Source organism: Dendrobates tinctorius, unplaced genomic scaffold, assembly GCF_039654945.1.
Source record: "Dendrobates tinctorius isolate UK_male_01 unplaced genomic scaffold, ASM3965494v1 ptg000056l, whole genome shotgun sequence".
In the NCBI taxonomy this organism is placed as follows: domain Eukaryota; kingdom Metazoa; phylum Chordata; class Amphibia; order Anura; family Dendrobatidae; genus Dendrobates; species Dendrobates tinctorius.
Genome location: NW_027361724.1, coordinates 2,437,856 through 2,582,034, shown reverse-complemented (window position 1 = coordinate 2,582,034; position 144,179 = coordinate 2,437,856).

Below are 144,179 nucleotides of genomic sequence, written 5' to 3'. Positions count from 1 at the left end.
CAGCAAACACCCACTAGATTTTGGGCAGGCAAAAGGGGTCCAACATCATATCCCCACTGGAGACCATCCACCCATAAAGGAGAGGTACAGACTTATACCCCCAACACAGTACCAATGTGCTAAGAGTATGTTGAAAGAAATGGAGGAAGCTGGGGTCATTAGAGACAGTTGTAGCACATGGGCAGCTCCAATAGTGTTTGTAAAGAAAAAGGATGGTACTATGAGAATGTGTGTTGATTACAGGAAAATTAACAGTATCACACATAAAGATGCCTACCCATTGCCTAGAATTGAAGAGTCATTAGCTGCACTTAAAACTGCTAACTACTTTTCCACCTTGGATCTCACCAGTGGGTATTGGCTGGTTCCCGTGGCAGAGGCAGACAAGGAGAAAACCGCATTTACCACTCCAATGGGTCTCTGTGAGTTCAATTATATGCCATTTGGGTTCTGCACTGCTCCAGGAATCTTTCAACGGCTGATGGAGTGTTGCCTGGGACTCATGAACTTTGAAACAGTCCTGTTGTACCTGGATGATGTAATTGTTTTCTCCAAGACCTATGAAGAGCATCTGGAACACCTGGCCGAAGTGTTTGAAGCTTTGTCCAATTTTGGCCTGAAAGTGAAGCCTTCAAAATGCCACCTCCTGAAGCCTAAGGTTCAGTACCTTGGTCATATGGTCAGTGCAGAAGGTGTGGCACCAGATCCTGACAAGGTCATGGTCATCCGGGACTGGAAGAAGCCCAGCAACCTCCTTGAGGTACGCCAATTCCTTGGACTGGTAGGCTACTACCGGAGATTCATCAAAGGCTTTACTGAAATAGCCACCCCGATGCAAAACCTTCTGGTGGGGCAGTCCAAGAAAGGCAAGCAGAAGAATTCCACATTTGAATGGACTGAAGAGTTGGAGAGGTCTTTCACCAGATTGAAGATGGCTCTCACCGGTAACGAAGTTCTGGCCTACCCAGATTATGAGAAACCCTTTGTGCTGTACACGGATGCCAGCAACGTGGGATTGGGAGCAGTACTGTCGCAGGTACAGAATGGAAAAGAGAGAGTGATCTCCTACGCCAGCAGGAAGCTGCGTCCCACTGAGAGGAACCCTGATAATTACAGTTCTTTTAAGCTGGAGTTCCTTGCCATAGTCTGGGCTGTCACCGAAAGGTTCAGGCATTACCTAGCTTCAGCCAAATTTACAACCTTCACGGACAACAACCTGTTGACCCACTTGGACACTGCCAAGCTAGGAGCACTGGAGCAGCGATGGATGGCTCGGTTATCCAATTATGAGTTTACCATCAAGTACCGGGCAGGGCACAAGAATGCCAACGCTGATGCGCTATCCAGGATGCCTAATCTGCCAGATGCAGGAGAAGACCCTGAGGCTCTGGAAGAGGTAGAATTGCCTCCCTTCCACCAGCCACTGGCGGCCCAACGTGCTCAAGGAGTGAGAAACAGGTGGCCTGGCTTGAAGGAAGTCACTCTGAATCCGTTGCCCCATCATGATTGGGCAGAAGCGCAAGATAATGACCCTGCAGTCCGCCTGGTGAAAGAGCTGCTGACACAAGGTGACTCACGCCCAGAGTTGAATGCTCCTGAAGAAACTCATCAGTTGTGGAAGGAAAGAGGTCGGCTGTTCATTTATGAAGGGATGCTGTGTCAGAGGAGTATCAATGCCCGCACACATGAGCTGGTCTGGCAGGTGGTGGTCCCAAAGAGAGATGCATCAATGGTCCTAGGAGCATACCACAATGGAGCTGGACACTTTGGTTGGAAGAAGTTGGAAACATTGCTCCGAGAGAGGTTCTACTGGACTAGCATGCGGAAGGCCATTGAGAGGTGGTGCTGGGAGTGTGGACAGTGTAACCTGCGCAGAAAGGATCGAGACAGCCAGAGAGCTCCCTTACAGCCAATCATCACCAAACAGCCCCTGGAGTTGGTAGCCCTGGACCATGTGAAGCTGGTTCCAAGCCGGTCAGGCTACCTCTATGCCCTTACCATTGTGGACCGCTATTCAAGATTCCTGGTGGTTGTGCCCGTCAAAGATCTAACGGCCAGGACAGCGGCCAGAGCCTTCCAACAGCACTTCTGTAGGCCACATGGGTATCCTGAAAGAGTACTCACAGATCAAGGTCCAGCTTTCGAGGTAGAAGTGTTCCATGAGTTCTGCAACTTGTATGGTTGTAAGAAGATCCGGACAACACCTTATCACCCACAGACCAACGGCATGTGCGAGAAGATGAACCAGGTAGTGATTGATTTACTGAAGACATTGCCCTTGGAGGAGAGAAATCTGTGGCCAGAAAAGTTCCCCGATCTGGTAGATCTCTACAACCATATCCCAGTGAACTCTACCAATTGTACTCCAGCGTACCTGATGAGAGCAAGGCCTGGTAAGCTGCCTATTGACTTGGACATGGGAGTCCTGACACCTGAAGTAACGTCACCAGATGCTGACTGGGACAAGGAGAGGCAGCAGCAGTACAGAAGGGTACAGGAGTGTGTGGCTCAGGCAAGGCAGAAGCAGGAGAGACTTTATAACCAAAATGCACCTGCTGTTCTTTGTCACCGGGAGAACAAGTTCTCAAGAGGAAAAGAAGACTGCATAAGCTGGATGATCAATGGGAAGAGGAGCCCTATACATTTCTGCCCTCGAACTTTGGTAATGCCAAAGTATGCCTTGTTAGCAAAGATGGAGGAGAGACCTCAGCAGTGGTATCCAGGGATCACTTGAAGTTATGCCCTGACCATTTGAAAGAAAAAGAGGGAGGATCGGATAACATCCCACCTACAGAGAAAGAAAAGACAGTCAGTACAGTGCTGGGAGAGTTCCCTGCAAATTGGACTAGAGTTAATGATGCAATCGTGGTGCCGGTGTTGTTATTTCCCCAAGTAGAAGCACAGGAGGATAGGACTCAAGAAAACCCTGAAGATCGAGAAAATCAGGCAACAGAGGCTGCACCAGCAGTGGAGTCAGAGAACCCTCGCCCTGCCAGTGGTGAACCTGTCGTGCCTGTGGTGAGTCCAGGATTTCACAGACCAGTTAGTGTCTCTGTGCTACGTAGAACTAGAGCATTACACACTACACCGGTAGTTAGGACCAGACAGTTGGTAGGGACCACTACAACACCAGTGTTACGCAGATCCACTCGTACCACACAAGGCATACTACCAGTTAGATATCGTATATAAAGTAATGTTGAAATTCTGTAAATATGTAACTGTTTTTCAAGTTTTGTACCTACAGGTGACCTGTAAGAGTTCTCTTTGGTTTGTTTGTTTTACCATTTGCCCAGGGATGGACCATGGACATTGATGCTGGACTTATCATCATAGGACCATTTTTGAGCTCTTGGTTTTTGTACATTTTTCTCTTTTTCAAATCTTGCACAATTATTGTTGTTTAAATGTTTATATGTTGTTTTTCATGTTTTTGTTCAGCCCAGGAGTGCTAACTTTCACTAGGGGGGAATGTGGCGCCCCCAGGGGTATGGTCGCCACACTGACTTTGTCTTCCTCCAGGGGAGGGTAATGCCAGGCTTGGAAGCAGTGATTGGTCTCTCCAGCAGTAAACCTAATGCATGCAACACAGTTCCACTCCGGGCCAGCAGGGGGAACTCTGAACCAGGATTCTGGAAAGGGGTGTCCTCTGAGGGCCAGGAGGGAAAGAGATCAGATAGTCTGCGGAGGGTGAAGTGTGCAGACGGTAGGTGCGAAGCTGAGAGATTGAGCTGCAGAAGGCGAGCTCCCTCAGCTTGAGAGCGCACAGAACTGGAGCCTGGTCTCCATGGTGGTACGGATACTGACGTTCCTACCACAGATACCAGAGGAGTAGGAGGCTGTAAATGCCCTTCTCCCAGCAAAGACTTGGGACACAACAGCAATTGACTAGTGAGCCAGGACTCAGGAGAGGAGTCTCCGAGAGAGGCTACAGCTGTCTGTCATACAAGTAAAGTTCTTGGAACATCTGAAGAGAGGCATTTCAGAGTAACTAAGTACTGGAGTGCTTCACACTACAAAGCACTAGGAAGGAGACTGCGCAGCCCTTCTGCTGAGAGAGAATCCTGATCTGCTTCCAGGCTAACCTGCTCCAATACCATCTGTAATCAGGACTCTGGACTGCATATACTCAGTAAAGGTACAGAAACTACAACCGCTGTGTCTTGTCTGTTCCCTACGCTTTCGGCACTGCTACATCCCCGTGCCAGCTACATCGTGCCCTGGGACTACAGCTCCACCTGTGGGGAGCTTTACCATCTAAGCTGCACATACCATCAGTACCAGCGGATCTGTATGCAGCGCTGGCCTAACACCATATTTGCCAAACACCACGAACTATCCTACCATTAACTACATCTCCCCATTGCTTGGGCGCCCAGGGCCACGGACCGGGTCATCGCTGCTGTGACACATCCCCCTGACACCGGCCCGGTACCGAGTACCCCACAGCCCTGGGAGGGTGACCCATATACAGTACTTTTACATTTAGGGGATGTTTTGAAATTAAGATATTTTATTAATGTATGCAGTTTATCTGGTGACAGATCCACTTTACTACATTCATTTTGTCACCAAAAAGTTTGCTTGTTTGCCCGATGATCAGCCTCCTGTGTACATGGGACTATAATTTGGAATAAGATTTCTTATGGCAGCCCGTTCAGTCTATTATTGACCCATGTATGGCCAGGGTCACATGAGTATATATTCTCTAATCCGAGAGAATCAGATCAAATATGATAATCACTCAGATCAAACTCTGATCATAGTGTGATCCGATTCTCTCAGAGGAGGAGAAGATGGAGAAAAAATGTCTCCAACTTCTTCATTCTGTCCGTGGAAAGCGGACTGCACTCTGATGTCATCCGACTGCAGTCCGATGGGCTCCACGCACTCACTGACTTACATGGCCGAGTGTGATACGAATATCAGATCAAACTCGGCCATGTTGCTATTTTTACCTTGATTCGACTCTGTAAGAGGAAAAAGTCTGCACTGCCTCATTGGTCTGAGTGTGATCCGAGTGTACAAGCCCTAAATGTTACTGTATAGTCCATAGTGACCAACATTTCCACAGGGAACACTAAAGCCCCCGTCACACATAGCGATCTCGCTAGCGAGATCACTGCTGAGTCACAAATTTTGTGACGCAACAGCGATCTCACCAGCGAGATCGCTGTGTGTGCCACTTACCAGTGACCGGCCCCCCTGCTGGTATCGCTGATCATCCTGGAATAGCCAGGACTTTTTTTGATCGCTAGTCTCCCGCTGGCCAGCAGGCATCGCTGCGTGTGACAGGCGGGAGACCAGCGATCAGCGCGCTGGTAACTAGGGTAAACGCAAGGTTCCTAAGTAGCGCGCGTCACTTAGATACCCAATGTGTACCTTAGTTACCAGCTCCCTGCATCAGCGCGCTGGTAACTAACGTACACAGCGACGCCGCGCGCTCGGCGTCGCTGGTGCTGATCGCTGGTGAAGCTGTCTGTTTGACAGCTCACCAGCAATCACATAGCGACTCACCAGCGATCCTGACAAGTTGATATCGTTGTCGGGATCGCTGGTGAGTCACTATGTGTGACGGGGCCCTAAGGCTGTGTTCACACGTTGCGTTTTTGCTGCGTTTTTTTAATGCAAATTTTAATCTGCGTTTTACAGTTCCAGCAAAGGCTATGAGAATTCAGAAATCTCATGCAGACACTGTTTTTTTTCCTGACTGATTTGGAAAACCTTTTAATTTTTGAAAGCTGCAACATGTCACTTTTTTCAGCGTTTTTGCTGCATTTTTTTTACCCATAGAAAGCAATGACTAAGTGCAAAAACGCAGATATCAGGTTTTGCTGCGTTTTTGTTGCAAAAACCTTAAGGAATTTACAGCATGATTTTTCAGGGGTAGTAAACTTATCAGCATGCACAAGAGACAATAAAAACGCATAAAAAAGCTGCAAACATGCAGCAAAACCTGTTTTTTGTAAGCAGCTTCTTTTCTGAATGTTAAAATATGAGAAAGATCCATTGGTCTCTAACATAAAGCAGCTACTGTACGTTAAAAAGTATTCCATTCTCTTGGAAAATATAGATCAGTTAATCTATATACCGTATATACTCATGTATAAGCCGACCCCCCAATTTTGTCACAAAAACTGGGAAAACTTATTGACTCGCGTATAAGCCGAGGGTGCACAGTGAGTGGCCCCAGTTTTGTTGCACAATGAGTGGGCCCAGATAAGGCTGCACAGTGAGTGGCCCCAGATAATGCTGCACAGTGTGTGGCCCCAGAAAATGCTGCACAGTGAGAGGCATCAGATAATGCTGCACAGTGAGTGGCATCAGATAATGCTGCACAGTGAGTGGCCCCAGATAATGCTGCACAGTGAGTGGCCCCAGATTATGCTGCACAGTGAGTGGCCCCAGAACATGCTGCACAGTGAGTGGCCTCAGATAATGCTGCACAGTGAGTGGCCCCAGATAATGCTGCACAGTGAGTGGCCCCAGTTTTGCTGCACAGTGTGTGGCCCCAGATAATGAGGACAGTGAGTGGCCCCAGATTATGCTGCACAGTGAGTGGCCCCAGATAATGCTGCACAGTGTGTGGCCCCAGATAATGCTGCACAGTGTGTGGCCCCAGATAATGCTGCACAGTGTGTGGCCACAGATAATGCTGCACACTGTGTGGTCCCAGATAATGCTGCACAGTGAGTGGCCCCAGATAATGCTGCACAGTGAGTGGCCCCAGATAATGAGGACAGTGAGTGGCCCCAGATAATGCTGCACAGTGAGTGGCCCCAGATAATGAGGACAGTGAGTGGCCCCAGATAATGCTGCACAGTGAGTGGTCCCAGTTTTGCTGTGCAGTGTGTGGCCCCAGATAATGAGGACAGTGAGTGACCCCAGATAATGCTGCACAGTGTGTGGCCCCAGATAATGCTGCACAGTGAGTGGCCCAAGATAATGAGGGCAGTGAGTGGCCCCAGATAATGCTGTACAGTGTGTGGCTCCAGAAAATGCTGAACAGTGTGTGTCCCCAGATAATGCTGCACAGTGAGTGGCCCCAGATAATGCTGCACAGTGAGTGGCCCCAGATAATGCTGCACAGTGAGTGGCTCCAGATAATGCTGCACAGTGAGTGGCCCCAGATAAGACTGCACAGTAAGTGGCCCCAGATAATGCTGCACAGTGAGTGGCCCCAGATAATGAGGACAGTGAGTGGCCCCAGATAATACTGCACAGTGTGTGGCCCCAGATAATGCTGCACAGTGAGTGGCCCCAGATTATGCTGCACAGTGTGTGGCTCCAGAAAATGCTGAACAGTGTGTGTCCCCAGATAATGCTGCACAGTGAGTGGCCCCAGATAATGCTGCACAGTGAGTGGCCTCAGATAAGGCTGCACAGTGAGTGGCTCCAGATAATGCTGCACAGTGAGTGGCCACAGATAAGACTGCACAGTAAGTGGCCCCAGATAATGCTGCACAGTGAGTGGCCCCAGATAATGAGGACAGTGAGTGGCCCCAGATAATACTGCACAGTGTGTGGCCCCAGATAATGTTGCATAGTGTGTGTCCCCAGATAATGCTGCACAGTGAGTGGCCCCAGATAATGCTGTACAGTGTGTGGCTCCAGAAAATGCTGAACAGTGAGTGGCCACAGATAAGACTGCACAGTAAGTGGCCCCAGATAATGCTGCACAGTGAGTGGCCCCAGATAATGAGGACAGTGAGTGGGCCCAGATAATACTGCACAGTGTGTGGCCCCATATAATGCTGCATAGTGTGTGGCCCCAGATAAGGCTGCACAGTAAAGGCCCCGTCACACTAAGCGACTTACCAGCGATCCCGACACCGATATGAAGGTGTCAGGATCGCTAGTAAGTCGCTATGTGATCGCTGGTGAGCTGTCACACAGACAGCTTCACCAGCGATCAGCACAGCGATGCCGAGCGCCCAGCATCGCTGGCTATCGCTGTAGAAAATAGATTCAAAATAAAAAATATAGTTATTCTCACCTTCCGACGTCCTGTTCAGCCATCCTGCCTCTCTCCACGCTCTGGTCCCAGTGAGCCTTTGCACGAATGACCGCGAGATGTCACAGTCTCGAGGGATAACAAAGTCTCGCGGTCATTCATGCAAAGGATCACTGGGACCGGAGCGTGGAGAGAGGCAGGATGGCTGAACGGGACATCGGAAGGTGAGAATTACTATATTTTTTATTTTTTTTATTATTTTTTTACACCTGATCGCTGGTCTCCCGCTGTCACACACAGCGATGCGTGCTGGCCAGCGGGAGACCAGCGACCAAAGAAATGTCCAGAGGTTTCTTGCAGCGATCAGCGATACCGGCAGGGGGGCCGCTCGCTGATCGCTGTCACACACAGCGATCTCGCTGGTGAGATCGCTGTTACGTCACAAAAGTTGTGACTCAGCAGCAATCTCGCTACCGAGATCGCTTAGTGAGACGGGGCCTTAAGTGGCCCTAGATAATGAGGACAGTGAGTGGCCCCAGATAATGCTGCACAGTGAGTGGCCCCAGATAATGATGCACAGTGAGTGGCCCCAGATAATGAGGACGGTGAGTGGCCCCATCATGTTGCTGCTACTGCTGCCTCCGTTACAAAAAAAACTGTATACTCACCTCCTGCTGCTCATCATCATTGTCGGCTCTGGAACGGGGACAGGTGAATATGGCCCCCCTGTTCATACTCACCCCCTCCTGGCGGTCATCTCTGCAGCACAGCCCCTGCTTGTTCCATGTTCTCGGCACTGCTGTGCTCTTCCTGCTTCAGCGGTCATGTGGTACTGCTCATTAAAGTCATAAATATGCACATATTCATGAGTTTAATGAGCGGTATCACGTGACCGCTGAAGCAGGAAGAGCACAGCAGCGCCGAGAACATGGAGCAAGTAGGGGGCTGCAGAGGGTGAGTATGATCTCTGACACCCCCGATCCCTCTCCCCTGCTGACCCCCCGATATATGACTCATGTATAAGCTGAGAGGGGGACTTTCAGCCCCAAAAAATGGGCTGAAAATCTCGGTTTATACACGAGTATATACGGTATATAAAACTCAAAATCTGTAGTAGCCCGCTCTATACAAATCCACAGTTCTCATATGTGGATACAAGAGAATCCAAAGCACACCACACACAAAAAGAGTGTTGAAAAGGTAATAAATTTTATTCAAATGACAATTCATACAAAAAATAGTCACAGTCATGAGATGACAACATAGCACATATAAAGAGGAAAGGAATTTTACCCGAGTAAAGTGCACAAAAGGTGATAAGGGAAATGGGTACAGGCTCTGGGAACATATGGTGTTTATATAAGCACCAACATATCAGTATACATAAAGTTAATCAAATACATAATAGTCAAGTTAAAGTGCCTCGTGCAAAAAGTACTATATGTCAGGAAATATGTAAATAACAGCACATACCCATAGTTGTCCGTCCGTCCACAATATCACAAATGACCCGATGCGTGTTTCACGTTCCGCTTTTTCACAGGGGAGTGTGCATGTCATGTCTCTAAGGGTGTCTGATTTATATGGTGCTGGTACTCACTCATGGCCCAATGGTTTGTCGCGCATGGCACCGTCGCCCCCGGGTCCCAGGTGCAACGGCGTCCGGCACTCAGCTCCAGCGTGCAGGGAGGAAATCCTCCATGATGTCACATCCGCCTGCTGTCGTTGAAAGAGGCCTCAAGCCAGGAGGAAGGGACTCGGGCGCAGTGCGCATGCGCGGCGCCATGTTGTTGAAGCCCTGTGTATGAGAGAGTTTCTGTAATGAAACCGCGCCTGCGCTGGAAAAGTATACATAACGCCAGCAATATTAATGTAATGTGATGTCAGTAAAGCAGTATATAATAAAGCGGTTTGTATAAGGGAGACTGAAAATGTTTAAACGGTACATGATTGGGGCATTTGTGATACTGTGGACGGGCGGACAAATGGGTATGTGCTGTTATTTACATATTTGCTGACATATACTACTTTTTGCACGATGCACTTTAACTTGACTATTATTGATTTGATTAACTTAACTTTATGTATATTGATATGTTGGCGCTTATATAAACACCATATGTTCCCAGAGCCTGTACCCATTTCCCTTATTATCACCTTTTTTGTGCACTTTACTAGGGTAAAATTCCTTTCCTCTTTATATGTGCTATGTTGTCATCTCATGACTGTGACTATTTTTAATATGAATTGTCACTTGAATAAAATGTATTACCTTTTCAACACTTTTTGCGAGTGGTGTGCTTCGGATACTCTTGTATCCACATATGAGCTAGTTTAAGGGTATGTGCACACGCTGCAGATTTTGCTGTGGATCCGCTGCGGATTTGGCCTCTGCAGATCCGCAGCAGTTCTGCAGACAGTGTACAGTACCATGTAAGTCTATGGGATTTACAATCCTCAGTGCACATGCTGCGTTTTTTTCACTGCGAAAAAGCTGCGGTTTTGAATCCGCAGAAAGAATTGACATGTCAATTCTTTCTGTGGATTTCGCTGCGGTTTGACACCTATTCCATTGTCCAGGTGTCAAACCGCAGGGGGAAACTGCTGGCCAATCCGCAGATAAACCGCAGGTCATTTTACCTGCGGTTTTACCTGCGGATCTACACAGAAAAATCCGCTGGTGAATCTGCAGCGTGTGCACATAGCCTAAGTCTACACACCCCTACCTCTCTTGCATGTTGGGAGTCTCTTCCATGGTGAGGGGTCCTATGTATTTGCAGTAGTATGCTTTTGGACACTTTTGAAGTTTTAAATCCACATTTCTCACCCAATTTGGGTGAAATTTGGCACACTCCTTCTCCACCCACAGGAGTAGAATACTGCACACGTTACATTTCGCTAGCGTCCCCCTGTCATGGGATTGGGGCTCCCGAAGTTAGGTCCTATACATATAATGGGGAAATGTTAAATCTGTAGTAGCCCGCTCTATATAAATCCACAGTTCTCGCCCGATTTGGGTGAAATTTGGCAAGCCACCTCTCCACCCTCAGGAGCAGAATTCTGTGCATGTTAAATCTCGCTAGCATCCCCCCGTCATGAGATTGGGGCCCCCAAAGTTAGACCCTATACATATAATGGAGAAATGTGAAGGTGAAAGTAAAAATGCTGAGGGGAAAACAAGAGTTGTGACTGACAGGTAAGGATTATAGCGACGGCGCCAAAGAGCCGCACCACCACACACAACGCACAAACATTTCACAAACACCGTACAAACATCACACAGACAGCACACATACACCAACCCACAAGCACAACACCACACAAATGCAACAACACAGCACACAACAGACCACTCTAGACACACAACACAAATACCACCCCACAAATTCCACAACACCACACCATAAATACCACACACATATACACACGCATGCAATGACCACACAAACATGCAAACACACTCAGATGGATGCACCCTATGCACACAGACGAACATTACTGAGCAGCAATATTGGTCAGGCGAAAAATGCCTCATAGTAAGATTGTCATTATTGCTTACTATACAGGGAGATTTCATCACTGAAGCTGCTGAGGTAAAGTGAAAGCTGAGCTCTGATTGGTTGCTTTGGGCAACTAGACAAGTCTGCCTGTGAGGCGGTTTTCATTACTGAGATGTGAGCTCCTTCAAGTCATAGTAATACTGTGTGAGTCCTACTCTGTATTTACTATTCATCCTATTACATCTCTTATCAGTGTCAGGTGAATACTAAAGGGTCATAATAATAAGGACTGTTTTTTAAAATGCCGCCCAAAAAACGATCATCTATTGCGCAAGTTCATCCAAAAGTTAAGAAAGCAAAATTGTGTCAGAGATGAGACAAGTGAACAACGTGACTCGCGGCTTGAAAAGAAACGGATGAGACATTCTAAATGTAAGGCAGCTGAGACATCAGAGCAGCGGGAATGTCGCCTTCACAAGAATCGGATAAAGGCAGGCTGAAACTTGCAAAGTAATTTTTTGGAATGAATGTACCATGGCGCACAAGAAAGCGGTCGAGGCCCTTGATCGCACCTTGAAAGATCTGCAGGGGAACTGATCGTTTAATGGGGGGAATTGTCGTAATTTTTTTAAGGTGACTTCTGCCAGACATTTCATGTTCTTAAGGGAGCAATACCAGCGGATGATGTGAATGCCTGTCTAATATCTTCTAATCTGTGGATACATGTTCAGAAGCAAACTCTTATTACTAATATGCGGGTTCATTTGATGGGAAATACAACTGTGGACAAATTTACACACCAGCTACTATGCCTTGGAAATGACAGGATCCCTACTGATTCCACTACTGGTCTCATTTCCTTTCCGGAAGATTTTTGTGAAATGACATCTTCGGTAATGGAACTTATTGACCAAGTTTTCCCTGATATTTGTAACAATTTTAACAACCATCAGTGGCTTTGTGAACGTGCAATCCTAGCGCCTAAAAATGATAGTGTCATCGCCATAAATCTAATAATTCAGGGAAGGCTGCCTGTTCTAGCGACCACATACATGTCCATTGATTCAGTCATGGAGAGTGACTATCCATTGGAGTTCCTGAATTCTTTGGAGCCTCCTGGAATGCCACCGCATAAGCTTACTTTAAAAATAGGAGCCACAATAATTTTGCTTCAGAATCTTGACTCACCAAAAATGTGTAACGGCACAAGACTGTTCATTAAGGCCTGTTTCACACTTCCGTTTTTGTGTCCGCCAAACGGATCCGTTTCCATTTTTTTGACGGAAACTGATGCAAACGGATCCGTTTTTTTGACGGATCCGCGGTAACCGCTAATGGAAGTCTATGGGACAAAAAAAACGGATCCTGAAAAAAAAGGCGGATCCGTTTTTTTACGGAAACCAACGGATTTTGACGGATTTGAAAAAACGGAAGTGTGAAACAGGCCTTAGAGACTCATGCCCAATGTTATTGAAGCCACTATTCTTATGGGAAACTCTAAGGGAGCAAATGTTTCCATTCCACGTATTCCTTTGCTATCAAGCGAAATGCCCTTCAATTTTAAGTGTCTGCAGTTCCCAATCCGACTTGCATTTTCTATGACTATAAACAAAGCCCAAGGTCAATCACTTAAAGTAGCAGGCATTAATTTGGAGAGCCTGTGTTTTTCCCATGGACAGTGGTACGTTGCTTGCTCTAGAGTCGGTAACCCCAAAAATCTTTTCATATATGCACATGAAGGTAAAACCAGAAACATTGTTTAACTAAACCAATTTTACTCTTTTGTCCGTGAACTACTTATAGATTACACTAGTGGGGGAAAGGTTGCACTATGTTGTTAATTGGGTGTAAATGTTTTATATCTTTGTGTAAGGTGCATACATTTTCATTTTTGATAAAAAAAAGTTCAAAAAATAGTTGTAATAGTTTATACTACATAATATGAATTGGATATGTAAAATCAATAAAAATGTTGAAATAAAAAAAAAAGTTGTTGTTCACATCAATGTTACGACAATTTAGTAAAATGCCAAAATATTAAAAATTTAAAGTGGAAATTTTTTTTACTGTAGCACTCTGAAAATGTCAATTTCAGGGTGACAGTCACAATTTTACTTCTACCATAATCAACAATTTAACATATTTTCCGCGAGCGAAGCAGCTAGTATTCCATTAGTAACATTCATAAACATGAAAATAATTATTTTTTTATTTTATTGTTTGCTGACATATTTTTTGCTGACAATTTTAATACATAAACCACACCCCTTGATATCTGTGACAAAGACCTCTAATACAGCCACAACTGCCCTTGTATTATAAGTTGTACCCATATTAAAAGACATAAAAAAGAATATATGGAACCTTATATATCTGATGTTAGGACCCCAAACCCCAGCACCCAGACCTCTGCACTTGGACTTTTCCCGAGCCCAAATCTAAAACAGTGACCCCGGTCACTCATCATGCCTTAGCAGCATAACCAAAGGCAGAACTTTTTATTAGGTGTCTCCTTTTTTATGTTGTTCACTACGTAGTTTAAAATTTTGCTTTAACTTTACAATAAGAGTTTTTACAATTGTGGCGTCACATGGCAGAATAAATCCAGTTTTATTAAAAAGAAGTTTTTCTTATTTTCTTTTGTGAAAACGTAAAACATTATTTACTTTGTTCAATGACTATTGCTTCTACAAGGGTACTTGACATTGCAAACTTCTGATCACTTAATGCTGTTGCTGAGACATTCAGCGTCTCCCACTCCCACACCACCTCCTCATCCCACCCTCTCTATGTTGGAGTCCCCCAAGGCTCTGTTTTAGAACCCCTACTCTTCTCAATCTATACACTTGGTCTGGGGCAACTCATAAAGTCCCACGGATTCCACTACCACCTTTATGCTGATGACACTCAGATCTACCTCTCTGGCCCAGACGTCACCTCTCTGCTGTCCAGAATCCCAGAGTGTCTATCAGCCATATCCTCCTTCTTCTCCTCTCGCTTCCTCAAACTCAATGTAGACAAATCTGAACTCATCATCTTTCCTCCATCTCACAGATCTTCTTTACCCGACCTAGCTATAACAATTAATGACATCACACTTTCCCCAGTACCAGAAGTCCGCTGCCTCGAAGTAACCTTTGACTCTGCCCTGTCCTTCAAACCGCACATCCAAGCTCTTTCTACCTCCTGTCGCCTCCAGCTCAAAAATATTTCCAGAATCCGTCCTTTCCTCAACCCTCAATCTAATAAAATGCTTGTGCATGCCCTCATCATCTCCCGCCTCGACTACTGCAACATCCTTTTCTGTGGTCTCCCTGCTAACACCCTCGCACCTCTCCAGTCCATCCTTAACTCTGCCGCCCGACTAATTCATCTCTCTCCTCGCTACTCCTCTGCTTCTCCACTCTGCAAATCTCTTCACTGGCTCCCATTCCCTCAGTGTATCCAGTTAAAATTACTAATTCTGACCTACAAGGCCATCTACAACCTGTCTCCTCCATACATCTCTGAACTAATCTCCAGATACCTTCCCTCAAGGAATCTCCGGTCCTCCCAAGACCTCCTTCTCTCCTCCACACTTATTCGCTCCTCACCCAACCGCCTCCAAGACTTCTCCCGAATTGCCCCTATTCTCTGGAATTCTTTGCCCCAACAAATCCAACTATCAACCACATTTGGATCCTTCAGACGGAACCTGAAAACCCACCTCTTCAAGAAAGCCTACAGCCTGCAATGACCCCGCTACCTCCTTCTCTCTCACCACTACCGGTGATATCACCTCAACCAACACCGGAACTGCTGCAACCCACCAACTTACTGTCTCCTTCCCCACCATCCTGTAGCATGTAAGCCTGAAAGGGCAGGGTCCTCTCTCCACTCTGTATCAGTCTGTCATTGTTAGTTTGTTTACTGTAAGTGATATCTGTAATTTGCATGTAACCTCTTCTCATGTACAGCACAATGGAATCAATGGTGCTATATAAATAAATAAATAATAATAATAATGAGGTGACAGAGATAGCCCACGCCTTCTGTCTAACCACCTAGATGCTACTCTTGCTATTGATTGCTATGTTTAGGCGGTTAAGGCAGCTTTGCTTTGGTCTTTCCTGCGATCAATGCTATCTGTGTACAGTTCCGCCACAGGATCCGGAGCATCATGGAGGGCTTGCAGGGAGTTTGTGAAGTCATCATTTAAAAACAGTGTTGCATATTAAAGTCTACTGCTAAAATGTTCATCATAAATCCAAGATTTTCAATATCTGACTGGCTAAGAGGTTTCATGCAAGGTAAAGACTTCAGATGACCCCACTGACCAGAAGAGCTTATACTCTACAGAAGAGAGGACCCCGCTTACCATAAGAGCTAACACTCTACAGAATAGAGATAGCACCACACTAACCATAAGAGCTTACACTCTACAGAAGAGAGGACCCCGCTGACCATAAGAGCCTACACTCTACAGGAGAGAGAGGACCCTGCTGACCATAAGAGCTTACACTCTACAGAAAAGAGAGAGAGGTCCCTGCTGATCATAAGAGCCTACTGGCATCAATTTGATCATCCCTAGCTAATACATTGGTGGCGTTTAATTTTGCAGATCCTTTTTGGGAATTTTTTGAGTCTGTAAGGAAAGGGGAATTGAGCCTTTTAATTCATTTCAACATGTACAGTAAGTGATATACTGTAAAGAGGCCACAATGATGACAGTAGTAAGGACAAGGAAAGCAGCCTGTCTATTTCTGCCATCTCCTCTTTCTGTTTCACACGTCTTCTTCTTCTGAATTCTTCCCACTGAAAAATCCACTGCAGAATTGTAAGAGAATTTGAGGCTGAAATCTGCGGCTGACTCAGACTTTTTTTTTGCAGTGGATTACTGATGTGCCGTGGATCCACACACAGATTTATCCCATTTAGTGGGGTGAATCCACAAGCAGCTACCAGACATGTTTCTGGGCAGAATCCACATGTTCAAGTGAAATACGTCTCAACTTCATTCTGCAATGTGGATTTGTTGACCCATTGTGTGATGAACCAAGCCAAGCCAAATGTACGACAGGCCCCCTAGTAGCCATTTTGGCAGTAGTTCCACCATTGAGCATAAGCAAAAATTGGCCCAGAAAATAGTCTCTTTTTTAGGAATCTGTACAATCTGCTGGACATTTCAGTACCGATGGTTGCAACATGTCCAATCAGGCAGTTCTTTACGTGTCTAAATTATAAAAATAAAAATACAAACTCAGTACAATAATTTTGAATTCCTTGATATCATTTTTAATGGAATTTCAAAGATCTCAGAATTCATTCATATATTTCCAAAGAAAAACAACCGACAATATTAAAGTACGAATTCATTATAGATTTCCAATAAATGAACCTCTTACTTTCTCCCCACTAGGGGGCAGTCACTGCAGGAGACGGAAGCATTCTTCTAATCTTCTTCTCTTTATTGCATGTCCTTGGATTGATGAGGGGATGTTGTTATAAGTTGCCATCTATCACTACGTAGACAAGTGTATTAATTTTTTAGATGTCTGTGAACCAACTGAACTCAGTCAAGTACTAAGCGGGACTCAATAGCCCAGTACTAAAAAAATAAAGAGTAATCATCAATCGTTAGAAAACAGAAGCTTGATAGACATTATGCAGAGAAATGGATCTATAACCAGAATTAATAGAACTTAGGCTTAAATTCTCATATATTATTTAACAGCATTTTTGCACTGTAAATATTGATATGAAGAACATATTGCAAACGCATTTTATGGTAAGCCCTGCTAATATTTATAATAGATGAAGTAATCGAGGAAGACTGCAGTATAGAGATTCCTGTGTGCACGGTCAAATCCCGAGAATCAAAAAGATTACTGGAGAACAATGCATTTCCATCCTACCTAGAGGAGAAGGCTTTAGTTTACCATGTGATAATTCAATGTGGCGAAAAGACAGAACAGGACACAATGTCTACCACAGTGACCGGCTGGAGATGGCGAGCATCAAGTCATGGATCTCAACTGAGAAAAATGCGTTTGCTCACATTAATTTGTTAAACACCCACAATTCTGTATCATCCAGTGTATAAGAAACTTTTAGTAAAGGACAACTGAGATTAGCGAGAAACCAATGTGTCTCAAAGGCTGGGACTAAAAAAACTGATGCATAGTAAGTGTATGTGGCGCCCCTGAGGCTCAGTCGCCACAGAGGTACTGCACCTTCTCCTAAGGTGTAGTGCCCCACCAACTAGGTAAGTTGGGAACTCCTTTCCACACTCCAACACCTGCACCCCACACACAGGATAGTTCAGCAGGACCACATTGTGGCTACATGCTTAGAGGGTAGCAGAGCACCTTTCGTGGGTCCTTACTTCGTAACACTAGATATGCTGGGAGGTGGGTGGAGTTGAGATATATAAAAGGTTGGGAAAGTTTAGAATTACAGGTCAGTCAGTCGGGTGCAGTCTGACAGAAGCCACTCGGGAGGAGTGGGGATCCCTGGAAGAAGGGATGGAGGAAGGAGTGCTGCAGCTGCCTCAGTGACCTGAGCCAGCTGGCACAGGAAAGGAACAGAATGAGAAAGACGTAGAACTGCAACCTAAGCTTCCATCAGAGAGAGAGAAGGAACAGTGCGGAACGAAGGAGTAGGAGAACAGAGAGGAGTTGTGGGTTGGAAGAGGAACCCTTCCTATAGGTTCTCAGCGCAAGGCCGGCGCCCGGTCCTCGAGGTTGTATGGACACTTATGGTTCTGCAGCAGACACCGGTGGAGTAGTTGGCTGTAGATGCACTACTCCCATCTAAGACTTGGGGCACAACAGCAACTGAATAGAGAGCCAGGACTCCGGAGAAGAGAGTCCCCGAGAGAGGCTACAGCTGTCTGTCAAACAAGTAGAGTTGTTAGGAACATCTGACAGGAGGAACTTCAGAGTACCACGGTACTGGAGCTCTTCACACTAAAAGGCGCAATAGAGGAGTCTTCAGGAGAGGTACATGTTGGCGGAGTGTTGGAGAGGAGAATCCTGACTTGCCCGGGAGGTTGATTGAGTCTCTGCCCCAGAGGACACGGCACAGAGGCAGGCACCAGTGTGTACCACGAACTGTGAGTAAAGCTTTGGAACTGCAAGCCCTGGTGTCTTCCATTCATTTGTGCGCCAACACCGTCAGCACCGCTACATCTGGGTACCAGCATTCCTCACACCGCCTGCACCTATTCTCATCTATTGCAATTACACTGCCCTGGGGTTACAGCTTCACCTGTGGGGAGCTACACCATCTATGCTGCAACACACCATCAGCCCCAGAGGACCTGCATGCAGCGTTGGCTTAACATCTTGCTTGCCAAACACCACAGGTGGCGTCACGAACTATCACATAAACTATATCACAAACCACCATTGATTTGGGCACCCAGGGCCACGGACCGGGTCACAGCTGCCGTGACACATCCCACTGACACCGGCCCGGTACCGAGTACCCCACAGCCCTGGGAGGGCGACCCAATTTTGGCATCACGAACAGGATGACGAGACCCGATACCATCGGGTTCTGTGCGCCTGAAATTTGTGAGACTTTATACTTTTGAAAATGTGCAGAAGACCTGATTTAATAGACTGTAAAATGGACATTAGAAATGGCCGCTGGCGCGGAGAAGAAGGGCGTGTAGAGATAGGAGGTCCTAGGAAAAGACCACGAAGAGTATTGGGCCTTCCCTGCCTGAATTACCATGTGACAGCTACATGGCCCACCCCCCGAGGGGTTTGTATACTGGCTTGATATGGAGGCACTGGAAGAAGACGCCACCCCCGGAAGGAGGGGCATAAGAAGCCAGTGGCGGGAAAGGGGCAGAGGCAGGAAGAAGAACGCCAGAACGCCATTTTGGAGAGTGAAGGTAGGAGGCCTGCAGAGCGCGGGGAAACGGATCTCCCTGGCGCCATGGCTGAAGGCTCCAACCCGATCTCCGGAATGAACCGCCAGCAGCTAGAAGACTAAATTGCTGAACTGACCACCCGTCTGCAGCTGAGGCAGGAGGCCTTGGAGCAGATGAGACGGCAGCAGGCCCAGGAGGGGCCTATACCTACGGTACCTGCACCACCGGTACCTAGTGCCGCTGCACCGGACTGTCCTCCGGCAGCGCTGATTTTCACCTCCACGCTGTCCGTGCGGCTGAGTGTACCAGAGGACCCGAGAGCTGAGACCATGCTTCCGCCCCGACCTGTTGCGGCTACGCAGGTCCCGACCGAAACCCCCGCGGACCCAGAGCTGCCATCGGCCTCACCACCACCGACGCCTGGACCCACCATTCTGGTGGATATCCCTGCAGCTGTCCACCATCACGAGCCTGCACCGGAGCAGAGACCGCACCGCCAGGAGGCCTCAGGTACCTCAGATATTCCTGCACCTTGGAAGGCCCTGGGGTGCACCACGGCTGCAGCGGCGGGCCAGGTCGTGCTAGACCTGGTCTGGGACCGGGATGACTGTCCCCAGGGGGAAACATCGGAACCCTTGACGGAGGCGCCACGGTGTAAGACAAGCTTGGAACGGTCCCGGGAAGAGCGGGAGGAAGAAGAGAACTGGGCAGGATGTCGGGCCACTATCCGACAGCTGGCAGCTGAATACCAGGAGAGGGAGCAGCGCCGGCTAGTGATACTGGGCCCAGATCTGGACCGCAAGGAGAGGGCCCGTGCTGGTCATTACGGCCCCCGGGATGCAGCTGGATGGGGGCAAGTGCTGAATCTGAACAAGGAGAGGGGTTTTGGATTTATTGCGGACCCCAAGAGAATCAGTGACTTGTTCTTTAACAGGAGGGATGTCAAGTCACATCTGAGGAAGGGACATCCTGACAGGCCTGGGGAGTATGTGACATTCACCCGGCATGAGGGGCTCAGAGGGTGGTATGCCCTGAATGTACGTCGCATTCCAGGAGAGCTTATTGAGAGGTACAAGCCAAAGTGACCTGTTGCTGCCCCTCCACCCACCGTTGCCACCCAGACTGCTCAGGTACCTGCTCCCAAGAACCAGGCTGCTTCTGCATCAGCTCCAGTCCGGCAGCCCAAACCAAAGATCCCTGGCTTGACACCTTGGGAAGAGGAATACTTAAAGATTGTCAACGATTACCTTGAATCTGGTAGCAGTTCCAGTTCAGCTTCCAGAACCCCAGGAGGGGACCACCATTAAAAAATTTACAGTAACTCTCGTTACCCAGGAGGGTGTGTTTGCACCAGTTTTGCCTTTTGCAATTTTTCTATTGTTCATCATGGTTTTGTTTTTTCTGGTAGCACTTTTGTTGCCTAGTTTTGATTGGCAGCGTTGTTTTCTGATTGGAACTGAGGAGAGCATGGATGCTGAATGATACGAAACTGTGTTTGTAAATAGTTTGCACCTCTTTAGGTGCTTTTTCTTTGTTTTACATATAAAAGACACTTTGCGAAGATGATGTTTTACATAAGGACTCTTTGCGAAGATAATGTTTTACATGGACACTTTTCGAAGATGATGTCTACCTCAAAGGACACTGCAAGAAATCCCGGCTGGGAGCTGTGTCCACCGCTACATCTGGGCACCAGCATTCCTCACACCACCTGCGCCTATTCTCATCTATTGCAATTACACTGCCCTGGGGTTACAGCTTCACCTATGGGGAGCTACACCATCTATGCTGCAACACACCATCAGCCCCAGAGGACCTGCACGCAGCGTTGGCTTAACATCTTGCTTGCCAAACACCACAGGTGGCGTCATGAACTATCACATAAACTATATCACAAACCACCATTGAGTTGGGCGCCCAGGGACACAGACCGGGTCACAGCTGCCGTGACACATCCCACTGACACCGTCCCGGTACCGAGTACCCCATAGCCCTGGGAGGGCGACCCATGTACATCACTCAAAGTTTACATTACTGTTAATAAAAAAAACCACTAAGCTCTTATGGTCAGTGAGTTCTTCTTTTTCTCTTTCTTTTTATCTCTCTTGTATGATGTAAGATTTTATGGTTAGAAGGGTTCTCGCTCTCCTGTAGGGTGCAAACTCTTATGGTCAGCGGAGTCATCTCTCTCATTCTTTCTCTCTCTCCTGTAGAGTGTAAGCTCTTATAGTAAGTAGAGTCCTTCCTCTCTCCTTCCTCTATCTCCTGTAGAGTGTAGGCTCTTATGGTCAGCAGACTCCTCTCTCTTTTGTAGAGTATAAGCTCTTATGGTCAGCAGGGTCCTCTCTGTCTCCTGTAGAGTGTAAACTTTTCTGGCCAACGGGGTCTTCTCACTCTTTCTTTCTCTCTTTCCTGTAGAGTGTAAGCTCTTATGGTCATCTGAGTTCTCTCTCTCACCTCTCCCCATGTGTATTTTTCACGTAATTACAAGCTTTTTAGTATTGAGATTTGTACACATTTTTTCAACGCAAATTTAAATTTTGGAGACAATTCAGCGAAGTTGGTGAATTAGAATTCCAGAAAATCTGTTCTTCTCTAACCACTATACAATGATCATGTAGAGGTAGAGAAACCAATACTGAACAGGCTCTCTGTAGAATGTAAAAGTTTTTATAGTACAGGTAAATCCAGTAACTCCCTAATTTACTTTTTTTCTGATTGGAGCTCTAACTTATATATGAAGAATTTACATATATATTTTACTACTTTTTTTTGGCATGTTCTCATCTTTTCTATATCTGTACACAAACCCATCTATAGAACCCCTGCAGTAATAAGGCCTCATTTAGACTTCACACAGTATAAAGGCCCCTTTACATTTAGCGATGCACCAGCGATCCCGACAATGATACAACCCGGTCAGGATCGCTGGTGCATCGCTAAATGGTCGCTAGTGAGCTGTCACACAGGCAGATCTCACAGCGATGTAGCGACGCAGCAGCGGTCGTTGCTTACCTTTCAGACACGGCGATCCTGACGTCCTCCCGTCCGCGTCCATGCGTCGCTCGTCGGCGCCAGCAGGAAGCGCCCGACGAGAAATGGAACAGGATGATCTCGTGCGATCAGTGACAGACAGCGGGGGAGCCGGTCAGAGGTAATATCACACATAGCGATATCGCTAGCGATATCGCTGCTGCGTCACAAAATCGGTGACGCTTTAGCGATATCGCCAGCGATATCGCTATGTGTAAAGGCCCCTTTAGTGCTGCTCTTTGTCCCCATTTGCAGTTCTCCTCCACAGGGGTTTTCTATGGTAGTTCCTCCCACCCACTATTCTGCCTTCACACTAATCTTCTTTGGCAGTCCTCTTTCTTACTCATTAATATTGCTCCCTAGACTCAATAGTAATAAAAAAAAAACAGAATTTCATCTCACCCAGTTCCCATGATGATCATCTGGTCCTCTTTCTGTTGTTGGTGGCATGGTGGAAGTCTTGTAATGAAACCTGAGATAGGTTGCCGATGTCTTGTGCAAGTTACCGTTCACTGTGGGCCTGAGTTCAGGGAATAATAACAATTAAATAAGTAGACTGAAGGGAGGAAAAACTGCTTACAGATGCAGGATATAAGCCATATATATTGGCTATAAATACTTATATTATCCATGTAAATACAAATGACATCTTATTTTGAAAAGTCACCTGCAAGGGCAGTTACACTTTGAAGTTTAGGCATTTGTGCAGCAGACGTACTCCTTCGTAGTTCACTAATGTAAAGTTGATATCATTGTCTGCCATGTTATAAATACTGCCAAGATCTATTCTACACCAATAGACTGATCATTGCCTGTATAAACCTAAAATCTCACACTCCCTCCTACTCTCACCTTTCTTTAGAAACGTATTGCTTGAACACAGAGGCTGCTGTAATCACAGGACATTGTTAGCAATTACTCCACTGATACACAACTTGTTATTCTCTTCCGGGTGCCATTACTCTGCAGCATATTGAAGCAAGTGGAGTGCACAGTCTGTAAGTATATTAAGCTGTTAAAAAGCACTAAATAGCAGATTTTTAATTACAGATTAAAAGCTTGAATCTACACACTGAGGATTGTATCCTAAGATCAAGTAAATCCATTGAGGAGGCTTTAAATGAAGAACTAGAAACCTATCCATCAAATACATTCTGATAAACCAGTATGAAGGCCCAATGGCAATTTAGCAGTGTCTACTAAAGCTGATATTAACTTTTGGCCTTGACCTATCTTGACTGATCCTTTTACCAAGGTGGAAATCGAAATTGATTGTTAATTACCTTTGTACCTCATGATTACCATTATTTATTAACTATAAACTAGGATCTTCTGTGAGGCTTCCAAAATAAGTCTTAATGTCCGCCCCAATTCCTTTACATGTAAAATAATCTCCTTTATTTGTATGTGTTAAGCTTCTTTCCTGCGTCTACTGATTTTTATAACCCTATAAAATAAACGCATTCATGTTCACAGTTGTAAAGAAAAAGTTGTAAAAGAAAAGTGAGTTAGTGAAACTTTTATACCAAGTAGATGTCATGAAAGGCCACTAAGAGTCTGAGTAATAAAACACAGGGATAGGTGTTCACCCCAATTTTCTTTCCCTGCCTTATATAATATATATTAATGAGTTAAAGGAAATAATTTAACCCCTTCTTGCTCCATGCAATACGTGCATGCACTGCAGAGGCTGCAAGCACTCGCCAGACTGTACGGCACATAGATAGTGCGGCCGAGCTTTCTTTGTGCCAAATACCTAGGATTCAGCTGCAACTACTCTAAAGTCTTCAGGCCTTTGAGGTAGGATAGCAGTTGGTCAATCGTTCTGCTATTTCTCTCGAATCCCGCATACACATAACTGCCCAGCTCAAGAGACACGGGAAAACCACTCACTATCTTCCCTAAAAATAAAGGGATCTAGCGTTGAGCTTCTAACTGGTCTTCCTCCGACATCATCTATCAGGAAGAGTCGGGAAGCCCCCATACACATCACATGGTTAACAGGTCTTGCTGAAATCAGCGGATTTGGCTTACTGTCATGTAATATACAGTATATGACAGCTTTAAGATCTCCTAATTCAATGGGCTTCATTAGTTGTCCCGCTGGTGGTCCCTGTTGGCAGTAAGGCATAGTAGGTGCCAGTAAGTTTTAGGCCAGGTTCACATTGCGTTAGCACAGTCCGTTCAATGCATAGCGTTGATGGGCTGCGTTAACGCTATAGCATAACGCGATATGCGTTATGCTATACCACTAGTGCAGATGCTCCATCTGCGCTAGCGGTGACAGAGCCTCAGACGCTGCATCCTGCGTCCGAGGCTCCGTCACTGAATAACGGCACATCGCGAACGCGAGCCGCTTTATGGCATGCATCACGATGCGCCCGACAATGGAGGGCAATGGCAGCGTTAACGGACTGCGTTACACCGCGTTATACCGCAGTGTAGCGCAGTCCGTCTAACGGACTGCCGAGACACAATGTGAACCCAGCCTTACATTGATTTTCTATTATTTTTATTTTTTTCTGATTACACAGTTTTAGTTTTAATTATAATATATTTGGAAAAAAAAGAAAACATAAAACAAAACAGTTGCCCTTGAAAGAAAAACTAATACGATAAAAAATGGCAGACCGCTTTTAGAAATGAATAACTACAGGTAATTCATCAAAATAAATTTTCAACAAACCCCTTAAATGATCAAGTAAAGAAAATTCTGATTCTGCGGCCTTGAAGAGAAATACAGACGGAGGCAGAGTCCTATGGCATCACATACTTGGCACCGAATCCATCTGTAAATTATATTGACAAATAATGTAAACAGCTTAGACATGTTGCTGAAGAAGCAGTAAATTGTCAGTCTATGATATTAATATACATCACCAATGCAGAGTTCAACTTTTGGTCAGTGTAAACTGCAAGGATGTTAGATGTTCTGCAAACAGCTACGGTGCCGAATCCCAGTGATTGTGAATTAGAGATCTTCTCAATATAGGTTAAGACATAAAAACCCAAATAATGTAAGATATATGCAACCTGAGAGTGCTGCATGCTACTAGCTAGATGTTTCTTTCACTTACAGATATGAACGGCACTTACTACTGATATATTATCTAGCAGAAAGAAGCATAGCACTTTTTGGATATAATGCCATATACAGAGATATCCAGATGAATGTTTAAACCAGCATCTTCCATTCAAAGCCAAGATGATAGTAGGGTTCCCTGAAAGATTGTACTGGGGAGAGGAGTGTATTTCTAGTAGAGGTAGCGACATTTAGCCTATAAAAGTTAGGGACCAACATAATAACAAGACCCTCTCATCATCAAACTGTCAACCATCTATCAACATGGCAGGTGTAACATCTGTGCTGCTTTCTGCATGAGCTGCTAGGCGGCGTGGCGCCTTCATTGCAGGTGATGCTTGACCTTATCAATCCTATTTTATTCCTGGGACTTGTGGCTCTGGCCAGTCCAGAAGCTTTGGGGTAACTCCTGTTTGTTTGGGTTTCTTTTTGTTGTCAGCACTGGATGGTACTTTTCACTATATAAATCCCTGAGAGCCAATCTTCACTGCCAGTTAATGTCTTTGTTACCTGGTTTTATTTGTGTTCTGTTCACCTGGTGGTTCATCCATCTTGATTTATCCTGTTCCCTGACGTTTTTCCTTCCTGACGATTTTGTACTTCCCATACCTCCTGGATCTGACCCGGCTACCTGACTATTCTTCTTGCCAGCTTGCTTGCACCATCGAACAGCAGCTGTCTTCATGGCCCTAGCCCAGGGACCCCAATGTAAGTCTAGATCCCTGTACAGAAGTTAAAGGGTGAAGATCAGGGCAAACCCTGGGTTCTGGGAAAGAGTAACTTGCACCAAGTAAGTCCGTTGTAGCCATTTTGGTGCTGTCAGGTGTTCACAAACAGTGCCCACATGACAGCAGATAATTGATGCATATAGCAACATAATGGAAAACATAACTGTAGACAGTTGATACCTAGGGGTTCTCCCCTTTCAGATAATGTTCTGCCTCAATTGCAGTTTGCTAAAAAATAACAAACCATCTAACATTCCCCAGGTCCACCGGCAAATATTTGGTTGTCTTGCATTGGCTGCGGCACTGACGTCATGTCGTTAGCCAATCAGTGAGCTCATCAGCTCTGAAGGGAACATTCCATTTGCACTGACAGAGCCACTGAGCTCACTGTTTGGCTTTCGCTCTGTTGTTCTGAAACTTCGGAAGTAGGGGTGGAGACTCACTGATGGACCCCTGGAATGTGAGTAAAAATCGTTTCATTATTTTTTAACAAACTACAGCAAGGGCAGAACATCATCTATCTTTATTGACTAAATGAAAAGATAATGACAAATCTCAGGCATTCGCAACTACATAGGTCTCATAATATCATTTGATAAAGATACTTGAAGGTGTTTTCTGCAGCTATTGTGAATCTAAAGCTCAACCTTTTACCTGCAGAAAGAAAATGTTTTCTAATATACTCGTGATCTTTAGAACCCCGAGTCGACTGTGTGTTGTCCATGTCTGTTATTTTCAAAGTCTAGTAAATTCTTTTCTGCCTTTAATGTTTCCTGGGCACTAACCAGGACATCACCAGAGACATCATGTACATTGAAGGCCATACGTCCGAGCATCTAGGCTAAGTTAAAAAATTTACATTGTGTGGTGGATGGGTGGGCTAATATGTGGTAGGACAGTGGCTGAGAAGGCAGCGCTTTGTAAGATGATATTTGTAGTAAAACAGGGTTCAAAACTGAAGCTACAGAAAGTGCAGCATGTAATCCAACAGGCGCATGACTACGAATTCATTAATGTTCCGAGTAAAATAAGGTATTGGCGTGCATGATTGAAACATTTTTAGAAGGGGCTAGAGTTTTTAAAAAATCAACAATAGGGTGGAAAACCCTTTTACGTAGTCTTGAAGGCTTCGTATGTATCATCATGGTATCATCCTTGCAGTTTTCCATTAAAATTTATCTGCACTTACGATTTACTGTATAAGACATCTAAAATTACTGTAATCATGTCCACTCAACCTCTTATCGAGACTAAGAACGGGGTAAAACTCACAAACTCGGAAGACCTTGTGGATTCCCAAACAGAGAAAAACAACAGGATTACCACCTTGCATAGACTGCCTCCATAATATCTATCAATGATGCTTACTGTATCTTTCAGTTTTTCGCTCTGTTTCAGAATCCACAAGGTCTTTTAAATTTGTGAGGTTCACTTAATTCAGAGTGTGGGAATGGTAGATGAATGGTATTACAATTCTAGGCTCTGTTCTGGAAATCAGAACCATTGCTTCTTATGGAAAATGACGGGAGGTATCACTCATGCGCTGCTGAGATAGAATCCTTAAAATCAAATCATTTATTAGAACAGGTTTACAAGTCAACGCGTTTCATGGTCACACCGGACCTCTTCATCAGGACAAACCTGGTGAGACTGTATGGTATAGCTATCTTTTATACTGTGCATCTTGAAAAGACCGCCAAACTGGGCACATGTCGTGTCAAAGTTCAAATATATCACGAGGATGAACACAGATGTCAGCCCCATTACCATTTGCTTCTTGACAGTTCACATGTCGTTATCTCAATACCTTTCATGATATGAGCCATGTGTCCCTTGACATCATGTGGAAGAAGTCATTGTGCAATCAGAGAAGGATTCCTCTCCTTGAGTCCCTCATTTCTAAGCCAAAGTAAAGGTAAGTGAAACCGGTCCATCAATTTATTACATTTGAGGCCATGACCATTCATTACACAGATGGCTCAACACTAAAGATGAGCGGATCAGGCAAAATTCAAATTTGCCTCTTTTCACAGATTTCATCAAGATTTCACCAAGAATTTATTGTCCTGGGGTTTCTCTAGACCTTAGAGCATAAAAGAGTAATTTGTAAAAAAAAAAAAAAAAGTAACTTATACTAACTTCACCACTCACCTCTCCGGCCACTCCCGTTGCTTCCTGCCTACTTCCAGTCATTTGCACCTCAGTTGCATCACATCTCCGGCTTGGTAGTCACTCTAGACTGAGACTTCCTGAAACAATTAGGCCCCAGAGCATGCGCAATGAAATAATGGGCTTTCTCACAGCAAGAAACCTTGGAGTAGAGTGTAGACCGGGCCAAAGATGGTGGAGCAAGAGGGGAGAGCAGGGAGCAGTGGGGCATACAGAGAAGTAAGGTTTGTTTCTTTTTTTCTGTTTAACCTTTTGCCAGCCCTTTCCTGTTCAGTAAGATAGTGGCTGCAACTGACCATTAGTTTGCTTAATTCATGCAAAAAATATATAATTTCCAAAATTCAGTTCAATTCTATTTCAATGAATTCGCCTACCTCTACTAAGCATATTCTTTTGGTGATACCAGATGTTCGTTGGGAGCCAGCATTGTAGTGATGGGTTACTCACAATGTCTGGTTATGTTTCCACAAGATTTTGTTTTCATGAACCAACCCTTGTATTCACAACCCTATAGGCCAATAAAATATAGATAATATAACTACTTTATCCAGTATATATGGAACCTCATACACTTAGCTAGTAAAATGATTATTACATTGCAGTCAAGTTTTTTGTACTTTCCATTTATTAAAGTGATAATTTTTCTGTAATTAATAGGCTACTACATTAACTACATAAATAATTCATTGACATAACTGTGTTTTCTGACATGTCCATTAAATTCGTTATTTGTACATACTATGCAAAATGTATAATTCTTTATTTGTAAATGTTTTAGTTGCCACATGTGTATTTGTTTTATAGAAAAAAAAGCAATATGGAAGGAAAATAATATGCTGTATTTTATTAACATTTCTAATTACTTTTGGAAAACCTCGGAGCTGTAAAGGTTGGTTACTTTTTCGTACAATAGTTCTTCAAAAAATTTGCATTTATTTGTCTTAAACTGTCTTAACAGCAAATAAACTTTTTTTTTTTAATTTAATTATTAATTAGCCTTTTTTAAAAATATGAATCGTCACATACTCTAGTAATATGTTTTCCTTTCTTCTTTCTTTAAAGGAAACCTGTCACGTGAAAAAATGCTATTAACACGCAAATATGGGAGTAATCTGCAGGTTATTAGTGTTCTGAACCTGCTCGTCACCAGCATATAGAGCCCCACTGTTGAGAGGAAATGAACTTTTTTACTCCTGGCAGCGCTCAACTTCAAGTCATAAGGGTGGCGCCATCAACGCTCTGTGTATAGAGAACAACAGCTGTAAACACACCCACGACACTGACTGACAATACCTCAACATTAGGGCCGGGTATAGTTGGGGTGCAAGTCTGCAGTCACATAAAGTGACTGCAGACTTGTGAACAGAGTGTACAGTGAGTGCTGTCAGGATTCTCCGGCACTGGGAATGTGCGATCATGTGACCGCAAGTATGCAATTTGCAAACTTTTAAGCACATTCCGACTAGACACTTCCTGCCTCTCTCAATACACTTGCATTGTGCGAGGCCATGCACGTCTACTCGACATGTGATATCGATAGCTCACTTGCAGTCGCCCACCAGCTCCCAGCACTGGCACCAGAGAATACTGACAGTGCGTGCAGTGCACCCTGTGAGAATTCATAACACAGGTCTGCTGTTGTGAATTCCCTTGCTCGGACTTCTGAGCTGGAGCTCCCTCTGGTGGTTACTGGGAGTAGTGGAGCTGAGCTGCCTGATCTGCATGGTTCAGTTAAGTGATTCTTTTGCTAATCCTTTGCATCTAATCTGGTTGTGCCTTTTTTTGCTTTCTGCTTTGTTGCGAGGGCTCAGCGTACTCCCTGCTGGGGGCAGCGCTGGGCCCCACTCCACATGTTACAGCTTGTGCTAGTTTGGTCAGTCCCCTGTTATATTAGTATCTTTGGCTTTGCTTCCAGTTCACACCAGAGTGCTGATCTAGCAGGGGTGAGGTCGTGTGGCCTCAGGTTTTTGTATATCAGATGTGTTGGATTTTTCAGGATTTTTGCATGATTGCAGACAGTATCTTTTCTGTCCTATCCTATCTAGACAGTTTGGGACCCATCATTTGCTCAGTCTATTTTCTGCTTGTGTTTGTATTTCATCTTGTCTCACCGTCAATATATGTTTGGGGGCTGTCTATTCCTCTGGGGTTCTGCTCCGGGGCAGTTTAGAGTTCACCTTTCTGGCTTTAGGCTTAGTTATTTCTCCGGCTGTGCCGAGGCGTCTAAGGCATCTTAGGAACACTCCACGGCTACTGCTAGTTGTGTTGTTAGGACCAGGGGTCTGCAATCCGCTGAGTTACCAACCTCTCTGGTATCCTGGTGGCTTAGCCTGTTCCTGCCATCCTCCTCGGTGACCCATTCATAACTGTCTGCATTCACATATAGTAACTGCAGACGTGTTCCCCAAGCCTGGTCAACCCCTTTAGCTGAATGCTAAGGGAACAAACAAAAGGAAAATAAAATTTGATGTGACCATCATCTACCGTCAAAACAACATAAATTATAGGAACTTGTACTCAGTTTTTGAAAGAACTCTTGTGGGATATTGTTCCAAGCATCTTGGAGAACTAACCACAGATCTACTGTGAATGTTGCTTGCACAAACCCTTCTGTCTCTCTGTGTAACCTCACTCAGACTCAATGATGTTGAGATCAGTGCTCTGTGGGGATCTTATCATCACTTCCAGAATTTATTTATCTTCTTTACGCTGAAGATGGTTTTTAATGACTTTGGCTGTCTGTTTGGGGTCAATATCCTGATGCAGAATAAATTTGGATCCGATCAGACGCCTCCCTGATGGTATTGCATGGTGGATACGTATCTGCCTGCATTTATCAATATTGAGGATACCATTAATCCTGACCAAATGCCCAACTCTAATAGCTGAAATGCAGCCCCAAACTTGCAAAAAAAACCCCATGGTTCACTGTTGCCTGCAAACACTCGTTATTGTGCCGCTCTCCAGACCTTTGGTGGAAAATTTCTTTCTGTTACTGCCAAATATTGACTCATCATTCCAGAGATCCTGCTGCCATTTTGATGCATCACAGTCCCTATGTTACTGTGCATAGCTGAGTTATACTGTGACCTTGGTTCCACTTGTAGGCATGGATATTGTCCACGATTCTTCCACATAGACGACTTCTGGCAAGACTTCTCTGAACAAAGAAAAAATATATAGGACCTGCATACCTCTAGTATTGAATTAATGTACAGGTGCACAAAAATACTCTAAATGGTCAATATAACAACATACACATACACGCTGCACCAGAACACTGCAACTAATACATACATTAACTCCAATATTGCTATGAATATTAAAAATGTAAGTTACTTAGTGATTTTTGATCAAAGAGCCCAAATGCCAACCAACCATGTCAAGGTGACCTTTTATAATAATACATTTTAGTAATAAATTTTATTTCTACAGCGCCGACATATTCCTCAGCACTTTACATTTCAGAGGGGATTTATACAGATAATAGACATTACAGCATAACAATAATCACATAGATTATAACAAATACCAAGAGGAGTGAGGGCCCTGCTCGCAAGCTTACAGTCTATGAGGAAAGAGGTAGACACGAAAGGTCGGTGGTGACAATTGCCCTGATTGTTTGGACCAGCCATAATGTTAAGTGAGTAACAGTACAGACACAGAGGGCTAATGGATGCATAAAGCATGTGGGAACATGATGCGGGGAACCTAGTTATGGTAAAACTTTTGACTGTGCCACCCAGGGATAGATTAGGTTAATGTGTTGAGGTAGTAGGCCAGTCTGAATAATTGCATTTTCAGGGCACGCTTAAAATTGTGGGGACTGGGGACTAATCGTATTGACCTGGGAAGTGCATTCCAAAGAATTGGCGCAGCACGTGTAAAGTCTTGGAGACGGGAGTGGGAGGTTCGGATTATTGAGGATGCTAACCTCAGGTCATCAGCAGAACGGAGGGCGCGGGTAAGGTGGTATACTGAAACAAGGGAGGAGATGTAGGGTGGTGCTGAGCCATGGAGTGCTTTGTGGGTGAGGGTAATAAGTTTGTACTGGATTCTGGAGTGGATGGGTAGCCAGTGTAATGACTGGCACAAGGTAGAGGCATCGGTGTAACGATTGGCAAGGAATATGATCCTGGCTGCAGCATTCAAGACAGATTGGAGAGGGGAGAGTTTGGTAAGAGGGAGACCGATTAGAAGAGAGTTACAATAGTCGAGACGAGAATGAATAAGAGAAACAGTAAGAGTTTTTGCGGAGTCGAAAGTAGGAAAAGGTCGAATTCTAGAATTGCTTTTGAGGTGCAGATGACGAGAGCGAGCCAGTGATCGAATGTGGGGGGCAAAGGAAAGCTCGGAGTCAAGTATGACCCCAAGACAGCGGGCATGTTGCTGGGGAGTAATAGTGGAGCCACACACAGAAATGGCAATGTCGGGTATAGGTACATTAGTAGAGGGAGGAAACACAAGGAGTTCAGTCTTTGACAGGTTCAGGTTCAGATATAGTGAGGACATGATGTTAGACACAGCGTTTAGACAGTCGCCAGTGTTTTCTAGAATGGCTGGTATGCATTTCCCCTGGCTTTTGCTTTATTTTATTGAAAAAAAGGTAAATACCTTTAACAGCATGCCTCCTTTTGTCTATTTGTAAATAGGTAGATGCATATAAAAGCCACACTATAGAGACGAGAGAAACTTTTGAAATTTAGATGAAAAATTTTCAAAAAAACTTAATTTGCGGCATAATGCAAGTACTGAAATTGCCTGGAAAAGACAGGAAAGTAACTTTGAAATCTACTAGACTGTCTCTAACTCACGGGCAGCACAGTGGCTCAGTGGTTAGCAGTGTTGCTTTGCAACACTAGACTCAAGAGTTGAAAATCATCAAGGACAGCAAGGAGTTTGTATGTTCTCCCCGTGTTTGTGTGGGTTTCCTCCAGGTTCTCCAGTTTCCTCCCACATTCCAAAGACATACTGATAGGGAATATAGATCGTAGGCCCCAATGGGGTCAAAGATAATAATGTCTGTAAAGCGATGTGGAATATGATGGTGCTATATAAGTAAAGCAAAATAAATAATAATTTCAAGTTATCTAAGGCAAATACAGTCTTAGTAATATGAAAAGGACTTTAAAGTACCTGGCTATATGTAAATAGATGCTAACTGTTCTACTCTGTTGTCCTGTCACACACTATCTGTAATGTTTATTCAGTGTTTTAAAACTTTCTCTCCTTATATCTATTGCTGAGCTGTGATCTGTGACAGCTTCTCCCAATCCAGATTCTACATAAAATTGCTGCTGCATTCCCCACCTTAGCTTTTGTACAGGAAATGATTGTCTCTCCTGTTTGGCTGTGCTTTATCATGTGATGTGTGATAGCTGCAAGGCATTATGTGGAAACCTGCTCATCCTCGTCCGAGGTTATGCTATTTTAGGCAATTCACGCAAATAGAAATGAAAGCAATTCGAATTCTTTGGGTTGAGAGAATTGCCAAAAATTAAACAAAAAATTGATTTGGCATCACATCGATTTGTTCACCTCTACCTCAATGCTAAATCCATACTCCAAAATAAAATACACCAAAAAAAATTACCTTATGCTATATACTATATTAAAAGAGAGAGTTATGAATAAATACCAAAAATGTGCTACAAAAATGTAGTAACAATAAAAAAAAATGGTTTGTACAGTTTCATTTCATTTCCAACATGCTGCAATACTCATTGGAATAAAATAGCAAAAAAAAAATAATAATCCAGTTTGACCACCAGGTGGTGCCCCTTGTTAACGGACATCTATCTGTTTCCTCTACTTGGTGTTAGTGGGATATACATCATTTGAAAATGGCACCCCACAGTAGACAAAGCATTAGCCACCCATTGGTAAAAGGCACTTGACTCTTCTAGTCTAATTAAATGAAGGCAAAAGTAAAAATTAAAGAAAAAATCAACAGCTTTAAATCTAATTTTATTAAACATTTCAGCCTTAAAAAATAATGTAGCGTTGAAAAACAGTGCAGGGTAATGAATGCAAAATGTTTGTGAAACAACTTTCCCGGTGGTTGATTGGCTCCAGAAGGCGCAGGAATATGCTCAACGCACATAAAATTAACACTTAAAGTACATTATTAATTTTTTTTAAAAATTTTGGAAAAACTGAATTTGTAAAAATAGAGTGAAGCAATATTACAAAATTGATAATTTTGGGAGCTTTTTTTCCTTAAATCCAGGGTGAATATTTGTCCATATGTTAAAATGCATTTTCTCACAGTGTGCCTGCTTGTTTAATACAGCGTACAAAATGATTATCATTGTAAGTAAGCAAAGGACGACTGATCCCCCCCTTCTCCGACAGATCACGTGTAAGACATCTCCAGAGAGGAATGAAACCTAAGCAGCCTGCGTACAATGATTCTGCAGGTCGTATAATTGTAGCAGCCACCATTTTGTCTCCAGACCCCCACCCGGGGGTAATAAAATGGAAATTCGGAAGAGAAGTAATTACAGCAGACACAGTAAAGCTGTTGTTAGCTTCTAAAGCCTATGTAAAATTCTGAAGAACAGAGGAGACTTTTAAATATTTAAAATTCAAATTTCAATTTCAAAATTTAAAAATGTTTAATTTAACTTTTCTTTTCTTTTTTTTGCTTTTTGGAAATTCGAACACCGGAAGTCAACCGACACGAACTATAACCTTGAGATCATAAATTCTAAATAATAAATCTCTAATATATATATATTTTATTATACGGCCACGTTTGTCTATATTTTTTATTATATTTACTTACATAAAAGATGCAAATATTATAGTAAAAATCAAATATCTCTTTGGTCCATATGAAATAACCCTTTTGCAATGTCAGCGGTTATTAGGAAGAGGAATAACGGCGGTTTTCAGCACATTTGGTCGACAGTGATTTTTCATGATAAGGATATACTATAATAATAGATCTTTCTTTATATTCAAACCTTCTGCTACAGCCTTGCCTCCTACAGAGATCAGTCCCGATGTAATTGTAGGCCGTATATCTTGCCTGACAATCGGCAAGAAAAAAATAAAAAATCAGTTTTGGGTTCTACAGTTCTAACAGTGACATTAGAATTCGGAGGAAATTATTGCGTGGTGACGTGAACTTTATTTGACAGACCGTGTAGCCGACATAAAAGTATCTTGTTAACCTAACAAATCTGACATTATGGAATAAAAATGATGCTTTGTCAGTAACACTCAGAGCGGTAATAGAAAGATTATGCGTTCGCTCCTTATCGAAACCCGTCCACGTGGATGTAATTGGCGTTGCATCCTGTCCAAGGTTGGCGGGATCTAAATCACGATAAACCTACATTAATCTGGATAAAGCCTTTCATCCTTCGATTTGAGTCTCGATTTTTTTTTTTTTTTGACGTGCTCTACTAATTTGTGTTCAAGCCCCTTTTTCTTTTTAGGAAACATTAAATAAGGAAACAGCGAGGAAATCATTTTTTCCAAAGTTGGTGCTTCTGTCACCTTTCAAAGACCAAACCAGAAAGGAAACTGTTGTATCATTAAACCCAACTTCAGGCTAAAGCAGGGACCCTTTCAATAGGATGAATGCACTTCCTAGGTCGTAAATCTTTACTTTTTTTTATGTAGGCCAAAGCCACAGAGAGGATCTACCTCCTGTATTAATGGCTCAAAACTGTTGTACATCACAGTCCCACGTTCAAAGGGAATCTGGCTCGTTAAAAAAGCAACTTCTGGTGCAAAGATGCAATTAGTCCTGACAGACAGATGTCTGCTTCGTCTGGAAGACAACTATCAATGGCTGCAAATGGGTCTGGAAGTAAACAGAGTGGCGCGCAGATAAACATCACCGCCACAAATCACCAAGCAGACAAAAAAAGAGCCAAATATTAAACGTTGAGATGGATGATACAAAGCTGTCATGCAGAAATGAAGCAGCTTTTGCAACTTTTTTTTCCAAAGTAGAAAATGTTAACAGCTACTTTTTAATTTGTACTTTATTGATTATTTATTATGAGCCATTTTTTTGAGTTAACCTTACTTGGTTTCTTTATTTTTCTGGAAATAGCAGAAGTTCCTGCACCATATATTATACATTCAGCAAAATAAAGTCAATTAAACTTTTGCACAAGAAAAAGAATGGTGGCACTCACCATCCCTTAAAAGCTCCTTTATACATGAAAGCTAGAGAAATTGAACACAAACTGGACGACGGTCATTTCGCGCCTTGCTGCACTTCAACGGGTCCTAGGACTTGTGCGAAACAACCGTCATCCAGTATGTGTTCAATTTCTCCTGCATCCATGCTTTAACTCCCATTGAAAAAAAGAGCTTTTAAGGGATGGTGAGTGCCACCTTTCTTTTTCTTGTGTATAAATATGATTTTCTTTATATGTTTTATATATTCAGCATTAAACTCATGGATTTGGTTATCCAGATGTTTAACGCTTATGCAACATATGGGACTTTTCAAAATGTCGCAACATTTTTTGGGGGAAATTGTACTCCAGTAACCTAGGGGAATACATCTGTCTCATATTTTTTTTGTGCGGTTGAACATTAATGTTTGACATTTTACAGCTTAGTGAAAGGATACTGTAACTTTTTACTTTACAGCGCAAGCTCATCAAATATTATGTGTCCGTTTTGATGAATTTTGTACAAAATCCAACAGTGCAAAAAGAAAAATAATACAACATAATAACTTAAAAATAACACAAATGATCAACTGAGGCCAAAACGTTAAAATAAAGAAAAAAGTAAGAAAAATTTAAAAAAAAATAATGAGGTTATTTGGGTATGTATAAATAAAGTTGTGCTCCTACTTTAAAATGGAGATTTAGTAATTATGTTTTTACAAGACACCTATGAATACATTGCTCCAATTTACGACACTGTTTTTTTATTATCTGGGATCATAATAAGTTTTATATTCAGTTAAGGGGATTTTCTATAATCTGCTCTGTTTGGGTTGAAACTCTGGTGCCTCCACCTATTCTGATAATTAACGGGATTGTTGAGTAAAAATGATTTTTTTACTACAGATGAGAGAATAAATAACAGTAAAATGGAATTATATGCAAATTTTGCAAAAATCCGCTTTTGCCAAATATTATTTTTTTGTAATTTTTTTTCCTTGCGGATCCAGCCAATTAGTGGTCACTAGCAGCCAGTGTTCTGAGTAGTAACGGGCCATTAAAAAGTTAAAACAAATCATTATACTCACCTTACCGCTTACTTCGCCGGTCCCTCTACTCCTCACCATCACCCGCCTGGTCACTGTCGCATCTTCTGATCCCTAACGCTCACAGGGCCTATCACGTTGAGCCGGAACTTCCATCTCTGTTGGGGCACAGGATGGTTCTGCACATGTGCATGCAAAGTCACAGCTCATGTCGTGACATCATGATGCCGTGACCTTTTCCGCAATGGTTAGCAGTGGGCTACCACAGGGGTCAGTTTTGTGCCCGCTTCTTTTTAACATATTTATTAATGACCTTGTAGGGGGCATATAGAGTAGAATTTCAATATTTGCAGATGACACTTAACTCTGCAGGGTAATCAATACAGAGGAGGACAATTTTATATTGCAGGAGGATTTGTGTAAACTAGAAGCTTGGGCTGATAAATGGCAAATGAGCTTTAATGGGGATAAATGTAAGGTCATGCACTTGGGTAGAACAAACAAGATGTATAATTATGTGCTTAGTTGTAGAACACTGGGCAAAACTGTCACTGAAAAAGACCTGGGTGTATGGGTGGACGACAAACTCACATTTAGTGGCCAGTGTCAGGCAGCTGCTGCAAAGGCAAATAAAATAATGGGATGCATTAAAAGAGGCATAGATGCTCATGAGGAGAACATAATTTTACCTCTATATAAGTCACTAGTGCGACCACACTTAGAATACTGTGTACAGTTCTGGTCTCCGGTGTATAAGAAAGACATAGCTGAACTGGAGTGGGTGCAGAGAAGAGCGACCAAGGTTATTAGGGAACTGGGGGGTCTGCAATACCAAGACAGGTTATTACACTTGGGGTTATTTAGTTTGGAGAATCGAAGGCTTAGGGGTGATCTTATTACAATGTATAAATATATGTGGGGACAATACAAAGACCTTTCTAATGATCTTTTTACTCTTAAACCTGTGACGGGGACAAGGGGGCATCCTCTACATCTGGAGAAAAGAAGATTTAAGCATACTCACAGACGCAGATTCTTTACTGTAAGAGCAGTGAGACTATGGAAGTCTCTGCCATATGATGTTGTAATGAGTGATTCCCTAATAAAATTTAAGAAGGGCCTGGATGCCTTTCTTGAAAAGTATAATATTACAGGGTATATACACTAGTTTCCTTAATATTGCGTTGATCCAGGGAGCTAGTCTGATTGCCGTATGTGGAGTCGGGAAGGAATTTTTTTCCCCAATGTGAAGCTTACTGTTTGCCACATGGGTTTTTTTTGCCTTCCTCTGGATCAACATGTTAGGGCAAGTTAGGATAGGATATGGGTTGAACCAGATGGACTTAAAATCTTCCTTCAACCTTAATAACTATGTTACTATGCATTTGCACTGAACTATTTCAGACTGATCCGCTCATCTCTAGTTATCACCTATCCATGGAATAGGTGATAAGTTCTAGATCAATATGGGTCTCACCGCACCACCGATCAGCAGAGGAACAGCCAATTTTTATCTCCGTTAGAATAGAACGATTGACCATCACGCCATTCATTCTTTATGGGGTTGCTGGAAAGCACTGATAGCACAAAGTAGTTGATCCAAAAAAATCCCTTTAAATGCCGATTTATTGTTGCAGTCCCTTCACTGTCTTCCATTGCATGTCCAAGTGGTTGAGCCTGCCTAGGCAGAGAAAAACTGTAAAGAAGCCATAGCACAGAATCAATTCTTTCTCAGTGAGAGCCCCAGAGAGCTAACGCCTCTGATCATAAAGCGATGGCTTATTCTAGCTATATATCCTAACCAGTTTATATGATGGGAGTGAACACTCGAAGCAATGCTTTACACAATATTTATTAATCATATATTTTCTGGGGACATGTGATATTGATATTATTAATTCTCCAAGCTCATTCTCAGTTATATACCAGGAGTGTCGGCTACATATTTGTTATGGAATGTACAACATTTATAAAATTATTGTGAGGCACCTGGAAAATGTCTACATGGCAGCTCCAGCCTAGCTTACATTATTATCCATTTTTTTTTGCAAAATATTTGTCACATTTCGTTGATTATATCCTCAGGTTTCAGACTGTTGAGTTGCCAATATTTGGGTGTCAGAGATATACAGTGGGTACGGAAAGTATTCAGACTCCTTTCAATTTTTCAGTCTTTGTTTCATTGCAGCCATTTGGTAAATTCAAATAAGGTCTTTTTTTCATTAATGTACACTCTGCACCCCATCTTGACTGTAGAAAACAGAAATGTAGAAATTTTTGCAAATTTATTAAAAAAGAAAAACTGAAGTTTCATATGGTCATAAGTATTCAGACCTAGAGTTGAGCGAAACGGGTCAAAAAAATTCAAAAATCGCCGACTTTTGGCAAAGTCGGGTTTCATGAAACGAAACCCGACCCTAGGATGAGGTCGGCCACGAGGTCGGCGACTTACGCGCCAAAGTCGCGTTTCAAAAGTTTGTTTTGCGCTCTTTTTCAGCCAATCAGGATCCACGGACACTGTGGGCAACGTGATGACCTAGGCACGGGTCACCACCATCTTTCAGAAGGGCATGCAAGTGATTGGCTTGCTTTGGTGGGCGTCACAGGGGGTATAAAAGGGCGTGCACGCCGACCGCCATCTTACTTCTGCCGATCTTAGTATAGGGAGAGGTTGCTGCTGATTCTGTAGGGAGAGCGTTAGGCAGGGAAGAAGACAAAAAAACTGCTTCTGCTGCTAGCGATTTGGCCTGCACAACACACAAGTCACTGTGTGTGCAGTGCAAGGGGAGGCTATATTGTGGTGTATCAGTGGTGTTGGTTGTTGGGCTGCCTTTTAAGGCTTCCTGACACGCTGGCATTGCTGTTTACCCACTGCTCCGCAAACTGCTTTTTTAAAAGCAATCCAATCTCCCTTATCCTCTAGTCACTTTGGTCACAGGCAGCTGTGCCATCGAGCGTGTCACATAGCGCTCAGATATCAGTGGGCCTCACACAATCCACAAGTGTCCAGTGTCCAAAAGTGTGCGCAGAGATTCAAAATCTCCATTATCCTCTCGTCACTTTGGTCACAGGCAGCTGTGCCATCGAGCGTGTCACATAGCGCTCAGATATCAGTGGGCCTCACACAATCCACAAGTGTCCAGTGTCCAAAAGTGTGCGCAGAGATTCAAAATCAACATTATCCTCTCGTCACTTTGGTCACAGGCAGCTGTGCCATCGAGCGTGTCACATAGCGCTCAGATATCAGTGGGCCTCACACAATCCACAAGTGTCCAGTGTCCAAAAGTGTGCGCAGAGATTCAAAATCTCCATTATCCTCTCGTCACTTTGGTCACAGGCAGCTGTGCCATCGAGTGTGTCACATAGCGCTCAGATATCAGTGGGCCTCACACAATCCACAAGTGTCCAGTGTACAAAAGTGTGCGCAGAGATTCAAAATCTCCATTATCCTCTCGTCACTTTTGTCACAGGCAGCTGTGCCATCGAGCCTGTCACATAGCGCTCAGATATCAGTGGGCCTCACACAATCCACAAGTGTCCAGTGTCCAAAAGTGTGCGCAGAGATTCAAAATCTCCATTATCCTCTCGTCACTTTGGTCACAGCTGTGCCATCGAGCCTGTCACATAGCGCTCAGATATCAGTGGGCCTCACACAATCCACAAGTGTCCAGTGTCCAAAAGTGTGCGCAGAGATTCAAAATCTCCATTATCCTCTCGTCACTTTGGTCACAGGCAGCTGTGCCATCGAGCGTGTCACATAGCGCTCAGATATCAGTGGGCCTCACACAATCCACAAGTGTCCAGTGTCCAAAAGTGTGCGCAGAGATTCAAAATCTCCATTATCCTCTCGTCACTTTGGTCACAGGCAGCTGTGCCATCGAGCGTGTCACATAGCGCTCAGATATCAGTGGGCCTCACACAATCCACAAGTGTCCAGTGTCCAAAAGTGTGCGCAGAGATTCAAAATCTCCATTATCCTCTCGTCACTTTGGTCACAGGCAGCTGTGCCATCGAGCGTGTCACATAGCGCTCAGATATCAGTGGGCCTCACACAATCCACAAGTGTCCAGTGTCCAAAAGTGTGCGCAGAGATTCAAAATCTCCATTATCCTCTCGTCACTTTGGTCACAGGCAGCTGTGCCATCGAGCGTGTCACATAGCGCTCAGATATCAGTGGGCCTCACACAATCCACAAGTTGTCCAGTGTCCAAAAGTGTGCGCAGAGATTCAAAATCTCCATTATCCTCTCGTCACTTTGGTCACAGGCAGCTGTGCCATCGAGCGTGTCACATAGCGCTCAGATATCAGTGGGCCTCACACAATCCACAAGTGTCCAGTGTCCAAAAGTGTGGGCAGAGATTCAAAATCTCCATTATCCTCTCGTCACTTTGGTCACAGGCAGCTGTGCCATCGAGCGTGTCACATAGCGCTCAGATATCAGTGGGCCTCACACAATCCACAAGTGTCCAGTGTCCAAAAGTGTGCGCAGAGATTCAAAATCTCCATTATCCTCTCGTCACTTTGGTCACAGGCAGCTGTGCCATCGAGCGTGTCACATAGCGCTCAGATATCAGTGGGCCTCACACAATCCACAAGTGTCCAGTGTCCAAAAGTGTGCGCAGAGATTCAAAATCTCCATTATCCTCTCGTCACTTTGGTCACAGGCAGCTGTGCCATCGAGCGTGTCACATAGCGCTCAGATATCAGTGGGCCTCACACAATCCACAAGTGTCCAGTGTCCAAAAGTGTGCGCAGAGATTCAAAATCTCCATTATCCTCTCGTCACTTTGGTCACAGGCAGCTGTGCCATCGAGCGTGTCACATAGCGCTCAGATATCAGTGGGCCTCACACAATCCACAAGTGTCCAGTGTCCAAAAGTGTGCGCAGAGATTCAAAATCTCCATTATCCTCTCGTCACTTTGGTCACAGGCAGCTGTGCCATCGAGCGTGTCACATAGCGCTCAGATATCAGTGGGCCTCACACAATCCACAAGTGTCCAGTGTCCAAAAGTGTGCGCAGAGATTCAAAATCTCCATTATCCTCTCGTCACTTTGGTCACAGGCAGCTGTGCCATCGAGCGTGTCACATAGCGCTCAGATATCAGTGGGCCTCACACAATCCACAAGTTGTCCAGTGTCCAAAAGTGTGCGCAGAGATTCAAAATCTCCATTATCCTCTCGTCACTTTGGTCACAGGCAGCTGTGCCATCGAGCGTGTCACATAGCGCTCAGATATCAGTGGGCCTCACACAATCCACAAGTGTCCAGTGTCCAAAAGTGTGCGCAGAGATTCAAAATCTCCATTATCCTCTCGTCACTTTGGTCACAGGCAGCTGTGCCATCGAGCGTGTCACATAGCGCTCAGATATCAGTGGGCCTCACACAATCCACAAGTGTCCAGTGTCCAAAAGTGTGCGCAGAGATTCAAAATCTCCATTATCCTCTCGTCACTTTGGTCACAGGCAGCTGTGCCATCGAGCGTGTCACATAGCGCTCAGATATCAGTGGGCCTCACACAATCCACAAGTGTCCAGTGTCCAAAAGTGTGCGCAGAGATTCAAAATCTCCATTATCCTCTCGTCACTTTGGTCACAGGCAGCTGTGCCATCGAGCGTGTCACATAGCGCTCAGATATCAGTGGGCCTCACACAATCCACAAGTGTCCAGTGTCCAAAAGTGTGCGCAGAGATTCAAAATCTCCATTATCCTCTCATCACTTTGGTCACAGGCAGCTGTGCCATCGAGCGTGTCACATAGCGCTCAGATATCAGTGGGCCTCACACAATCCACAAGTGTCCAGTGTCCAAAAGTGTGCGCAGAGATTCAAAATCTCCATTATCCTCTCGTCACTTTTGTCACAGGCAGCTGTGCCATCGAGCCTGTCACATAGCGCTCAGATATCAGTGGGCCTCACACAATCCAAAAGTGTCCACTGTCCACAAGTGTGTGCAGAAATTCTAAATCTCCCCTGTCCTATAGACACCTTGTACCTTGTTTTACATTACTATATAGTTTGTTGGATTTTGTCTACATTTCTACCAAAAATGAGGAAGGCTGGTGGAAGAGGCCGTGGAATTGGGCGGGGGTTGGCAGCTGGTAATGATGGTGTTGGTGGTGGATCTGATGGTAGTGGCAAGAGCAAAATAGGACCGAATGCAGGAGGTGCTGACCCTGCGTCATCGTCTGGCTACATAAGGCCTCGAACGCTTAGTTTTCTAGGAGTTGGCAAACCGCTTTTAAAGGCAGAGCATCAGGAAAAAGTTTTGTCTTACATTGCTGACTCAGCCTCCAGCTCTATCGCCTCCTCTTCTTCAGTTGTAAAAAGTAAAAGCACTGAGTCGTCATTGGAGGCTCATGTTCATGAACCACACCTTTCCTTGTGTCCTTCACCCCAACCAAGATTGAAGGATGACGCAGGCCATACTACTGATTACTCCATGGAGCTGTTTTCACATACCATGCCTGGATTATCAAGTGAAATGGTGAATTACCCAGGCCAAGATGAATCTGACATGGAGTGCACTGATGCACAGCCGCTGATGGATGATTCTGCTGGTACATTCACTCAGAGCACTACATTGTCCTCGCAGTGTACAGAGCCAGATTTTGACCCTGATGAGACTCAGGTGCCCCTTCCCGCACACTATACCACCATACACGGTGACACAGAGAAAGGTGCACATGACATAGAAGAGGAGGTGATGGATGACCCAGTTGTTGACCCAGATTGGCATCCATTGGGGGAAGAGGGTGCTGCTTCCAATAGCTCAGATGAGGAGCATCCACAGCAGACATCGACATCGCAACAGCTGTTATCTGGCAGGCCCGGAGCACTCCAAAGACAGGTTCCAAACATCAAAAGAGTTGCTGGACAGCTTGTCCAGAGGGTCAAAAGATCACAGCGTGCTAGGCCGCAAAATGTCTGCCAAAGTAGGAAGAGTGCAGTGTGGCACTTTTTTGAACAAAATCCTCATGATCAGGCCAAGGTTATCTGTAAGAAGTGCGCAAAGACCTTTAGCCGAGGGAAAAATCTGAAAAATTTGAATACCAGTTGCATGCTTAGACATTTAACCAGCATGCACTTGCAAGCGTGGACACAACACCAAACCTCAAGTGCCACATGTGCAACTGATCACAACGAAGGTAGTCAGCAACGCTACATTGTTTCCCCCACTGTAAGCCCACCGGTTAGCACAGCAGCAAATGTTGAGGTGTCGTTGCAAGACCACAGCAGTCAGGGAATCCCACTGTTATATCAACGAAAGACTGATTCTAGGCCATCAGAAAGAACACCAACTCCATCACCATCATCAACCCTCTCTCAGTCCGCCCTGTCCACCGCTACTTCCACCATATGCAGCTCTCAAGTCCAGCTCACCCTCCCAGACACTATGAGTAGGTCAAGAAAGTACTCAGTCTCTCATCCGCGTACACTGGGTTTGAACGCCCACATTGCCAAACTAATCTCGTTTGAGATGATGCCCTTTCGGTTGGTGGAAAGCACAGCTTTCCGCGAACTCATGGCCTATGCAGTACCACGCTATGACCTACCCAGTCGCCACTTCTTCTCTCGCAAAGCCATCCCAGCCCTCCACCATCATGTGAAAGACCGCATTGTCCATGCACTCAAGCAGTCAGTGAGCGGAAAGGTGCACCTCACAACTGATGCATGGTCCAGTCGGCATGGCCAGGGCCGTTACGTGTCCATCACTGCGCACTGGGTTAATGTGGTGGATGCAGGGTCCACAGGGGACAGCGGTGGTGGGACAGTGCTGCCTAGCCCACGGTATAGGAAACAGTTGGCTGTAGGCGTTCGACCCTCCTCCTCCTCCTCCTCCAGAAGCGAAAGCTCGTCCACAGAGCGCAGTCGTACGAGCACTCCATCTGCAGCTGCCACTGTTGCACACGATGTGTCCCCCTATCGAGCAGCTAGTGGAAAGCATCAGCAGGCTGTGTTGCAGATGATGTGTTTGGGCGACAGACACACCGCCGAGGTGCTGGCCGAGTACTTGAAGCGACAAACTGAGTCATGGCTGGGCAGTGTACATCTTGAGGCAGGCAAGGTAGTTAGTGATAACGGCCGTAATTTTGTGGCAGCCATAGCCCTTTCAAAACTCAGCCACATACCTTGCTTGGCTCACACCTTGAACCTGGTGGTGCAGTGCTTCCTCAAAAATTATCCGGAGTTAACAGCCCTGCTCCAGAAGGTGCGAAGACTGTGCGCGCACATCCGCCGGTCGCCTGTACACTCCGTTCGTATGCAGAAGCTGCAGCGATTGCTCCACCTTCCCAACCACCGCCTCATTATCGACACTGCAACAAGGTGCAACTCCACCCTGCACATGGTGGAGCGGCTGTGCGAGCAGAGGCAGGCCACAATGCATTTGTGGGAGGATACACGGCCAGGCACTTTGAGAGCAGACATGGAGTTGACAGGCGTGCAGTGGTCGAAGCTGAAAGACCTTTGTAAAGTCCTTCAGTGTTTTGAGGAATGCACACGGCGGGTAAGCGCAGACGACGCCATCCTAAGCATGAGCATCCCACTTATGCGTCTGCTCATGCAAACTTTGACGCACCTTAAGGAGCAGGCGTCTGCAGCCAATGTTGATGAGGAGGAAGAGGAGGAGGGAATCCTTGATGACATTCAGCCATTGTCTGCTCAGGGACCTCTCCTGGACGAGGTGGAGGAAGAAGAGGAGGAGGAGGAGGATGATGGGGATGATTACTTAGGGGAGGAGGATGCATCTCGTGGGGCAAGTGAAAATGTTGGCGTGGCAAGGTCTGGTACAGGGTTTGTGCGTGACTGGAGGGATGTGGATTTGCCAGAAAGTGCTCCTCCACCCAGCACTCGCAGTGCATCATTGACACCGGGAACATTGGCCCACATGTCAGATTATGCCTTGCGGATCCTAAAAAGGGACCCCCGCATTGCCAAAATGATGAACGATGATGACTACTGGTTGGCCAGCATCCTGGATCCACGCTATAAAGGCAAATTACAAAACATCATGCCACAGGAGAACCTTGACCTAATATTGGCTAATAAACAAGCAACTCTGGTAAATCGGTTGCTTGAGGCATTCCCAGCACACAGCAGCGGTGATGGTTCTCACACGAGCCGTACGGGCCGGGGGCAGCTTGGCAGAGGTGTTCGTGGTGCACACAGCAGAAGTGGCGTTGGAGACAGGGGTTTCATGACAATGTTGTGGACTGATTTTTCAAATACCGCTCACACAACTGGTAATACTGCATCGATGGAAAGTGACAGGAGACAGCAGTTGTCAACTATGGTTACAAACTACTTTTCCTCCCATATCGATGTTCTCCCACACAGGTCATTCCCCTTTGACTATTGGGCCGCTAAACTGGACACCTGGCCTGAATTGGCCCAATATGCCTTACAGGAGCTCGCTTGCCCAGCTGCAAGTGTGTTATCGGAAAGAGTCTTCAGTGCAGCTGGATCAATCCTGACAGAAAAAAGGACCCGTCTGTCAACCCAAAATGTGGATGATCTAACCTTCATTAAAATGAACCACGCATGGGTTTCCAAGGATTTTGTCCCACCTTCCCCTGATGACACATAGGGTGACAGAAAAATGGCTTGCTTTGGTCCACCTCTTCCTGGTACTTCACCTATTTCGCCTTTTGCATCAGCTGAATGTCCAACATCAACATATGCCACTTTCTAAAACTCGCTAACTGTGCTGCCTCCCCCCCCATGGCCGGGGTCACCACCTACCGCATGACACCGTGCGAGTGCCGTTGCCCTGGACAGGTGGGTAGGCCGACTCTTGGGCGCGGGCACTGGCACAGGGTCCCTCATAGTGCAATCAAGTGTCTCTGACGGTGGTGGTGCACACCCGCCGTCAGACACACCGCTGTACTATGAGGGGCCCAGTGCCAGTACCGACGCCCACGAGTGGGCCCCCCTTGCTTGGGCAGGGCCCCAGCATTTGCAATCTTTACCTCTCCCTGCTCTTCCGCTGTGTAATCTGGGCCGTCAAATCCATACTGTGCCTGACACCGTCTGAGCCTGCCTCCTGAGACATATATTTTGAATGTGTACGCTATCCATACATGTTATCCGGGGATACGGTACCCTTTCTAACCTTTGTGCAATCACGTGCAATCCATACTGTGCCTGACACCGTCTGAGCCTGCCTCCTGAGACATATATTTTGAATGTGTACGCTATCCATACATGTTATCCAGGGATACGGTACCCTTTCTAACCTTTGTGCAATCACGTGCAATCCATACTGGGCCTGACACCGTCTGAGCCTGCCTCCTGAGACATATATTTTGAATGTGTACGCTATCCATACATGTTATCCGGGGATACGGTACCCTTTCTAACCTTTGTGCAATCACGTGCAATCCATACTGGGCCTAACACCGTCTGAGCCTGCCTCCTGAGACATATATTTTGAATGTGTACTCTATCCATACATGTTATCCGGGGATACGGTACCCTTTCTAACCTTTGTGCAATCACGTGCAATCCATACTGGGCCTAACACCGTCTGAGCCTGCCTCCTGAGACATATATTTTGAATGTGTACGCTATCCATACATGTTATCCGGGGATACGGTACCCTTTCTAACCTTTGTGCAATCACGTGCAATCCATACTGTGCCTGACACCGTCTGAGCCTGCCTCCTGAGACATATATTTTGAATGTGTACGCTATCCATACATGTTATCCAGGGATACGGTACCCTTTCTAACCTTTGTGCAATCACGTGCAATCCATACTGGGCCTAACACCGTCTGAGCCTGCCTCCTGAGACATATATTTTGAATGTGTACGCTATCCATACATGTTATCCGGGGATACGGTACCCTTTCTAACCTTTGTGCAATCACGTGCAATCCATACTGTGCCTGACACCGTCTGAGCCTGCCTCCTGAGACATATATTTTGAATGTGTACGCTATCCATACATGTTATCCAGGGATACGGTACCCTTTCTAACCTTTGTGCAATCACGTGCAATCCATACTGGGCCTGACACCGTCTGAGCCTGCCTCCTGAGACATATATTTTGAATGTGTACGCTATCCATACATGTTATCCAGGGATACGGTACCCTTTCTAACCTTTGTGCAATCACGTGCAATCCATACTGGGCGTGAGAACGGCTGGCGAGCTGTTAAGCAAGCTACAGCACCTGTCCAGACAAGTACAGGGATTCCCTAGCGAGGAGACTTATTTGATTGTTTTCAATGTTGGGACAGCAATTTTTGGGGAGCACTATACTCTGGAGAATGATAGATGGGGCCCACCATACACTGGAACATTCCAAAGGTGGACATCAGACACTGGAGCAGCATTTACAGGGCCCATTATACACTAGAGCATTAGAAATGGGGCCCATTATGTTTGGAGCATTATTTGGGCCCATAAGACAGTGGAGCTTCATCCATGGGGACCAACATATACTGTAGCATTATGTGGAGCTCATCATATACTGTTTCAAACATTATATGGGACCAATGATTCTGTATGGAGAAATAGATGGGCCTCGTCATGAGATGTAAAAAGTGAAGTATTTTTCATTGTACTATACCGCTATTTATCTGCCGTATCGGAGCATGATGAGTTGTGGTATGTGTTAAAGGGGCGCTCTTTCGCCCAGGGCACATGAAAACCTGCAGCCAGCCCTCCCCCCCCACAACTTTAGCCAAATAACCCCCATTTTTCAGTGCGTAACTTGTATTATGAAGTTAATTAAGGTTGACAAGCTTAAGTAAGAAGAATTGATGCTTTTGGCATTCAAATGGGCACTGTAGGTGTGTTTCCTGTCCTCCTCTCACTGCCGACTTTTATTCCCCATTGACTTACATTGGGTTTCGTGTTACGGGACGACCCCGACTTTTCCCTATAATCGGACGATCTTGCTCGACCCGACTTTTGGAAAAGTCGGGTTTCACGAAACGAAACGCGACCCTAAAAAACCAAAAGTCGCTCAACTCTATTCAGACCCTTTGCTCAGTATTGAGTAGAAGCATCCTTTTGAGCTAGTACAGCCATTAGTCTTCTTGGGAATGATGCAACAAGTTTTTCACACCTGGATTTGGGGATCCTCTACCATTCTTCCTTGCAGATCGTCTCCAGTTCCGTCAGGTTGGATGATGAACCTTGGTGGACAGCCATTTTCAGATCTCTCCATGTGACGCTTCAGGGATTGGCAGCGTCCAAGAGTGGACCCTCTGGGTCGCGGAATTGAGGCTCCCGAGGGCGAGCGTGCCAGGTGGAACCGACCCCTATACAGGGACCGTTAGGGGCAGGCACGCAGGAGTCAGACACCGCAACAGCTGGAACCAAGAGTGGCAGCTCGAAGGGTCGGGTTAAGCTATGGGCTGGACCAGGATACCAGACAGGGCCCAAGGTACAGAGACAAGGAGGGGTGGATGGAGGCCGGTGTAGAAGGAACCGACAGCGGGTACCGAGAGGAGGAAACAGGACTAGGGCACAGGTCTACATGCAATAAGCGCGGAGGGAGGTACAGAGCGAGATAGCACCAGAGACCAAAAGAGACAGTCGGCAGGCAGGAGAAGCCGGGTAGAGTCCGGGACTGACACTGGAGGCCAGACACGAGACGTAGATCAGAAGAGACTAAGACAGGAGAACCAGAGGCAAGGCAGGACGGATAACAGGCAGGAAGGCAGATAATAGAACACGTAAGGCAGGGACACCCAAGGTAGGGACAGGAGGAACAACAGGACAGGGGAAAGGACAATAGACACTCTATAGGTGGCCAGATTAGCGCAGGAAATAGCACACAATAACCAAGCGTTCTCCCATTATGGGAGACGCCTGATATATGCCCTGTCAGGAAGTGATTGGCTGACCTGCCCACCAGAGATGCCCACCGCCGGGTTAAGGAAGCCGCAGGGTGTGCGCCCGCAGCCTAAGGCGCATGTGCGGCACCTCAGCTGACCGGGAGGAAGGAGGTGGGGGCGCGAGAGAGCTGGGAACAGCACGGCAGGATGTGGCTGGGTAAGAGGAGGCAGCGGCGGGCCCCGCTGCAGATGGGATGGCGGCGGGCACGACCACCGATGTCACACTCCGGAGATGCTCAATTGGGTTTAGGTTAGAGCTCTGGCTGGACCAGTCAAGAATGGTAACAGAGTTGTTCTGAAACGCCTCCTTAGGCAAGAAAGTGAAAGAACTGGGAGCGCAGGTGGTCTTCTCTTCCATCCTCCCAGTGGATGGCCATGGAACAAGGAGGTGGAATAAGATTCTGCAGGTGAACAACTGGCTACGTCGATGGTGCCGTCAGCAACGATTTGGATTTCTGGATCACGGAGTGAACTACTTATACGATGGACTACTTGCTAGAGATGGGGTGCACCTTACGAAGACTGGAAAGCATGTATTTGGAAGTCGCCTTGCTACACTTGTAAGGAGAGCTTTAAACTAGAACAACATGGGAAGGGAAGCAAAAGACCAGAAAAAGCCATACACCTGACAAATGCTATTGAGAACTCTGCTATTAGAAGTGGAAAGGAAGAACAAAGACGAAAGAATCTAATTAATAAAAATATTGGAGAAAGAGAAACCAATCACAAACTAAAATGTTTCTATACTAATGCACAAAGCATGGGCAACAAACAAGGAGAATTGGAACTACTAACACAGGAAAAGAAATATGATGTCATTGGAATCACTGAAACTTGGTGGGACAATACACATGATTGGAATACAAGACTAGAAGGATACAACTTATTTGCAAGAAACAGACTTGATAAACGAGGAGGGGGTGTCGCATTGTATGTTAGAAACGCGTATATCTGCACAGAGATTGAAGCTTCAGAGACTGGGAGTTCTGTGGAAACTGTTTGGGTAAGAATACAAGGACAGAACAATGGAAAGGACACCATTGTAGGCATTTACTACAGGCCGCCTGTGCAAGCTGAAGATATGGATGAACTCTTTATGCATCAAATGGCCAAGTTCTCCAAAAAATATGACATAGTTGTCATGGGAGATTTCAACTATCCAGACATTTGTTGGGAATCTCTCTCAGGCAAAACTAACAGGTCAAGGAAATTCTTATCCTCTCTTGCTGACAACTTTATCTTCCAAAAGGTAAGGGAGAAAACAAGGGGAACTGCTACCTTGGATCTAATCCTTATAAACAGGGAGGAAATGGTTGAGGAGGTAAAAGTGGCTGGGACCCTAGGAGGTAGCGACCATACTATTTTAGAATTTTGGATAACTAGAGGCGGAAGACCTGTGAAGACTCAGACGTCAAGGTTAGATTTCAGAAAGGCAGATTTTAAGGGATTCAGAAAGAGAATTGGAGGGATCCAATGGCTGGATATCCTTAAAGACAAAAATGTCCAGGAAGGATGGGAAATCTTGAAAAATGAAATTCTCAAAGCACAGTTGTTAACAATTCCGAAAAGAGGGAAGAATAGGAAGCAGTTAAGGAAACCAGGATGGATGAACACAGAACTTAAGCACATGCTAAAAAGGAAGAAAAAAATCTTTATAAAATGGAAAGAGGGAGGCATATCTAAAGAAGAATATAATGCTGTCTGCAGAACTTGCAGGGCACAAATCAGATTAGCTAAAGCTGAAAATGAATTGAGGCTTGCAAGAGATGTCAAAAGCAATAATAAAGGATTTTGGGGATATGTCAAAAGTAAAAGAAAAGTCAAAGATGCTATAGGATTTTTACAGGATGAAAATAATGAAATGGTAAGACAGGATGTTGAGAAGGCTGAACTTTTAAATTCCTATTTTGCATCTGTTTTCTCTCAGAAAGGAAATGTAACATCAACTGTTATTCACTGTCCTATTAAGGGAATAGAAGAATCCAGGATATCTATAAACAGAAAGATAGTGAGGAAACACTTAGCTAGCCTAAATGAATTCAAGTCTCCAGGTCCAGATGAATTACACCCCAGAGTACTGAAGGAGATAGCAGAAGAAATTTTTGAACCCCTCTCTATAATCTTTGAAAATTCTTGGAGAACAGGAGAAGTGCCAGAAGACTGGAGAAGAGCAAATGTTGTTCCTATCTTCAAAAAGGGGAAGAAGGTGGACCCAGGTAACTATAGGCCGGTGAGTCTGACTTCTATACCAGGAAAGATCTTTGAACAAATTATTAAACAACATGTATGTCAATACCTGGATAAGAATGAAGTGATTAAACAGAGTCAGCATGGGTTTGTAACTAATAAGTCATGTCAGACTAACTTAATTTCCTTCTATGACGGTATCACTGATTGGGTGGATCAAGGAAATGCTGTAGATATAGTATATCTTGACTTCAGCAAAGCATTTGACAAAGTCTCTCATACAATCCTTATTGAAAAAATGATTAAGTATGGAATGGACAAGGCAACTGTTAGGTGGATTCATAACTGGCTTAGTGATCGGACCCAAAGAGTGGTCGTAAATGGCTGCACATCCAGTTGGAAGAATGTCTCAAGTGGGGTACCACAGGGCTCTGTCCTGGGCCCTGTATTGTTCAACATCTTTATCAACGATTTAGATGAAGGAATTGAGGGTAAACTGATTAAATTTGCTGATGACACAAAGCTAGGAGGGATAGCTAATACTAGAGAAGAGAGAGAGAGGATTCAAAAAGATTTAAATAAACTGGAGAAGTGGGCAGCAACTAACAGAATGGTTTTTAACAGGGAGAAATGCAAAGTACTACATCTGGGCAATAAAAATGGAAAAAGCATATATAGAATGGGAGGAATAGGGCTAAGTGACAGCACATGTGAAAAAGACTTGGGTATACTAATAGATCACAGACTGAATATGAGTCAACAGTGTGATGCAGCAGCAAAAAAGGCAAATGCAATTCTAGGATGTATTAACAGAAGCATACAGTCTAGATCACGTGAAGTCATTATTTCCCTCTACTCCTCTTTGGTCAGACCTCATCTGGAATATTGTGTCCAATTTTGGGCACCACATTTTAAAAAAGACATCAACAAACTGGAGCAAGTTCAGAAAAGAGCGACCAGAATGGTGACCGGTCTGCAAACCCTGTCTTATGAGGAAAGGTTGCAGGATTTGGGAATGTTTAGTTTGCAAAAGAGAAGACTGAGAGGAGACTTAATAGCTGTCTACAAATATCTAAAGGGCTGTCACATTGTAGAAGGATCAACTTTATTCTCATTTGCACAAGGAAAGACTAGAAGCAATGGGATGAAACTGAATGGGAGGAGACACAGATTAGATATTAGAAAAAACTTTTTGACAGTTAGAGTGATCAATGAGTGGAACAGGCTGCCACGAGAAGTGGTGAGTTCTCCTTCAATGGAAGTCTTCAAACAGAGGCTGGACAGACATCTGACTGGGATGATTTAGCGAATCCTGCTTTGAGCAGGGGGTTGGACCAGATGGCCCAGGAGGTCCCTTCCAACTCTACAATTCTATGATTCTATGATTCTATGATTCCTTTGTTATTTTAGCTGTGTACTTAGGGTCATTGTCTTGTTGGAACTTGAACCTACGGCCAAGTCTGAGGTCCAGAGCACTCTGGAAGAGGTTTCCATCCAGGATATGTCTGCACTAGGCCGCATTCATGTTTCCTTCAATTGCAACTAGTCATCCTGTCCCTGCAGATGAAAAACACCCCCATAGAATGATGCTGCCACCATCATGTTTCACTGTTGGGATTGTATTGGGCAGGTGATGAGCAGTAATAAGCAACACACCCAATACCTATAATTAAGGCAAAAACTCAAAATTCAATTCATACACCAAAAGACATGAGTCTAAATTGCCAAATGTACAAAGTTTATTAAATGCAATAGCATAATATACATAATGAACATAATAAAAAATAAAATAAGGACACTGCTATCCAAATGGGGAGCCTATATTGCACAATTGCCCAAAACAGTATGTACTAATAGATTAAGTGCATAAGGACATCATACATGTACCAAACAGAGGTTACATCCATAGACAATACATCTGAACTGAAGAGGACTTTCCACAGTGGAAACAGGCATAACCAATCAACAAGTTCATATAGATTCCAGGTATACATATTGTACTACTCAGCTATTACTAAGTACCTCAATCATACAGCATGACGGTATGAGCCCAATCAAAATATAGTGGTAAAAGGTGTTTGCACCAAAGCACTTACATAGTTAAAGTGGGTGGCACTGGCTTCCCTGTCGCCCCAACGCGCGTTTCGCTTCTTCGTCCTGAAGTGCTTTGGTGCAAACACCTTTTATCCACTATATTTTGATTGGGCTCATACCGTCATGCTGTATGATTGAGGTACTTAGTAATAGCTGAGTAGTACAATATGTATACCTGGAATCTATATGAACTTGTTGATTGGTTATGCCTGTTTCCACTGTGGAAAGTCCTCTTCAGTTCAGATGTATTGTCTATGGATGTAACCTCTGTACATACTGTTTTGGGCAATTGTGCAATATAGGCTCCCCATTTGGATAGCAGTGTCCTTATTTTATTTTTTATTATGTATATTATGCTATTGCATTTAATAAACTTTGTACATTTGGCAATTTAGACTCATGTCTTTTGGTGTATGAGGTGATGAGCAGTGCCTGGTTTGTCCACACATACCGCTTAGAATTATCACCAAAAAGTTCTATCTTCATCTCATCAGACCAGAGAATTTTATTTCTCATAGTATGGGAGTCCTTCATGTGTTTTTTAGCAAACTCTATGTGGGCTTTCATATGTCTGTCACTGAGGAGAGGCTTCCGTCGGGCCACTCTGCTATAAAGGCCCGACTGGTGGAGGTCTGCAGTGATAGTTGACTTTGCGGACCTTTCTCCCATCTCCCTATTTCATCTGTGGAGCTCAGCCACAGTGATATTGGGGGTCTTCTTTACCTCTCTCACCAAAGCTCTTCTCCCACCCGTGTGGAGCAGCGCATTTGCATTGTGTGACCAACATCGCAAGGGATATTGGTGGCAAACTGCAAATCCGCTGCTCCACACGGGTTCTACTCCAGCATCCAGTTAGTTCTGATGAAGGTCCCCTTGTGGCCCGAAATGTTTAACATACTCTGTTGGATGCACAATAAATGGAACCTTCTTTTTCTCATGCCAATTGGTCCCTGAGTGCCAAGTTTTTTCTACAATAGATACGACAGGCTAGATACCCTACTTGGGCACCAATTATTGTTGTTTAAGTGCTGTGTTTTTTTCTTTATTCTGGTTACACACGTGTGGTCAAACGGTGAGTTGGTTTCATCCATTTCTCTATATATAGAGCAATATTGCATGGTAAGGAAAGTAAAAGGCTGGAGTATGCTCTCACCTGTTGGTGTTGTGTGAAGGCACAACACCTGTAGACACGTGGTACTGCTGCTGCGGCCATATGCCTGGAGGAGAAAAACTTCTACCAGGCAATTAATATTAGAAAAGGATAATATTATATTGAACAGGCTGTGCTGTGGTAAATGAGAAGCATTTTGTTTTCTAAAATGGATCTTTATTTTCCAAACGCATTTCCTATGGTGCGTCACATTCAGTCGTGCACCCGTCACCTTCGTTACCTTGTCACTCTGGTGGTAATGGCACACACTGTCCAAGCCCTAACAAGAGTCCATGCTACTATACCGTTATGCCAAAAGTCCCTTCTTGTTGAGTTGCTTCTAGCACAAGTTGCTTTTGCTGATTCCATCTTTTGAAGTGCGGCTCTGGCCACCTGTGTGCCATACTTCTGCACCTCAAATCGTGGCTCTCATGAATGTCCCTCTAACATGGTCTGCTTAATTGTCGTGGCTCTGGCCCCTTTCACTCGGTTTTGGCTCCGTTCACTTAGCTCCAGTCTTGGTTCCTCAGTTCTTCACTCAGTTCTGGTTTGGCAACTTGGTTCTTTTTTCAGTTCTGGTTCCGATTTGGTCACTCAGTTTTCCACTCGGATCTGGTCACTTGTAATGGCAGCTGTGAGCCAACCTCGTTGCATTACACATCTGTCCTGCTAGAGGTTAAGGTGCCGACTCTGCCCCTTCTCTGCTCTCCAGGGCCTTATATAATTCCTAACAGTGACACAGCTATCACCTGACCTGGTGTCTCCTCCAATCTCTTCATCCAGGGAGCATACACTTTACTCTTCAGTTCCTGCTGCGGAATTGCATTTTGGTAAAATCCGCAGCATGTCCATTATTTCTGCGGAATCGCAGCGATTGCATAGGATTGCATTGAAACGCTCACTTTATGCATGTGGCTATACCCACCATGCGTAAAATGAGCGCTTCATGTGAGGATGGTACCCAGGGTCTGGAGGAGAGGAGACTCTCCTCCATGCCCTGGGTACCATATTCCTGTAAAAAATAGAAGTAAAATAAAAAATAGGAATATACTGACCTTCTTGTGGCCCACGGAGTCCTCCCACCCCTCATTGGCGCTGGCGGCAACTTCTGTTCCCAGGGATGCATTGTGCAAATGACCTCTGATGACGTAGGTCATTCGCGCAATGCAACCCTGGGAACGGAAGTTGTCGCCAGCACCAATGAGGACCGGGAGAACTCCGGGGGGCCGACAGAGGGTAAGTATATCCCTATTTTTTATTTTTTTATTATTTTTAGCCTTCTATCTTTTACTATTGATGCTGCATAAGCAGCATCAATAGTAAAAAGTTGGTCACAATTGTCAAGCACTATGCTTGACAAGTGTGACCAACCTGTCAATCAATTTTCCAAGCGATGCTTCAAATCGCTTGGAAAAGCGCAAGCATTTTGCAAGCTAAAACGCTTGTAAAACACTTGTGTTTTGCGTGAAAACGTATGCGAATTCCGCATGCGTTTTACCCGCGGCGGGGAGTTGCAGAAATGCTGCGGACAATTCCGCAGCATTTCTGTAATGTGGGCACAAAGGGACCCACTGAGACACTTTTGTGGGGCCCACAAAAATCTGAAGCCAGCCCTGCATTCTTTATTTATAAAGAAGCACTCAGGGAATTATAACTTTCAGGATAGCACATGCTCATAAGATTTGTTTGCATAGAATTTGACTTTCAAGGTAAGGCTATGTGCACACGCTGTGGATTCACATGCGGGTTTTTCCACGCGGATCCGCAGGTAAAACCGCAGGTAAAGTAATCTGCAGTTTTCCTGCGGATTTGCCTGCGATTTTCCCCTGCGGTTTGACACCTGGACAATGGAACAGGTGTAAAACCGCTGCGGAATCCGCAGAAAGAATTGACATGCTGCGGTTTGTAAACCGCAGCAAAACCGCGCGGAAAAAAACGCAGCCTGTGCACAGCGGTTTTGAAAACCCATAGGATAACATGGTACTGTACCATGTATGCAGAACTGCTGCGGATCCGCAGGGCCAAAAACGCTGCGGAACCGCAGCAGAATCCGCAGCGTGTGCACATACCCTTAGAGTTTGGACCCTTTTGTGGAGCCTTTCTTTTATCATGAATGTATATACAGTATGTGCCTTAAGGATTGCAGGTTTGAATTTGAGATTTAGTTAATGGAAATATAATCACAATCATTCTGACATTTTATCTGTGTATTATTCGCCCGTGATGTAGTAAAGTCAGAACTGCATTGTGAAGCTCAGCGAACAGAATTACATAACCGTATAAATTATTGTCAGACTTGTATTAAACCACATTGCAGCAAAGCTGCTATTTCAGTCAGTCTCTGTTTTTGTTCATTCTGCAGAATTGTCCTTGCCCATGAAAGTCATTTTCACAGGCTCTCAATGTTTTTTTGTGCAGTCAGCAACGTAGACAGTGCTGGAGGGTATATAAAATAATTCTGTGAACCTTGTGATTTTTCACTACAGACCAAATCAAAAACAGCATTTCAACGGCAATGAAGAATGGACCTTTTTTTTTCTCAAGTTAAGCTCAATTCCGTTTAATTAAAAAAAAAAGCTTTTAAGAGTTTTGCTGTAATTGTTATGGCAGTCATTGACAGTTATAAACATTGCACTAGCAGTAATATCATATGTGGAGGCAATTGTACATGCCTATCCATTTACTCTAATGAAGTTAATTATGAATACTTAAAGGGGTAGAACAAATGTAATACGTTAACCCTTATCAATAAGGTGAAAGATAACTTATTGATTGCTTGGGATCCGACCACTGGGACCTCTATCAATCTCAAGAGTGTTAACCTTGCAGAGTATCTGAAAGAAGTAGATGTTTCACTCTATTCATTCTCAATGGGACTGACACAGATTGCCAAGTACTGCGTCCAGCAATTTCCAATGGTCCAAAAGAGAAGAAACAGAGTGTTTGACCTCTGCTTCAATCAGACTGTGCTCAGCAGAACCCTGTTCGCTGAGGGTCCATCATTTGGAACCCTGGGGATTAACAAGTTATCCCCCAACTTATCTTATATACCTAGATTATTGTAACCATATTGCCAGTGCCCCTGATTGGTTCCCCTTTCCCCAACAAGTAGGGATGTTGATATACTCACCACTCCTGCCCCAGAATCTTCTGTGACAAATTCCCTTGCTAGCTTCCAGGAGCCCACCAGACATGTGACTGTCCTTGCAGAGACCACCTGTTCCTCAGTCTGTAAAAGCAACTACCCATGTGTAACCCATGAGGGTCGACAGGTGTGGGCTGGCTGTGCAGAAGCTTGAACTCAGTCGTCAAAGGTTATTGAGGTATTGCTGTGGTTGTGTGACAGTCTCTTTCCAGAGAAGTCTAAAGAACTCCAATGCCTAGGACCAATAGGAGAGGCTGACCTTGGTAAGAGTATTCCCTCTCCACGATTGACTGTGACTGTATCCGTGGCAAGCGGAAGCTTTGGTCCGGTGAGAAAGCTGGTTCTGCAGGCCGTGAAGAGTCAGTGTCACATTCCTATCCGACAGCTCCAGAATCCAGTGAGGGTGTTGCCAGGTGAAGAACGAGCCTTACCAAAAAAACATTCAAGTAATTTCAGAGCTCCAGATAGGAGCAGTACATACAGAGAGGATTGCCTTCCACATGCTGTCTAGTTCATTCCACCCATTTCCGTTCAGTCATCCAGAGCTGAGAACTCAGGTGCCCATACTAGTCTGTAGATAATGAGAAGTGTTCAGCTGGAGACAGTTGAGTAACAACAGGTGTGTAGTCCCCATACATCGAGGTCAATCATCTGTGTCATCATCTCCTTCGACCTTCGCCAGGTCTGTTTGTCACCGACTCGTTGTGTGATGGCGTCTCTGAAGGAAGGGAAACAGAGGCGATGTCCCCAAACAGTCCAGACAATTGTACCAATGATCTGCGCCCAGGAACCTCCTTGGCTCGTGAACATATCATCTTGGAGACCAGGTTGAATACGGACCTTGAAAAGGTATGTTCAGTTTCTTGGTGGTCTGGTGAAGTGAACATGAAAGTCTCTGCAATCCACGAACCAGGCGGTGGAGCTCCAGTTGGTCCTTGAACCCTCCAGGATGGTAGCTGATCTCAATGAATGGAGAGAGACTTCCCAATGCACAGTTCTTGGTACTATGCCTGCTTTGTCCTATACTGTAAATGGCTTGTTGGAGAGAAGCATCTTAGTCCTGAAGATTGAAAAAGTGAGAGTTGTCATTTTTGTTTTAGTGGACAAGAGGAGAAGTTGTGGTCCTGGAGAGAAGTCGGCTTCCATCTCTTCTGCAAAGAGTCCTTGTGGGCTTGAAGAAAAGGAGGCGTAAAGGGGGGTACTGTAATACTATTGCCAGTGCCCCTTCATGGTTGCCCTTCGTCCTCCATGCAGGCATATTGGCATACTCACCACCCCTGCCCCGTAGTGTGGTTCCTGTCTGCTGGGATCTCTCCTGCTTGTACACGCCACACTTCCTGGCGGTGTGTCTTGTGTGTGCGTTAACACGCTTTCCCCTTCTTAAATGGGTAGCACACACATAATAAAATGCCCCCAGCCAATAGCTTGGAGGCATTTAGCATCAGAGTAAACCTGTAAGGTGGCTCCCAGCTAATTGTTGGGAGGCATCTTGTATAAAAGACTCCCTCCCCCTTAGGGAGTTGCTGAAGCAACAATATTCATTAGTGTGTAGTTTCTTCTACTAGTCAACTGTGAGGTCCTCTTGTCTTGGTGTGGTCAGTGTTCTGAACTAAAATTCCTGGTCCGTGTGCGGTCAGTGCCTAAACTTGCTCCCCTGGTCCGTGTGCAGCCAATGCCTGAACCTGCTCCTATGGTCCGTGTGCGGCAAGTGCCTGAACATTCTCCCCTTGTCCGTGTGCAGACAGTTTCTGAAACCTTGTCCTCCAGGCTGTTTGTATCGCTGATGAAACTTGGACCATTTTTCTGGTACATGAAAAAACAGACATTTTTATGAATCCTAACTAGAAGAAATAGAAAGTAGAAGATCACTCCATGAATTACCCACTTTTGGACAACATGTTCCTGTATTAGTTGCTTACAAATTTTTGGAGCACGCCGAAGACAGTCGGATAGCACCCGAGCATGGTCAGATAACACCTTATCTGAGCACCAGTGTTGGACTGGGATGCCAAGGGCCCACCAGTAACAATGACTTTGGGGGTCCACTTTTCACCTGCATACAAATATTATATGACCCTGTTTCACAAATTTACCTATATCGCTATATAATAAAGTAAACTGGGTAGTTTAGTTAATGAAGGAGATGCTGCTTTTTTCTGTCCAAAGTGAATTAAGTGAATTATGCCAAGTACTGCCCATACAGTGGGGTTGGGGGTCCAGATTTGCACAGGGGCCCACCGGGGGATTCCCCTGTTCCCCTATGGGCCAGTCCGAGCCTGCTGAGCTCGTTCGCTCGTCACTATTCCTTACCTAGATCCAAGGTCATGGGTGCCTCTGTAGGATCAGCATCGTCATGTGGTATTTGACAGCTGGGAGAGGAGATGGTTGCCAATGCTACAAAAGAAAATATACAGAAGACTCAAAATACCAGATCTGGAATGAAGAAGTAGATCCAGTAACTGCATAGTATGCTTCTCTTTCTCCATATATAGGTTATTAACAAACACCTAGGTTTGCAGGCTTCAATCTATGTAATTCCATAGCCCTATATGTTGCTTTTAATAACTCACACCAGTCCATACACCCATATTTTTGCTATCTTGTTGGCAGCGGATTACTCACAATACTCTTCAAGCATGTGACAACAGAGCTTCTTTATTCAGGAACAATATATGATAAGCTTAATATATCAGTAATACATCATTTGTGTGTCTTTATCTGTGCAACATCTACAGCAGGCTGCTTCTCTCATACACAGACACAGGAAAACAGGAAATACAGTCACATGCGCTCCCTGTGTGAGCCTCACATTCAGCTGAAGTGTATTGCAGTGCAGGACCCTTCGGTTCACTACGCTGCAATGCACGCCATTGGCAATTCGAAGGCCAGCAGCTGACGTTAGCGTCACAGGCATTGTCGCCACATGGCAGTGATACCATGTGTCACCATAGCAGGCACACCAATGTCAGCTGCCAGCCTCTAAAAATGAGGACATTGAAAGTTTTTATGCAGAGACGGAACAGAGGACATATAGACCAGAAAGGGGTCCATGATGGGGGACATATATTCCAAGATGAGGGACACGTATACCAACAATGGGCCCAGGATGGGGGACATATATACTAAAATGGGAGACATATGTAACAGGAAGGAGCCCAGGATGGGGGATATATATAACAGGATGGGGGACATCTATATCAGGATGGCACCTAGGTTTGTGGACATATATACATATATATATATACATACCAGGTAGGGACCTAGGATGGGGCATATACACACCTGGATGGGGACATATATAAAAGGAAAGGTCCAGGATTGGGGACATATATACCAGGAAGATGCCCAGGATGGGGGGGAACAATAGTACATAGTGAAGGAGGGGCCAACAGGAATATATTTATAGGATTTAAAATGCCACTAGGGCCCCTACATCTGACCAACATGCATGGTTGGGCCGAGGTCCATATTTTGAATCGGTACCCATCGGATTCTAGGTATGCCACCCGGCTCAATCAAGACAGAAGTGCGTGTGCATGGGGAGAAGTTGAGAGAAATAGCCATTGAGAGATTATCGTCATCTTAAAGTGTTGTCAATTATGTATTTAGCTCTTTATGGACCCTAAGGGCTCGCTCACACAAGCGAATAAATTGGACAACTGCGATCCGATAAAAAATGTAATCACATTAGCCCCGTGTTGTTCTATGGGGCAGTGCACATCTGTGATTATTTTCTCACTCCTATCCAGCATACAAAAACAATTGCAGCATGCTGCAATTTCATCTAATAATCAGACCACAGGCACCTATACAAGTCTATGGGTGCATGTGAAACCTTGCACTGCACTTATATATCATCCGAGTGCCGTGCGATTCCCGCAGATGCTGGCAATGGAGCAATTAATTTTTCCGTCTCTTCCCCACCTGTGCTCCGATTTTTGCATGTGAGAGGATCAGTGCACAGAGCACTGACACTTGGTGCACGCTGGTAGCAGAGCAGGAGCTGAGGGTCACTAGCATCTTGCATCCAATGCTCTTGTATCTGATGCCATACGCTAATGTGACTTCGGCCTAATGCTAACTTTCCTCTCTTTAGAAGAGCCATAACTTTGTAATTTTTCCATACAAATACCTGTATGAAGGCTTATTTTTTGAAAATTCTATTTTTTAATGGTATTTTGGATTTCACATTTATGGCATTCATTGTATGTTAAAAATGGTAAAAATGATCCAGTAACAAGATTCTACAGTTTTGTGCTATTATGGGGATATTATGGGGATGCCAAAGTATTTTGGTGGTTAAAAAATTCTGAACTTTGTCAAATAAAAAAAATGGCTTCTTTCACCATCATCCGAGGACCATCACTTTTTTATTTTTCTGTTGTTGGCGTTATGTGAGGGTTTCCTTTTTGCATGCTAAGATGTTTGGGAGGTCTTTAAATTTTTGAGTTCTTTAACAAATTGACCTTATGGGTTGAAATATTTTATCTCATAGATCAGACTTTTACAGATGTTGTGATTGCAAATATGCTCATTTATTTTACTTCCTTGATTTTTTAACTGGGGAAAAAGGTGGGATGGTTATTATGATTTTTTTTTTAACAAAGGGAACCTGTCACCAGGTATGGCCAATACGAGATACGGCCACCACCTTTCAGGCCTGATATACAGCATTCTATAATATATAAATACTATATAAACTGCCCCTAACCTGACCGCCAAGAGAAGAAAAAGACTTTTTATTATACTAACCTGGTGGGAAGTCCGGTCCGAGAGGTGTCAATGTTCTCGGTCCGGCACCTTCCTTCTTCTTACGATCGCCTACTTGCATCGTGTTGATGAAACGTCCTTACGTCATCCACACAGTCTCCCTAGCGAAGAGAAAAGTACTGCAGTGCACAGGGCCTCTTTGACCTTTCCCGATGCCTGCGCACACAGTACTATACTCTGCCCTAGTCAGGGCATAGAAGTACATGTGGCGCCCCTGAGACTCAGTTGCCACAGAGGTACTGCACCTTCTCCTAAGGTGTAGTGCCCCACTACCTAGGTAAGTTGGGAACTCCTTTCCACACTCCAACACCTGCACCACACACAGGATAGTTCAGCAATGGACCAGATTGCGGCTCCATGCTTAGAGGGTAGCAGAGCACCTTTCGTGAGTCCTTGCTTCGTAACACGAGATGTGCTGGGAGGTGGGTGGAGTTGAGATATATAAAAGGTTGGGAAGGTTTAGAATGACAGGTCAGTCTGACGGGAGGTCAGGCGGGAAAAGGACAGTCAGTCAGAAGAGACTGAGGACGGGTCCGAGAGAGAGAGAGGAAGGAGTGCTGCAGCTGCCTCAGTGATCTGAGCCAGCTGGCATGGGAAAGGAACAGAAGGAGAAAGACGTAGAACTGCAACCTAAGCTTCCATAAGAGAGAGAAGGAACAGCACGGAACAAAGGAGTAGGAGAAGAGAGAGGAGTTGTGGGTTGGAAGAGGAACCCTGCCTATAGGTTCTCAGCGCAAGGCCGGGGCCCAGTCCCCGAGGTTGTATGGACACTTATGGTTCTGCAGCAGACACCGGTGGAGTAGTTGGCTGTAAATGCACTACTCCCATCTAAGACTTGGGACACAACAGCAACTGAATAGAAAGCCAGGACTCTGTAGAAAGGAGTCCCCGAGAGAGGCTACAGCTGTCTGTCATACAAGTAGAGTTGTTGGAACATCTGGCAGGAGGAACTTCAGAGTACCATGGTACTGGAGCTCTTCACACTAAAAGGCGCAATAGAGGAGTCGTTCAGGGAAGGTACATGTTGGCGGAGTGTTGGAGAGGAGAAGCCAGACTTGCCCGGGAGGTTGATTGAGTCTCTGCTCCGGAGGACACGGCATGGAGGCAGGCACCAGTGTGTACCATGAACTGTGAGTAAAGCTTTGGAACTACAAGTCCTGGTGTCTTCCATTCACTTGTGCGCCAACGCCGTCAGCACTGCTACATCTGGGTACCAACATTCCTCATACTGCCTGTGCCTACACACTGCCCTGGGGTTACAGCTTCACCTTTGGGAAGCTACACCATCTATGCTGCAACACACCATCAGCCCCAGAGGATCTGCACGCAGCGTTGGCTTAACATCTTGCTTGCCAAACACCACAGGTGGAGTCACGATCTATACCATTTCATTAACTACAAACCACCATTGATTTGGGCACTCAGGGCCACGGACCGGGTCACCGCTGCTGTGACACATCCCACTGACACCGGCCCGGTACCGAGTACCCCACTGCCCTGGGAGGGCGACCCATACATCTAGGCAGTAGCGCGATGCCGTGGAGACAGTGTGGATGATGTAGGGAGGAGTCATCCACATGATGCAAGAAGTAGGACGGCATTGCAGGAAGATCAGAGGAGCTGGATCAAGACCAGCGACACCCCTTGTACCGGACGGCCTGCAGGTGAGTATACTAAAAGGTCTTTTTCTTCTAACAGGTCAGCTTGGGGGAAGATATACAGCATTATAGAACGCTGCATATCAGGCTTGAAAGATGTTGACCATATCTCATCTCGGCCAAACCTAATGACAGGTTCCCTTTAGTTTGGATTGTAATAACTTGAGACTGCATTTTGTAGCCTTGCAAAAACGTGAAGCTATGATTGCTTGTTTAATATACTATAATACATGGGAATTGCACTATGAAGTTTCATTAATGATTTGTTATGAAGTCCAGCCACAAGCTGGGCTTCATAGGTGTACAATGATGGCTTCAATGAGGTGTCTTCAGTAGGTCCTTGGTTGCCATGACAAGCCATAAGCATCCTGGGATCACGTCGTGCAAGGGATGACTCCACCAGAATAGACCTCCATCCCAGAGATTGACAAAAGCATTTAAGTGAATAAATAGAAGTGATCAGATTTAGCTCTGATCGCCACTGTTAGGCTAAGGTCACACAACTGTTTTCTCTCCATCCTAGAAAATCAGTCAGATTATGCTAATCACAGTTTGATCAGGGAGGGATCTGATTTTCTTAGAGGTGAAGAGAAAAAAAAAGTTTCTCCATCTTCTCCATTATATTAGTCCACGAAAATCAGACCGCTCTCAGATATCAGTCTGATTGTTTTCCTGGACCCATAGACTTGAATGGGCGAGTGCCGTCCGACTCTTGGGAGCAAATTGTGCAATTGTGCATGCTGTGCTATTTTTCCTCGTACATTTGCATAACCCCACCTAATAACATGGGAACGAGTGCTATTCATCAGAACCACAGATAACACAATTTATATGGTCTTCTATACGAGTCTTTAGAGGCAGATGCAGACTGTATAGCACAGCTGTCACCCACTGAGTATGGCGCATGCTTGGCCAGTGTATCCTATGTCAGGAAGGGGTTGGAAATAAGGGCACTCAGACATATTTTTCGAGCCCACGAGCATGGTCGGATAACAACTTATCCCAGCACGTTCGCTCATCACTAATAATTATTCATAGCACCTTATCCAAAAAGTCTCATCTCTTTTACTGCAGCTGAGACTGTGTTACCGACGTCTCTTCGAAAAAACACGCTCAGAAGTGGCTTTTGATTCCATTTTCACACATCCATTACAAGGCAGGATGTTCCCATGTCAGTAAGGTAATAGAGGAGCAATGATCTGTTCTCACTTCATGGGACCTCAGAAATATCCCGTACATAGAAATTACGTTTTAGTTTTTGGGCTGGATAAATGAAATTTCACCATGAAAACTGAGCCATACGTGAACTCATAGAATACAATAGATTTCAGACTTTGGCAAAATAAATACAACTTTAACATTAATATTTTATATAAGCAATTATTATTTTAGATGCAGATTTTTTCTTTTATTTGGAAATTTATAGATTCAATTTGGTTTACCGATACATCGTCTTATTTTTTTTTATTGTCCGCTTTCTTTTTTTAATGACAAACCTGGTTTCAATTTATGTGTTTTACAGAGAATAGTATTAGTTCAAAGTTTTATAGGTACACTAAAATACTATGGGCAATATAGAACAATACAAAGATCCTCAGGTGGCCGCAGCTTTATATTCTATGCATCGCTGCCTCAGACGTTATGAGGCCGTGAAACACAGCTATATAAGCTGCCGCGGTTTCCCCTTGCAGCCTCAGAAAATTTACAGAACTTTTATGAGATTCCAAAGTTTAACAAAGCATTGTACAAAATCCTCTCCTGTTAGCTTTACTGTGCTACTATTAATAGTTAACAAAAATAAGAATAATTGTATCATTATTCCTAAAGTTAGGAATCAGTAATTGTCATTCTACATAATAGTTCAAATTGTTCACCCAATTAAACTTTTTTTTTTACTTTTGGATTTTTTCTTTTATTTTAAATCTTGACTACATGAAGGCATGCTTTTACTGTTCTGGAGTAAAAAAAAAATATATGGTAAATATATATATATATATATATAAATATATGTGGGTGCGTATATATATATATATACTGTATATATTTTGTGTATATGTATGTGGGTGTGTGTATGTATACACACACACATATGTACAGTACCCACACATACATATATATATACGCACACATATATATGTGTTTGTATGTATATATGCGGTATATAAATACAGATATAGATATATGTGCTTTTATGCTTACTTATATATGTGTGTGCATATGTGTGTGTGTATATACAGTATATATATATATATGGGGTTGTGTATATATATATATACATATATACTGTATATATAATAAACTTTATTTCTATAGCGCCGACATATTCCACAGCACTTTACATTTCAGAGATACTGTATATTATGTGTGCTTTATTCCAAGCAAACTGTAAATGAAAATGTATCTAAAATTCAAAAATCCCTTTTAATTTTACATCATTTTAATCAATGCATATTGGAAATTTATTTTTACTTTTTTTTGTTATTTTTAAATAATTAAAAAAAAAAAAAAAATATATATATATATATATATATATATATATATATATATATATATATAGACCCAGAAAACATATTAGAGGTCCTTATTAGTACCAATTTTTTTTTTCTGCTGTCGACACCTTATTCAATTATATCGTCAAAATACATCTGTAAAGCCATTAACTTCAATGATAATCCCTTTGGCCTTTGATACATTTCTGGACATGATTATTTCATTACTTGCAATATATCAATAGGATAATAATAAAATGGACTTCTGACAGCCTGCCAAGAGTTTTGTGGCCTTGTAAACACAAAAGTGTTCTAATAAAATTTTATTAAGTGTTAAAAAGTCATAAAAACAGAATAGCATAAACTAGAAGAATTTACTGTCCTCAGCAAATGTTCGGATATTATTTATGCTTAAGAATATAGTAAGTTCCATAACCTACGAATGCAGAAAAATTGAGGTTAAAATGGTGAAACAGGAGAACTCATCCAGCTAAATAAAAACATTTATAATTCTAGGCACATTTTTATTTTTTATCAACCCTCCTTTAGATAATAATACGATGATAAGTCACAAAATGTAATTAATTCATCCATTCATTTCTATTGGTGCATTTGTTTTTATTTTCTACATTCAGACTCTGACCCAGTAGAAAGTTAAAAGTGACAATAAAAGTCTAAGAACTACCTACACATAACAGAAATAATGATATTAGACTTCTAAGGTGTATGAATCATAGATAATAATAGAAAGAAAAACAGAAAGAAAGAGAGACGTCCCCAAACAAAACAGCACAAGTAACGCAGCATTTATACTGCTTTATCACAAGGGTGCAAACCCCAAGGTAAGAGCCGGTATCCTCCATATAGAGACAGAAAACCATGCAGCTCTCCAGACATGAGTTAGTGGTGAAAAATGTTCTTTATTCACCCATGTATATGCGACGTTTCAGCGCTTCAAATGGTGAGCATAACGCAAACCAAATTTATTCACTATCTCATGTCTAGAGTGCTTCGATTTTTGATAGATACATGTGAGATGGATGGATAGATAGATAGATAGATAGATACGGGATAGATATCTAGATAGATAGACAGACAGACAGAGAAACAGATAGATAGATAGATAGATAGATAGATAGATAGATAGATAGATAGATAGATAGATTGATAGATACGGGATAGATAGATTCTTGATAGATACATACAGTCATATGTAAAAGTTTGGGGACCCCTATTAATGTTAACCTTTTTTCTTTATAACAATTTTTGTTTTTGCAACAGCTATTTCAGTTTCATATATCTAATAACTGATGGACTCGGTTATATTTCTGGATTCAAAAGAGGTTTATTGTACTAACAGAAAATGTGCAATCTGCATTTAAACAAAATTTGACCGGTGCAAAAGTATGGGCACCCTTATCATTTTCTTGATTTGAACACTCCTAACTACTTTTTACTGACTTCCTGAAGCACTAAATTGGTTTTGTAACCTCATTGAGCTTTGAACTTCATAGCCAGGTGTATCAAATCATGAGAAAAGGTATTTAAGGTGGCCACTTGCAAGTAGATCTCCTATTTGATTCTCCTATGAAGAGTGGCATCATGGGCTCCTCAAAACAACTCTCAAATGATCTGAAAACAAAGATTATTCAACATAGCTTTTCAGGGGAAGGATACAAAAAGTTGTCTCAGAGATTTAACCTGTCAGTTTCCACTGTGAGGAACATAGTAAGGAAATGGAAGAACACAGGTACAGTTCTTGTTAAGCCCAGAAGTGGCAGGCCAAGAAAAATATCAGAAAGGCAGAGAAGAAGAATGGTGAGAACAGTCAAGGACAATCCAGAGACCACCTCCAAAGACCTGCAGCATCATCTTGCTGCAGATGGTGTCACTGTGCATCGGTCAACAATACAGCGCACTTTGCACAAGGAGAAGCTGTATGGGAGAGTGATGCGAAAGAAGCCGTATCTGCATGCACGCCACAAACAGAGTCGCCTGAGGTATGCAAAAGCACATTTGGAAAAGCCAGTTACATTTTGGAAGAAGGTCCTGTGGACTGATGAAACAAAGATTGAGTTGTTTGGTCATACAAAAAGGCGTTATGCATGGAGGTTAAAAAACACAGCATTCCAAGAAAAACACTTGCTACCCACAGTAAAATTTGGTGGAGGTTCCATCATGCTTTGGGGCTGTGTGGCCAATGCCGGCACCGGGAATCTTGTTAAAGTTGAGGGTCACATGGATTCAACTCAGTCTCAGCAGATTCTTGACAATAATGTGCAAGAATCAGTGACGAAGTTGAAGTTACGCAGGAGATGGATATTTCAGCAAGACAATGATCCAAAACACCGCTCCAAATCTACTCAGGCATTCATGCAGAGGAACAATTACAATGTTCTGGAATGGCCATCCCAGTCCCCAGACCTGAATATCATTGAACATCTGTGGGATGATTTGAAGCGGGCTGTCCATGCTCGGCGACCATCAAACTTAACTGAACTGGAATTGTTTTGTAAACAGGAATGGTCACAAATACCTTCATCCAGGACCCAGGAACTCATTAATAGCTACAGGAAGCGACTAGAGGCTGTTATTTTTGCAAAAGGAGGATCTACGAAATATTAATGTCACTTTTATGTTGAGGTGCCCATACTTTTGCACCGGTCAAATTTTGTTAAAATGCAGATTGCACATTTTCTGTTAGTACAATAAACCTCATTTGATTCCAGAAATATAACTGAGTCCATCAGCTATTAGATATATGAAACTGAAATAGCTGTTGCAAAAACCAAAACTATTATAAAGAAAAAAGGTTAACATTAATAGGGGTGCCCAAACTTTAACATATGACTGTAGATAGATACATAGATATGGGATAGATAGATAGATAGATAGATAGATACGGGATAGATAGATAGTTATGGGATAGATATGAGATAGATAGATAGATTTTTGCAGCTTGCACGTGTTCACACTAGGAGGTGCTGGTCGTTTTTTTGTCTGTTTAGTCGCTGGATGCTAGCTGCCTCCAGTCTGATCTTGCACCCCTCCCATTGGCCTTGCAGGTGGCCGCAATCAGCTCTACCTGCCCATAAATTGTAGGCTTAAGGGCCTTTTACACCTAGCTATATCGCTACCTGTGACACTTACCTCCGACCGGCCCCCCGCTGGATATCGCTGATCGTGCGAGAACGTCCTGGGCCATTTTCTCGTCATCGGCTTCCTGCTGGCGCCGACAAGCGACGCATGGACGCGGGAGGAATAATAATAATAATAAATTTTATTTCTATAGCGCCGACATATTCCGTAGCACTTTACATTTCAGAAGGGATTTGTACAGACAATAGACATTACAGCATAACAATAATCACATAGATTATAACATATACCAAGAGGAATGAGGGCCCTGCTCACAAGCTTACAGTCTATGAGGAAAGAGGTAGACACGAAAGGTGGGTGGTAACAGTTGCCCTGATTGTATGGACCAGCCATAATGTTAAGTGTGTAACAGTACAGACACAGAGGGCTAATGGATGCATAAAGCATGTGGGAACATGATGCCGGGAACCTGGTTATGGTAAAACTTTTGGCTGTGCCACACAGGGATAGATTAGGTTAATGTGTTGAGGCTATAGGCCAGTCTGAATAAATGTGCTTTCAGGGCACGCTTAAAATTGTGGGGATTGGGGACTAATCGTATTGACCTGGGAAGTGCATTCCAAAGAATTGGCACAGCACGTATAAAGTCTTGGAGGTGGGAGTGGGAGGTTCTGATTATTGAGGATACTAACCTCAGGTCATCAGCAGAGCAAAGGGCACGGGTAGGGTGGTATACTGAAACCAGGGAGGAGATGTAGGGTGGTGCTGAGCCATGGAGGGCTTTGTGGCTGAGGGTAATAAGTTTATACTGAATTCTGGAGTGGATGGGTAGCCAGTGTAATGACTGGCACAAGGTAGAGGCATTGGTGTAACGATTGGCGAGGAATATGATCCTGGCAGCTGCATTCAAGACAGATTGGAGAGGGGAGAGTTTGGTAAGAGGGAGACCGATTAGAAGAGAGTTACAATAGTCCAGACGAGAATGAATAAGAGAAACAGTAAGAGTTTTTGCAGAGTCAATAGTAAGAAAAGGTCAAATTCTAGAGATGTTTTTGAGGTGCAGATGACAAGAGCGAGCCAGTGATCGAATGTGGGGGGCGAAGGAAAGCTCGGAGTCAAGTATGACCCCAAGACAGCGGGCATGTTGCTGGGGAGTAATAGTGGAACCACACACAGAAATGGCAATGTCGGGTATAGGTACATTAGTAGAGGGAGAAAACACAAGGAGTTCAGTCTTTGGCAGGTTCAGTTTCAGATATAGTGAGGACATGATGTTAGACACAGCGTTTAGACAATCGCCGGTGTTTTCAAGAAAGGTAGGTGTGATGTCATGAGAGGAAGCGTATAATTGGGTCTCATCAGCATAGAGATGGTACTGGAAGCCAAATCTACTGATTGTTTGACCAATAGGGGCAGTGTACAAGGAGAAGAGGAGGGGGCCTAGAACCGATCCTTGAGGAACCCCAACAGTAAGGGGAAGATGAGAGGAGGAGGAGCCAGCAAAAGATACAGTAAAGGAGCGGTCAGAGAGATAGGAGGAGAACCTTGAGAGAACGGTGTCCTTGAGGCCAATGGAACGGAGAATAGTGAGGAGGAGCTGATGATCCACAGTGTCGAATGCTGCAGAGAGATCCAAGAGAATTAGCATGGAGTAATGACCATTTGATTTAGCTGTTAGTAGATCATTAGAGACTTTAGTGAGGGCAGTTTCAGTAGAGTGTAAAGAGCGGAAACCGGATTGGAGAGGGTCGAGAAGAGAGTTATCAGAGATATAGCGGATCAGACAGGAGTGGACCAGGCGTTCCAGGAGTTTAGAGATGAAGGGAAGATTAGAGACAGGTCTATAGTTAGCAGCACAGTTTTGGTCGAGGGATGGTTTTTTAAGTAGTGGATGTATGATGGCATGCTTAAATGAGGAGGGAAAGATACCAGAAGAGAGAGAGAGGTTAAATATTTTAGTTAGGTGAGGGGTGACAGCAGGGGAAAGGGACTGGAGGAGATGTGACGGAAATGGGTCACTGGTGCAAGTGGTTGGGTGAGAAGATGCAAGGAGCCTGCTTACTTCTTCTTCTGTGACTGGTTCAAAATCAGAGAGTGAGCTAGATGCAGTGGGGGAGGGAGGACAGTGCATGGTATGAGGTGATTGGGAGATAATCTCCTGTTGAATCTGGTCAATTTTTTCTTTGAATTAATTGGCCAGATCGTCAGCTCGGAGCTCCGTGGTTGGGGCCTGTACTCTTGGGTTGAGTAGAGAATGAAAAGTGTCAAAGAGACGTTTCGGGTTATTGGACAGTGAGGTGATGAGGGTGTTGAAATAGGTTTGTTTGGAGAGGTGAAGGGCAGTGTTATATGTTCGAAGCATAAACTTATAATGGAAGGAAGTCGTCATCAGAGCTGCGTGTGACAGGTAAGTAACGACCGCTGACCGCTGCTGCATCACTGGTGAGATCTGCCTGTTTGGCAGCTCACTAGCGACCATTTAGCGATGCACCAGCGATCTTGACCGGGTCGTATTGTTGTCGGGATCGCTGCTGCATCGCTAAATGTAACGGGACCTTTAGCCCAGTAGTGACATGTTTGTCCAAAATTGTAGGCTGGTGGCCCAGAAGTGGCTTATGTACGGTAGAGCAGGGACCCATCAGGGGGAGGTCACCTTGCCGTGCTTGATGGGCTTTCATGAATTGGCCAATTTGGGCACTAAGAACCTTCATTATCATCTTAATGTAAGCTTAAAAAAAATTAAAAAAAAAATTTTTGAAAAAAATATTTTTGAGGATTATTATCCAAGTTGAATGGTTTTAATGTTTTTCTGAGTTTTCACATGGCCTAGATTCATGGACATGTGCTGCTGTATTCTTTTTGTCTATATTGTGCAGTTTTTGCAGCTTGCACGTGTTCACACTAGGAGGTGCTGGTCGGGTTTTTTTGTCTAGATAGATAGATACGGGATAGATAGATAGATAGATAGATAGATAGATAGATAGATACAGGATAGATAGATAGATAGATAGATAGGTAGATAGATAGAATAAAATTAAACTGTAGTATATGAGTAAAAGTTTTATACATAATAGCTAGATTACACTGTATGGTCACCGGCCAAGGGCATCTAATGTATAATAGAGATTTACATACAACTCATGAAATGCTGCAAAAACAAGTGACAAATAAATAATATTATTAACAATTGATCAAACACAATATATAAAGTGAATCACTTCTAAGTAATAAGTTGGAGATTTTGACTAAGCACGAAAAGTGACAGTAAATTATGAATAAATATACAGTGCAGCTGCTGTCAATAACTGTAAGTATAAAGAAAAGTGTCATGAAATAGTAATGCCTTATCAGTGGCGCAGCCCTATAGAGACAATGTAGTAGTTCACTATCCGCTCGGCATTACGTGTATTTTTGCTGAAAAAGCCCTCCCTTGATCCATCCTCTGTGTCTAACTATCGCCCGATATCTCTTCTCCCTTACGCCTCAAAACTACTGGAACAGCATGTATATCTTGAACTGTCCTCCCACCTCTCCTCCTGTTCCCTCTTTGACCAGTTACAATCTGGCTTCGACCGCATCACTCAACTGAAACTGCCTAACTAAAGTCACTAACGACTTACTAACCACCAAGAGCAAGCGACACTACTCTGTCCTCCTTCTCCTGGACCTGTCCTCTGCCTTCAACACCGTAGACCATTCCCTCCTGCTACAGACTCTCTCATTTCTTGGCATCACAGACTTGCCCTATCCTGGATCTCATCATACCTAACAGACCGAACATTTCGTGTCTCCCTCTCACACACCACCTCCTCACCTTGCCCCCTGTCTGTTGGTGTTCCTCAAGGCTCTGTCCTAGGACCCCTACTATTCTCCATCTACACCTTTGGCTTGGGACAGCTCATAGAATCCTACGGTTTGCAGTACCACCTCTATGCCGATGACACGCAGATCTACCTATCTGGACCCAACCTCGCCTCTTTACTGACTGAGATCCCACAATGTCTGTCTGCTATCTCAGCCTTCTTCTATGCTCGCTTTCTCAAACTGAACATGGACAAAACAGAATTAATCATCTTTCCCCATCTCACTCTACCCCTCCACCAGATCTATCCATCAATGTCAATGGCTGCTTTCTTTCCCCAGTCCCGCATGCTCGGTGCCTTGGGGTGATCCTCGACTCTGCGCTCTCTTTCAAACCACATATCCAAGCCCTCGCCTCCTCCTGCCGCCTCAAACTCAAAAATATTTCCCGGATCCGCTCATTCCTCAACCACGAAACCACAAAAACACTAGTGCATGCTCTTATCATCTCCCGCCTCGACTACTGCAACCTCCTACTCTCTGGCCTCCCCTCTAGCACTCTGGCTCTGCTCCAGTCAATCCTACACTCTGCTGCCCGACTAATCCACCTGTCTCCCCGCTATTCCCCAGCCTCCCCCCTATGCCATGCCCTTCACTGGCTTCCTATTGCCCAGAGGCTCCAATTCAAAACCCTAACCATGACATACAAAGCCATCCACAACCTGTCTCCTCCATACATATGTGACATGGTCTCTAGGTACCTACCCGCACGCAACTTTCGATCATCTCAAGATCTCCTTCTCTACTCCCCCCTTATATCTTCTTCCCACAACAGCATACAAGACTTCTCCCGTGATTCCCCCATACTCTGGAACTCTCTGCTGCAACACATCAGACTCTCACCATCAACAGAAACCTTCAAGAAGAACCTGAAGACCCACCTGTTCCGACAAGCCTACAGCCTGCAATGATCCTCGGTCTACTGAACCACCGCACGACCTGCTCTACCCTCTCCTACTGTATCCTCACCCACCCCTGTAGACTGTGAGCCCTCGCGGGGATGGTCCCCTCTCATTATGTACTTGTGTGTCCCTTGTCTTACACATGTTTATTATACTTGTCATTATTTCCCCTTTTCACATGTAAAGCGCCATGGAATAAATGGCGCTATATAAATGCATAATAATAATAATAATAATAATAATAATATGTTGGTGCCATAAACATAGTAGAGAAATAAATAATATTTCTGTAAGTAAATATTATTACTGTGTGACGGTTGCCTGTGTGTTACACATTGATGTAGAATTTTCATCCTCAGACTCGCAGTCTCTTTTCAATCCACAGCCCAGTGACAAAGCAGTCTCCTGTATAGCCAGGCCTGTGTGGGAGGGCACTGCCTGTGTGTTGGCGCTCATGAGACATTCCTGCCACATAATAGTGTATAGCCAAACCCATCCAAAGTAATTGCTATTTAAATACATTATCTGGGCCGGAGAAAAATATCAGCATTTCTCTTTTTATGCTGAGTTACTATGTGTGGATCTATGGTATATAGGCTCTTAATCTGCATTAAACAGACTGCTTTGCAAGAAAAATGGGCAGGAAGGCGACTGAATGTGCGGCACTACCACAGTTCACTTTGTGTCCACTAGGTTGCGCTGTGTGACTAAAAATACGTATGCAAAATAAAGTGGCGCGTGGGCTCGTGTTCACCCCATTAGACTGAAATTTGAATAACCTCAGCACTTTACGGATTATTTGCTCATTTACTTTGACATATTTCGGCAAGTAAAAAAAAAATGCAGGGAGGTAAAGATTTCAACATGTAAATTGACATGTTTAACATAATATGGCGACTGTCATAACAACCTACTGACAATTTTCAATCTAAGTAAAGCAAAAAAAAAAGTGCTTCTCCCGAGGAGAAATTTACAACTCTAAATTCTCTTGCAAAATGAACGTCTCCGAAATCCAATGTGTCTTTTTATATCCGTAAATAAAACAAAAGTCTCTGATTTTGTGTGAATAGCTCCAGGCTCGTGAAAACTGTAAATTGACAATGGTTGCGCGCACCCTCCTGAGTTCAGTTTAGAGGCACCGTCATAGCTGAGCAGATGATTAGACGCTGCACTTTGCATAATAGTATTTGCTATTCAGCTCGGGTGACGGATCCATCCGGGTAAAGGAATGAATGCAGCATGTGGATTTATTATGAGGTTTGGGCAACGTATGAAGTTTTGCATTTTTGCACAATTTATGGAGAAAAAATGAACAAAAGAGGATGCTGGAAAATCCATTTGATATTTTGTTATAGAGTATGGTAACTAGATATCGGTGATTCCATCAGCCCAATTTAAAGGTTCTCCCATTAAGGAATATGCTGGATGATTATTGGCCTCCAAAAGTAAAAGGCAATTACAAATACTGAAGAAATACTCACATTATAATATTATCTTTCCCAATGTATCCCAGGGCCGGACTGGACATCTGGCAATTCTGGCAAATGCCAGAAGGGCCTGTCTGGTTGTGGGCTGCCTTGTCTGCTATGTTGTTTACAGAATCGGTGTTCTCAAGACACCCATACTGTTAAGAGTGGTGACGGAACACAAAATCGCTGACTCTGTCACTTACCCCAGCAGAAATATTGGTCTTGTAGAAAATCTTCCTTTCCTCCATCCAGGGTAATATTAGTAATATCCTCTCTGGTGCTTGGGGACGTGGACAGCATGGGCCTGTGTGATTTCAAATGCCAGGGCTGAATTCCAACCCAAGTCTGTACCTGCTGTATCCCCTGATGTATTATTGAGCCTGGAATGTTTGACATGTGACCCATGCTCCAAACGTGACAAACATGGCTGTGATATGTCATGCTTATACCTTAAGCCGACCTGGGCAAAGTGCGGTCGCCTGTGGACTACATCCATTCCCTGGGCGAGGACAACTGAAGAGATGAAGATAGTGACCCACGGGCCAAACCATGTGGGCGCGCTCCCCTGCCCGGTGTCCCAATTTTATCCTGAGAATGCAGATATCGGTGAGTATGGTGGTGGAGGAGGGAACCGCCGGCGCCATTTCTGCTATTCCTCATGTGTGACTGAGACAGATGATGCAATGGTGCCACTATACCGCGTCTGCTGTGCAGAGCATTACTGCATACAGAAAAGACTGGAACAGAGTGCCGGGGGAACAGGAGCAAGTATGTTTTTTTTATTTTTTTAATATATACATGTGAATGGGTGTGGGATGTGTGTCTTTATATAGGAGGGCTATCTGTAGGTTCATATTGTATATAGGGGACTATGTGTGGAATCATACTGCATATAAAAGGCTGTATGTGAGATCAAACTGTATATAGGAGGTCGGTGTCAGCATTAGAGTTGAGCGATACCGTCCGATACTTCAAAGTATCGTATCGGATGGTATCGGCCGATCTTTAAAAAAAGTATCGGTATCGCCGATTCCGATACCGGAAGTCCCATTCAAGTCTATGGGACTTCCGGTATCGGAATAAGAAAAACCCTTTCCTGCCCTTGTACAGCCTCTCTGGGGTCTGTACGGGCCTTTCGGGGGGCTGTGCCGGCCTGCCAGGGGGTCTGTGCAGGCTCCGGTGGTCTGTGCCGGCCTGCCGGTGGTCTGTGCAGGCTCCGGGGGGCTGTGCCGGCCTGCCGGGGGGCTGTGCCGGCCTGCCGGGGGGCTGTGCAGGCTCCGGGGGGCTGTGCCGGCCTGCCGGGGGGCTGTGCCGGCCTGCCGGGGGGCTGTGCAGGCTCCGGGGGGCTGTGCCGGCCTGCCGGGGGGCTGTGCCGGCCTGCCGGGGGGCTGTGCAGGCTCCGGGGGTCTGTGCAGGCATCGTCCGATGGGACTACAAGTCCCATCGGGCGATGCCTGCTACCATGACAGTGATTGACACATTAGCCAATGATGGGACAGTAGTAGTCCCATCATCCGGCTAATGTGTTAAATGTAAAAAAAAAAAAAAAAAAAATTACATGCTACATACATACAACATGCATACTACATACATGCTACATTCATACTACATACTACATACATGCTACATTCATACTACATAAATACTACATGCAACATACATACTACATATATACTACATGCATGCTACATACATACTGCATGCTACATACATACCACATATATACTACATACATACTACATGCATGCTACATGCTACATACATAACACATATATACTACATGCATGCTACATACATACTACATGCTACATACATACTACATATATACTACATTCATACTACATACTACATATATACTACATACATACTACATACATACTACATGCATGCTACATACATACTACATGCATGCTACATACATACCACATACATACTACATGCTACATACATACCACATATATACTACATACATACAATACATTCATACAATACATACATAGACATACAGTACATATAACATAGAGTAACATACTTACCAATACTTGTCACATTGTTCCCCGAAGCCATTGTCTATTCCGGGATAAATATTAACATAACAAACCACAAAAATACTCACCCACGATCCGAAGCAGTCCACGAGTGTGTCCCACGACGATCTTGGGTAGAGAACTGCAGCATCAGATGATGCTGCCGTTCTCTACGGGCTGCAGGAATCCAATGACGGAAGGTAGGTATCCTTCCGCACTGTATTCCTCCGCCACTTAAAAAAAAAAAAGTCCCTAGTCTCACTTTATGCCATTGCTGTGTGGGAAATTCCCACACAGCAATGGCATAAAGTGAGACTAGGGACTTTTTTTTTTTAAGTGGCGGAGGAATACAGTGCGGAAGGATACCTACCTTCCGTCATTGGATTCCTACAGCCCGTAGAGAACGGCAGCATCATCTGATGCTGCAGTTCTCTACCCAAGATCGTCGTGGGACACACTCGTGGACTGCTTCGGATCGTGGGTGAGTATTTTTGTGGTTTGTTATGTTAATATTTATCCCGGAATAGACAATGGCTTCGGGGAACAATGTGACAAGTATTGGTAAGTATGTTACTCTATGTTATATGTACTGTATGTCTATGTATGTATTGTATGAATGTATTGTATGTATGTAGTATATATGTGGTATGTATGTAGCATGTAGTATGTATGTGGTATGTATGTAGCATGCATGTAGTATGTATGTAGCATGCATGTAGCATGCATGTAGCATGCATGTAGTATGTATGTAGTATGTATGTAGTATGTATGTAGCATGTATGTAGCATGCAGTATGTATGTAGTATATATGTAGTATGTATGTAGTATATATGTAGTATGTAGTATGTATGTAGCATGCATGTAGTATATATGTAGTATGTATGTAGCATGCATGTAGTATGTATGTAGCATGTAGTATATATGTAGCATGCAGCATGTATGTAGTATGTATGTAGTATATATGTAGTATGCATGTAGTATGTATGTAGCATGCAGTATGTATGTAGCATGTATGTAGTATGTATGTAGTATATATGTAGTATGTATGTAGCATGCATGTAGTATGTATGTAGTATGTATGTAGCATGCAGTATGTAGCATGTATGTAGTATGTATGTAGTATGTATGTATGTAGTATGTATGTAGCATGTATGTAGTATGTATGTAGTATATATGTAGTATGTATGTAGTATGTATGTAGTATGTATGTAGTATGTATGTAGCATGCAGTATGTATGTAGCATGTATGTAGTATGTATGTAGTATATATGTAGCATGCATGTAGTATGTATGTATGTAGTATTTTTTTTTTTTTTTTTTTTTTTTTTTTAACATTTAACACATTAGCCGGATGATGGGACTACTACTGTCCCATCATTGGCTAATGTGTCAATCACTGTCATGGTAGCAGGCATCGCCCGATGGGACTTGTAGTCCCATCGGACGATGCTTGCACAGACCCCCGGACATCAGCACAGCCCCCCGGCAGGCCGGCACAGCCCCCCGGCAGGCCGGTACAGACCCCCACAGGGTGCACAGACCACCGGCAGGCCGGCACAGCCCCCCGGCAGGCCGGTACAGACCCCGGGCAGTCCACACAGCCCCCCGGCAGGCCGGCACAGCCCCCCGGCAGGCCGGCAGAGACCCCCGGAAGGCCCGAAATGACGGCGCATCATGATGCGCACACACCGCGCATCATGATGACGTCAGGCCGTCAATCAACTGAACTTCCGATTCCGATGCCGAATTCCGATATTGAAAAAATATCGGAAGTCGGTATCGGAATTCCGATACAGCAAGTATCGGCCGATACCCGATACTTGCGGTATCGGAATGCTCAACACTAGTCAGCATACCTAATTCTGGGCTATCAGGAAGTTCACACTGTATATAAGGGTTGTGTCTGAGCGGATACAGTATATAACACTGTAAAAAAAAAGCATAAAATGAGCCCCGCAGATCCAATGCTGTCGCTCCATTCCTCCTGCGAGTCTGTGTCTCCAGAGCTGAAAGAGATTTGTCCTGTGTACAACATGTGACCACTGCCGCCAGTCAGTGATCATAGTGGTCTTGTGCTTTCTAGCCCTGAAAAAATGATCAGCAGAGAGGGGGGTGCTAGAGCAAAAGCATTTTGACAGGTAAGTAAGGCTTATTTTGCTATTTTAGATGATATATTTGCCCATGTTTATTCTAGAATGGACAACCCCATTTAGGGTCCCGTTACACATAGCGACGCTCCAGCGATCCCGACAACGATACGACCTGGTAAGGATCGCTGGTGCATCGCTACATGGTCGCTAGTAAGCTGTGAAACAGGCAGATCTACTCAACGATGCAACAATGATACGGCGATCCGTATAACGACCTTGGTGGTCGTTGGGTCCTTGTCACACAGCAGCTATTCTGATGACTCACGCCTGCGTCCCTGAGTTCTGAGGTCGCTCGTCATTGTTATAGGGCGTGAAACACAGTGAGGCATGCTGGCCAGCGGGACACCAACGATCAAAAAATGGCCCAGGACATTCGAGCACGATCAGCGATATCGCAGCGGGGGCCAGTCGCCGCTATGTGTCACACGTAGCGAGATCGCTGGCAAGGTCGCTGTTGTGTCACAAAACCTGTGACATTTCAGCAATCTCGCTAACGATCTCGCTATGTGTGAAGTACCCTTAAGGCCCCGTCTCACTAAGCGACTTACCAGCGATCCCGACACCGATATCAAGGTGTCAGGATCGCTAGTAAGTCGCTATGTGATCGCTGGTGAGCTGTCACACAAACAGCTTCACCAGCGATCAGCACAGCGATGCCGAGCGCCCGGCATCGCTGGCCACCCTGTAAAAAATAGAATCAAAATAAAAAATATAGTTATTCTCACCATCCGACGTCCCGTTCAGCCATCCCGCCTCTCTCCACGCTCCGGTCCCAGTGATCCTTTGCATGAATGACCGCGAGATGTCACGGTCTCGCGGGATAACAAAGTCTCGCGGTCATTCGTGCAAAGGATCACTGGGACCGGAGCGTTGAGAGAGGCGGGATGGCTGAACGGGACGTCGGAAGGTGAGAATAACTATATTTTTTTTATTATTTTTTACACCTGATCGCTGGTCTCCCGCTGTCACACACAGCGATGCGTGCTGGACAGCGGGAGACCAGCGACCAAAGAAATGTCCAGAGGTTTCTTGCAGCGATCAGCGATACCGGCAGGGGGGCCGCTCGCTGATCGCTGTCACACACAGTGATCTCGCTGGTGAGATCGCTGTTACGTCACAAAAGTTGTGACTCAGCAGCGATCTCGCTACCGAGATTGCTTGAGACGGGGCCTTTAAGGTCTGGGCTTCTTGAAGACTTTTTGTAACCGATTGGTCACATAGATAAGTGACAGCTGTAATCTACAACACTGTATAAAACGCTCGACATATTCACTTGGACAGCAGCAGCAACCGTGAAGTTAAAATTCAATCAGTTACAGAACAAATCTCAGTGCAGACCTGGACTCTGAATGACAAAGGTATTGAAATATGATGTGAAACGGTGCATTATTGTCTGCATGTAGATTTGTTTTAATGTTTTTCTTCAGTATTTGCAATGATTATCAATATTTTGTTCACTGAAATAGGTGATAAAATCTCTGCAATGTGTCCAGGATAGGGCACGGCGTGATTATGAAAATACAAAAAGTATATGGAAAAGTTGGAGTCTCTAATCAGGCCGTCCTAATACAATGCTGAACATGTTCAGACTTATTTTTTCCTTGAAAATTTGAACAATAGGATCTGCAGCATGTCAATTCTTTCAGCTTTTTTCACCCATTCAAAAGAATGAGTAAATGCATTTTCCTGCCAACACTCTGGTTTTTGGTGCCGAAAAACCTGCTTCAAATTATCAATGTGTGCACAAGCCCATAGGGTCGACATCCTCTTCGGCTCTCCCTCAATCTCCAAGTGGTCTCCCTTAAGGCTTACTTTTACTTGACCTCACTCACTGTCTCACCATCCTCAAGTGGTGGTCATATGGGTTCCGCTCCTCCTCAGGCTTAAAGAGAATCTGTCTCCTAGTTAACACTGCATCATCGGTGAGTAGTAGAGGCTGAGACCCCGATTCTAACTCTGGGTCACTTAGTGGTCTTTTCTCAGTTTCACAACAAGTATCACTGTCTCCCATGGGTCTAGTGGACAAACAATAACACAATTATTTGGACCTACCTCATCTCTCTTCCTGCAAGAAATGCGGTACAGCACTTATGGCATCCAAAGTCCACCAACAAATCATAGTAGGGCACCTAGACAATCACCTCATCTGTCTGACACCTTCTCCTCCTACTAGACAACATCCAGGAACACCTTACCTGGGTCATCAACTAACTCAAGAAATTATTCTAAATGCTAGGAGGTGCCCAGACTATGGTGTATTACGTCAGTGTACTGCGCAACATTTTCCAGAATTACTCCCCATGCAGGTCTATAAATCTTATAACATTCATACAGTTTCACATTCCGCTGCCTTTTTCATGACTGCTGTCCTCTTCCTCCACGCTCTTTATCTCCACAGGAGAGTCCCAAAGAGGCTGAAAATAAAGTCACTTCGATCACCCCACTGATATCATGTCACTTTACAGCATGTTCCCATGAGGGTTCCTCTTTTTCCAGGTCATTTCTTTGGGAACTGTTCCCTAGGTTCAATATAGCTCTCTATTATGTTCATCTCAGGAAGCTACTGACTCTCGTCACATCCACAGACTGCCTCACTTCCTGACTTACTGCTCTTTTTATAGTTTTGGATACTAGACACAACTACATGAAATACACAAGATTACAATGAATAAAATGTAAGGGGACATCTGAGAGTCAACGGCTTTCAAATTGTCCCAATGGGTCTAAAAAAAATGGAGCAACTTTACATGGTTACCAACGGCAAGCAAAACAATAATATTACTTTTCTAATATCTATAGGCTTGTAAGGAGAGGGACAGGACTGGTGTAACCCAATACTGCGGGATCGGAGCAAATTATGGTACACACATGGCTTGTTTGTAATCTGTAATCATAGATACCCCTGTAAGTATACGTGGCAACTGAAGATAAATAAAACTGCAATCTTGTGTATACAGCTACCATGCAGACCTATGTATTTTTATAGTTACAGACTACAAATAAACCTTCCACAGTCGAATGTTAATGTCACAAAGTTTACCAACAGAAGGGGCATCACGTATATAAACTGGCGACATAAAATGGTAGGAATTTTTATAATTTAGGCAATATTCACATGTATCAGTAATAAATGTAATTATGGTAATAACTTACAATTAATTAATTAATTGTAATTAATAGTAATTGTAGCTACAATAGCTGATTTTGTGTTTTTAATGAGCTTCACCCAACCAGAAAAATTTGTTTTTAAAGTAGCAAGAGTTTTTTGCAGCCAACCGCAGCATAGTCATAACGTGTGAATAAACCCAACGTTGCAGCGATTTTTATTTTATTATTATTTTTAAATGTTGCAGAAGTAAAGAAAATAAATACATGAATAAACATCCTTTAAAATAGTGGTAAGAATGCATCGAGCACTTTTTAAATCTAACAATGTTTAAAAATCTGGATGCTGGAAACTTTATGTGAAGTAATATCCAGCGTTAATAAAGGGATTTATTTCCTAATATCTGCCATTTCCAGCTTTAATAGATCACTGTAATTCTTTACTGCTCAGCCATATTCAGTGCAAGATATCTCTCGTCCCAGTCAAGAATTCTGCTCTTCATAGCAATAAAAATTTAATGTTAAACAATTGTGACAATTATGACTCTTGTATAAGTTTATGGGTGTCTAAATACACTCCGTTAAAGCCACTTCATACACTGGTGCTCGCGCAGTCATGATGCATGAGTTACAGGCGGCACAGTTGGAGGAAATCATGTGTGCCTCGTTGTTCTCCAGCACACTGTGCTAGATACATCATGGTGTGATCTGCTATGTTTCGTTTACTGTCGAGCCAAGTCATATAATGCAAAAAACATTTTCTGGCATTCCTTATAGTCACCAGCAAGTCTGTAAGTGGAAAAATGACCACAGTTGGCTTGTTAGGTTGTTGGGAGACATAGCCCATTTTTCATGTTTTTCATTAAAATTTGTTTGCTTTTTTTTATAAAACACTCAGCAACTAATCAATACATTATTCATTACTAATAGTGTAAGAGTTCTTTTTGTCTCTCACTGTGTCGCTTTGATGTGTCATGATAGCAGCTGCGCAGGGAGGGAACCGCAAAGTATTCTAAAATAAGTGTATTGAGAAGCAAGATTTCCACCACTTTTTCCATCATTCTGGGTAGAATAAAATGTTATCTTAAGAAAATGGTCAGGAGGGATGGCACTAAGGCCGTGCACATCCTCGAGTCTCCCTAGATATGGCCGGTATCGTCATTACTCTGAAACCTTAAAGAGGATATCCGACACTAAAAAAAAAGGCATGTATTTGCTCACAGAGGCAACTACCTGCCTGTTGTACCCAGCGCTGGTCATTGACGGCTCCTGCCAGAGATTCAGATGCTCCCTCTCAAAAGAGCAGCAGTTTATCTTCTTGTTGACAGAGCCGGACTACTGAGGTCATGCTAATTGACAGCCAGCTTCCCCCAATTAAACAGCAGGAGTTGGCTGTCAATCAGCATGACATCAGTAATCCCGCCCTGTCAACAGGAAGAGAAATTGCTGCTCTGTTGACAGGGAGCAGCTGAATCTCTGTCAGGAGCGGTCAGTGATCGGAGCCGGATACAGCAGGCTCTGTTAGCAAATAAATGCCTTTTTTTCTAAACTCCCGGATATCCTCTTTAAATAGTAAACCAGGCCCTAGAAACAGCCAATGTTACTGTGACAGTTTAAAGCTGCATCACAAAATTTATTGTTGCCGCATCCACTTTTGACATCACGGGCCTGTTCTCAGGCAGTGTCACTGTCGTACCCATTATAATGTCACCAACCATTTGATGTCATCAACCTCTGTTAATTACACCATATGCACTGATGCCTTACAGGGAGCCCACCGATACTGTCTCAAATATTTATAGGTTTGACAGCGAGCACCAGCTTCTTCATTGTGATACAATCAGATCACCATATAGGATAATCAGTCACCCCTTGCTTGAAAAAAAAATAGTTTTAAGGAAGCAACTAAAAGGTTCCAGGGTACAAGAGGGGTGTGGAACAATAGCTACAAAACCACCAAAAGATGTTTTGGGTAGTCATGATTTTTTTCAATGTGTTATGTTTGTGGTGGGATGTATGTGTGCATGTGAGATGTGAAGGGCAATCATTCATAAAGCTATTGCCTGCTGTTAAAGATTGCAGATAGTTAACTCTAAACGCTTGAAAGTAATGCCAGTAGGATCAACCTTCCCAAGCCATCTATTCGGGCATGCAGGTATTAGAAAGTTGAATAAAATGACACATTGTTATCTGCCATCAGATGTTTTATTACAGAGGGATAGACATTTTATTAATATGTAAATGAGCTGATAAGATCTATGGGCCGGACATAGATCTCTCTGAGAATCTGCCTCCAGAGCTTATTTTAATTGAAAGGGTCATTATCGTTATGAATGTGAGAAATGTAGCTCAGTAGTGTAGACTGTCAGTCATTACTTGTCTCACACTGGTAATGCCACCTTTGCATTTAACATAAGCTCTGTGAGCAGATTTTCCAGGAGATCAGCGTACGGCCGATAGATCTTAACAACTCATTTACATATTAAGAAAAATATGGATATCTCTGGACTAATGCATCAGATTCTAGATATCAAGGTGTCATTTTATTCAACTTCTTATGACCTGCATGCTCATGTAGATGGCTTAGGATGTTTAATGTTATTGAATCTGTCAGGTCAAAAAATGCTATTTACATGCACATATAGTAGCAATCTGCAGGCAAAAAGTCTTTGAATCCTGTTTAGCGGGCTTATCGGAGCACCAGTTAAATGGAGAAACTGAAGTTTTAGTCTCCCTGCAGCCACTCGCTTGGCATCATAAGGACAGTGTAGGGAAGGTTACAGTCACCACTCAATACACAGCTAGGGTCATAACAAATGTCATAACAAACTTTCCCTCCATACACTACCACCCTTTTGGTGTGGTAAGACGCCTTTTTCTGACCTACCATGCCTCTCCCAATCTTGCATGAAGACTCTACTCTTCACCTGTCTTGGATTTGTATAGAGAAGAGACCACCCTACACCGTCCTCCTCCAGAGCCTCTCACAGTTTTCATAGTTGCTTCATAGAATTGTAGAATGTTAGAGTTGGAAGGGATCTTTATGGTCATCGTGTCCAATCCCCTATTAAATGCAGGATTCACTAAAGCATCTCAGACAGATGTCTGTCCAGCCTCTGTTTGAAGATTTCCATTGAAGGAGATCTCCCCACCTCTCGTGGCAGCCTGTTCCAGTCATTGATCAACCTCACTGTAAAAAAGTTTTTTCTAATATCTAATCTGGATCTTCTCCCTTTCAGTTTCATTTCATTTCCTACCGTGTTTCCATGTGAAAATGAGAATAATGATTATCCCTCTACACTGTGACATCCCTTCAGATATTTATAGACAGCTGTTAAGCCTCCTCTTAGCCTTCTTTTTTGCAAACTAAACATTCCCAGATCCTTTAACTGTTCATTGTAGGACATACTTTGCAGTGCGCTCACCATCCTGGTACCTCTTCTCTGAACTTGCTCCAGTTTTTTAATGTCTTTTTTTAAAATGTGGTGCCCAGAACTGGACACAGTATTCCAGATGAGGTCTGACCAAGGAGCAGTAGAGGGAGATAATTACTTCCCGTGCTCTAGACTGTATGCTTCTCTTAATACATCCGAGAACTGTGTTTGCCTTTTTTGCTGCTGCATCACACTGTTGGCTCATGTGAATAGGCGGTTCTCAGCAACTCTGGAACTAGAGATGGATGAATTTATTCAAGTTGAATTGAATTCTACTTGATTTTAGCAAAAATTCATATTCTGAAGAATGCGGATTCTTTGTATTTCACTCTACTCAAATTCAACAAATTAACAGCAACCTGCAGCCTGTTAAGCATCAGGTTCCTGCCTCTGCACAGGAGGAATCCCAAACCTTGACTTCTGCGGTCTCCCATTTTGTTCCACCGCAGAAGAGACTGCTCAGAAAAGGCGTAGATCCTGGCGTCTTGCTCAGGCAAGTGCTGTTAGGTTGGTTGCCGCTGCCACCTCTAGTTCAGCTTTTGCAATCCGCACTAGCCAGCAGCAAGCAGCTCCAGAGTCTAAGTTCCTTTTGCAGCCTACTGAGCATGCCCGTGGGACGACCGCTCATTGGAGGCCAGAGGTCACATGCTCAGGTGCTCTAGCAGCTCAGATTGGACCATCAGGAAGGTCCCGGAAGGACGCTGCTATAAAAGGTTTGCATGGCCGCTCGGCCATGTGCTAGTATCAAACTATTTTGCAATGTGTGTGAGTGATGATGGATGCATGAAACTGGTGACTGACTTATTATAATCCCCTCCCTCGGATACGCATGTGTGCCAGTGCGTCACCGTGCGCAAATCTAGCGCTTTCCTCCCTAGTCTGGGTGGTTAGTGGTGTCAGTCCGAGCGGTGCAGTACGCACGTGGTGCACTACAGTTCTATTATTTTTAGTTGGCTCTACAATCACGGCGCCAAGCGCTAGTGTGTCTAGAGGGACTCTAACCCATTGTCGCAGGGGCAGAGTCCTGTGACTATACACTAGCGCTCACATTGCCCATCTCTGTGAGCATAAACAGGCTGTGGCATTTGTATTTGGCGGTCATGCAGCTCTGTGAGGTAACAGAGTCCGCCTCTGCCCACACGGGGTGAAGTTAACCCTGTGTGTTCCTGTATTACACCACCATATAGGATCCGCCTTTACCGAGCAGCAGTATTACATCTCTGCAAGGTGGACCCCAAGCTGCGAATGCACCTCATAATCATCTTTAATATTTGGTGCGCTCCGCCAGCCTAACAAAGCCATCATCTTGCTGAACAGTATATGACTGGATGAAGGATAAAAGAAAACATACCTCACATCTCATCTTTCCAGCCCTCCCCACTGCTACCTGCCAGCTTTCCGGCCCTCTGTACCTCCATTGTATCTCCAACCTGGTGTTCACTCTAGAACGGGGCTTTCAGTCATAAGCAGGCTTTGGATTTCACTGTGAATTCTCCAGGCCTACTCGCAGTTGGAAGCCCCAGCCTAGAGTAAACACAGCACCGTGACATCCATTGGCCCTGACTCAGAGTAAATACTAGGCTGGATTTGTGGCTTAGCAGAGTCAAGGAGGACTGGACTGAGGGCATAAAGCAGCGGGTGCAGGTGGAAAGAGGAATTGTGACTTGAGTAACCTTTTGCCGGCCACTCACCTTTCCACTTGCTCACAGTGCTTACAGTCTGGTTCTCTGCCACACCATATCTCCAGCTGGGTCTTCAATCCAAACCAGAAATACCGGACTCAAGAAGGCCCCAGAGTTCACAGAGTATGCGGCTGAAAGCCTCAGCCAAATGTGAACGCCAAGCCGATAATGCGGCGTGATGTAGACACAGAGGACCAGACATCGGGCATGACACACTGCTTTGCATGAGCAAAACACAGCCAATCAAGGAGTAGGCGTCATATCACAGAGAACAATATGCCCCACTATTCAAAATGTCAGTTACCAATTGTTATATATGCTACGTATCTAAACATCCCAGCTCAGTGGTGCTTAGCCACCGCCTCTGTGCCTGTCATGTAGACCCCTTGCAGGTAGAGGTACTGGTGAATGTAATCACCGGTAAAAATAGTTTTAAGGCAGGAGACCCTAATGGTACATAAAACAGTATAAACAATAACATTTTACAATGAGCAAAACAAGAGGATAATTGTGCACATCTTTACATGTGCACATGTGTAATTCCCGTCCCTTAATTAAATCCTATCCGCACCACCACATATTGTAAGACAGGCTTCATTTCCCTGTTAAATCATATTCTGCTCGGACATGCAGGAAATCTGAGTGACGAACATGCAGGTTATTTGTGGTTTCACCGTGTGTGTGTTAAAAGCTAATGCTGCAGGTGATGGAAGAGCAGAACTGGCGGCATTCCCCCACATTAATGATATTAAGTGGGAGCCAGTAAATTACTTCCCATAAATTGAAGATATATGTGTATTTTGGCAAGGACAAGGATGTACTACATAAACCAATAGCTGCATAATAAAACAAAACAAGCAATTCAGCAGAGGATGTGGCTAGATGGAGTAGTTAACACTGTGCCAAGTATTTTCAGTTTACACAGAAAAAGTGATAGATTTATAGATTGATGAGCAATGTTAGTAAGACTTCAATTACAAAATATGTGCATTTACCATACATGAAGTCCGGAAGCGAGACTTGTAAGGATCCAGATTGTCCAGGGGCTCTAGCTTTTTCTCTGCAATAGGAAATATCAATGGATTCATACAGGAATCTTACCCACTGAGTGCTGGATCCTTCAATCGTACTCCATTTTTCCAAATAAGCCATGTACATTACCGTTCAAAAGGTTAGGGTCACTTAGAAATTTCCTTATTTTTGAAAGAAAAGCACAGTTTTTTCCAATGAAGCTAACATTATATGATTCAGAAATACACTCTATACATTGTTAATGTGGTAAATGACTATTCTAGCTGCAAACGTCTGGTTTGTAATGCAATGTCTTCATAGGTGCATAGAGGCCCATTTCAAACAACCATCACTCCAATGTTCTTATGGTACTTTGTGTTTGCTAACTGTGTAAGAAGGCTAATGGATGGTTAGAAAACCCTTGAAAACCCTTGTGCAAGTATGTTAGCACAGCTGAAAACAGTTTGGCTGATTACAGAAGCTATAAACCTGACCTTCCTTTGAGCTAGTTGAGAATCTGGAGCATAACATTTGTTGGTTCCATTAAAGTCTCAAAATGGCCAGAAAAAAAAAACTTTCATGTGAAACTCGACAGTCTATTCTTCTTCTTAGAAATGAAGACTATTCCATGCGAGAAATTGCCAAGAAACTGAAGATTTCCTACAACGGTGTGTACTACTACCTTCGGAGGAGAGCACAAACAGGCTCTAACCAGAGTAGAAAGAGAAGTGGGAGGCCCCGCTGCACAACTGAGCAACAAGACAAGTACATTAGAGTCTGTAGTTTCAGAAATCGACACCTCACAGGTCCTCAGCTGGCAGCTTCATTAAATAGTACATGTAAAACGCCAGTGTCAACGTCTACAGTGAAGAGGCGACTCCGGGATGCTGGCCTTCAGGGCAGAGTGGCAAAGAAAAAGCCATATCTGAGACTGGATAATAAAAGGAAAAGATTAATATAGGCAAAAGAACACAGACAATACACATGTACATTACTAGCAATAGGCTGAAGCAGACCCTATATTATAAATTGAAGCTTATAATGAATATGTGGTAATGTCACTGTGAAGTTAAGGGGAAGAGGAGGTGAGCTGTGACATTAGCTGTGTATAGAGGTGTTAACTTTCATTGTAATCCTGTATGTGATGATAATGAGGCTTCTGAAAATTCCTCTGTAAAAAGCAGGAAGTATTTGTCTAAAACAGCCCCAGTGTGAAAATTGCAAAATTTATATATATTTATTTTTTTTTAAATACAGAGTGTGATATTGAAAAACACATTGCTAAACATTTAAATATACGTTTAACTGATTTAAGTAATATTTAATTTTCTGATGATGTTATTTCTCTTTAAATATGAGAAATGAACTGTATTTTTCTTAAAAAACCTAAGATAAAAGAAAAATGAGCAAATACCTTGCAGTAAATAAATAAATAGCAATAGTGCATGAAAATAACATAGGGTACTTATTTAACATAATTTTTGTTAAAAAAAAATAAAAATCCATCCCACCACATCAAGGCGACCCTATTCGGGATGGTCCTAATCACTAGTATTAAAAACCTTAACATATGTCAAGTGGCGTAATGTGAATAAGCACTGAGAAGGAATGAGACCCGGACTAATAGACACCCAACCATGAGAAACTATATGAATGTTATGTCCTGCTCAAGGAAAAGGGAGGTTGCACCCTTATTTGCACAGAGAGTAAAAAATTCTGAAACAAAAATCTCAGTCCCTCTCAGCCATGATTTACATTACTTCACTTGACATATGGTAAGGTTTTAATACTAGAAGTTACTAGATCATCCCGAATAGGGTCACCTTGACGTGGTGGGATGGCTTGTACATTTTTTGATCAAAATTATATTAACTAAGTATTATATGTTATTTTCATCCATTATTGCTATTTATTTATGTACTGCAGGGTAGTTGCTCATTTTATTTTTATTTTAGGTTTTGTCCGCGTAGTGGCCAGTGTGAACATCCACCTACAAGCTGCATGCATACCAATATTCTAGTTAATCTCTTTTGGTTTTCGTGTTTTTCTTAAAATGGAAAGAATGTAGCAACAGTGCACCAGTCGAATACCTAAATGATGGCCCATTTGCCCACGGAACTTTAAAAGGGGAGAAAGAATTTACCATCTTTATGCCATTCGTTATCCTTACGCTATGTTCACATGGTGCTTTTTGCTGCTTTTTTTCTGCAGCCAAACATGATCTCTTGGTAGTAAAAAAAGCTGCAGACAAAAAGCAGGTTTTGTTGGGTTTTTTTTGCTGCTTTTCTTGCTGACCTTTTGCTGCGTTTTTCAGGATCCCAAAGTTTAGCTTTGCTTCCACCATACAAGCATGAACAACGCAAGGTGTTAGGGCGCCAATAAAAAAAAACATATGTGAAACTATAAAACATTTTTGGAAAAAAGAGCAAATTGATCAAATTATTTAGTGTAAATAGATTTTTATGTCTGAAAAAAAGTGACTGTTCTGAACAAAAAAGTTAATGAGTTCATGAAAAAATACATAATTACAAATGTAACAGTGGGGGAAGTGAATTAGTCTGAAATAGTTTACTTAAGACTTTGGCAGGGCATTTTGTAGGGTGGACACTGTTTACTTTCACACATTGGTCAGGTATTGAGTTGGTCAGGTATTGAGTTGGTCAGGTATTGAGTTGGTCAGGTATTGTTCATTTTCACACATTGGTCAGGCAATGTTTAACTTTACACATCACTAATTTAATTAAGCTACTTTCACATTAGTGTTTTTTAGTGCAGCGCTTCGTGCGCAATAGAAACGCATGCAAGAAACGTATCATGCCTTTTGCATGCATTTGCGTTTTTTGGCGCAAGCGTTTTAACCAGTCTTAAGCCATGGTAACTCTTAAAACGCATGCGTTTTGTAACACAGGCGTGCGCCTGTCCATACGCACGCCTGCGTTCCCATAGACTGTAATACGTTATTTTGTCGCATTCCGTGCGCAAGTGTGCGCATGCATTTTTTTGACCCCGTTGGACGGACCCAAAAATGCAACAGGTTGCGTCTGGCGCGCCTAGGCGCACACCTTAAAAAAATGCATGTGCACGAAAAAGCATAGGAACGCGTGCAAACGCTAGAGCATGCGCACGCCATGTTAAACAAAGGTGCGCATGACGCATGCGCATGAACGCGCATGATGCGTTGTGCAAAAAAAGGCTAATGTGAAACCAGCCTTAAATTGCACTAATCCTACATGCCATGCTCAGGTGATAAGACCAAGACATTTTGGCTTAAATTTGGGAAAATCACAAAAATAAATGGATTTCACATCCTGCTGTACCTACTATTTTTCACTAAAATGCAGCCGAAACTGATGGCAACATTTTTTTCATTTTCAAAAAAGCTGCAGTTTTCCAATTTAGTGAGGAAAAAAACAATGTGTGAGCATGAGATTTCTGGAATCTAATAGCATTTGCTGGTACTAAAAGCAGCTTTTAATTTCCATTAAAAAAAATGCAGCACAAAAAAAAAACACCACAGAAACGCAACATGTGAATATAGCCTTCTCCTGTTGGTTTATATTTACATTTTTGCTGAAAATGTTACAATTTCATTTCTACATAAACAAATCTCGCCTAACTACCTAACACAAAAAGTAGAACCTCTTAAGGTGACCACCAAATATGTAATTGGAAAGTGATTTTCTATGGTAGTTGTCTTCTCAAAGGATGAGGAAAGAAGTGTCAAGTCAAAGAAGTGAATGTCTATACAGTATGTACAGTATATATACACTCCTACACACTATGCACTACATCTTCTTTATTTTCCCGATTAATCCAAAACTCTACGAGCTTGTGCAGATGGCTGTAGATTCTCTGATCCGATCGGGCCAATTATGCAAATGGAAACCAAAAGAGAACACTGAACATATGGTCAGAAAAGACTATGGAACATTAGATAGAATTATAAAATACTTTTATTGAGCAAAGAATGGTATATGGTGGCACTACACACAAAAGAGTGCCCGCACTTAAATAAATTATACAAATGGGCTTAAAAAACAGGATAAAAAACAATCAAGGACCACACATGAGAAGTACAGGTCAATTCATATGCTGGCTTTAGAAATACAATAAATATCTCAATGAGCAATATATTTAACCAGATCAAAAAGTTATATGGATGCACATTGCCTGAAAAGAAGTGCCATACACTGTGAGGTAGAATAAAATCATCCCAATGTTGACGGGGGATGTGTAAAAAAAAAAATATATATATATATATGTATATCAAAAACAGAGGAATATGTGGTAAATGACATCTAAAAGTTCCAAAACGCGCGTCGGGGTGTGTGCCACACTTGGACTGTGGAACACCAAGGTAATCCTCCTGTGCCTGTATAGATATTTTGTATCGACATGGTCTATTCCAGTAATGCAAGAAAAAAAACAGATTTTATTTTGCAGAGAGGGGCCACACTTTTTCTTGGTGTGCTGCTGAAATATGGCAACAGTGATCAGCAGACCAAGGATGCTTAGCTGCAAGAGATGCCAGGGTAGTGATTGGCTTATTTATGCAGACATTCTTTAGCCAAATAAACGCCAGGAAGAACTAAGAACTAAGCAACAGCATGTGTGAAAAAGACTTGGGCATTCTAACAGATCACATCACAGACTGCACATGTGTCAACAGCGTGACGTAGCAGCAAAAAAGGCAAACACTTCTAGGATGTACAGGGTGGGCCATGTATATGGATACACCTAAATAAAATAGGAATGGTTGGTGATATCAAATTCCTGCTTGTGGCACATTAGTATATGGGAGGGGGAAAACTTTTCTAGATGGGTGGTGACCATGGCGGCCATTTTTAAGTTGGCCATTTTGGGTCCAACTTTATTTTTTATTATGGGAAGAGGGTCATGTGACACATCAAACTTATTGAGAATTTCACAAGAAAAACAATGGTCTGCTTGGTTTTAACGTATCTTTATTCTTTCATGAGTTATTTACAAGTTTCTCTTTGTTTACAGCCATTGACATGTTGCAGAAGTTAACACGTGAGGAGCAGATAGGAATTGTGTTGATGTCTGGTGAGCGCAGTACCCGGGTCATTGCAGCAGATTTCAATGCAAGATACCCTACACAAGAAAACTGTCACCATTCCCATTTTATTTAGGTGTATCCACATAAATGGCCCACCCAAAAAAGTCTGCCTCGTCACTGAACATAACGTTCTGTGTAAACTGAGAGTTCGGTTCCAATTTTTGCTTTGCCCATTCTGAAAATTCAGCACACTGATCTGGCATCAGTCGATCATCCCTTCGGCGGATATTAGCTACTCACAAATGGCACCCTTACAAAATCCAGCGGCTGCAGCATCTCAGCAAGGATGACCCAGATCGACGCATATCCAACATCAACATTTCAGTTCTCAAGGAGGAACTGAAATGTTACTATTGGATATGCACTAATAAAGGCACCTTATTTCAGTTATTGGAGGAATGTTGCCAATTTTTGGACATTATCTATTCTAGACCTGGTTGAGGACAGACTTGGATTTGCACCCTTAAGGCCTCATACGCACTTGCGAGTGACTCGCATGATTCTGTTCCGAGTCTCTCGCATGAAAACCTGGCACAGCCGCCGGCACTTGGACCGGAGTGTGCAGTTGCGTTGAAATACGCGAAGCCGCACGCTCCGGTCCCAGTGCCGGCGGCAGTGCCAGGTTTTCATGCGAGAGACTCGCACAAGAATTGTGTGAGTCTCTCGCAAGTGAGTATGAGCCCTTAGACTATGTCTGTGCTGCTTCTATTTTTCTAGATAGATAGATAGATGATAGCTATATAGATAGAGGCACTTTTGGCCATGTTTTTGCTAAATCCTGAACCCCCTCTAATTCCCTGACATTTGTCTGCCTTCTGAGGGAAAATGAGTCTTTACACAGCACAGATAATGGGGGACAATGACTCTCATTAAAGAGATACAACTCAATATTGAGACACATATTTAAGGCAATGCTTCATGGGAAAACATATGCAAAGTAGCTGATACCAGTCACACAGATGGGTCTGTCATTCAGATGCTATTAGCTACAGTAAAGATTAAAATCAATGTGATTTCCAAAAATCAAGGAATCTTTCCAATGTTATATGTCTATAGAAGAACCCATCAGGGGCAGTATGATGTAGCTGTCAGATCACGGTGGGTGGTAGATGGCGTCTCTGAGCGTTGATCACCTTTCCATTACAGCCACTGAGAAGAAAACTGACTGTCCTCATTCTCTGTTTCTGTCTGTCAGACATCAGAACAATAAAGTAAAATAGATTGATGAGACGTTGAAAAGTCATTCACTCATTGTCCTGACATCAGAAAGATTGGTGAGTGGGATTGTCGCCCACCAGGAACTACAACAGTTACTGCAGTGACAAATGTCAGCTGTAATGAGACGCTGTCAAGACGTCACGAAACTCTAGCGCAGAAATGTAGAGATAAAACATTACTGTTATGAATAATAACAATAATATTAGTAGTAGTGTACAATAAGCCCAAATTAAAAAAATAATTATTACTAGAAGAAAAAAGTGCAATAAACACAGAGGAAAAATAACAACATCCATACATATATTATTATGTATCTGAGGCATTTTATAATGTATGACTTTATGCTGGGAAATTTTCCAGCAAATGTAAACTTAGATAAAATACCGCTAGATAGGGATAAAACATGCAGTTCCAGTAATGGCCACAAGGTGGCTGCATAGAGACCTAAATTTCAGAGGGCATTGTGCAAGGTGTAGCACGTGCCGAGCTCAGATTTGGGTTACACAGATTAATCCACTGCAAAGCGTTAGCACTACTCTGCCAGGTATCCATTACTTTACCACCGCTATCTAATGTCAATTCTGTAAGAGCCAACCAACCCAAAAATATTCTTGGATAGTGAGACCAAGGGTGTAGTTACACTGACGATTATCAGGCACAAGCAAAGTATGTCCAACCTACGCGAGAATATATGCTGGGCATAGTTTGAGCCGCCATAGTAATACATCGCTAATATACCACAATGGCAAATAACGTTTGTGCTCTCTATTGCCTAATATAAGTCATATACAGTTGTGGCTAAAAGTATTTACACCCCTGCAATTCTGTCAGATAATACTCAGTTTCTTCCTGAAAATGATTGCAAACACAAATTCTTTGGTATTATTATCTTCATTTAATTTGTCTTAAATGAAAAAACACAAAAGAGAATGAAGCAAAACATTGATTATTTCACACAAAACTCCAAAAATGGGCCAGACAAAAGTATTGGCACCCTCAGCCTAATACTTTAGCCAAAATAACTGCGACCAACCGCTTCCGGTAACCATCAATGAGTTTCTTACAATGCTCTGCTGGAATTTTAGACCATTCTTCTTTGGCAAACTGCTCCAGGTCCCTGATATTTGAAGGGTGCCTTCTCCAAACTGCCATTTTTAGATCTCTCCACAGGTGTTCTATGGGATTCAGGTCTGGACTCATTGCTGGCCACGTTAGAAGTCTCCAGTGCTTTCTCTCAAACCATTTTCTAGTGCTTTTTGAAGTGTGTTTTGGGTCATTGTCCTGCTGGAAGACCCATGACCTCTGAGGGAGACCCAGCTTTCTCAGACTGGGCCCTACATTATGCTGCAAAATTTGTTGGTAGTCTTCAGACTTCATAATGCCATGCACACGGTCAAGCAGTCCAGTGCCAGAGGCAGCAAAGCAACCCCAAAACATCAGGGAACCTCCGCCATGTTTGACTGTAGGGACCGTGTTCTTTTCTTTGAATGCCTCTTTTTTTTCTCCTGTAAACTCTATGTTGATGCCTTTGCCCAAAAAGCTCTACTTTTGTCTCATCTGACCAGAGAACATTCTTCCAAAACGTTTTAGGCTTTTTCAGGTAAGTTTTGGCAAACTCCAGCCTGGCTTTTTTATGTCTCGGGGTAAGACGTGGGGTCTTCCTGAGTCTCCTAGCATACAGTCCCTTTTCATTCAGACGCCGACGGATAGTACGGGTTGACACTGTTGTACCCTCGGACTGCAGGGCAGCTTGAACTTGTTTGGATGTTAGTCGAGGTTCTTTATCCAACATCCGCACAATCTTGCGTTGAAATCTCTTGTCAATTTTTCGTTTCCGTCCACATCTAGGGAGGTTAGCCACAGTGCCATGGGCTTTAAACTTCTTGATGACACTGCGCACGGTAGACACAGGAACATTCAGGTCTTTGGAGATGGACTTGTAGCCTTGAGATTGCTCATGCTACCTCACAATTTGGTTTCTCAAGTACTCAGACAGTTCTTTGGTCTTCTTTCTTTTCTCCATGCTCAATGTGGTACACACAAGGACACAGGACAGAGGTTGAGTCAACTTTAATCCATGTCAACTGGCTGCAAGTGTGATTTAGTTATTGCCAACACCTGTTAGGTGCCACAGGTAAGTTACAGGTGCTGTTAATTACACAAATTACAGAAGCATCACATGATTTTTCGAACAGTGCCAATACTTTTGTCCACCCTCTTTTTTACGTTTGGTGTGGAATTATATCCAATTTGGCTTTAGGACAATTCTTTTTGTGTTTTTTCATTTAAGACAAATTAAATGAAGATAATAATACCAAAGAATTTGTGTTTGCAATCATTTTCAGGAAGAAACTGAGTATTATCTGACAGAATTGCAGGGGTGTCAATACTTTTGGTCACCACTGTACAAGCCTGTGTAAGTGTGTTATCTCCCAAGTAAAAACACCATATTCAGGGTAAAACCAAAGGACCATTTGGACAAACCAATAATTGGTGAACACTGAACAGGCATTAGAAGGAGCGCTTGATTCTGACTAACAGGCTGGAGAGCACCCACTGTACAAGCAAAACTTTCATTTGTTGTATGTGACGATTTAACATGTTATCAGCAGCACATCATCCTGTGTAAACAGTTTATGTGCTGCCACATACCTCACATTCTTTAGGTACAAAAAGGTTGTATCAACGACCGTTCTGTGTACACAGAATTGTGGTTGACCAGTCTGCACAGAACAATAAACAACCATCGATCCAGCTTACATGTAGCCGATTGGTGCTCGTTTAACAGCCACGCTCTCCATGTCTTTACACTAGTGAAAGTCCTCTATTAGATACGTTGTAAAGAGCCATAAACAGAGTAAGCACAAAGCAAAAATGTGGCAAGAACCCTGACGAATGTTTCGCCATTATAGCTTCCCAATAGATAAAGCTATGAAGAAGCTATAGGCGAAACGTGCGTCTGGGTCTGCACTTTTTGCTCTATATTTACTCTGCTGTTGCTACTTTGTAATACTGTCTTTCTATAGTGTAGTTTCAGTATGGATGTGCCTTCCGCATCACCATATTTTATCCTGATAATAACATTTTTTAATTTGTTAATTTGATATTGTTCCATGTGCAATATTTTGCAATGATTTATAATTAATGTTCTAGCACTGTGCCTAAGCTCCTTGATCAAGGCAAAAGTGGTTTGTTAGATAGCTACACTTTTTCAATAAAGACAAATATCCATCAGGCTCATTGTTTTCCAAACAAGTATACATCATCTATTGTTTTTAGATAAGCCCTTTTTTATATGCTAACATAACATCTGCCGTTAATATGTAATGGGATGGAGAATTCCACAGTTTAATTTAATTGTAAAGTTCCCTTTCCAATATAGAAGTCTAAGGCTATGTGCACACGTAGTTTGAGGTCCTGCGGATTTGGAGAAATCTGCAGGTAAATTCTCAGGTCAAAACACCTGCGGTTTACTTGTGGATTAACCTGCAGTTTAGCCCTGTGGTTTCACACCTCTACAATGGAGAAGGTGTGAAACCGCAGCAGATTCCGCACAAAGAATTGACATGCTGCGGATTTCAACCCGCAGCAAATCCGTGCGGAAAAATCCGCAGCATGTGCACAGCATTTTTCAGTTTACCATTGAAAACAATGGTACTGTACAACACACCTAAATCTGCTGCGGACCCGAAGAGCCTGAAGCGCTGCGGATCCGCAGCAGAATCCGCAACGCGTGCACACAGCCTAAATCACCTTTTCCTCTACATAATGAATAACCTCTGTTCCTTATAGGGATCATCCATTCCATTTAAAGGAGCTGTCCAGGTTTGGCACAACAGTATGCATTTACTCTATGTGACTGCAGACTTGTGAATCCTCACAGTGCGCTCTGTCAAGAATCTCTGTAGCCGACGGTGACCTATGCGATATCCATACTTCAGGTCACATTCTGGTCACTTTTTTTGAGTGAGACCTCGCACGTCTATTCAAAATATATCCGAGACTCGGCATATTACATACCTTCAGTCATACGACAGCCTGATCTCATTACAGCCACAAGAGAATCCTAACAGTGAGTCCGCTGCTAGATGTGAGGATTCACAAATCTGCAGTCACATAGAGTGCATGTATCTGAGACTAGCTATATTGCATACTTGCAGTCATACAACAACCTGGTCTCATCGCAGTCACAGGAGAATCCTAACAGCGACCCCGGTGCATGATGTGAGGACTCACAAGTCTGCAGTCACATACAGTGCATGTATCTGAGACTAGGCATATTGCATACTCGCAATCATACAACAGCCTGGTCTCATCGTAGTCACAGGAGAATCCTAACAACGAGCCCGGTGCGCGATGTGAGGATTCACAAGTCTGCAGTCACGTAGAGTGACTGCAGACTTTTGTGTCAAACCTAGACCACCTCTTTAATAATCTTGTCATTTAATTACTGAAATTAGTGCTTGAATTGAACATTTCAAGTAAAGGAACTAGTTCTTAAAGGGATTATTCAAGATCGTAATTTTCTTTTCCTTGCAGACCTGTAAAATATCAAATGTAGTTGTTCCCCTTCTTCTCCGATCCAGTCCTCTCACTCCATCACTGCTCCTGACTTTGTTGCTAGGGTGCTGTGGCAATGTCACGTCTAAAGCTCAAGTGACCGCTGCATGCAATCACCACTGAGAGCCCAGTGATTGGCTGCAGCCATCGCTTGCACAGTAGTTTAGACAGCTGCAGCCTATCAACAAAGACTGGAGCAGCGGTCGTCCCTCCTCCACATGTAGCGGCTTAGAGCTCCAGGGATTCATCTTGGTGAATATTGCTTCATTTAATACTTTCTAGTAATAATTGACTGTATGGCAATTCTCATTCACCTTGGACGACCATTTTAAAGAGACCGACACTCAGTCCAGGTTACAATACATGTGACTTCGTTGCTTCTATGCCATCGATAATACAGAACCAATGAGCACAATGTGGCCCCGTATGTAAACAGGTCACAAGAATATTCTGCCTGGCGCTAAATGTCGTCTCTGACTGCCGATAGGGAATATGTAATTGTTTAATCTAGTTCTTTCCCTTCACAAAAACCCTACCTGTAAAAAATGTAATCCGGGAATCTGTGTGTACATTGATACAGCCATTCAATAATTCTTAGGAGCTGGCTACATCAATCTTCTGCTACAGACCACAAACTGCCTTTGAAATACATAAGGACTAATGCTTATCATTTTTATTCCTGTTGATATATCTATTGCTCTGAACGTTCCTCTGATAAATTCCCATTGTCTGGGATTTCAAAATGAATGCTAAAGCTTCTGCTAACTTCATAAGGCGCAAGAACAAGATATCAACGAGCAAAAATAATGCTGTCTGTTAAAATTAAAAGATGGTTCAGCCAGAAATCTTATCTCCGCTGATAAAGATGATCCCAAATTTATTACTCTTACATTCCCAGCTGCCTCTCGGTGGGAGAGTAAACATTTATTATGTCGGGTAAGTTTAGTGAAATACTATACGGCCCGTTCGCATGCCTATTAGTTTCTTACAACTTGTGGTTTGCTTTGATTTAATTTACATTTCGTTGCAACCAAATGATGCAAAAGTTTTAATCCAATTGAAAAAATGTTTTGTTTTTTCCCCCAATCACATGCAATTTAAAGAGGTTGTCCAATACTTTAACATTCTAGTGATGCCTGTTGTTAGGAAATCCCTGGATTTGTTGCGGCGAGACATGCAACTGCCGGGAATCGAACATGGTATTCGAGCACACCGAAGACACTTGGTTAGCACTTGAGCATGCTCAGATAACACCTTATCCGAACACGTATGCTCATCACTATTGATGACCTATCCTTAAGATAGGTCATCAATGTCTCATCAGCAGGGATGTGACACCAAGCAACGCTGCCGTTCAGTTGTTCTTGGGGCCGGGGTTAGCTAAAAGTGCTTAGTTGCACCCCCACCAAAAATATTTCCATTGACAATACCGTATAGTAAGACTTATTAATATGCTCCTCTGCTGTTGTGTCCTGATCATGCACATTTCTTAGAATTAAAGGGAATCTGTCACCAGGATTTTGCGTTGTCATCTGAAAAAACTAACATAGAAACAAAATTAACATAAGTACATATGTAAGTAAGTAAAAAGTAATAGGGCATATAAATAACATAGAGTACTCATTAAAGACTGTTTTTGATTAAAAACAAAAGAAAACATGACAGCCATCCCACCAGAGCAAAGGTGTACCTAATCGGGACGGTCCTAACTTCTAGTGTTAAAACCTTACCATGTGTCAAAAATAACCTCAATGAGAATAAGGGCAGAGCAGGAGCAGGGTAATATGAGAGCAGCATGATATAGGGGCATAGACCCTGATTCCAGCGATGTGTCACTTTCTGGACTACTTTGTGTAGTTTTAATAGAATCCCTGGTTTCTCTGCTGCAGATGTTGCAGTGGTTCAAATGCTGAGCTGTGTATAACCCCGCCCACAGCCCTGATTGGAAGCTTCCTGTGTATATGGTCAGTAACCTGCCAATCAGTGATGAGGGGTGGGGCTACACAGATTAGCCTGACTCACCTGCATGTGAGACCTAGTCCTCTAGTGATAATCTCCTGACACTGATTGCATTGAAACTACAGCACACAGCCTAATAAACGAAGTATCACTGGAATCAGGGTCTATTCCCCTATATTATGCTGCTTTCAGATTAAATAGCAAAAAACTGCTGACATATTCCCTTTAAATAGGTACCACCATATTGAAAGCATAAATATAGGGTTTTCTTTTTCATCAATTGCTAGTCAAAGTTGCACAGAACTAAGAGGTGCAGCAAAGTAAAGTAAAGTATGCTGAGAGTTGAGGAATTAACCTTCATGACTGTGAATGATTGCAGCCTCGGGGTACTTGATTAATATTTATGTTTTTGCTGGGGGAACTTTAGGGGTAGACGGAGCATTCAAGACGTGGAGCTTTATATAAAAGCCCAGAACTGTGCCTCCCATATGTTTCATGGTGTAGTAGGATGCAATATACAAGATACAAACTTTCCCCTTCCAACCACTTACTTTAGCTTCCATACGAGCCTTGCTGGATCCTCACCAGACATTTTCCTAATGCTTGGCATACTCTACACAAGTGGTCCGTGGATGTATATAATTAGAGGCCCCCTCAACTATTTCATCCCTCCGATCATCTACATTTTATTTATTTTTTTAGCCCCACAATCTGCTTTGTCTAAAGATAATACAATAGTGGCAGAAATGACGTGAACTTTGTATTTCTTCACATCTGGATTTTGATGAATGATCTTTCAGAGCCAAATATTTCCCCTATTTAATGCACATGGCTGCTGTGCGCACATACACGTCCACACTGTTCATCTGTTTGATGGAGCTGCTGAAAAATCACAAACTGTATTAAATCAAATAAAATACAAATGTCATCACGACAGATTGCGAGAGATGACAGCCTTGTGGTTATATTGGTTTTATGAGAGAAACATGAATACTACAAAAACAAGATTACAAAATACCATGCAAGGGGCTAAGTATTCCCAGGTTGTTGTTATTATCTTCTGCTCTCTCATTAATTATCATTTTCATGTCATTTGGTATTATATCTTACCACTGTGCGTATGTGAGTGTGCACAATACCACGTGCATATGATGAGCGTGGGATGCTAAAAGCCTATAACTCATCAGAAACCTTTACCCTCACCAACCCTCAAAGCATTCATAGACTTTGTAGCCCTTTGAAAGATAAATCGGTCGATTCTTTCGTGACCACAAAGTGCTGCTTTAGCAGCAAGAAATCAAGTTTTGAAGTTCAGTCTGGAAGTGCATTGGGGCGTGAGGGTGCACTTACAGCTTCTTAGCCTCGGCTGTATTTCCGATCTACCACAATCTTCTCCTGACAGGTCAGTGGCTCTGTACTAGACAAACGACCTGTCAATCAGCCAAGTGTTGGTGCGGCTAGTGCGGGAATACAGCTGACACTAAGAAGCTGTAAGTGCATCGTCATGTCCCAATGCACTTCCAGACTGAACTAGCAGCACTTTGGGGTCATAAAGGAGTCACCTGGTTTATCTTTTAAAGACTACACAGTCATATTAATGGTTTGGGGGAGAAGATGGGCCACCACTCCTCACAACAAGTTAAAACTGGTTTTGGTGCATATGGAACAGTCTAATATTAATTCTCTGTAACTTGCGATCCGCTATTTTTCAGAGTGTGGTTACAGATTAATAAGCATTTTCCTTTCCTTCATTTTTCATTATCCATTGCTCCTACCATTGCCAATGGCTTGCCTGCTCTGAACTGAATCCCCACCTTCACTTTGTGTAACCTATTTCTCCATTTCTTGTGCTAAAGACAGATTACACTTGACAACAGGCTATAAACAAGAAAGAAGAGAGTTACACCGTTTCGGAGGTGAAATAACTTAAAAGGGTTTGTGTGGGACTTTAACATTGATGGCCTATCCTTAGAATAGGTCATCAATACTTGATCAGCTGTACTCTGTGTCTGTGGTGGCCGGAGCTGCTCAGTTACTACTAAGCTCCATAGCTGTGTCGCCAGAATGGTGGCCACAGCCATGTACTGCACATCCACCTCCTATTCAACTCAATAGGGGGTGGATGTGCAGTAATAATATAGTATAGCATGATAATATAATATAGTTATAAATGCAGGGATATGAAAATTGTCTGTTTTGCACTAGATATACCAAATAAGATCAAGATGTTTGTAAGTACAGTAACCATTTAACGAGAATTTCTCATAATTAGAGATTGGCGAACCTGAACTTAAAAGATTGGGATTCATACCAGACAGTTAGTGACTAGTCCTAAATGATGAACACGGAGTTCCGGAAGAAGTCTGTTGCAATGTTCAGAGTTCTGGAGGAAGTCCGCTACAATGTTCAGAGTTCTGGGGGAAATCTGTTGCAGTGTTCGGAGTTCCGGGGGAAGTCCGTTCCAGTGATTGGAGTTGCGGGACAATTCCGTTACAATGTTTAGAGTTCTGGAGGTAGTCTGTTGCAGAGAGAAAGACAGAGAGAGAATATTTTCTAGCTCAAAAGTTTTGGTCACCATTGTTTTAAATGCTTAACACGGAGTTCCGGGGAAAGTCCGTTGCAATGTTCAGAGTTCCGGGGGAAGTCCGTTCCAGTGTTTGAGGTTCTGGGGGAAGTCTGTTGCAATGTTTGGAGTTCTGGGGACGTCCATTGAAGAGAGAGAGACAGAGAGAGAATATTTTATAGTTCAACAGTTTGGGTCACCATTGTTTTCAATGGGGTTCAAGTTCTGTTTCAGATTCTGATATCAGAACCGAACTTTGGAATAAAGTTCAGGTTGGGTACTAGAACCCGAATTTCCACGGGTCCATTGAATATATGTAAGTCTGCAAAAGAGCAATGTTGGCCCACAATTACTAATGCTCTCTACTAGTGCAAAATTAGACAGTCTGTAGCTGAGCCTACTAGCATACACCTGTGGTAGATTCGGTGCATCTTGCCAGAACATAGACACCTTCCCCCTATTTAGGCCAATACTTAGTTGGCTTACTTTATTTGAATACAAAAACTGGAGCATGCCAATAATATATTAGGTATAATTATTGATTTTTTTTTTTAGATTTGAATTTTTTTTATTTAGAAATGTTCCTTGGGACAAGGCAGCTGCTAATAATGTAACTTTTTGGCTGTTTTATGCCACTCTTCTCACTTTCTCAAGGTGTGTGTAATCTAAGTGTGACCAGATTAATGAATTGCAACTTTTTAAATAGTCACAATCTCACTGCAGGAAAGGAATGATGTAAAAAGTGGAAATTCGGCTCTTTACAGAAGTGTTATACCTAAAGATATGTCAAATTTATTAAAAATCATTCAACACTTTAATACATGTGGCAATGTATTAATTTGAAAGTTGCCCTCTTGATAGCTTCCCCATGTCAAAACTCACATTCACAAAGGTGGTAAGCAAAGGAATGGAAAGTGGTGTAGTGTTGAAGAGAGGACTTTACTATATGGAAAAAAAAAACTTTTCCTTTAAAATCACTTTAAAAAATTGGCAAATATAATTCAAATTATGAGGATTTAAATAATATGTAACTTTCTTGATGATTCATTTCCTTTACTGTGGGTGATAAATAAATAGTGGTGCTGACAAAATTGACTATATCTGCTAATTAAATCCTAGCTCTCATTTTCTAGGAGAATCGTATTGATTGCTGTAAAGCCCCCGTTACACATAACGATGTCCCAGCGATCCCACCAACGATCAGACATGATGGGATCGCTGGGACATCGTTAGGCTGATCCCTGGTGAGCTGTCACATAGACAGCCCCAGCGATCAGGACCAGCGACGCTGGACGCTGGTTTCCAAGGTAAACATCGGGTATCTAAGAGCTGTGCGACTCCTGAATACCCGATGTTTACATGAGAAACCAGTGTCCAGCGTCGCTGATCGCTGGTCTCTCACTGCCACACGCAGCGATGCGCGCTGGCCAGCGGGAGACCAGCGATCGATAAACAGCCCTGGTTGATGCTGCCTGATCAGCGAGGGGGCCGGTCGCTGATCCCCGTCACACACAGCGATCTCACTAGCGAGATCGCTGTGTGTGACGGGGCCTTAAGAATTAGCTTTAATTTCCTATTGCTTTATATTGTATACATTTTTACTAAACAATTATCTTTTGTCTTTAAAGAGAAGCAGTCAACAGGATTTTGCATGTTAAAATAAAGGTGTGGCCATAATGCCGATGTTATACTTATTCAACAGATACTTTCAGTGAAGAAATCCGCAACCTGGTTGTGGTTTAGTCATCATTAGAAGTTTTGGTTTCCTAAGCCTACAGTAAATCTGGCGGCACTATGGGGTGGGACTGTAGGTAGGGTCTTTGGCTCAGTCCCAGCCCCTCCACTGCCTCTGCTGTCTGTGTCTTCTTCTTTTTTCAAATTCCATGCCGACACTGTCCCTAACTGTGAGTGGCGCGTGTCCATATTAGATTTTTGCCGGTCTTCAATAAAATGGCCCCAATGGATGTACATGCACAAATTGACCTCCCAATGGTCTTCAGTAAAATGGCACTGGTGGCGGCACATGCACAAATTATGATCTCAGCTTGTCATTGAGCCAAGATCTAAACTTGCACAGGTGTGCCATCAGCAACATTTTTCCTGAGGACTGCCCACAAGATCAATCTTCGCAAGCACCACCCACGGCTTGGAAGGCACTGGCATGAAATTTAAAACAAGAAGATGATACAGACACCAGAGGCAGCTGAGTCCCACCCCACAGTCCCACAGTCACGCCCCACAGTGCCACCCCACAGTCCCACCCCACAGTCCTGCCCCACAGTCCCCCTCACAGTCCTGCCCCACTGTCCTGTCCTACAGTCCCACCTCTTCATCCCACTCCACAGTCCCACACCACAGTCCCACCCCTCAGTCCCACCCCACAGTCACGCCCCACTGTCCCACTCCATAGTCCCACCCCACAGTCCCACAGCACAGTCCCACCCCACAGTCCCGCAACACAGTCCCACCCCACAGTCCCACACCAATGCATCAAAAGCTTAGGAAACCCAAACTTTTAATGATGATCAAACAACAACTAGGTTGCAGATTTCTTCACTATCTTCATTATGGCCATACCTTTATTTTAACATGTATAATCCTGATGACAGGTTCTTGATTATGTTTTTGTTTACTATTCTCTAAAAATGTATTATAAAATGTTCTCAGAATTCCCGAGTTGGAGAGATATAAGACAAATCTATGTCACATGGAGAAGTAGTCTGTTGTATAGCAGATAAAGCTCTAATGACATCTTCTTTACATGAAATTGGGAAATTATAGCAGGAGAAACATAAATTACCAGGTTTGTTAGGAACAAAAGTTTTAGATTCCTTATGTAAGGTAGGAATATACATAGAGCAAAGTATCATCCAGTACCTCACTAAAAATAATCTAGGATAATTTGTGCTATGCCTGCAGAAGTAAATCATCTGTTGTCCGGTAGACATGAATGGTGTGATGATAATACGACGTGTCATCACTGAATACGATACAAATTATTTTAATAACTAATCACTGTCATCCGTCAACACAAGTCATCCCAGTTCATTCTATTACTGGGGAAATCAATTACATTGTGAATGAGTGACACTTGACACTAGGACATAAAGAAGTAGTAGCTCATCTTATCTCTACATACCTCAGAGATGTGGACATGGCTTTTCTGCTGTATATCTTTCACTTAGCCAAAACGCTACACTCAACACGTCGGTAGTGTATTTCTATACGGTATCCAGATTTATGGTTTCTATATAATACAAGGGTCAAGTGCAGGAATGTACAGTAACTATCCATTTACTACAAAGCTATGTTTGACATGTAGTAAAATCTGGCAGGTTCAAATGTCACATTTGTAGAGATGCTACAAGTAGGAAACAATGTTATCCCAAAGAGACCCGAAGATTGACATTGTTTATTTATTCATTTAGTTCATTGTTTAATTTCATGCTCCATTTATGACATTATAGCTCTGCATTTTGGGCTTAGATTTCCACAATTGGTCATTTATATTACTTTTTAGCAACATTAAAGTCCATGTGGAAAAAAACTCCAAAACCTCCTTTATTTACACTGACTTCTGTTTCACCTTGTTTTTAGCTACAAAATAATATATAAAAAAAACATAAAGGTAGAGATGACCCAGAAAAATTTTAATTTGCCTGTTCATATGGATTTTAGCTTCTCCACAAACTTAATATCCCTTTTTATGCTCTTCAGACCCCAGAACATAGTAATCGTAATATGTAAAACATAAGGAATAAAAATAAAGAAAATACTTATACTCACCTTACACTCACCTCTCCGAAACCCACCATTCGTCACATTCACCCATTCGGTCCTCGTCATATCTTTAGATTATCCTCATTCTCGATGAATTGTTCTTGCTCAAGAGCCACCAACCTTTCCGAACCTAAACAAACCCAGAAGTCCCAGCCCAGTGTTTGAGGAGCAGGAAATTTTAAATGGATAGGAATCGCTATCGGTTTGAGACATAATACACATAGAGAAAATGGAGCAAAGAATCCATAAATATGAACAAAAGTGAAGTATAAATCTTGCTTTATTAATACAAAAAATGCTAAAAAGACATCTTCACACAATAATACAAACTGAGACAGAGACATAAGACACAGGTCAGAATGCACCAAAATTGGAATAAGACGCGCTGCCAACGTCGAGATATCCAGCACAGGGATAAGACCAAAGCTCCCCAAAGGGCCCCACATGTAATTACTACAATGTTTTTAGTATCTCCAAATTGACAGTCACTTAATAGCCCCAACATCTGGGGGGAGTCTCGTGGGATCCAAATACCCGCTCTTAATCACTATCCCCATACATACTGATAGGAATAGCCTTAAATGTATCCTGCAAAAAAGTGCGGCATATCAAAAATCAAGAGGGTAAAGGGGAGTAGAGAGGGAAGGGGAATCTTAGTCATTACCCGTGCTCGTGTCCAATGGCAGGCGCGTACCCCTAGGCGCATTTCGCGATAGCTTCCTCGGGGGGTCCTGATGTCATGGGTGTCCCTCCAGACCTCCTTATGTAATGCTCTGGTCCACCATCATTGGCACATGGCATCGGTACATGGAGGCGGCGCCAGTCCGCCGTCCCGGCATCAAGATCACGTGTCGGGTCTCTGGCCTTACCTGCTCCACTTCACCTCACATGGGTTTTGTATTGTGCTTATTGGCGTATGTGGTAACCATTGAGGGTGGCCAAGGAGAATTCTCTGTCCGCCTAGACCCCCTCTAGCCCCTAATGGTCTGGTTGATCTGGTCATTGTTGTTCCCTATACTTGATCTAGGGCTGGGTATCTCTATTTATATATGTGGTTTATTTGGTGTACATTTCTACCTCTCTTGTACACCATGTACTGGTCAGGATTCCTTTTGGGTCTACATTATTCTATGTATTGTTTATTGTTGATAATGCATCATTTGTTTACTATACTTTTATATTATTGATGTTTCTGACTCATTTTTTATCTATATTATCTATGTGTGGGCTCACCAATTTTCCTATTGAGAATCTTGTTTACATGGACCTAGGGTTACAGGTATCATTCTTGGTGAGGGTGTTAGTTGGTAGCAGGTAGGTTGCTCTATTATGAGCATTGCATCATCTGTGTATGTGTCACATGTGTGACCATTTTTAACGCTTTTAAAGTTTTTTTTGCAGTTGTTTGCTGTGTTCAATAAAATTTGTATCATATATGCTATTTCCTATCCAGGGTGATCCCCTGTTTGTGGCCTATTTCTTTCTCTCTTCTTTGTCAATTATATGTACTATATAGGTCTAGGTTGGATCCCCTTAAATTACTCAGTGGTGCCCCCATTATTTTGTTTCTCATGTCTCACACTAGTAACGCACCCTTAGATTTATAATAGGCTTTGGAGGCAGATTCTCAGGGAGATCTATGTCCGACTCATAGATCTTAACAGCTCATTTACATGTAATAAAAACTTGGATTTCTCTGGAATAAGACATCGGATCACGGAGAACAAGGCATCATTTTATTCAATTTTCTATAATCTGTATGCCCATATAGATGACTTAGCAGGGGTGATCCTACTGAGGAGATTCTGGGCCGCCCTCCCAGGGCAGTGGGGTACTCGGTATCGGGCCGGTGTCAGGGGGGATGTGTCACAGCAGTGGTGACCCGGTCCGTGGCCCTGGGCGCCCAAGTAATGGCGATATATTAATGGTGGAATGTAGTTTAAGTGGAATAGAATAGTTCGTGACGCCACCTGTGGTGCTTGGCAAGGGAGGTGTTAAGCCGACGCTGCAGACAGATCCTCTGGGACAGATAGCATGGTGCAGCAGTGATGGTATAGCCCTCCACAGGCAGGGCTGAGGTCCCAAGGCAGTGTAGTGGTAATGGTTGTGGAAAGGCGCAAGAATAAATGGAGGACACCAAGGCTTGCAGTTCCAAGGCTTTACTCACAGTCTGCGGTACACAAGGGTGCCTGCCTCTGAGCCGTGTTCTCCGGGTCAGAGACCCAGCCAACCTCCAGGCAAGATGAAAAGCTCCTCTCCAACACTTCGCCAATAAGTACCTTTCCTGAACGACCCCTCTATTGCGCCTTAAAGTGTGAAGATCTCTAGTACTGTGGTACTCCGGAGTTCCTCCTGTCAGATGTTCCCAAGAACTCTACTTGTACGGCAGACAGCTGTAGCCTGCTTCGGGGACTCCCTTCTCCTGAGTCCCGGCTCTCTAATCAGTTGCTGTTGTGCCCCAAGTCTTAGATGGGAGTAGTGCATTTACAGCCAACTACTCCACCGGTGTCTGCTGCAGAACCATAAGTGTCCATACAACCTCGGGGACCGGGCCCCGGCCTTGCACTGAGAACCTATAGGCAGGGATCCTCTTCCAACCTACGTCCTCTCTGTTCTCCTACTCCTTCGTCCCTTACTTGTCTTTCTCTCTCTTATGGAAGCTTAGGTTTCAGTTCTACATCTTTCTCCTTCTTTTCCTTTCCCGTGCCAGCTGGCTCAGATCACTGAGGCAGCTGCAGCACTCCTTCCTCCATCCCTTCTTCCAGGGATCCCCACTCCTCCCGAGTGGCTTCCTTCCTCGCTGACCTCCTGTCAGACTGACCTGTAATCCTACACTTTCCCACTCTTTTATGTATCTAAACTCCACCCACCTCCCAGCACATCCAGTGTTCCAAGCAGGGAACCACCAAAGGTGCTCTGCTACTCTCTAAGCACTGAGCCGCAATGTGGTTGTGCAGAACTACCCTGTTGTGTGGGGTGCGAGTGTTGGAGTGTGGAGAGGAGTTCCCAACTTACCCGGATGGTGGGGCACTACACCTTAGGAGAAGGTGCAGTACCTCTGTGGCGACTGAGCCTCAGGGGCGCCACAATTCCCTTTAAGTATTAAAAATTCCAAAATTCCTTAAAAACTATTTATCATGATTTGCTTGTTCCAAGCCTGATGACATGTATATCTAATATATGTACAGTATGTAATGACAAGCACAGGGGGGCTTCTGCAAACCCCAAGCTGTCATGTCAATCCATCATGCTGATAGGCGGGGTATGTGACGTGCATCCAGTTTGCATGAGTTAAATGCCACTGTCAGACTTGACAGCGCCATTTAACATTTTAACAGCTGTGGATGGATTGCGATTCCACACATGGCTGATGGGGGAACATGACATTTTATTTATTTTAATCATTTTATATAGCGCCATTAATTCCACAGCGCTACATACATTATCATCACTGTCCCCGATGGGGCTCACAAACTAGAATCCCTTTCAGTATGTCTTTGGAATGTGGGAGGAAACCGGAGAACACGGAGGAAAACCACGCAAACACGGGGAGAACATACAAACCCTTGCAGATGTTGCCACCGTACTACCCCATCTGTCGTGTGTCGGAAAAGATGCAGACTCAGTGCCAAAGCCCACATCAAAGGGAGGTACATGGCCTATGACATATCTATACCTCATAGGTCATAAAGGGGTTAAGGACTAAAAAAAAGTACTAAATCAATGAATCAACATAGAACTGTATTTATCAGTGTTATTTTTTACTTCCTCCTCAACAGTTCGAATCCCCTCACCGACAATGTTGTAAACGATCAGGATATTATAATTGTAATTATTCACAGTAAACAAATTAAAACCTATAAAATGACAATAAACCGTAGAAAAGAATCGAGGTTCTGAGTTTAAATCTGTCTGTTGAGACCAGTTATTTTCGTCTATTCTTCTGGGATCTCTTTAAGCAGTGTATGAATTCAATACGTCCAACATTTACAAAACTTCATTACAAATTGAAACATTCCGAACTCCCATTTTTCTTCCTACGAGAGTTCACCTTTCTTGTAATTTATTTTTTTAGCAGAATAATGTTGCAACAAGAAAAGTGCATGTATGCAAAAGCAATTTATCATCAGCCACTTCTGTGCTTACAACTCACTGAGGTAATTTAGGTGCTTTTAATCGAAAGAAAGTTCATGTTGATATGAAGTGCTTTTCTTTCCCCAATAGGTTTTTAATGGAAAATGTTGTAAATCAGATGAAACCAAATAAATCTTTTTTTTTGTAATTATTGATCAATGTGCAATATAAAATAGAAATACATGGACTATTACCTATTACCATGTAAGGTTTCCCATAGGACAAGCTAATTTAATAACCTTTCCTATCTGTCCCATTATCTTCAGCTTGTTGTATTTCTTGACCCTGAAATACCTGTGGTAAATCCATAATAAACTGAAATGTAAAGACTCTTATTGTATTGGTAAATTGCAGTCTGCCCAACAACATGTTTGATTTATGATTAAAGTGAATCTACTAAGTGCAAAGTACAATGTAAGTGATAGTGAGAAACACAACACAAAAAAGATTCACACTGGCTAGAGATCTGCAGATCAGGCAGAATTTTGGAACTTTTGGAAAATTTGATTCACAGGGGAGTTCTCCTGGAATTTAATGTCCTCTATTATGCTCTGGGGTCTCTTAAACATAATTAGTAAAAAATAAAGAAAATCTTTACTCTCACCTCACTACTCACCACTCACCTCTCCGGCCCCTCTGCTCCTCACCGTCGCCCGGTCGGTCTTCGTTGCATCTTCTGATCCCAGCCATTCGCACTAAAATCCCTAGGCCTCTCACACTAGGTCGGGAAGGTTCTGCACAAGTGCGTGAAAGGTCACAAGGTCATGACATCACAACGTGTGCTGTGACTTTGAGTGCGCATGTGCAGAACCGACTCAGGACTCAACAGAACCAGAAGTTCTTCCTCAGTGTGAAAGGCCTGAGGATTTCAGATAACTTTGAGGATTTTTACATTTTTTTTAACCTTTTGATGACCCTTTATCATTCAGAAAAATGGTGGCTGTTGGCTGAATCCGCACAAAAGTGAATCTAAAAAAATCTTCATTTTTTGTAAAGTGCAACTATAATTCCATTCAACTCTAAATTTTTTGCTAGTCACTATCACTGACTGTCAAAAAAAGGGATCAGTGCATGTGATCAACACAACCCAATTACTGGAATGGAGAAAGGAAACATTCATTCAATTTTTGCTCCTTTTTCCTGGTGCCTGAGTTCCCCATGGGGCATATATGTAGGGGCAGATTACAATAAGGGCAATCTGAGCTACCACCCGGTACTCAAAGGAACTGGGGAGACCATGACCAGATTACTCATCATAATAATTTTTGTGCCATGATCAGCCATGTTTATTGCTGGGAAGGGAATGTTCCTTTGCTCCAGTGTCTGCAATAGAGAAATGGAGCAAACTATTCTTGGCAGACTATTGCCTTCTCTATGATGCAGTTGGTGTGATGACCGAGTCACAGCTTTAGGACGTCAACAAGGAGGTTTGACAAGATGGGGAAGAAACAAAGAAAATGTCTCTATTCACATGGAATGTAAGTGGTAAGTTGCTGGCTAAAATATTATTTCTGTATCTATAAGGGTCTGTTTACACGGACTAAGGCCTCTTTCACACTTCAGTTTTTTTACATCAGTCAAAATCCGCCACTTTAAGAAAAAAAAAAGGATCCTCCCATTTTTCGGTGGATCCGTTTTTTTCCCCCATTTATTTGCATTAGTGGTGGATTTTGACTGATGGTCGTCCGTTGGGTCCATTTTTTGACGGATCCGTGAGAATTTTTGCGGCTCCCGGGCGGACCAGACGGACACTGCAACGTTTTTTTTGTTTGACGGTCCGCTATTTTCAACTGCAGTTTTAACCATGAAATGCCATGCCAGGAGCCGTGAAAATTCTCTCTCTCTCACCTCGTCCCGCGGCCCCACTCTCGTCTCGCGGCTCGTCCCGCAGCCCTGCTCTCTTCTCGCGGCTCGTCCTGCGGCCGCGCTCTCGTCTCGCGGCTCGTCCCACGGCCCCGTTCTCGTCTCGCGGCTCGTCCCGCAGCCCCACTCTCGTCTCGTGGCTCGTCCCGTGGCCCCACTCTCTCTTCGCGGCTCGTCCCGCAGCCCTGCTCTCGTCTCGCGGCCCGGCTACATCGGCGGTCCTTTTTTCATGCCTGCGGTTCCTTAAAGATTCCTAGATCGGCGGATCCCGTCAAAACAACGTCCGATAGCACACGTTGTTCTCACAACGGAAACGGATCCGTTGGCAGCACTTTTTACGGATTGCACCTGACGCCATATAGCGTAAGTGTGAAACAGGCCTAAGCGGCGGCACTAAACGACCATTGATTGGTAAACCATTAGCAATCGGCAGTCGTCTAATAGCCTGTTTACATATGCAAACTGCAGCAAGAGATGTGCGCTGAGCGATCTGTAATAGATTGTTCAGTACACACAGGAGGTCATAGTACTCAGCATCGTGAGTCTTATTTAAACAGTACGATGCACTCCAGAGACCGATGATCTTTTGCGCTGCACAAAAGATCATTTCATCCAATGAATCAGCATTTTGCTTGTTCATCGGGTGATTGGCAGCATGTTTACAATGAAAGATTACAACCCCTGGCAAAAATTATGGAATCACCGGCCTTGGAGGATGTTCATTCAGTTGTTTAATTTTGTAGAAAAAAGCAGATCACAGACATGGCACAAAAATAAAGTCAATTCAAATAGCAACTTTCTGGCTTTAAGAAACACTAAAAGAAATCAAGAACAAAACATGTGGTAGTCAGTAATGGTTACTTTTTTAAAACCAAGCTTAGGGGAAAAATTATGGAGTCACTCAATTCTGAGGGAAAAAATTAAGGAATCATGAAAAACAAACCAACAAACAAAAAAACACTCCAACACATCACTAGCGTTTTGTTACACCACCTCTGGCTTTTATAACAGCTTGCAGTCTCTGAGGCATGGACTTAATGAGTGTCACACAGTACTCTTCACCAATCTGGCTCCAACTCTGTCTGATTGCTGTTGCCAGATCAGCTTTGCAGGTTGGAGCCTTGTCATGGACCATTTTCTTCAATTTCCACCAAAGATTTTCAATTGGATTGAGATCTGGACTATTTGCAGGCCATGACATTGACCTTATGTGTCTTTTTTCAAGGAATGTTTTCACAGTTTTTTCTCTATGACAGGATGCATTATCATCTTGAAAAATGATTTCATCATCCACAAACATCCTTTCAATTGATGGGATAAGAAAAGTGTCCAAAATATCAACATAAATTTGTGCATTTATTGAAGATGTAATGACAGCCATCTCCCCAGTGCCTTTAACTGACATGCAGTCCCATATCATCAATGACTGTGGAGATTTGCATGTTCTCTTCAGGCAGTCATCTTTATAAATCTCATTGGAATGGCACCAAACAAAAGTTCCAGCATCATAACCTTGCCCAATGCAGATTCGCGATTCATCACTGAATATGACTTTCATCTAGTCATCCACAGTCCACGGTTGCTTTTCCTTAGCACATTGTAACCTTTTTTCTGTTTAGGTGTTAATGATGGCTTTCATTTAGCTTTTCTGTATGTAAATCCCATTTACTTTAGGTGGTTTCTTACAGTTCGGTCACAGACGTTGACTCCAGTTTCCTCCCATTTGTTCCTCATTTTGTTTTGTTGTGCATTTCCTGACCTATCACGACTTCCCAAAAACAAGTGACTTGTCACAGGAAACATAGAGTGCTCGGGGAACAATGCACTCTAAACTGTCTGGGGCCTTGGCTACTCTTAATCCACCCGTACATGTACTGAATGCGATGCATGCACCGGCCATCGGCCTGCCCGTGCATTGTGTGACAGCAGGCTGAATTTGATAAGAACGGAAAATTTTAATCAAAATCATTTTAGCTGACCCATAACAGACAGTCATTATCTGGAAAAGGATTGGTTGTGTTTAAAATCTTCAGTCAAAAGTCCCTTCCTCCTCCACCAATAAAATATTTCCCTATAAGAGGGTTCCCAGAACTCAGCTTCAAGTATTAAACAGGAATCTTAAGAACAGATATTAAATTGGTGAACAAAATATGTTGAAATGTAGAATATGCTGTAATAGCAAATAAATATATCCAACGACTTCTTAAAAACATACAGCTATTTACCAGATTTTGCAGCTATTAGAAAGCGACACTTGGCAAGTCAATCTGCCCTTTCCTTTACCTTTGAATATTGAATATATGCTGAAAATAAATAAAAAATTAAGTAGTTAGGTCATTCTAAATATTTTTTATATTTCGTGTAATATTCTCTTCATAAAATAGCTTTGATTTTGTCTCTGAAGTTTTATTTCCCTTAAGGGACTGAACCAATGATTGTTTGATCATTTATACTATAGACTGCAATAATATTGTATTGACGTGTAGAGATGAATTGCGGCTCCCCTAACTAAGTCTTTGGCTGAGCTACACAGGAGCACCAAGTTAGAAGTTACGAGGACCTTTATCTGGTTGTGTGGGGGCTGATGATAGCCAATTCTCCCGAGCAACGTCAATGATATAATATAATACAGAAATCAGAGATTTAAATGGTTAAACTGCAGCAATGGGAGCCCGCTTTGCCTGCTGTAGTTAGAGAACGATGTTATGTAACACAGCTGGCATTTTCCTGTATTGTACTGGCTCGGCTCCCGAGACCGTTCATACTTACTTATCGACATTATAATGAAAATGAGAATCATAGGTTTTTTTAGAGATAAAAGTATCCCTTTGCCATGGGACTGAAAAGTAATTTTTAATTTCTTATGTTTTGACATTTCCACCTGCTTCAGAGATGGCCACCACAATAGCACCGAAAGAACAGTGGTAAGTCCAGACAAAATGCATTGCCGTTCCTATGCTATAGCACAGGGAAGCCATGGAAGGCACGGTCTAGACTTACCACTGCTCCCTCAATGCTACTGATGTGGCAATATTGTAACCAGAAGGAACAGCATGCCAATCTGAGTGGAGGAGGCAATGGGGAAGAAACGGAAGGCAGTAGGTGGGGGCAGGAGAGGACACAGACTCAAGAGGGTCCCTATTCAAGAACAATATATTGGCCAATCTGTCATGATCCATTTTTGGATCTGTGGCAGATTTGGCGTTTCATATTAAAACATGTTTCCTTTCACCATTCAGGCCATCGGGGGTTAATGTCAGTTTTTCCCCCCAGTGGTCGCTGGTGTAATTACATTGCTGCTGAGTTTGCTAATGCAGGTGGTGACCACTCCCACCATCCTTTAAAAGGTCACCTGATGGATCAGCTGACTGTTGGTGATGCAGGTTCTATTGGATACCAACCGTGCTAAAGACAGGAGGTTGCTGGTGCAGTGGTGCTTCAGTTGAATGCTGTTCTCTGGTGCCTTACTCTGCTGTGCGGAGCATTGCAGCAGAGAAAGCTAAGTGTTGTTTTTGTGTTTCCTATTCCGTGTGGTGTTTGTTTTACCTTACCTTGTGTTGTCTTTTTTGTGCAGCGGTGGGACCAGTGTCTTCACTTGCCAATTCCCCACTTAGGGATAGGATCAGGGCAAGTAAGGGTTTAAGTATCCTGCTTGGTGACGGGTTGAAAAAACCCATATAGGGACAGTAGTAAGCAGGGCGCATCCTCAGGTGAGTGCAGGAGGTGTCCATTTTCCCGTTCCCTGTCGCAGGGTCCACCATTGGTAACGTTTCTCTGGTGTTCCCTGGTGTTTTTTCTGTTTTGTCATTTAGTGACCAACCTATTGGTGGGTCGGGTCACACTGGGCCAGTCACTCCGTGACACAATCATAATGCCCAATTACACCTGCTTTGGATGTAAGAGTGGGCCCCCTTACCTGTCCCTGTGTGGCTGCACAAGTTTCACCAATGGTATGCCAGCTGTTGGGTAGGAGGACTAGACATCACAAATGTCAGTGTCGGCACATATGAAAATTATACTTTGAAGCACCAGAAACAGTACAAGACTACGTATATGTAGAATAAACCATTCTGACCATTAGGTTAAGGGTTATACCAATATGAACCAGCAAAGATTAAAACAGGCTTGTTCATTTAAATAGGGAATTTGTTTTTAAAGAAAAAAAAGTCACCCATCAATCCCTTAATTGTAATGCATGTCACTCGCCCTTATGTACATTATTCATTTAGTTAATTACATGCTCCACCGCCAGAGGAATTTATCAACAAACATTAAATTCACTCAGTTGTAAAATTTTCTATTAGAAAAAAAAGGCAAAATAATAACATGAATGTCCAGACATGTTAAACGGTCATGTACCTGAATAGGTGACCCTCATTCCTTGTCAAAAGACCCGATACCTGAAATCAGAGTTAATTAATATTATCATCACATCTCTAGAGGTAGAAATATTTTGCCACTAAATTCCTGCAATGTCAGTGGCCATGGGTTCTTCATAAGTCCTCAATGGAAATCAAGCATAACTGAGAATTCGGATTTAAGGTGGAGCTACTTCCCTCATACCTGTCAACTTTTGGAAGTTCTTTTCCTGAAGATGGAGGATTTTTAGGGCCTTTGCACCCTTTTAACCTCCCCTCTGCCTCCCAATTCTTTATTTGCACAGCTAGACCTACTTGTAGCAAGCTATCCACAGCCATTTCCATGCCCTTAATGTGCATCAGGATGCCAATATGGCACAGAAAACATGGTGAGGCCCTTGGTTTCGAGGGGCTTCTGCAGTGTCCTGAATATTTTCCAAATCCACAACTCAGGCAACCGCTTCTTGAATACTACACCGCCTAATGTAAAATAAAAGCATCTCATACTCTGCCACTGTTCTTTAATATATAGAAAAAAATAAATCATTTTACTCACCAGGGGTGTACATGGATGTCATGGGGCCCCATAGCAGATGTATAATTAACTTCCCATAGTCCTCCATACAGTATAATGCATTCAGAGTCCTCCATATAATATATTGCACAGCTCATAGTCATCCATGTAGTATAATGCACAGCCCATAGACATCCATAAAGTATAATGCACCAACATAGTCATCTATAAAGTATAATGCACTCCCCATAGTCCGCCAAATAGTATAATGCACTTTGAATAGTCCTCTATATAGTATAATGCAATCCATAATCCTCCATATACTATAGTGCACAGCCCATAGTCCTCCATATAGTATAGCGTACTCCATAGTCCTCCATATAGTATAATGCACAGCCCGTAGCCTTCCATATAGTATAATGCATCCCTGTCATGATCCAGTCCAGAGTTTGTTTTCTGCTGTCTTCTCTTTGGACTGGTCATGCAGGGGTTAATCCCCTCTGCCTCGTTCTGGAGCTGGCTGGGCTATTTCAGTCCTCTGCAGCCTGCGGGCCAGCATCAGCTATACTGCAAGTTTCCAAGCTAGTGCCTCTAACCCGTTTTCCTTTATTGTTCCTCCTGCCCCTGATTACCTGGACCTGTGTATGACTTAGCTTGATCTCTGGACTCAGCTTCTGGTTTTTCCATTTCTGATACCATGCTTTCCGACTGGCTTTTGACCCTCTGGCTTGTACCCTGACAACGGCTTATGTCTTACGTCTCTGATACCACGTTCCTGGTAGGTCCTGACTTCTCGCTCGTCCCTGACTATGCAGTTGCTGTCTCCCTTGGTACTTCTGCTCCTGACAGTTGCTGACTTCGGCTAGTCTGACCACTCTTTCATTACCTGTGACACCGGTGCTGTTGCCCTGTGTTACTATGCTGTGTGTGTGCAAACTCTCTTCCCTCACCATCACCCCCTGGTGGAGGTTGCACGGTACTGCACTGCAGCACGTTACAATCCCATAGTCCTCCATATAGTATAACGCACAGTCCATAGTCCTCCATATAGTATAATGCACTGTCTATAGTCCTCCATAGTGTTTAATGCACAGCCAAAAGTCCTCCATAAAGTATAATACACCTCAGTCATCTATAAAGTATAATTCACCACATAGACATCCATAAAGTATAAAGCACCAACATAGTCATCTATAAAGTATAATGCACTCCCCGTAGTCCTCCAAATAGTATAATGCACTTTCCATAGTCCTCTATATAGTATAATGCAATCCAAAGTCCTCCATATATTATAGTGCACAGACCATAGTCTTACATTTTAGTATAATGCAAAACCCATAGTCATACATAGTAGAATAATGCACAGCCCATAATCATACATAGTAGTATAATGCACAGCCCATAGTAATACATAGTAGTATGGCCACTGATTAAAAGGAAAAATAAATACTCTCCATTCCTTTGCTCCCCCACTGCACACGTTCACTTCTAAAGCCAGCTGCTGACTTCTGAGGATGTACATCCATTCGAGGTCTCTGCTTGTGCCGGCAGGCACCTGACCCGCCTAGCCCGGTCATTACACCACTGGCTATAGGTCTGCTGTGCTCTCACTGTCTTCAGATGAACCTCGTTCATCTGAAAGAAGTGAGAGCTCAGCAGCCCATTAGTGCAGTGGCAGAGACCGAAAGAAGTGTGCAAGAAAAGTATATGGGCCTCTAGGTCGGTGACAGAAGCTTTACCGTTTCCTGGAGATTTTCCAAGTCCATAACCATTCCCTTAATGTGTATCTAGATGCCAGATTGCATAGAAAATGCTGGACGATCCCTGCCTACCGGGAGGTGTCTGAGGTGTCCTAGAGATTTTCCAGCACTTCCAGGATTCCAAGAAGTCTCCTCTTTCCCTGGGAGCTAGGACACACTGGGATAGTTGGAAAGTATGACTTACCAGACAACAGGGTTACTATGAATAGCCATGGCACTGTAGATCAGTGAAGTATTGCATGTTCCAGCTACTTCTTGCCAATGTATCTACACCAAGTATTTTTCTTGATTCCTTTGTAATAATGATTGCAACAAAATTCTACGAAGGCTTAGACTCAGATTTCACTGTAAACAGGCTCAGACTGGCCCATAGGGGAACAGGGCAATCCCCCAGTGGGCCCCTGTGCAGATCTGGAACCCCAACCCCACTATATGGCCAGTATTTGGCAAAATTCAGTTGATTCACTCTGTACAGAAAACAGCAGCATCTCATCATTGATTAACCAAACTACCCAGTTTATTATTATATAGAGATATAGGTAAATTTGTGAATGAGGGTAGTGTAGTATTTTTATGCAGGTGAAAAGTAGGCCCCTAAAAGTTAAAGTCACTGGTGGGCCCTTGACACCCCAGTCCGACACTGACTGTAAACATGTTAATTACACCACTGCCCTTCTGTATGAATGTGTACAAATATAGTAATTTGGTCATGGGTCTTCCCAAAACAAATTCTAAGCATTCTGGATAGAATAGTTGTGTTCAGCCCATTTTTTTCAATGTTTGAGCTTTCATTCATGAAAGGTGGATGCAGCAAGGATTGCTTCCTGACCCCTGGGGAAGCTGGTTTTAACGGCGAAACGTATGGGGATTAATTTCACTTTTGGTTTGCTAGAAATCGGGTATGATTTGTGGGTATATTATTAGACTAATATTTATATTAGTTGTTTTTAAATGTTTTTTATGATGCTTTCTTCATTTTATGAATCGTAACAAAACTAAGCATTTTTGCTATATGTTTTGATGTGCTAGGTTTGGCTTTCTCAGGTATAGCTTTTATTGTTGTTTGTATATACCAGTTCCTGTGCACTCTTTGCTTCCAGATCTGTAACTATAATAGGTGCAGGGGTTGCAATGTCACCCAGTCATTGGAACCTAGGGTGCCCAAAATGTCCATTTGGCCCAAATAAAAGACATTAGTATTGAAGATTTGTAATGATTGGGGGCCCCGTTGAAGCTTTTGCCTTATTGCCCAGTAGCTTCAAGTTACACAACATTTTGCTTGTGTTCTCTTTTGGTATAATGATTACTTTTTGACACATGGACCAAAAATTGGTCCAGTACACTGAAATATTAGGGACCGTTATTCACATATTGGGAGAAAAAAGGATGCGCTAGGATTTGATCTAATATGGTTATAACTTGGTCAGAAATAGAAATTGTGCAAAAAAGGGCAGTATAACACTACTGCACTTAGAAGAATCTATCATCACAGTATGACAACAGTGTCTGTATATAGAAACATCACTTATAGCTCGTATATAATACACAAAATATCAGTCATATGAAGGATTACAAAATATTTAATGGATGCAGTAAAATGCTGTAAATCTGTGTACATTACAACCGGGAATTACCTGAAGGAAAATGTATAATGAGTAGTTAGCAGACTTGTATGTTTAGTACATACTGTACATACCCGGTGACTTTAGTGAGAGTGAGATTTGACCTTCAATAAACTTTTTCTTAACATTTTACAGTTATTGAAAGTACTGTATTTACTGCAGCTCATTTACAGGTCGGAGATGCACACAGCGCCATCATCAGGATAGAACAAAATATGTATCAGAGATATATTGAGCAATAGTTTTCTAATGGGCACCAAATTACATGTACATCCAACATTGGGTTTTACAGAACTGATGATCTCATACAACAATAAGGATTAAAACAGACAAAAAGTACCCGTGTATGGCAAATCAATTAACGATCATAACTTCTCTGTTTCGTACCAATTAGTCACAATAATCACGATTTTACACATTTAAGTCAATGTCTTTTTTTATTAGAATTTACATTTCCAAATTTATTTTTGCTTGGCTCCACATTTTCCTTTCGGCAGTCTGTCTACAACACTCAAGAAAAGACTCATGAGATTTTGAAAAAATAAAAAAAGCAGAAAGCTCTTTCCACGTAACTTTGATTAATGAAATGAGTAATTATTCAAGAAACGCATGCAGCGTGCAAGAAAGTGGATTCAACTTACAGATAATAGTGCAGGACCTATATAATATGTTGTAGCATGTGACCCTGTGAGCCGGGTTATGCTTGCACCAGATAATATAACTGAGAATCATGAAGCATATAAAAATGTGGATTCTAACTAATGGATTATTATTATTGTTATTAGTATTAGTACAAATAGCATACCGAACAGAACTTACTTATATAAAACATTCTAAGGGTGTTTTCACATCCTGATAAAGGGTTTCTTTTGTGCACACATCCCCCAGTGTAGAATATTTGTCAAACGCAAAGTCCCAAAGAATTTCACTGTATTCTGTACAGTGGTAGACATCATCTGTAAACCCATGCAAAAAAAAGGTATATTGCAAAGTATATTATTTTTTGGAATAGCCCACTGTATAAGAAAATCACTTTCCTACAGCACCAGGACTATTTTCCGGTTAATACACTAAACAGACACACATGGAGACATGGAGTACAGTTGATTTGAATGGGCACTGTATAATTCTCAATTTCCCATGTGATGATGCTGCATTGACTAACAGAGACACAATGCAGAAAGGGTTACTGGTAAACTTTTAAGATTATCTAGACTGTGCCTGTGATTTTATAAAAAACCTGTTGAAAAGAAGGATCTTGCTGCCTTCACCCTCCAAAACATGCTAAAGCTGTTTTTTTATACACATACAGTTGCAGCTAAAAGTTTTGAGACTGATACAAATTTTGACTTTTACAATTCATCTAATCACTGGTCATTACAATCTAGAGTTAATGCAAATTGCCAGCATAAAAACTGAAACAGCAAACTTTGTGAAAACTTAAAATCTTTTCACCGCGACTCTGTGTCAAGTATGTACATTAACCCTTCTAATTCTCATGCTTTGTAACTCGCAATACATTTTTTTTGAGTGGGTGGTTCCTAATATTCAGCATTTTGCCAGCACTTTAGGTACCGGGATTTCCTTTCTCTCACTTTCCATCATGCATTGCACTTCACATTGTCCAATTGTCACAATACTATAACTGGATTTCCTGTGGCAATGGGCTCTTCTCTATCCCTAAAGTTAGGGGTCGACCTAGTTATCCCTGTTTCCCAGATAACCTCTGATGGTGATGATGTCGGGCCCAAGTACCTTACTGATCTCCTAAATGCACACTGCAGAGTGACTGGATAGGCCAAATAGCAAACACCTGCTGTAAGAAAGAAGTGGACAAAAGACAAATTGTAATCGGCACCGGACAGCAATAGGAGCACTAGTGGCTCAGAGGCTAGAGACATCAACAGGCAAACAGAACACTTCTGGCTCGAATCCTGAGGCATGACATCAAAGGCTCGCCTGCAATTATCTGAAAGTCTGTATTTGTTTTGTTGCTATGTAGTTTGACAGACAGGAGAGCAAGAGCAGAGAATCAAAGATTTGTCTACAGTTCCTATACATCGTCTCAATGTCTCTTACATTTGAAAAAATGCAGTGGACAGCAAGCTATATAGAAGGGAGATGTTGTTTGCTGCTTTCTGGAAATCGATTAGTAGAGCTTGGTCCAGTGACCACATCAGTAATGTAGTGCTGCAGGATGGCAGCCCTGTGAGCTGACTTCTACCTGATCTGATTGAGCCGTTTTGGCATAATGTCACATGTGCGTCATGCGGCAACAACGACATCTCGTCTGGCTCGATAGTCAAAAGAGGAGCCGGTGATGCCGTCAGATAGGAAGTGTTTCTCAAGGCTCCCATAGATTACTGACATGGCCACTGAAATGGGTCCAACAAATTGATTCACACCATCTCTCTTGTTTCCAACATGATATATCCTATATTTTACACTCATCTATCCGAGATGGAAATGGCTCGCCTTGTCTTGGCGTGAATAGCTAGTTCTAATCACTAGTTGTTTTTTTCTTCAAATTTTTTTTTTCAAACACAATGTACTTTCTACTTTAATGTTAAATAATCCTTGAACTGCATAAAAATGACACATAAAACTTTACCGTGAAATAGATATCTATATAATGAAATCTTCTTTGTGATGATTACAGCGAGCAATACAATATATCTATAGTAATCCACCAAAAGTAATTGTCTATGTCTCTCCATAATTTACCTGATGTGCTTGACTGGGAAGCATAGGTGTTAGTGAAACACTATGTCGGTGCCATTTGCCAGACAAAAGAATATTCTTTATTATTAATGGCTTGAGCAGCCTCTGTGTAATCAAAGGGCACTGATGCAGTGATATACATCCACTGACAAAATAGCAGCTCTACAACTCCCTGCAAAGCAGTGGAGCAGCTGACAGCCAGTAACTCCTAATGCTTTGTATCTGCAAGATGAATATCTGGAGCTAGAGGCGTGCAGTGTGCGGGCTCGGGGCATGCACGGTACATGCTGTCTATCTCTAACCATCTGTATTGCACCATCCACATATTGCTTTGACATGTTAACCCCAGTATGTTTATACATGTCACCTAAGATAACTACAATCCGTTTGCATCAAAATGTAGCCATACGTCCAACTATTAGTATTGCCATAACTACACCCTCAACATGCATGATGGCCATCCTAACATCCTAATGGATTTACAATTCTGTGTTGATTATTTTATTGAAATATCTTAATATCAGTGAGTTAAGCAGTTTTCTACTCCAAATATTCTACAGACATGACAAGTGCATGATAGCGGCGCAAACACAGCCTCTGAACGGCAGTAAAATCATTACAGCTGGTCACAGAGCCATGGTTCCCATGCTGTCAAATGACAGCATGAGCCCGCAGCTGTGGACGAAGGTAAAAGTTTACCTCCGGTCACTGGTGTCAGCTGATAGGACTACTACTCCCATCAGCCAACACCTGCTGCCACTAATAACAGCGAGGGCAGGCGCGGCTGATGGGAGTATTCATCAGCTGGTGCCTGCTAAATAAGCAATAAAAAAATGAAGTGGGTTCCCCTGCATTTTAGATAACCAGCCAGGCAAAACTGACAGCTGTGGGCTGCAACCCTTAGCTATTGGTGCTAGCAATGATTCCATCGACGCACCTATTTTTGACAACCAGCCAAGCTAAAGCAGACAGCTGGGAGCTGGTATTCTGAGGCTGGAAAGGGACCATGGATATTGGTCCCCCCAGCCTAAAAATGGCAGCCCACAGACTATGTAGAAAAGGCGCATCTATTAGATACACCAATTCTGGCTCTTTACCCAACTCTTCCCACTTGCCCTGTGGTGGAGGCAAGTGGGGTTCATATTTGTGCGGTTGATGTCACCTATGTATTATCCAGTGACATCAAGCCCAAGGCTTAATAATGGAGTGTGGGGTGTGTCTTGTAATCTGGATGTACCTTATCCTATAGTCTCGCTGTGGATGGAGGGGTGGAGCCTCTTTTGCCTGCTGCTAAAGAAAAATTGATATTCACTGCTTTTTCTAATATCTATCCTGTGTCTCCTCCCATTCAGTTTCATCCCATTGCTTCTCGTCCTTCCTCGTGCAAATGAGAATAAGGATGATCCCTCTACACTTTGACATCTCTTCAGATATTTGTAGACAGCTATTAAGATCCTCTCAAGCTAAACACTCCCAAATGCTCAAACCATTCTTCAAAGGACATTGTTTGCAGACCAGTCACCATTCTAGTTGCTCTTCACTGAACTTGCTCCAGTTTGTTCATGTCTTTTTTAAAATGGGGTGCCAGAACTGGACACGGTATTTTAGATGCGTCCTGATCAAGGAAGAGAAGAGGGGGATAATTACTTCGTGAAATCTAGTCTCTATGCTTCTGTTAATGCAACCCAGAATTGTGTCAGCCATTTTTGCATCACAAAGTTGACTTATGTGTAGTCTGTGATGTATTAGTATACCCAAGTCTTTTTCACATGTGCTGTTGCTTAGCCCTATTCTTCCCATTCTGTATATGCTTTTTGCATTTTGTTTGCCCAGGTGTAGGACTTTGTATTTCTCCCTGTTAAAAACCATTCTGTTAGTTTCTGTCCACTGCTCTAGTTTGTTTAGATCTTTTTGAATCCTCTCTCTCTTCTCTAGTGTTATCTATCCCTCCTAGCTTTGTGTCATCAGCAAATTTAATCAGTTTACCCTCAATTCCTTCATTCATATCATTGATAAAGATGTTGAACAACACAGGGCCCATGACAGAGCTTGAGACACTCTTCCAACTGGATGTGCAGCCATTTATGACCACTCTTTGGTCCGATCACTGGTCCAGTTATGATTCCACCTAACAGTTGCCTTGTCTATTCCATACTTAGTCATTTTTTCAGTAAGGATGGTATGAGATACTTTGTCAAATGATTTGCTGGTCAAGATATACTATATCTACTGCATTTCCCTGATCCACCCAGTCAGTGATTCTGTCATAAAAGGAAATTAAGTTTGTCTGACAAGACTTATTAGGTACAAATCTATGCTGAAGGAGTACAGTTGAACTGAATGTGATAGTAATGACTTTTAGCTTTCATCTTATGTCAGTGAGTGTGGGGGGGAGGGAATACAGCTAAACTAAGTGTGATTACAAACACTTCTGCAACTGCAGCTCTCCTCTCACAATTCTCTCAGTTCTGCTGTATCCCCTTCAATTCACACTGACTCACATGAGATGAAAGCTGAATGTGTGTTGTAAACACTCTCAGCTGTGCTATAATTTACACACAAGGTGCAGAGATCAGGGTTGAGATAAGCCCAGATTGGCATATCATAAATTATCACTTACATTTTACAAGTTGAATCTCTGCAAAGGAGAGACAAATTAAAAAAAATGTTTTATTCATCATTGTATAAATAATACCATTATGTGGATTGTTAAAGATACTTAAACTAGTAAAAGGTCTTCTTTATATACTGTATTACCCAATGTAAAATGAAAATAACAGATACTCACATCCCACCTCAGAGTCATTTCAGTGCCGGGTCTCCCAGTGATTGAATCAATCGCCGCTAGTTGGCTGCAGTTCTCACACTTCACTCCGACGTCCTATTTTTTCCAAAGGAAATGTGAGTGAAAAAGCCCATTAACTGCCACTGATTGACAGCAGCGCTCACGTGGCATATCAATGTCGTATGAGCAGTGGGAGACCGAGTGCTGGAATGCTGCCGATGCAGTAGGTGAATATCTATTATTTTCATTTCACTTTGTGGCATACAGTACATTATTATTATTATTTATTTATTTATAGAGCACCATTGATTCCATGGTGCTGAACATGAGAAGGGGTTACATACAAATTACAGATATCATTTACAGTAAGCAAACTTCCAATGACAGACTGATACAGAGGGGAGAGAGATCCCTGCCCTTTCGGGCTTACAAGCTACAGGATGGTGGGGAAGGAGACAGTATGTTGGTGGTTTGCAGTAGTTCCGGTGTTGGTTGAGGTGATATCTCCAGTAGTGGTGAGGAGGTAGCGGAGTCATTGCAGGCTGTAGGCTTTCTTGAAGAGGTGGGCTTTCAGGTTCCATCTGAAGGATCCGAATGTGGTTGATAGTCGGACATGTTGGGGCAAAGAATTCTATAGGATGAGGGCTACTCGGGAGAAGTCTTGGAGGCAGTTGGGTGAGGAGCGAATAAGTGTGGAAGAGAGGAGGTCTTGGGATGACCGGAGATTACGTGAGGGAAGGTTTTGGGAGATAAGTTCAGAGACATATGGAGGAGACAGGTTATAGATGGCCTTGTAGGTAAGTATTAGTAATTTGAACTGGATACCCTGAGGGAATGGGAGCCAGTGAAGAGATTTGCAGAGGGGAGAAGCGGAGGAGTAGCGAGGAGAGATGAATTAGTCGGGCAGCGGAGTTAAGGATAGACTGGAGAGGTGCGAGGGTGTTAGCAGGGAGACCACAGAAAAGGATGTTGCAGAAGCCGAGGCGGGAGATGATGAGGGCGTGCACAAGCATTTAAGTAGATAGAGGGTTGAGGAAAGGACGGATCCTGGAAATATTTTTGAGCTGGAGGCAACAGGAGGTAGAAAGAACTTGGATGTGAGGTTTGAAGGACAGGGCAGAGTCATTACTCCAAGGCAGCGGACTTCTGATACTGGGGAAAGCATGATGTCATTAATTGTATATAAGAAGGGGTTGTCTGAGCAGTAGACAACCCTTTTAATATATAGGCAGTATGCAGCTAGCTATCTAACCCACCCAGTGGTGACTGTAGGCAGCTGAAATTTTATCATTTTCCATTATTACAAATCAAATTTTCATTATTATAAACAAATTCTCCTTTCTCATTTTCTCATAATATTAGGATTGTACATCAGTTTTAGATTACTTATGAGCCGCGATGCTCAGTATGTTTGGTGGTATTGGTCCTGGAAGAAAGAAGTGTTTTCTACTGGATCAAACTTTAGTAATACAATCCCAGCACAACTGAATTTAGAATAATTACCCAATTGAAGTCAATACTTGTAAACATGTAGTAAAGAAAGCCATGGATGCAACCCAACGTGATCACAAATACCATGCAACACCTTATTATTTTACATTCCCAAAGCAGAGGCTAAAATGTGGCAAGGCTGGTAAATGTTATCTGTGCCTAAAGGTGACTTCACTCTCAATATATTGATGGATAGAGGGTTTGTTTTATGATTGGAGCCGATAGACATGGGAAGATACCTTGTGTCGGTATACGCTCAGCAGGTAATGACCCTTCTATACAAGTTATATCAATTAGCTGCAGATTTGGAGGTTGAAAACATAGCACTAGTAACAAGTCAAGTAATTAGCTAAATTGGTTCAGGGCAAGATTAATGAAGGGAAATGAGTATTGGTTGTTAGAGGTTACTGTAAGGTGAAATTTTTTTGCTGATGTTAAAAAATAATCCATGGGATCCTGCAGAATTTTACACACTTGTTAATGTGAACTTAGTGACAGAGTACATTAATGTATCCCTATGAACACAACATTTATTATTCCTGCAGAGTGTTCAATGTATGTCCATCCTTATAGGAGTTGCCTGACAATAGGCATTTGTCCACCCCCCTAATCAGGAGATGACAGTTGCTGCTGATAAGATTCTATGTAGATGGGAGGAGCTCTGCCTCTAGCTCCTCCCCCCTAATCAGGAGATGACAGTTGCTGCTGATAAGATTCTATGTAGAGGTGAGGAGCTCTGGCTCTAGCTCCTCCCCTCTACATAGAATTTTAGCAGCAGCAACTGTCATCTTCTAATTACAGGAGAGGAGCTAGAGGCAGAGCTCCTCCCATCTACATAGAATCTTATCAGCAGCAACTGTCATCTCCTCTCTGAGCAACATAAATTATGTCTTCAGCGAATAAAAATTTTATCTAGAAATTTAAAATTTTGATAACGATTGATCAGTTGTGGATGAAAAAGAGGCAGATTTCTCTGAGAAGATTTATTACAAAGATGTTTATTTTCACTTATGCTATTGATTTATGAAATAAAAATTAAAACGACGGTTGCTCTCTAAATGTATGTCAGAGCCTTCCATATATTACTGAGTCCAATCGCCAACCTCGTCGCAGAGCAGTATTGTAAGGAGGCAGCTAAGGTGTAAATTATATGCTTAAATATATGCAAATTTAAAACTGTCATTGAGCTCCATAATTGCTAAGCATTTTTTCTGTCTTCGCAATCTAATACTTTAACTGTTGTAATGAAGAGTGAATATATATATAATAATACTAATATTAAAATAGCGGTAGACCATAAATGGGCCAGCCCAATTTAGGAGAAATTTCCACCTATAAATAAAGCAGACTATTCCTTCAGCTGTCACTGTGCATCTCCCTAAAGAAACCTCACATCGCGATGCCCCTTCTTGTAGGGCTCCCCTCATTAGCATATAGCCTAGATATAAAACTAACACAGAATGCAATTTCTTATCACTGAGAGCGATATATCACAATGTGTCCCCAGTCGTTAGGCATACACCCCCACCCCTAGCACTGCAGGCCTTGATTATATCCTCATGTAAGCACAGGTATATTTATAAGCGCCACAGCCGAGCCATACATCACAATTACTCTTCTGTATATGTCTGTACATATTAACATATGTATAATGGCCATATGATATGTAGAATCATCTGGCAATCTATAAATAATATGGTCAATAATGGAAGAGTCTTTTTTATGGACTCTGACATACATTTTTTATCTTGATGCTAGTAAAAAACCTTGATTTACTGAGGACTATATTTTTTTCAAAATGGTTCCCGACTACTGGTCCAACTCAAGCATGATTTTAATCATTTTTACAGTGACAAGCGAAAGGGTAACCATGTTTTGAACTAACTTTCAGGCTCCATATCTCATCATCCACTTCTGCTTCGAACGTGAGACTACCGTCATGTTATAGACAATCATCTTGGCTATCTCATACATAAATTTGATTTGCAGCTATTTAGCATATGACTAGTTATGCAAATTCTTGTCATGTCACTGCATTGTTACTGTTTTACTTCTAAAAATCTAAATTTTATTTTTTATTATTTTGCCAGTATTTTGTAAATCCACCTTTGCCTTTCCATACTGCCTTAATCCTCCTGGTCATACTCTCGATCAGATTCAAGCATGTCTCTGCCAAAATCTCATCCCAGGTCACTTCCTCACCTTCCCAAAGTTGGTGCACACTGGTCGACTCACTTGGGTTTATATAGTTTTTTCTTCAACTCTACCCTCAAGTGTTCGTTGGGTTGAGGTTTTGAGACTGTGAGGGCCAATCCAGCACCTCTACTTCATTGCCATTGAACCATTTCTTCCCTCAATCTAGACGGATACTTTGGGTCATTGTCCTGCTAGAACGCTATGTCGTCCTTTTCATATCCATAGAACTTGAGTGTACAAAGTAACCTGTCTTGTAGGATTCTCAGCATTGAGACCACCATTGAATCTGGTCAAGTATCCAAAGCCATTGGATGTGATTGTGACAGATGAAAAAAAACTGGGGTATGCTCAATCAATATCATCAGGGAAGAATATCTCTTTGATAATTATATTTTTTTTATTTACAGCACCAATATATTCTGCAGCACTTTATAATTCAGAGGGAACAGATGTAGCCATTGTTAAAATGACAAATATATAGCAATGCAGAAAGGTATTCGAGCACCAACTCCTAACAATACAAATTCAATAACTTTATTGTTTTAAGTTAACTTTCTCCCCATGAAATCTTTCTTGAATCTTACTTTAAGAATGGCTAAATCTGTGCATGTGCACCCAATATCATATATCACACAGCAATACATTGTTCCTCAATTCTAATGATGGAGTGAGAGTCCTGCTCATAGGAGCTTACAATCTTTAAGGAAATTAGGGTGCCAAAAGTTAATAAGGTCTTATATGGTCCGGTGATCTTTGTAATAAATAAGGGAATTTATTTCATTTGAACCTGTCATGTACCCAAATGCTATTAACCTGCAGATATAGGATTAATCGTCAGGTTAACGGTGTTCTAAACCTGTGCGGCTGCCACACTGAAAGAGGGAAGAAATTAACTTTTTTCCTTCCGGCATCCTCCGGCTTTCAGTCATACAGGTGCAACCGTCGCGGCTTCAGTCACCACTCAGTATGCAGAGATTAGCAGCTGTAAGCACGCCCCAACACATTGATTGACAGTTCACAGTGCAGCGTATCAGTGCAGAACCGGCTATCAGTCAATGTGAAAAATCAGTTTCAGACAGAGGGAGGATATAATGCCAGAATCACTAGACACTGGATAGACAATCACTGGTGATTTGCAGCAATGTCTGAGTGATATTAGGAACATTTAATTGGGTGTCATCAGTTGGTAACGAAAAACAAATCTGAAGCTGATTTGTCTAATAAGGTTGGTACAGTATATGGAAAAAATAGGATGGAGCCTAGAACTGAACCTTTAGGAACCCCAACAGTAAGGGTAAGAGGAGAGGAAGACGAGCCAGCAAAATAACAGACAAAGCGGTCAGAGAGGTAGGAGGAGATCCAAGAAAGCACGGTATCTGGAAGACTGATAGAGAGAAACATAGTGAGGAGAAGCTGGTGATCCACTGTGTAAAATGCAGCAAAGAGATCCAGGAGAATCAGAAGATTCAAGGATGTATGGAGGTACCATAAAGCAACACATGTAATGGCTTTGACTCTATACTATGAATGTTTAGGTCCTCTATGAGCAGCCAATTAGGCATGCTTGCCAAATATCCAGGAGGTTGGTGATCATCATGACACAGAAAGTGAGCCCCTGTTACTAACTCATGCCCCCATGCCCTGTTTTTTGGAAAGGTGTTTAAATATATCTTTGTGTAGGGGATTAATAACAACATGGCCAAAAAAGTGATGTTTTACAACAACGCGCTTCAATACGGCAAGTGGCCCACGTGTGTTCGCTAACTTTGAAGCGCCCTCTCTGAAGTAAGGACTCCACAACGCCTCCCTTATGATTTTCAGTATCAGCCATAGGCGACTCCTGGTTGGAAGATGCAGCCATGACTCTGGATGCAAGGGTTTGTGGACTGCTTTTTTAGCACCAAACTAAAACCCAACACATGGGTGTATTTAAAGGGAATCTGTCACCAGGTTATTGCTACCTCTTCTAATAACAAGATAATGTAGGAACAGAGACCCTGATTCCAGTGATGTATCACATATTTTACTAGGTGCAGAATTTTTTAGTTGTAGCAGAACTCAGAAAGCTAACCCCACCCCCGCCACAGCTTTCTGTGTACTTTGTCTATTGACAGTGAGCTGCTTATCAGAGGAGGGTGCGTGGTTGTACCACTTGATACTAGGGATGTAGTCTGAGCAGTGATAATCTCCTGGTGATAAATCATTCATTTTATGGAAACAGTAGCACACTGCCGAAAAAATAACACATCCCTGAAATCTGTGTGACAGATCTCATGCTGTGCTGAGATTACATAGAAAAAAACTGCAGACAAATTGGGGGTTATTAATAAACTCTCTTTAAATATAGCAACACCTAAATATATCCCTAAAATAATGCTATGAAGGGAACATAAATAGGTCACCAAACCACAAAACTTCACACAAGGCAAAAATAAAATTGAAAATCTTTATTGAAACAGTTAATAAAATGTAAGAAAGCTAGGCAGATACCACAGGTACAGGAATAGAAAGTGGGTAACCCAGGGTTTGACCAAAAGCACAAATGTGTCAGTGGTCATACATATATATAGATGCACATAAAAATGAAAAACCAACATTGGTTCTGTGTAACTATGTACAAAAATGAAACAAACTATCATTTTTTTGTCATATATGCCATAGAAATACATTATAATTAATGCATGTTGTGGTAATAGTGAGCCACCTAAGTCTCATAATATATAGTAAAAGGCATAAATGTGCCAAAATTAAATAAATATACAATAGCAATGAGTAATGTGACTAAGGAGGCAAACACATGGACGCAGATGTAATGGCAGGAGAAGGAACCTCCTAATACAGAAGCTAAAGGTGTAAGTATATATATATGAAACACACCAGTGTGTAAACACATAAGAGGACATAGTTACCTGGAGTGCACTCCTGGGGTACCCACCACACCCAACGCGTGTTTCGCAATGAAATGCTTCGTCCAAGGGGTGGTAGGGTACTGGCCAGATAGGGTATATAAATGAAAAAGAGCCAATAGCAAAAGAAAAACATAATTAAGTAAATAGTAATAATGTGTGACTGAATAAGTTCATTAGATCCCCAGTAAGGGATAGGTGGCGCCATTCTGATTAATTAATTAGTGAGAACCTGTTAACACTAGGTTAATGAAGTGAACGCAAACTGGAGCAATTATTGAACGCATGCGCATTAAGATCGAATAATTACGTCACCCCATAGCCACGACAACACTTGCGTAAACATAGTAACGCTGCGAATGTCATATCCGGTTAGGAATAGACGTCACATTCGGTAAACACGGCACGAGCCGATTGCCATGGTAACAACTGGGACTCTGAAACACCTCCTGGTAACAGGAGGTCATCGGTGTAAAACCACAAAGGTACCGGGTGAACGGCAGGAAAAAAAGAGGGGTAACAGAGCAAAAAAAAACAAAAGTAAAAGTGACGCAACCCATCACGTCACCCCATATCCACAACAACGCTTGCGTAAACATGGTAATGCTGCGAACGTCATATCCGGTATGGATCAGATGTCACATCCAGTAAGCACGGCACGAGTCAATTGCCATGGTAACAACTGGGACTCCGAAACACCTCCTGGTAATGGGAGGCCATCGGTGTACAAACACATAAGTGCAGGGTAAACAGCAGGAAAAGGGGTAACTACGCAAAAAAAGCCGTGAAAGAAAACCGACGCAACCCACCACAAAAAGGATGAAAAAATAAAAAAATTAAAAAACAAAAAACACTGCATTTCATTGCGAAACGCGCGTCGAGTGTGGTGGGTAACCCAGGAGTGCACTCCAGGTAACTATGTCCTCTTATGTGTTTACACACTGGTGTTTTTCATATATATACTTACACCTATAGCTTCTGTATTAGGAGGTTCCTTCTCCTGCCATTACATCTGCGTCCATGTGTTTGCCTCCTTAGTCACATTACTCATTGCTATTGTATATTTATTTAATTTTGGCACATTTATGCCTTTTACTATATATTATGAGACTTAGGTGGCTCACTATTACCACAACATGCATTAATTATAATGTATTTCTATGGCATATATGACAAAAAAAGATAGTTTGTTTCATTTTTGTACATAGTTACATAGAACCAATGTTGGTTTTTCATTTTTATGCGCATGCTATATATATGTATGACCATTGACACATTTGTGATTTTGGGCAACCCCTGGGTTACCCACTTTCTTTTCCTGTGCCTGTGATATCTGCCTAGCTTTTTTACATTTTGCTAACTGTTTCAGTAAAGATTTTCAATTTTATTTTTGCCACGTGTGAAGTTTTGTGGTTTGGTGACGTCTCTTTAAATAGAATGTACGACCCACAATGGAATCCTTAGTATAAATTTGTTGCTTTCTGGCTCCTCTGCAGTAGATAAAATCTGCCGCGTGGGCACATAGCCTAATTGCTTTTTATAGGGCCGATATTTTGTGCATCATTTACCTTTTGTAATTCATTACATAGAAATCTAATAGTAGACAAAGATACTTACGAAAAGAAGCCAAAAACTTTACAGACATCACTATTCATCACGACGGTTACGCTGCATACGTGGGAGACAGGTGCAAAGAAAAATTGTTTGCAGAGCTATAATACTCGTAAAATGACATTTTCTTTAAATGTGTTATTATTGGAGTCTCACTATTTACTTAGCTCAAGGTAACAATGTGGCATTGCCGGACCTGTCATCTACTTATATGCAGAAATAGCAAAGACTTTCAGCAAATCAATAGGCCAGACATGTTCACACACATGCTGAAGGCTACAGAGAGGAAGTCAGCCGAGCTTGGTGTCCTCTTCATGAACTTTGCAAAGGATGGAAAGATCACCAGTGGTGTCAAAGGTTAGAATTTATGCCAGCACGTGGTAGCAAACAGAAATCTAATTTAGCCATGGAGTGAAAGACGAGGACCTTCCTGTAATTAATTTCTATGCTGCCAGAAGGGCTAGAGACACAGTGCAATGTGCTGCCGGCCACTTTGTCAGCCATGGAGTTAAATTAATGAAATGTGGTAAGAGGGTCCTAGTATTATAGTGTCAGTGCGAGGATGAAATGTTCCAAACACACAGCCGCTACTATATGTATATACGTCTCCTAGGTACTAATAATCTATATCGAGAATATGCATCACACACATAAGCAAAAAACAAAAGCACCAGGAGAAGAACCAATCTATAAACCGGAATAAAAGTTAAATTTGTCATTAAAGTTTATGGCACATGAAGCCGAGACTGTCATTCACAAGAAAGGAAAACTCAAGAGCAATAATGATGAATTCACGGCTATATAAAATAGGCAGCAGTCAGCATCTACAAGAGATCCCGGATAATTTATATGACCTTGGGTGAATGTGAAAACTGAACTTGCCAGTGACAGTGAGCCAGCCGGAGAAGCCGGGCAGCAGTCATGCATCACGAGCCTGACCTGCACCAGTTACAGAATTATCAAGTGGGAAGAAAAGCTCCCCAGTAAGAAAGTCTGCGCAATATATCTATAAGGAGGACGTATATGAAATCGATAGGTAGGTAGATAGATACAGGCGCTTCTCACAAAAATAAAATATCATCAAAAAGTTAATATATTTCAGTTCTTCAATACAAAAAGTGAAACTCTTATGTTATATAGAGTCATTACAGAGTGATCTATTTCAAGTGTTTATTTCTGTTAATGTTGATGCTTATGGCTTACAGCCAATGAAAACCCAAAAGTCATTATCTCAGTAAATTAGAATAATTAACCAAAAACACCTGCAAAGGCTTCCTAAGCATTTAAAAAGGTCTGTTTCAGTAGGTTCAGTAGGTTCAGTAGGTTGGTCTGTTTCAGTAGGTTCCACAATCATGCGGAAGACTGCTGAATTGACAGATGTCCAGAAGGCAGTCATTGACTCACTCCACAAGGACGGTAAGCCACAAAAGATCATTGCTAAAGAAGCCGACTGTTCACAGAGTGCTGTATCCAAGCATATTAATGGCAAGTAGAGTGGAAATAGAAAGTGTGGTAGAAAAAGGTGCACAGGCAACTGGGATAACCGCAGCCTTGAAAGGATTGTAAAGAAAGAGCCATTCAAAGATGTGGGGGAGATTCACAAGGAGTGGACTGCTGCTGGAGTCATTGCTTCAAGAGCCACCACACACAGACGTATCCAGGACATGGGCTACAATTGTTGCATTCCTTGCGTCAAGCCACTCATGACCAATAGACAACACCAGAAGTGTCTTACCTGGGCCTAGGAGAAAAAGAACTGGACTGTTGCTCATTTGTCCAAGATTTTGTTTTCAGATGAAAGTTAATTTTGCATTTCATTTGGAAATCAAGGTCCCAGAGTCTGGAGGAAGAGTGGAGAGGCCACAATCCAAGCTGCTTGAGGTCTAGTGTGAAGTTTCCACAATCAGTGATGGTTTGGGGAGCCATGTCATTTGCTGGTGTAAGTCCACTGTGTTTTATCAAGACCAAAGTCAGCGCAGCCGTCTACCAGGAAATTTTATAGCACTTCATGTTTCCCTCTGCCGACAAGATTTTGGAGATGGAAATTTCATTCTCCAGCAGGACTTGGCACCTGTCCACACTGCCAAAAGTACCAATACCTGGTCTACAAACAATAATATCACTTTACTTGATTGTCCAGCAAACTCGTCTGACCTTGTCAAGAGGAAGATGAGAGACACCAGGCCCAACTATGCAGACAAGCTGAAGGCTGCTATCAAGGCAGCCTGGGCTTCCATAACCCCTCAGCAGTGCCACAGGCTGATCGCCGCCATGCCATGCCATGCCGCACTGATGCAGTAATTGGTGCAAAAGGAGCACGACCAAGTATTGAGTGCATTTACTGAACATACATTTTAATAGGCTAACATTGTGGATTTTAAATTCATTTTCCAAGCTGGTGTTATTAAGTATTCTAATTTACTGAGTAGTGTTGAGCATTCCAATACCGCAAATATCGGGTATCGGCCAATATTCATGGTATCGGAATTTCGATACTGAGTTCCGATACTTTTTGCATATCGAATACAGGAATCGGAAGTTCCCATAATGCTATGAGCCAGTTTGATTTGATTCAGCCAATGAGTAATCCTCAGAAGTGTGGGCACATCCTGTTAGGCATGTAGGCATGTTAACTAATGGCATGGCTGTGATTGGCTGCTGAAATGATGTCATGATGCACTATAAAAGCCGCCGCCGTCATTTATGGTTCACTCTGCTGTGAATTCAGTTAGGGACAGGCTGCTGTTCAAGACTCTGAGGGACAGTTAGAGATAGCAATTTGCTATATAATATTGTGCTTTACCTAGGCTACATTATCAATCACTGTAGCTTTCTTTTGCCTTGCAGCGCTGTTCACAGCTGTCTGCAAGGTCTGTGTGAGTGCAGCTCACGCTGTAGTGTGTCCTGCAGCCACCTCTGGTTGTAGGCCACTCAGCGTGCGTCACTGCCTCATACATATTTTTGTTTTATTGCTTATTTTTCATTTATTCTCCTATTAGTGTGCATCCATCCGTATCCATCTACATTGGTTGCAAACACTATAGGAGTAGACAGCGGAGCCTTTCTGCAGCCTTTCAGTGCTAGTGCCCAGTTCTCTGCACTGTTCACTGCTGTCTGTGAGGTCTCTGTGTGTGAGTGCAGCTCACGTTGTAGTGTGTTCTGCAGCCACCTCTGGTTGTAGTCCGCTCAGCGTGCATCTCTGCCTCATACATAGTCCTTTTTTTGTTTTATTGCAGCTCATTTTTCCTGATTTTTTTCTCCTATTTGTGTGCTTCCATCCGTATCCATCTACATTGGTTGGTTGCAAACACTATATAGGAGTAGATAGAGGAGCGTTTTTGATGGCTTGTGCCCTGCAGCCGCAGCCAGATTAGTATTAGCCTATTTTTTGGAGCCTCATCTATTGCATTGTAGGTTACCTTCCTGCATTGTAATAGCTCCAAAAAGTTTGTGATACTATCGCTTTCACATCTTTGGTCACATCCTTTTTGTTTTTTTGAAAAAAAAAACACGTAAATAAAGTTCAAAGTGTAGTCCACACACTTTATAAAATTAGTGTTTCTTATACCTGTTAGCAGCTGTTCAGGAATAAGCACACTAAGCCCCACATTTGTACTTTTCTGCCTATCTTTATCAGTCTCCCAAGATGAAGAAGGCAGGGAGTAAGGCACGTGGTCGTGGGCATGGAGTTTCAGCAGGGAGAGCATGTGGGGATTCTGTGCCTGCTGCGGGCACCAGTAACTCAGCATCCCCCAGTTTTACCAGGCAACAGTCCTTTATGCACAGCTTTGTAGGACTTCGCCGTACCCCAATGTTGCGGGACGAACAAACTGAAGCCATTGTCGGATGGATGGCAGCTAACGCATCGACTTCAATGACTTCCAAATCCTCTCAGGGCCAGAGCACTGAAGAGCAACCATCTGTCTCCACCACCTGCCAAATTGCCCAGGCAGTCAGAGAGCCCTGGACAGGAGCCATCTCTACTTCTGTTCTCTGAATCTCTTGGCTTGGAAACAGGGGGCCAGCCAAGCAGCATTCTAGAATGTGAAGAAGAGGGAGTATGCAGTGATGCACAACTGCTTTGTCCCTCTGAATCTGCAGAGGCGGGTGGGCCAGTGCCTATGGTCAGCACACCTCAGTACGCATCAAATGATGAGACTCAGGTGCCACTTTCTGGTTGCGTACTGTGCTGGCGAGACTACCCAGGGGAAGCAGATGTTTGAAGAGGGGAGTGTAGATGATTAGGTCCTTGACCCATCATGGCGTGAGGAACAGGAAGGTGGTGGGAGCAGCTCTGAGGAAGAGATTCCCCGAATGGCCAAAACAGGAGGGAGAGTGAGGGGGCAGACTTGGTTGCCTGTAGCCTCCACTTCAGCACCCGTTAGGAGCATTCGTCTTCCAAAACCCAAAACGGGCGCTCCCAGGACTTGCAGTGCGTGGTCCTTTTTTGACATTTGCTTTGTCAAATGCAAGCTGTGTAATCATAAAGTCAAAAGAGGGAAAAGTGTCAGCAACCTGAATACCACAAATATGTGGAAACATATGCAGACCAAGCACGTGGTAGAGTTACAAAGACACACTGAAGACATAGGCCCACCTACAGCACCACCTACCACCTCTTCAGCTCGTGTTGTAGCCTCTTCCTCCAGCTCACACACAGCTGGTTCGGCTTCCTCACAGGATTGTCATGGAAGAACCTCTGGCACTGTTGTCCAGAGACCCAGTGACATTCCACCCACAGCACCACGTTCCCTGTCATCCTCACACTCCCAGGCCACTCTACAGCCATCGGTAGCACAGGCATGAGAGAAAAGGCGGCCATACTCGGCAAACCATCCCCGAGCACAGGCTCTGAATGCTGGCATTGCAAAACTACTGGCCCTTGAAATGCTCTCATTCAGGCTGGTGGAGACTGACACCTTCCGTAACTTCATGGCATTGGCAGTCCCACAATACACCGTGCCCAGCTGCTTTTATTTCAGCAGACAAGCCGTCCCTGCCCTGCAAAAGCATGTGGAGGGAAAAATTAAACATGCGCTACTAAACGCCGTCAGTAGCAAGGTCCACCTGACCACCGATGCGTGGACCAGTAACCATGGACAGGGACGATACCTTTCCCTCACTGCCCATTGGGTCAATGTTGTTGAGCCAGGTACAGATCTTGAGAGTGGCGCTGTACGTGTTCTGCCAACTCCAAGGATTGCAGGAATCCAGTCTGTACACATTGACTCCTCCTCATACTCCAGTTCCTCTGAATCAGCGCTGCAGGAGCCTGTTACGACCGATATGAGCACAGCCGTGGCCAAACGTCAACAGGCCGAACTGAAATTAATTTCTTTGGGGAATCGAAGCCACACAGAGCAGGAGCTCTGGAATGCCATCAAGCAGGAGAGCGACGTGTGGTTTGTGCCAGCAAATCTCCAGCCAGGCTTGGTAGTGTGTGACGATGGCCGAAATCTGGTGGCAGCTATGGGCCTAGGCAACCTCACTCACATCCCATGTCTGGCACATGTGCTCAACTTGGTCTTGCAGAGCTTTCTGAGAAACTATCCGGATCTTGATGCACTGCTGCACAAGGTCCGCATAGAGTGCGCTCGCTTGCGGCGTTCCAGCATGGCAAGATCGCGCATTGCAGCTCTGCGGCGCCGATTCCGCCTTCCGGAACATCGCATCATATGTGACCTACCCACCAGGTGGAATTCAACGTTACATATGTTGGAGCAGTTGTGTGAGCAGCAGGCAGCAGTAATGGAGTACCAGCTGCATCAGGCGCAAACAAGTCGCACTGTGCGCCGGCCACACTTGAGCACCACTGAGTGGGCCTCTATGAAGGACATCTGCCACGTTTTGCGTGCCTTCGATGATTCCACACGGATGGCGAGTGCAGATGATGCACTAGTCAGCATGACTGTCCCCCTTATCTGCCTGCTTCAAAATACACTGCAAGCACTAAGGGAGGAGGTTTTGGAAGAGGTGGAGGATGAGGAGTCACAAATGCCATCTGCTTCTGGACAGTCTGCACAACGTGGTTCCTCACAAAGGCCTAGGCAGGGGACACTTTGTGAGGAGGATGAGAAGGAGTCAATGGAGGAGTTAGCCGAGTCTATGGTGCCTGCAGTTTATGGGCTTCCTATGTGGGCTGCGGGATCTGGCAACAAAGGCTGGTTCCGTAGTGCCAATAGGACAAGCACCCCCTGTAGGACTGTGGGTTTTGGTAACTGCGGCCGGCTCGCGGCCTTGCAACTTTGTTTTTCATGGGTACCTTCTGCTACCCATCCGGGTTCCAGTACCGTCAGCTGGTTCTCGGCAGTGCCTTTGGCTTAGGTGCCTCCTTCTCGGTATCCAAGTTCCAGCAACATCTGCTGGTCCTTGGTAGTGCTTTCTAGCACAGGTACCTCCTGCTTACTAACCAGGTTCCAGCACCGTCAGCTGGTCCTCAGTAGTGCCATTGGCTCTTGTTCCT